At 48.8% G+C, this 144,179-nt stretch overlaps 3 protein-coding genes and 1 long non-coding RNA gene across 10 annotated transcripts; 3 read left to right on the plus strand and 1 right to left on the minus strand.

Moving 5' to 3' along the window:
* Nucleotides 1–2,776: 2,776 nt before the first annotated feature.
* On the plus strand, nucleotides 2,777–21,968 carry LOC144953773 (uncharacterized). 2 transcript variants are annotated; one of them, XM_078884410.1, is made up of 4 exons: nucleotides 2,777–2,826; nucleotides 3,606–3,672; nucleotides 10,257–11,027; nucleotides 19,110–21,968. In XM_078884410.1, exons 3-4 carry the CDS (start codon nucleotides 10,285–10,287, stop codon nucleotides 20,872–20,874), a joined length of 2,508 nt encoding a protein of 835 aa, XP_078740536.1. In that variant the 5' UTR covers nucleotides 2,777–2,826; nucleotides 3,606–3,672; nucleotides 10,257–10,284; the 3' UTR covers nucleotides 20,875–21,968. The 2 variants fall into 2 exon arrangements, with proteins under 2 accessions (XP_078740536.1, XP_078740535.1); XM_078884409.1 differs by lacking the exons at nucleotides 2,777–2,826; nucleotides 3,606–3,672; nucleotides 10,257–11,027 and adding an exon at nucleotides 14,363–14,395 and having other exon boundaries at nucleotides 19,014–21,968.
* A 1,758-nt stretch (nucleotides 21,969–23,726) lies between these two features.
* LOC144953774 (uncharacterized) lies at nucleotides 23,727–41,262 on the plus strand. Of its 6 annotated transcripts, XR_013640902.1 has the most exons (5): nucleotides 23,733–23,798; nucleotides 24,118–24,184; nucleotides 30,844–32,978; nucleotides 33,781–34,457; nucleotides 38,498–41,262. XR_013640902.1 is itself a non-coding variant. In XM_078884412.1 (3 exons), exon 3 carries the CDS (start codon nucleotides 30,872–30,874, stop codon nucleotides 32,285–32,287), a length of 1,416 nt encoding a protein of 471 aa, XP_078740538.1. In that variant the 5' UTR covers nucleotides 23,733–23,798; nucleotides 24,118–24,184; nucleotides 30,844–30,871; the 3' UTR covers nucleotides 32,288–34,767. The 6 variants fall into 6 exon arrangements, 1 of the variants encoding a protein (XP_078740538.1); XR_013640898.1 differs by lacking the exon at nucleotides 38,498–41,262 and having other exon boundaries at nucleotides 33,781–34,767; XR_013640900.1 differs by lacking the exon at nucleotides 38,498–41,262 and having other exon boundaries at nucleotides 23,756–23,798; nucleotides 24,118–24,179; nucleotides 30,842–32,978; nucleotides 33,781–34,767.
* Nucleotides 41,263–53,089: 11,827 nt separating this feature from the next.
* LOC144953805 (uncharacterized) lies at nucleotides 53,090–61,563 on the minus strand. Its single transcript, XM_078884444.1, has 5 exons — nucleotides 61,480–61,563; nucleotides 58,485–58,578; nucleotides 57,924–58,315; nucleotides 55,945–56,055; nucleotides 53,090–53,731 (listed from the first exon to the last, which is right to left on the minus strand). Exons 1-5 carry the CDS (start codon nucleotides 61,561–61,563, stop codon nucleotides 53,090–53,092), a joined length of 1,323 nt encoding a protein of 440 aa, XP_078740570.1.
* Nucleotides 61,564–131,545: 69,982 nt separating this feature from the next.
* Nucleotides 131,546–134,928, plus strand: LOC144953770 (uncharacterized). Its single transcript, XR_013640897.1, has 4 exons — nucleotides 131,546–131,580; nucleotides 131,748–131,852; nucleotides 134,362–134,469; nucleotides 134,918–134,928. It is a non-coding gene; the product is annotated as an uncharacterized LOC144953770 (long non-coding RNA).
* The last annotated feature ends 9,251 nt before the right edge of the window (nucleotides 134,929–144,179 follow it).

Raw genomic sequence — 144,179 nt, forward strand, 5'->3', positions numbered from 1 at the left:
GTGTCCATGATGGTTAGGTTATTTAGCGAGTGTCCATGTTGGTTAGGTTATTTAGCGAGTGTCCATGTTGGTTAAGTTATTTTAGTGAGTGTCCATGTTGGTTAGTATATTTAGCGAGTGTCCATGTTGGTGTGTATGTTGAACTTCTTTCACACCCTACATAGCCAACCATGGTTATCGGAGGTGCCGGGGAGGGACACCAAACTAAGCACGAAAAGCAGTTCTAAAGAAAAAATATTTTCAACTTAGATTTTAAAAATGCGTAGCTCAAAGTGACTTCCTAATATCGGAGGGAAGAACATTCCAGACGGCTGCAGAAGTGCATCTGAAAGCGTGCAATGCAGCGACCGTCTTTGTTCGATGACTAGCCAAAAGCTGCTGCGAGGATGACCGGAGTTTGCGTGATGGTTGATGCTCTTTGATGATACCAGCAAGGTATTGGGGTTCACTTGTGGCCAGCGCTTTGCATGTAATGAGTGCAACCTTATACTGTATGAGTTCGGCAACAGGAAGCCAATGCAGTTCGGTGAGCACTGGACAGACATGGTCGGATTTTGCAGTACCCGTCATGACACCTGCCAAATAATTTTGTACACGCTTCAGCTTGGTAATGTTTTTGTCAGATGTCCCGGAGGGTAGTGAGTTGGAATAATCGAGCCCTAACCCTATCCCTAACCCTAAACCTAACCCCTAACCTTTATGTCCAAAAGCTGTATAGGTTAGTATGCATATTTGTTTTTAGCCAAAAAATGTTATGCCAATTTAATTTTTAGGACGTGAAAATGTCATCATGAAATATCAAACCTTTATAAAAATAATACAGCATTCTAATGCTAATCAAAAAAGAGAAATAACTTTTTTCTTTAAAAAGTTTAGCTATGAAAATTTGCCCAATTTTGGCCAAAAATGGCATACGTGAGTGTGCCGATTTCTTTATGGGACGCGAAAATTGCATCGTGAAATGTCCCACTTTTAATCTAATACATAGCATACTAAGGGTAAATACAGTGAAGTAATTAACTTTTTGTTGAAAAATGAGGCTGTGAAATTTGTAAAATTTTAGCGAATTTTTTTTTGCCGATTTCTTTTTGGGACCTGAAAATTTCATTGTGAAATTTCCCACTCTTAATCTTATGCAATATATAGGCTACTCAGGATAAACACAACCGAGGAATGTACTTTTGGTTTAAAAATATAGCTGTAAAAATGTGTCCAATTTTAGCCAAAAACGGCGTAGCTTAGTATGCCGATTTTCTGTTTGGGACGTGAACATTGCATCATGAAATTTTCCACTTTTAATCTAATACATAGCATACTAAGGCTAAATACAATGAAATAATTAACTTTTGCCGAAAAACAAAGTTGTGACAGTTTGGCCAATTTTAGACAAAAACGGCATAGTATGCCGATTTTCTTTTTTCACTTAAACATTTCATGGTGAAATGTCGCACTTTTTAACGCGATATATAGGATACTAAGGCTAAACACACGAGGATTGCATTTTTGTTGAAAAATAAAGCTGGAAAATTTGGCCAATATTAGCCAAAAACGGGACGTGAACATTTCATCGTGAAATTTCCCACTTTTAATCTAATACATAGCATACTAAGGCTAAATACAATAGAGGAATGAACTATTGTCCAAAAATAACGCTGTGAAAGTTGGGCTTATTTGGGCTAAAATCGGCACAGTATGCCGATTAACTTTTTTATATTCGAAAATTTAACGTATCAAATTCCCCACTTTTTTACGTAATATATAGGCTACTCAGGCTAAACACAATTGGGACAATTTTGCCAAAAACGGCATAGGTTAGTATGCTGATTTTTTATAGACGTGAAAATGTCATCGTGAAATGTCGCCAGCGGTGTGCTGGAGAGCCAAGCCACGACATCTACAAAGTGCTGCTCACGACTGCACGCCACTCAAACTTGCTCCCAACACACAAAGACAAGATCCCCCGTGTAGCCTGCACATGTTAGGGCAAGTGCTGTTAGCAAGCACCTATTAAGGGTGAGACGGCACACGAGGGCGGTGGGTGGCCAGCACCACGCCCGGCCGCCTTTGTCTCCCCAGTGCTAGCGATGTTGACACACCGCACCGGTTACTCGTTTGAGGCTGAGTCGACGTAGGGGAGGCTCAGGACCGGTTCGGAAAGTCGTCACTGGCGGTGTTGGCCACGAGCGGGAATGGAACTCGGCTGGTCGGTGCGGAGCGCAGCGCTCACCACGACACTGCCGCTCCCATTCTGTCAACAAACTTGAACTCTGACCCCGCTCTCTGACGTCACCGCTCAGCGTGACCTCATCGCCGTCAAACGCAAGGGGTGCGGTCTGCCTCGCTAGTGACGTCATGTCACCAATATATTCACCCGACCACCGCTCTTCTGAGCGTGACGTCACCTCCGCCCGGTGACTGGTGGCTCATTAACATAATACATTTGGGAAAGCCTTCGCAAGTTTATTCTGACTGGTTCTGCACCCACGGGATTTTTGCACAGCGTTGTGTGTACGGTGCTGTTTTTCTGGGAGACTTTACAGTTTTATCCTGGATTTTTCTGTTTGCGCATTGTCACTTCAAGATGTTGTCTTGTTTGTTGCGGTTGCACCCGATTCAAGAGCCGAATGGCTCACAGGGCTCTATACCAAATAAAACAAACACTGACATGTGGGCCGCCATCATTAACATAATATATTCACGTACGGAGCCGCTCATTGTGGGATGGGAGCGTTATCGTACCCCGCAAGTGACGTCATGTCACCTGCTGCCGCGTGACGTCACGACGTAACAGGAAGCTGCCGCTCCGCCCGTGCACTGAAATCCGAGGTGAGAAATTCTCATCGTGGTTGTTGTGGTGCTGGTGGTGGTGTTGGTGGCGGTTGTGGTGGTTGTTGTTGTCGTTGTTTACCAAGGTAGAGCCTCGCTCTCTCGTAGGGGTGTCAATTGAGTAGCAGCGAGCATGGAAGCGATGTCCAGGTTGGATCTTACAACGCGGGGCCTAGCCACACAGGGCCTTGCCTCCTGCCCTCGCCTGATCGCGTTTGTTTCAATTCTCTCGCTTAAATTTCGATTTAAAGCTTTCGTGACTGCAGGGATTCATCTTCTTGGTTCTTTCGGTAAAGTCACGTAGAAGGGAAGTAATAAAATAATAAAAATAATAAATAAAACATAATAAAACAATTCTCACGACGTTTCGGCCACAACGCAAGCAGCCGTCCTCAGGCGAAGAATGAGACATTATCAAGCTAGGAGCTTATATAGGTGTAGCGAGGAGCGCCTTAACAAAAGAATGTGCATATGTTTTATTTTTATTATTGTATTACTTCTCTCGCTTAAGTTTAATTTAATAATTGGTTTTTTACCCTTCTATCTGGCAACAAAACTGACACCTTTTTACAAGGAGTCATGTTTGCATAGACCACAATACCTGCAGTCATAATGCAAACAAAAAGCATAACTCTGATAATGTGCACTGTCCTTGAAGTTGATTGGTCCACACCCGAGACAGCTTTCCTTAGAGCCTAGTCTCACATGGGTTGGACGGCTTGCCACTTTGTAACTTTGTTTTATTTTAAATATTCACAGTTATTTTATTTTTATACAAGACCAATCCCGCTTGAGCTGCTATACCGCTCTTGTCTTCAGACGCGACCTGCCAACAACAACAACAAGGTGAGGCTTTGTCAACAGCGTGGCGGTGTTCACTCTCTACAGTGAAGGAAAAAAGTATTTGATCCCCTGCTGATTTTGTACGTTTGTCCACCGACAACGAAATGACCAGTCTATAATTTTAATGGTAGGTTTATTTGAACAGTGAGAGACAGAATAACAACAACAAAATCCAGAAAAACGCATGTCAAAAATGTTATAAAATGATTTGCATTTTAATGAGGGAAATAATTATTTGACCCCCTCTCAATCAGAAATATTTCTAGCTCCCAGGTGTCTTTTATACAGGTAACGAACTGATATTAGGAGCACACTCTTAAAGGGAGTGCTCCTAATCTCAGCTTGTTACCTGTATAAAAGACACCACCATGGCCAAGACCAAAGAGCTCTCCAAGGATGTCAGGGACAAGATTGTAAACCTACACAAGGCTGGAATGGGCTACAAGACCATCACCTAGATAAGGTGACAACAGTTGGTGCGATTATTTGCAAATGGAAGAAACACTGTCAATCTCCCTCGGCCTGGGGCTCCATGCAAGATCTCACCTCGTGGAGTTGCAACGATCATGAGAACGGTGAGGAATCAGCCCAGAACTACACGGGAGGGTCTTGTCAATGATTGCAAGGCAGCTGGGACCATGGTCACCAAGAAAACAGTTGGTAACACACTACGCCGTGAAGGACTGAAATCCTGCAGCACCCGCAAGGTCCCCCTGCTCAAGAAAGCACATATACATGCCCATCTGAAGTTTGCCAATGAACATCTCAATGATTCAGAGGACAACTGGGTGAAAGGGTTGTGGTCAGATGAGACCAAAATTGAGCTCTTTGGCATCAACTCAACTCGCCGTGTTTGAAGGAGGAGGATTGCTGCCTATGACCCCAAGAACACCATTCCCACCGTCAAACATGGAGGTGGAAACATTATGCTTTGGGGTTGTTTTTCTGCTAAGGGGACAGGATAACTTCACCGCATCAAAGGGACGATGGACGGGGCCATGTACCGTCAAATCTTGGGGAGAACCTCCTTCCCTCAGCCAGGGCATTGAAAATGGGTCGTGGATGGGTATTCCAGCATGACAATGACGCAAAACACACGGCCAAGGCAACAAAGGAGTGGCTCAAGAAGAAGCACATTAAGGTCCTGGAGTGGCCTAGCCAGTCTCCAGACCTTAATCCCATAGAAAATCCGTGGAGGGAGCTGAAGGTTCGAGTTGCCAAACGTCAGCCTCGAAACCTTAATGACTTGGAGAAGATCTGCAAAGAGAAGTGGGACAAAATCCCTCCTGAGATGTGTGCAAACCTGGTGGCCAACTACAAGAAACGTCTGACCTCTGTGATTGCCAACAAGGGTTTTGCCACCAAGTACTAAGTCATGTTTTGCAGAGGGGTCAAATACTTATTTCCCTAATTAAAATGCAAATCAATTTACAACATTTTTGACATGCGTTTTTCTGGATTTTTGTTGTTACTCTGTCTCTCACTGTTCAAATACACCTACCATTAAAATTATAGACTGATAATTTCTTTGTCAGTGGGCAAACGTACAAAATCAGCAGGGGATCAAATACTTTTTTCTCTCACTGTACTTGTGGAGGGGAAACCGGGGATCCGGAGGGAAATTCACGCGACCACGGGGGGAGAGAGAGACACGCAAACTCCAAATCAACATTGCCAGGGCTGTGTTGATTGATCCTCAATGAATTCCGTGATGGAGTGAGGAAGTATTAATAGTGAGCAGGTGAAGGTGGCCAGGCGTGGGTCTGGACACACCACCACCTGTGAACCATGCCAGTGCGTGACAGTGGGGGTGGGGTGGCACGTGTCCCCCCAACGATCCTATCGAAATCCCTCATTTCGCCCGGGACTCGTATTCTTGTCTTGGATGCATTTCATATTCCCTTATTTCACTGAAAAACCCTGATAAATTTGATGCAAGAAAGAAAAAAAGCCGAAACAAATGAATTTAACTAAATCGGATGTTTTTCATTGAAGGAAATTTAACCTTAACCCACTTTTATGTAATGTCGATTTTGGCAACTCGGGAACGGAATGGCGTGGCGAGCAGAAAATAGTCGCAACCCCCACTGCCACCGTGTGGCATATTATTACGTGCCAGGGACTCTGAGATGATAGGACAACAGTCCGAGTCCATAATTGACAATAAGTAACGGCCGTTACAAGCGACTCACAGAATTGTGCGCAGTTGCGTATACAGTACACGACTTCCCTGAAGGCAAACATCGTCAGCGAGCGCGATGCCAATCACACGCGTGGAATAAAAACAAGGGACACGTCCTTGCTAACAACACCTTACTAACAACTCCTTACTTATTAACAACTCCTATCATTTTTCTTTGCTGGAGGGGTTGCCCCCCCCACCTCCCTGAAAATCCTGGCTCCACCTCTTGAGTTTGTGACAGTGTAAAGTTTGTATTTGCAGTAAAGTCTATCAACTCTATTGAGCACGGAGGTGAAATCAAACCGGTAGTTTATTTTTGTTTTCCTCTGGAACTCTTTGTAAGAATGGAGTCAGGAAGTTTACCACAGCACATACGCAGCTGAAGTCGGAACTGTTCATCCCAGCAGTCAAGGACATCTGAGCCTGGCTTCACACCTCGAAGTTGCGATTGAACATTAATTTATGCATTTCTGCATAACACAAATAGTATTATTTTCAATGCCCTTTGCTATTTCAGCTGAATTTAGCTTTCATAAATATTCCTTTTGAAGCCAGACATCCGAAATTGTGTGCTCGGAGTTTTGGGTTAATATTCACTTTGAAGATACTAGGGCTTCCAGGCATGTTTATGACCCTTTGATATCTCATTGTGTGCCATAACAGCCCGTGTGAGGAATTTGGGGCACTTTTTCACTATATCATAAATCGATCATCTATCATCATCATCATCATCATCATCATCTTCATCTATATATATAAAAGTCAAAAATTGTGGGTTTGTTTGTGGTCGCTCGCTTGGCTCTCCAACGGTGAGGTTTGTGTAAAAAAAATAGCCAGGCACCACGCCGTATGCCCTCCGGTCAGCAAGCGCTATTTCTTTTTTACACCCGTCAACTTGAAATTAGTTTAATTAATGATTTAGTGCGATTTTGTGGTCTTCCATTTTATTTAATTATTTGACGCCTGCACGACCGTACCAACTCACACGCCTTTGCTGGGGGGAACAGCCCATGCCAAGTCGCACGCCTTCGGTGGGAGTGAGGGGGACATTTCCTTTTGCTTTAAAAATGCTATAAAAATACACTTAACGCTCACGTAAGTTCTTCACTGTGATGTCCCCCCACCCCAATGCGTGTAGTTATTACTATTGTAATAAAAGACTCGGACGCTTCTCTCTGTCCTGTGTCCTTTATTTGGGTTCGATCTCTTTTCCTCACGGTACTCCCCTATAACTCTCCACTCTGCAGCCCCAGGCTGCTGTCGCTCACGTAGCCCAAACTTCCTCCTAGCAGCCCCGCCGCTGTCACGTCGTGCAGACCCCTGCTGCCGACTCCTCCCTTGCAGACCCGCTGCTCTCTGCAGTCTCCTCGCTGCTCCTCCTGCCCCGGGGTCGGTCACCGTTGGCCGATGGTGCCGATCCTCGTGGCTCGGGTGTGTGGCGACCTCGCCACTCTCTCTCACCCTTCGCCCTGCGTGGCCTCTCACTATTCCCAGTCCCCGATCACTCCCGACTGCTTCCGGTTACCCCCCTTATAGACCCTTACCCTCTCCCCCACGTGACGTAACTCCTCCCCCCATGACGTCACTTCCGGGAGGTCGTTTACGCCCGCATTACACCACCCTCCCCCGTAGAGAAAATCCAGCCGACCTCGGCTGAACACAACTCCAATAAGCAATGCAAGCGAACACGACCGAATACGAAAAAGGACACAGAACACACGATAATATACGGAAAGAACAAGTGAGGGATTTCGAGCGGGTGCGGGTCGCCGGGCCGTCCCGGACGGTCGGTGGCCCTCCCGCCGAGCGGGAACGTGGCAGGGTTTTAAGAGCGACAGGCTGAAGTTCGTCTGTCGCTATTGGAGGCCTGGCAATGTCCCGGTCCCCTATTTTCGAAGGCGCAGCATCAGAGGCGTCCCGCGATCGTGTCCGCGGCGGGGTAGGAAGGGCTGCGGGCCTCAAAGGTTCCGCAGCCGTGGTAGGCGCACCCCGAGCTGGGTCTGATTTCCCCTGCCGCGTCACGGCCGGCTCGTCTGTGCTGGCGAATCCTTCCTTGGAGCGGCCGCTGTCGAGGCCTCCTGCTGGGGCGGACCCGGGACGCGGGCCCAGCAGTCCCTGGCATAATGGCCCTTACGCCCGCAGCGGAAGCAGTCGATGTTGTTGCGCCTTGCTGCGGGCGCCCCGTCCCGACGCGGCCGTGTCGGCGGCGCAGCCCGCGGCTCCGGCCACGGAGCAGCGGCAGCCGACAGCTCCTGGGGGCTCCTGTCGTCCGGCACATAAACAGCTTTCTTGGGGTCCCAACCCACGGCTCCCCCTTCGACGATGGGCCCACCCGTCCACGCCGTAACCTGCTTCCACCGGCGCAGGTTGAACTGGGCGTCCAGACATTTAGCCGCAGCCCGGGATGTGAGCTTCTCGTGACCGCACACCGGCATGGGAATGCCGAGATCTCGGGACAACTCCAACATCTTCCCCAGGATGAGAGGTTCCAACAGGTCAGGCTCCATCTCCGGGTATGCGGCCATTGCCAGCTCCAGTACTGCGCCCCTATACGCCACCGGAGACTCCTCGGGTGCGCGTTGTCGTTGCACAAACCGGCGATGAGCATCATCCGGCGGCTCGTAAGCATCTGCCATTTCGTCGAACACACCACGCAATGTTTTCTTCTTCGCGGCTTTTATAGAGTGAAAGAATCTAACGGACTCATCATCAAGGAGAGTCGGAAGAACTTCTAATGCCTCGGCGTCAGTCCACCTCGCCGAGCGCACCGCTGCCAAAAATCTGCAGGCGAACGCACTCCAATCGCCCCCGATGGAGAATTCCTTGACAGTCGTTAGGTGACGACTGCGACGCCTTGGCGCGTTCCCTGCAGCCGCTGACTCTTCCGGTGGCATGTTCAACATGGCGTCGCAGCGTGGCGTCGACAAGATGGCGGCCTTCCTTCGCGGAGGGCCCAAAATGGCGGCTTCCCGCCTTTCGTCGTGCGCCACGCCCAAGATGGCGTCTTCATGCCACGTGGCTGATGGCGGCGACATTGAAGACAACCCGGGCTCCTGCGGACCACCAACATCGCCTTCCGACGCCGTCCTCGGCGTAACGAGCGCACACAACTGTGCAAGCACGTTCTTGAGAGTTTCAAGTTGCTCCGCCATCTGACTCCATCTCAAATCCGCGTCCTTTGGTGCAGACTTGTCCGCCGACGCGGCGACATCTTGGACCCCTGGACCCGCACTCGTCCCAGCACGGATCTCCTCCTCTGCCGGAGTCGGGTCCACCGCAGGAGGAAGGTCATCGTCGTCGGAAGATGAAGCCGATGCCGGAGACGGAATATTCTTTTTTCTCAGTTGTTTAGCCATACCGTTCCACTTTGACACCAGTGTAATAAAAGACTCGGACGCTTCTCTCTGTCCTGTGTCCTTTATTTGGGTTCGATCTCTTTTCCTCACGGTACTCCCCTATAACTCTCCACTCTGCAGCCCCAGGCTGCTGTCGCTCACGCAGCCCCCACTCTGCAGCCCCAGGCTGCTGTCGCTCACGTAGCCCAAACTTCCTCCTAGCAGCCCCGCCGCTGTCACGTCGTGCAGACCCCTGCTGCCGACTCCTCCCTTGCAGACCCGCTGCTCTCTGCAGCCTCCTCGCTGCTCCTCCTGCCCCGGGGTCGGTCACCGTTGGCCGACGGTGCCGATCCTCGTGGCTCGGGTGTGTGGCGACCTCGCCACTCTCTCTCACCCTTCGCCCTGCGTGGCCTCTCACTTTTCCCAATCCCCGATCACTCCCGACTGCTTCCGGTTACCCCCCTTATAGACCCTTACCCTCTCCCCCACGTGACGTAACTCCTCCCCCCATGACGTCACTTCCGGGAGGTCGTTTACGCCCGCATTACACTATTATACAGTTGCTAGATGCTACCACTATAGGCCGTAGATATTACTGCAGAGTGGCCGGGGAGATCGTGGCCGTGGGGGGGGGGGGGGGGCAGGGATAGCAGCCCAGTCCCAGCCTGCCAAGGTACCACCTTGGCCGGCTGGACAATCTAGACGAGGCCGGAGGCTCTGCACGGGGCTAGACCTCACCACGCCACTCTGTCAGGTGAGTACTTTGTGCTATACAGTCGATAAATACTGATATAGAATCGGCATATACTACTGTCGTGATATCATATACCACCACAGTCGGTATACACTGCTCTAATCATAGCAGGTACCACCACAGTCAGTACGCACTGCTGTTACATTTTTAAGAGTAGTTTTGAAATATTTTTAAGACCCGGGCTTACGCCGGGTACTTCCTGCTAGTATATGAATAAGTATAGATGTGCAAGTCGTGTTACTGTGTATATATGCATTCCTCTGTGCATCGATGCTGACGTGTAGATGGTGTGGATATTCTTTTTTCCTGTCTGCAGCTGTCGCTTCCTCTGCAGAATTGGTCTGATGGAGAAAATGCACTCGGCGCGGCTCGGTGCAAAAAGGCAACAATGCGACCAGCGTGCAAACAGCACGGATCATCCTGGAAATTTGACACGACACAAGAGAACTCACACGGGAGAAAAACCCTTCAAGTGCACTGTGTGTGACAAGGCATTTGCATGGTCATATGTTCTTAAAAAACACCAGAGAACACACACGGGAGAGAAACCCTTCAAGTGCACTGTGTGTGGGAAGGCATTTTCACAGTCATCTGATCTTGAAAGACACCAGAGAACACACACGGGAGAGAAACCCTTCAAGTGCAGGGTGTGTGGGAAGGCGTTTGCAAATTTATCTCATCTTGTAGCACACCGGAGAACACACACGGGCGAGAAACCCTTCAGGTGCACTGTGTGTGACAAGGCATTTTCACAGTCATCTACTCTTGTAACACACCGGAGAACACACACGGGAGAGAAACCCTTCAGGTGCAGTGTGTGTGGGAAGGCGTTTGCACAGTCAACACATCTTCAAGTACACCAGAGAACACACACGGGAGAGAAACCCTTCAAGTGCAGGGTGTGTGGGAAGGCGTTTGCAAATTTATCTCATCTTGTAGCACACCGGAGAACACACACGGGCGAGAAACCCTTCAGGTGCAGTGTGTGTGGGAAGGCATTTGCATGGTTATTTTCTCTTAAAACACACCAGACAACACACACAGGAGAGAAACCCTTCAAGTGCAGTGTGTGTGGGAATGCATTTGCATATTCATCACATTTTCATGTCCACCAGCGAACACACAAGCATCAGAAGATCCACAAGGAGTGGAGTCAGAAATCAGCTTGTGAAAGTCAAAGTGCCACAATGAGCCCATCCCTCATTAAACAAGAACCGGAAGAAAATCCCAGCTCGGACACTTTTAAAGGTATCGAGGTGAAATATGAAGAGGTGACGGTGAAATGTGAACAAGTGATAGTGAAGAGCGAAGAAGTGAAGCTAAAATGTGAAGATGAAGATTCAACTCCAAAATGGGACCTTCACATCGATGGAGGCAACGTGAAGCAGGAGGAGAATTCTGACTGTGAGGCAGAGCGAGGCAACTCCCAGCAGTTTGTGGAAGTGGAGGTGTGGGTGGACTTCCTCCGAGACAAGACAAAGTCAAAAGGAGACCCGGTAGATGTGTAAGCTAGAGACGATGTCGCTCCAATAGATGCACCTTTGTCACAGGCCTTTAATGACAAGAATGTGAAGTTGAACACTAAATTCCTAGGTTCAACCTGCAGGGTAAGAGCGGCCAGTCTTTGTGGACCTGTGGATTGCGTAGATCTCTCACCAGGAGCGAGAGCCGAAAAGCTCCCAAGCATTCACTGTTATCAATTGCATTTATATGGTGCTTGCTTAATCACCTCGGCAATCCAGAGTTTTGTATCGTATCTCGTTTCAAACACTCCCAAGAGAAATCCCAAAGTAGCAGCTGCGCCTGTGTGGCACAAGGTGGTGGCCCTGCACCGGCCTGCATGTGGATAAGAGCCTGTCAGTAGGGGGCGATGGTTGATGTGCCATGTCAGTTGTGGAGTTTGTAGGTAATGTTTAGAATTTGCTAAATTTTGACCGAGACGCCAGCATGCAATGGTCTACTCGTTTTGAATGGCGCAATAGTATGTTGTACATACAGACGGTGCGTATTTTTTTTTTAAATAGCTTCTTCATTATACGATGTAATTAAATGTTAAAATGACTCAATAATTTAGAATGAATACTTGTCTGATTGTGTGCATACATGTAACATTTTGTCAAACATTGAATAAGTAATGTTAGGACAAAGTGTGTTTTGGAAGTAACCGGTATAGATAACTCGGGTGAGACCCGTTTTTGTGATATAGGTCAAAGAGTACTTTTGTGTTTTCAGGAAACATCTGCCTCTGGAGCAACTCATTGTCTTTGAAATAGGGAGCACACTCTGATCATTCATCAGTTACAAGGCATACCACTGAAAAGTTACACGTATAGGAGGTACATTCTCTACAACACGAATTATAATTTCGTATTACGTGTTGACGTAGATTTTGTTGAACTAGGACAGGAAATTGTCCTTGCCGATTTAACGTCTGGATGTTCACAACCATGGGTGGAAGCAAGCCGGACCGCCTGCGGCGTCCCTCACAACCATTTAGGGCCTTCGGCCAGGAAAGTCACAAAAGTGATTGCACACAAAACGACGCATTCACGCAAGCTCCTGATGCTCCGTTGTTAAGTTTTCAAATGAAACATCTTTGAATTGTATTATGCTTTGAATTAGATAATTGTATTTTTTTATTAAAATTATGTAATTTTACATATGTCAGACTTAATTGAAAACGATATTTCGTGTGAATTTTCTCTCGTCGTGAAGTAGATGGACTTGCCGGGGATTCGATTTGATGCGGACTTTCACCTGGTTGGGATCGCGGGATCGAGATAAGGCAACACAGCTGAGCTGGCTGTGCGAGAAGACCGCCGTCTGCAGATCGATTCCAACGTGATCTAACGTCTGTCCCTGCGCCTCCGTCGTTCATGCAGGGGGTGCGTAGGTTTGCAGCGCTCCCTGCATGTAAACGACGGAAAGTGCAGTGTTCATCACAGATAAAGTTGTGCGCTTATAAAAGCGTATAGCCAGTGGGTTTTCACAGTACCTTCGTCTTGCAGAAATCAAATTCGCGTGAGCCCCACCACATTAAAACAATGCTCAGCTGACTGGGGGGGAGGGGGGGGTCACCTTATCTATGTCACGTGCCGTGGCTCACGTGACTGCTGCCGCGACAATGTCGGGATGTTTTCGCCTGTGAGGACGACCGCTCGTGTCGTGATCGGAACGTCACGATTATTTTTACTTGTCCACTGAACTTGTTCATATCCGTGTACATCGATATCCCACATTGCTTACACGTACACGCCACACACAATGAAATAAATAGAAACTAGAACGACTTCCGGGAATGGGCAAAGATCGAGGAATCTCTTTCAATGGAGCGAGTGAAGTGAGTTCGATTCAACATGTCTCTGTCCGTCTGTGTCTCTGGTCGCATGTGTGTCTCTCTGCCTGTGTCTATGTCGTCTCTGTCTCTCTCTGTTCCTCTTGTCTGTCCGCCTGTCTTGTCTGTGTGTGTGTGTGTCTATCAGCGTCTGTCCCACCAGAGTCAACGACTGTCAGTAGCAGCAGGCGCCCGTTCAACTCCCACGACTGCACGCCACTCAAACTTGCTCCCAACACACAAAGACAAGATCCCCCGTGTAGCCTGCACATGTTAGGGCAAGTGCTGTTAGCAAGCACCTATTAAGGGTGAGACGGCACACGAGGGCGGTGGGTGGCCAGCACCACGCCCGGCCGCCTTTGTCTCCCCAGTGCTAGCGATGTTGACACACCGCACCGGTTACTCGTTTGAGGCTGAGTCGACGTAGGGGAGGCTCAGGACCGGTTCGGAAAGTCGTCACTGGCGGTGTTGGCCACGAGCGGGAATGGAACTCGGCTGGTCGGTGCGGAGCGCAGCGCTCACCACGACACTGCCGCTCCCATTCTGTCAACAAACTTGAACTCTGACCCCGCTCTCTGACGTCACCGCTCAGCGTGACCTCATCGCCGTCAAACGCAAGGGGTGCGGTCTGCCTCGCTAGTGACGTCATGTCACCAATATATTCACCCGACCACCGCTCTTCTGAGCGTGACGTCACCTCCGCCCGGTGACTGGTGGCTCATTAACATAATACATTTGGGAAAGCCTTCGCAAGTTTATTCTGACTGGTTCTGCACCCACGGGATTTTTGCACAGCGTTGTGTGTACGGTGCTGTTTTTCTGGGAGACTTTACAGTTTTATCCTGGATTTTTCTGTTTGCGCATTGTCACTTCAAGATGTTGTCTTGTTTGTTGCGGTTGCACCCGATTCAAGAGCCGAATGGCTCACAGGGCTCTATACCAAATAAAACAAACACTGACATGTGGGCCGCCATCATTAACATAATATATTCACGTACGGAGCCGCTCATTGTGGGATGGGAGCGTTATCGTACCCCGCAAGTGACGTCATGTCACCTGCTGCCGCGTGACGTCACGACGTAACAGGAAGCTGCCGCTCCGCCCGTGCACTGAAATCCGAGGTGAGAAATTCTCATCGTGGTTGTTGTGGTGCTGGTGGTGGTGTTGGTGGCGGTTGTGGTGGTTGTTGTTGTCGTTGTTTACCAAGGTAGAGCCTCGCTCTCTCGTAGGGGTGTCAATTGAGTAGCAGCGAGCATGGAAGCGATGTCCAGGTTGGATCTTACAACGCGGGGCCTAGCCACACAGGGCCTTGCCTCCTGCCCTCGCCTGATCGCGTTTGTTTCAATTCTCTCGCTTAAATTTCGATTTAAAGCTTTCGTGACTGCAGGGATTCATCTTCTTGGTTCTTTCGGTAAAGTCACGTAGAAGGGAAGTAATAAAATAATAAAAATAATAAATAAAACATAATAAAACAATTCTCACGACGTTTCGGCCACAACGCAAGCAGCCGTCCTCAGGCGAAGAATGAGACATTATCAAGCTAGGAGCTTATATAGGTGTAGCGAGGAGGAGCGCCTTAACAAAAGAATGTGCATATGTTTTATTTTTATTATTTTATTACTTCTCTCGCTTAAGTTTAATTTGATAATTGGTTTTTTACCCTTCTATCTGGCAACAAAACTGACACCTTTTTACAAGGAGTCATGTTTGCATAGATCACAATACCTGCAGTCATAATGCAAACAAAAAGCATAACTCTGATAATGTGCACTGTCCTTGAAGTTGATTGGTCCACACCCGAGACAGCTTTCCTTAGAGCCTAGTCTCACATGGGTTGGACGGCTTGCCACTTTGTAACTTTGTTTTATTTTAAATATTCACAGTTATTTTATTTTTATACCAGACCAATCCCGCTTGAGCTGCTATACCGCTCTTGTCTTCAGACGCGACCTGCCAACAACAACAACAAGGTGAGGCTTTGTCAACAGCGTGGCGGTGTTCACTCTCTACAGTGAAGGAAAAAAGTATTTGATCCCCTGCTGATTTTGTACGTTTGTCCACCGACAACGAAATGACCAGTCTATAATTTTAATGGTAGGTTTATTTGAACAGTGAGAGACAGAATAACAACAACAAAATCCAGAAAAACGCATGTCAAAAATGTTATAAAATGATTTGCATTTTAATGAGGGAAATAATTATTTGACCCCCTCTCAATCAGAAATATTTCTAGCTCCCAGGTGTCTTTTATACAGGTAACGAACTGATATTAGGAGCACATTCTTAAAGGGAGTGCTCCTAATCTCAGCTTGTTACCTGTATAAAAGACACCACCATGGCCAAGACCAAAGAGCTCTCCAAGGATGTCAGGGACAAGATTGTAAACCTACACAAGGCTGGAATGGGCTACAAGACCATCGCCTAGATAAGGTGACAACAGTTGGTGCGATTATTTGCAAATGGAAGAAACACTGTCAATCTCCCTCGGCCTGGGGCTCCATGCAAGATCTCACCTCGTGGAGTTGCAACGATCATGAGAACGGTGAGGAATCAGCCCAGAACTACACGGGAGGGTCTTGTCAATGATTGCAAGGCAGCTGGGACCATGGTCACCAAGAAAACAGTTGGTAACACACTACACCGTGAAGGACTGAAATCCTGCAGCACCCGCAAGGTCCCCCTGCTCAAGAAAGCACATATACATGCCCGTCTGAAGTTTGCCAATGAACATCTCAATGATTCAGAGGACAACTGGGTGAAAGGGTTGTGGTCAGATGAGACCAAAATTGAGCTCTTTGGCATCAACTCAACTCGCCGTGTTTGAAGGAGGAGGATTGCTGCCTATGACCCCAAGAACACCATTCCCACCGTCAAACATGGAGGTGGAAACATTATGCTTTGGGGGTGTTTTTCTGCTAAGGGGACAGGATAACTTCACCGCATCAAAGGGACGATGGACGGGGCCATGTACCGTCAAATCTTGGGGAGAACCTCCTTCCCTCAGCCAGGGCATTGAAAATGGGTCGTGGATGGGTATTCCAGCATGACAATGACGCAAAACACACGGCCAAGGCAACAAAGGAGTGGCTCAAGAAGAAGCACATTAAGGTCCTGGAGTGGCCTAGCCAGTCTCCAGACCTTAATCCCATAGAAAATCCGTGGAGGGAGCTGAAGGTTCGAGTTGCCAAACGTCAGCCTCGAAACCTTAATGACTTGGAGAAGATCTGCAAAGAGAAGTGGGACAAAATCCCTCCTGAGATGTGTGCAAACCTGGTGGCCAACTACAAGAAACGTCTGACCTCTGTGATTGCCAACAAGGGTTTTGCCACCAAGTACTAAGTCATGTTTTGCAGAGGGGTCAAATACTTATTTCCCTAATTAAAATGCAAATCAATTTACAACATTTTTGACATGCGTTTTTCTGGATTTTTGTTGTTACTCTGTCTCTCACTGTTCAAATACACCTACCATTAAAATTATAGACTGATAATTTCTTTGTCAGTGGGCAAACGTACAAAATCAGCAGGGGATCAAATACTTTTTTCTCTCACTGTACTTGTGGAGGGGAAACCGGGGATCCGGAGGGAAATTCACGCGACCACGGGGGGAGAGAGAGACACGCAAACTCCAAATCAACATTGCCAGGGCTGTGTTGATTGATCCTCAATGAATTCCGTGATGGAGTGAGGAAGTATTAATAGTGAGCAGGTGAAGGTGGCCAGGCGTGGGTCTGGACACACCACCACCTGTGAACCATGCCAGTGCGTGACAGTGGGGGTGGGGTGGCACGTGTCCCCCCAACGATCCTATCGAAATCCCTCATTTCGCCCGGGACTCGTATTCTTGTCTTGGATGCATTTCATATTCCCTTATTTCACTGAAAAACCCTGATAAATTTGATGCAAGAAAGAAAAAAAGCCGAAACAAATGAATTTAACTAAATCGGATGTTTTTCATTGAAGGAAATTTAACCTTAACCCACTTTTATGTAATGTCGATTTTGGCAACTCGGGAAGGGAATGGCGTGGCGAGCTGAAAATAGTCGCGACCCCCACTGCCACCGTATGGCATATTATTACGTGCCAGGGACTCTGAGATGATAGGACAACAGTCCGAGTCCATAATTGACAATAAGTAACGGCCGTTACAAGCGACTCACAGAATTGTGCGCAGTTGCGTATACAGTACACGACTTCCCTGAAGGCAAACATCGTCAGCGAGCGCGATGCCAATCACACGCGTGGAATAAAAGCAAGGGACACGTCCTTGCTAACAACACCTTACTAACAACTCCTAACTTATTAACAACTCCTATCATTTTTCCTTGCTGGAGGGGTTGCCCCCCCCTCCCTGAAAATCCTGGCTCCACCTCTTGAGTTTGTGACAGTGTAAAGTTTGTATTTGCAGTAAAGTCTATCAACTCTATTGAGCACGGAGGTGAAATCAAACCGGTAGTTTATTTTTGTTTTCCTCTGGAACTCTTTGTAAGAATGGAGTCAGGAAGTTTACCACAGCACATACGCAGCTGAAGTCGGAACTGTTCATCCCAGCAGTCAAGGACATCTGAGCCTGGCTTCACACCTCGAAGTTGCGATTGAACATTAATTTATGCATTTCTGCATAACACAAATATTCCTTTTGAAGCCAGACAGCCGAAATTGTGTGCTCGGAGTTTTGGGTTAATATTCACTTTGAAGATACTAGGGCTTCCAAGCATGTTTATGACCCTTTGATATCTCATTGTGTGCCATAACAGCCCGTGTGAGGAATTTGGGGCACTTTTTCACTATGTCATGAATCTAACTTCTTCTTCTATCTTCTCTTCTATATATATAAAAATCAAAAATTGTGGGTTTGTTTGTGGTCGCTCGCTTGGCTCTCCAACGGTGAGGTTTGTGTAAAAAAAATAGCCAGGCACCACGCCGTATGCCCTCCGGTCAGCAAGCGCTATTTCTTTTTTACACCCGTCAACTTGAAATTAGTTTAATTAATGATTTAGTGCGATTTTTGTGGTCTTCCATTTTATTTAATTATTTGACGCCTGCATGACCGTACCAACTCACACGCCTTTGCTGGGGGGAACGGCCCATGCCAAGTCGCACGCCTTCGGTGGGAGTGAGGGGGACATTTCCTTTTGCTTTAAAAATGCTATAAAAATACACTTAACGCTCACGTAAGTTCTTCACTGTGATGTCCCCCCCACCCCAATGCGTGTAGTTATTACTATTATACAGTTGCTAGATGCTACCACTATAGGCCGTAGATATTACTGCAGAGTGGCCGGGGAGATCGTGGCCGTGGGGGGGGGGGCAGGGATAGCAGCCCAGTCCCAGCCTGCCAAGGTACCACCTTGGCCGGCTGGACAATCTAGACGAGGCCGGAGGCTCTGCACGGGGCTAGACCTCACCACGCCACTCTGTCAGGTGAGTACTTTGTGCTATACAGTCGATAAATACTGATATAGAATCGGCATATACTACTGTCGTGATATCATATACCACCACAGTCGGTATACACTGCTCTAATCATAGCAGGTACCACCACAGTCAGTACGCACTGCTGTAACATTTTTAAGAGTAGTTTTGAAATATTTTTAAGACCCGTGCTTACGCCGGGTACTTCCTGCTAGTATATGAATAAGTATAGATGTGCAAGTCGTGTTACTGTGTATATATGCATTCCTCTGTGTATCGATGCTGACGTGTAGATGGTGTGGATATTCTTTTTTCCTGTCTGCAGCTGTCGCTTCCTCTGCAGAATTGGTCTGATGGAGCAAATGCACTCGGCGCGGCTCGGTGCAAAAAGGCAACAATGCGACCAGCGTGCAAACAGCACGGATCATCCTGGAAATTTGACACGACACAAGAGAACTCACACAGGAGAGAAACCCTTCAAGTGCACTGTGTGTGACAAGGCATTTGCACAGTCATCTGCTCTTGAAACACACCAGAGAACACACACGGGAGAGAAACCCTTCAAGTGCACTGTGTGTGACAAGGCATTTGCACGGTCATATGTTCTTAAAAAACACCAGAGAACACACACGGGAGAGAAACCCTTCAAGTGCACTGTGTGTGGGAAGGCATTTTCACAGTCATCTGATCTTGAAAGACACCAGAGAACACACACGGGAGAGAAACCCTTCAAGTGCAGTGTTTGTGGGAAGGCATTTGCACGGTCATTTGCTCTTAAAACACACCAGAGAACACACACAGGAGAGAAACCCTTCAACTGCAGTGTGTGTGGGAAGGCGTTTGCACGGTCATCTGATCTTGAAAAACACCAGAGAACACACACTGGAGAGAAACCCTTCAAATGCACTGTGTGTGGGAAGGCATTTTCACAGTCATCTGATCTTGAAAAACACCAGAGAACACACACGGGAGAGAAATCCTTTAAGTGCACTGTGTGTGACAAGGCATTTGCACATTCATCTGCTCTTAAAAAACACCAGAGAACACACACAGGAGAGAAACCCTTCAAGTGCACTGTGTGTGACAAGGCATTTGCACGGTCATTTGCTCTTAAAACACACCAGAGAACACACACAGGAGAGAAACCCTTCAAGTGCAGGGTGTGTGTGAAGGCATTTACAAAGTTATCTTATCTTGTAACACACCGGAGAACACACACGGGAGAGAAACCCTTCAGGTGCAGTGTGTGTGGGAAGGCGTTTGCACAGTCAACACATCTTCAAGTACACCAGAGAACACACACGGGAGAGAAACCCTTCAAGTGCACTGTGTGTGACAAGGCATTTTCACAGTCATCTGCTTTTGAAAATCACCAGAGAACACACACGGGAGAGAAACCCTTCAAGTGCAGGGTGTGTGGGAAGGCGTTTGCAAATTTATCTCATCTTGTAGCACACCGGAGAACACACACGGGCGAGAAACCCTTCAGGTGCACTGTGTGTGACAAGGCATTTTCACAGTCTACTCTTGAAACACACCAGAGAACACACACAGGAGAGAAACCCTTCAATTGCACTGTGTGTGACAAGGCATTTTCACAGTCATCTGCTATTAAAAAACACCAGAGAACTCACACGGGAGAGAACCCCTTCAAGTGCAGTGTGTGTGGGAAGGCATTTGCATGGTTATTTTCTCTTAAAACACACCAGACAACACACACAGGAGAGAAACCCTTCAAGTGCAGTGTGTGTGGGAATGCATTTGCATATTCATCACATTTTCATGTCCACCAGCGAACACACAAGCATCAGAAGATCCACAAGGAGTGGAGTCAGAAATCAGCTTGTGAAAGTCAAAGTGCCACAATGAGCCCATCCCTCATTAAACAAGAACCGGAAGAAAATCCCAGCTCGGACACTTTTAAAGGTATCGAGGTGAAATATGAAGAGGTGACGGTGAAATGTGAACAAGTGATGGTGAAGAGCGAAGAAGTGAAGCTAAAATGTGAAGATGAAGATTCAACTCCAAAATGGGACCTTCACATCGATGGAGGCAACGTGAAGCAGGAGGAGAATTCTGACTGTGAGGCAGAGCGAGGCAACTCCCAGCAGTTTGTGGAAGTGGAGGTGTGGGTGGACTTCCTCCGAGACAAGACAAAGTCAAAAGGAGACCCGGTAGATGTGTAAGCTAGAGACGATGTCGCTCCAATAGATGCACCTTTGTCACAGGCCTTTAATGACAAGAATGTGAAGTTGAACACTCAATTCCTAGGTTCAACCTGCAGGGTAAGAGCGGCCAGTCTTTGTGGACCTGTGGGTTGCGTAGATCTCTCACCAGGAGCGAGAGCCGAAAAGCTCCCAAGCATTCACTGTTATCAATTGCATTTATATGGTGCTTGCTTAATCGCCTCGGCAATTCGGAGTTTTGTATCGTATCTCGTTTCAAACACTCCCAAGAGAAATCCCAAAGTAGCAGCTGCGCCTGTGTGGCACAAGGTGGTGGCCCTGCACCGGCCTGCATGTGGATAAGAGCCTGTCAGTAGGGGGCGATGGTTGATGTGCCATGTCAGTTGTGGAGTTTGTAGGTAATGTTTAGAATTTGCTCAATTTTGACCGAGACGCCAGCATGCAATGGTCTACTCGTTTTGAATGGCGCAATAGTATGTTGTACATACAGACGGTTCGTATTTTTTCTTAAAATAGCTTCTTCATTATACGATGTAATTAAATGTTAAAATGACTCAATAATTTAGAATGAATACTTGTCTGATTGTGTGCATACATGTAACATTTTGTCAAACATTGAATAAGTAATGTTAGGACAAAGTGTGTTTTGGAAGTAACCGGTATAGATAACTCGGGTGAGACCCGTTTTTGTGATATAGGTCAAAGAGTACTTTTGTGTTTTCAGGAAACGTCTGCCTCTGGAGCAACTCATTGTCTTTGAAATAGGGAGCACACTCTGATCATTCATCAGTTACAAGGCATACCACTGAAAAGTTACACGTATAGGAGGTACATTCTCTACAACACGAATTATAATTTCGTATTACGTGTTGACGTAGATTTTGTTGAACTAGGACAGGAAATGGTCCTTGCCGATTTAACGTCTGGATGTTCACAACCATGGGTGGAAGCAAGCCGGACCGCCTGCGGCGTCCCTCACAACCATTTAGGGCCTTCGGCCAGGAAAGTCACAAGTGATTGCACACAAAACGACGCATTCACGCAAGCTCCTGATGCTCCGTTAAGTTTTCAAATGAAACATCTTTGAATTGTATTATGCTTTGAATTAGATAATTGTATTTCTTCATTAAAATTATGTAATTTTACATATGTCAGACTTAATTGAAAACGATATTTCGTGTGAATTTTCTCTCGTCGTGAAGTAGATGGCCTTGCCGGGGATTCGATTTGATGCGGACTTTCACCTGGTTGGGATCGCGGGATCGAGATAAGGCAACACAGCTGAGCTGGCTGTGCGAGAAGACCGCCGTCTGCAGATCGATTCCAACGTGATCGAACGTCTGTCCCTGCGCCTCCGTCGTTCATGCAGGGGGTGCGTAGGTTTGCAGCGCTCCCTGCATGTAAACGACGGAAAGTGCAGCGTTCATCACAGATAAAGTTGTGCGCTTATAAAAGCGTATAGCCAGTGGGTTTTCACAGTACCTTCGTCTTGCAGAAATCAAATTCGCGTGAGCCCCACCACATTAAAACAATGCTCAGCTGACCGGGGGGGGTCACCTTATCTATGTCACGTGCCGTGGCTCACGTGACTGCTGCCGCGACAATGTCGGGATGTTTTCGCCTGTGAGGACGACCGCTCGTGTCGTGATCGGAACGTCACGATTATTTTTACTTGTCCACTGAACTTGTTCATATCCGTGTACATCGATATCCCACATTGCTTACACGTACACGCCACACACAATGAAATAAATAGAAACTAGAACGACTTCCGGGGATGGGCAAAGATCGAGGAATCTTAATGGAACGAGTGAAGTGAGTTCGATTCAACATGTCTCTGTCCGTCTGTGTCTCTGGTCGCATGTGTGTCTCTCTGTCTGTGTCTATGTCGTCTCTGTCTCTCTCTGTTACTCTTGTCTGTCTGTCCGCCTGTCTTGTCTGTGTGTGTGTCTATCAGCGTCTGTCCCACCGGAGTCAACGACTGTCAGCAGCAGGCGCCCGTTCAACTCCCACGACTGCACGCCACTCAAACTTGCTCCCAACACACAAAGACAAAGATCCCCCGTGTAGCCTGCACATGTTGGGGCAAGTGCTGTTAGCAAGCACCTATTAAGGGTGAGACGGCACACGAGGGGGTGGGTGGCCAGCACCACGCCCGGCCACCTTTGTCTCCCCAGTGGCGATGTTTACACACCGCACCGGGTACTCGTTTGAGGCTGAGTTGACGTAGGGGAGGCTCAGGACCGGTTCAGAAAGTCGTCACTGGCGGTGTTGGCCACGAGCGGGAATGGAACTCGGCTGGTCGGTGCGGAGCGCAGCGCTCATCACGACACTGCCGCTCCCCTTCTGTCAACAAACTTGAACTCTGACCCCGCTCTCTGACGTCACCGCTCAGCGTGACCTCATCGGCGTCAAACGCCAGGGGATGTGTACCCCGCTAGTGACGTCATGTCACCAATATATTCACCCGACCACCGCTCTCTTGAGCGTGACGTCACCTCCGCCCGGTGACTGGTGGCTCATTAACATAATACATTTGTGAAAGCCGTCGCGAGTTTATTCTGACAGGTTCTGCACCCACGGGATTTTTGCACAGCGTTGTGTGTACGGTGCTGTTTTTCTGGGAGACTTTACAGTTTTATCCTGGATTTTTCTGTTTGCGCATTGTCACTTCAAGATGTTGTCTTGTTTGTTGCGGTTGCACCCGATTCAAGAGCCGAATGGCTCACAGGGCTCTATACCAAATAAAACAAAAACACTGACATGTGGGCCGCCATCATTAACATAATATATTCACGTACGGAGCCGCTCATTGTGGGATGGGAGCGTTATCGTACCCCGCAAGTGACGTCATGTCACCTGCTGCCGCGTGACGTCACGACGTAACAGGAAGCTGCCGCTCCGCCCGTGCACTGAAATCCGAGGTGAGAAATTCTCATCGTGGTTGTTGCGGTGCTGTTGGTGGTGTTGGTGGCGGTTGTGGTGGTTGTTGTTGTCGTTGTTTACCAAGGTAGAGCCTCGCTCTCTCGTAGGGGTGTCAATTGAGTAGCAGCGAGCATGGAAGCGATGTCCAGGTTGGATCTTACAACGCGGGGCCTAGCCACACAGGGCCTTGCCTCCTGCCCTCGCCTGATCGCGTTTGTTTCAATTCTCTCGCTTAAGTTTAATTTGTCTTAACACGGCTTGCCACTTTGTAACTTTGTTTTATTTTAAATATTCACAGTTATTTTATTTTTATACCAGGCCAATCCCGCTTGAGCTGCTATACCGCTCTTGTCTTCAGACGCGACCTGCCAACAACAACAACAAGGTGAGGCTTTGTCAACAGCGTGGCGGTGTTCACTCTCTACAGTGAAGGGAAAAAGTATTTGATCCCCTGCTGATTTTGTACGTTTGTCCACCGACAACGAAATGATCAGTCTATAATTTTAATGGTAGGTTTATTTGAACAGTGAGAGACAGAATAACAACAACAAAATCCAGAAAAACGCATGTCAAAAATGTTATCAAATGATTTGCATTTTAATGAGGGAAATAATTATTTGTCCTTCTCTCAATCAGAAATATTTCTGGCTCCCAGGTGTCTTTTATACAGGTAACGAACTGATATTAGGAGCACACTCCTAAAGGGAGTGCTCCTAATCTCAGCTTGTTACCTGTATAAAAGACACCTGTTCACAGAAGCAATCAATCAGATTCCAAACTCTCCACCATGGCCAAGACCAAAGAGCTCTCCAAGGATGTCAGGGACAAGATTGTAAACCTACACAAGGCTGGAATGGGCTAAAAGACCATCGCCTAGCAGCTTGGCAATAAGGTGACAACAGTTGGTGCGATTATTTGCAAATGGAAGAAACACAAAAGAACTGTCAATCTCCCTCGGCCTGGGGCTCCATGCAAGATCTCACCTCGTGGAGTTGCAACGATCATGAGAACGGTGAGGAATCAGCCCAGAACTACACGGGAGGATCTTGTCAATGATTTCAAGGCAGCTGGGACCATGGTCACCAAGAAAACAGTTGGTAACACACTACGCCGTGAAGGACTGAAATCCTGCAGCACCCGCAAGGTCCCCCTGCTCAAGAAAGCACATATACATGCCCGTCTGAAGTTTGCCAATGAACATCTCAATGATTCAGAGGACAACTGGGTGAACGGGTTGTGGTCAGATGAGACCAAAATTGAGCTCTTTGGCATCAACTCAACTCGCCGTGTTTGAAGGAGGAGGTATGCTGCCTATGACCCCAAGAACACCATTCCCACCGTCAAACATGGAGGTGGAAACATTATGCTTTGGGGGTGTTTTTCTGCTAAGGGGACAGGACAACTTCACCGCATCAAAGGGACGATGGACGGGGCCATGTGCCGTCAAATCTTGGGTGAGAACCTCCTTCCCTCAGCCAGGGCATTGAAAATGGGTCGTGGATGGGTATTCCAGCATGACAATGACCCAAAACACACGGCCAAGGCAACAAAGGAGTGGCTCAAGAAGAAGCACATTAAGGTCCTGGAGTGGCCTAGCCAGTCTCCAGACCTTAATCCCATAGAAAATCCGTGGAGGGAGCTGAAGGTTCGAGTTGCCAAACGTCAGCCTCGAAACCTTAATGACTTGGAGAAGATCTGCAAAGAGGAGTGGGACAAAATCCCTCCTGAGATGTGTGCAAACCTGGTGGCCAACTACAAGAAACGTCTGACCGCTGTGATTGCCAACAAGGGTTTTGCCACCAAGTACTAAGTCATGTTTTGCAGAGGGGTCAAATACGTATTTCCCTAATTAAAATGCAAATCAATTTACAACATTTTTGACATGCGTTTTTCTGGATTTTTGTTGTTACTCTGTCTCTCACTGTTCAAATAAACCTACCATTAAAATTATAGACTGATAATTTCTTTGTCAGTGGGCAAACGTACAAAATCAGCAGGGGATCAAATACTTTTTAAATCCTTTATATTAAGTTCGCTTGCTTGCTTGCTTAGGATCGTGCAAATCTTTCGGTCGTTTTTTAACCCACTTCCCGTGATCCAATCGAGCTGACATTTTGCACAGACTCGTTGTGCGTGACAATGAATTTTCGTGAAATTTTTTTCCCAAAATTTTACACTGTTTAGGGAATTTTTTTTAAATATTTATTTACCAAATGGTTAATGCTGGCACAATCATCTGACCCATAGGTGGCAGCCATCTCAAGCCAGAGGACGAGAGGACTCTAGCCGCCCCGATGCCACGCATATAAAGGATTTATAGTGAAAAACTTTGTTTTTACGGGTTAATTTTTTCTCTCACTGTACTTGTGGAGGGGAAACCGGGGATCCGGAGGGAAATTCACGCGACCACGGGGGGAGAGAGAGACACGCAAACTCCAAATCAACATTGCCAGGGCTGTGTTGATTGATCCTCAATGAATTCCGTGATGGAGTGAGGAAGCATTAATAGTGAGCAGGTGAAGGTGGCCAGGCGTGGGTCTGGACACACCACCACCTGTGAACCATGCCAGTGCGTGACAGTGGGGGTGGGGTGGCACGTGTCCCCCCAACGATCCTATCGAAATCCCTCATTTCGCCCGGGACTCGTATTCTTGTCTTGGATGCATTTCATATTCCCTTATTTCACTGAAAAACCCTGATAAATTTGATGCAAGAAAGAAAAAAAATCTTATTGGTTCTTTCGGTAAAGTCACGTAGAAGGGAAGTAATAAAATAATAAAAATAAAACATAATAAAACAATTCTCACGACGTTTCGGCCACAACGCAAGCAGCCGTCCTCAGGCGAAGAATGAAGCACCTCCAAGCTTGGAGCGTATATTTAAGCTGGGTTAGAGGGGGGGAGGTGGGAAGAAGAGCGCCTAAACAAAATAATTTGCATATCAAGAGGAATTCAGCATATGGAAAATGTGTAGGAGGTGGGCGGGGGGGGGGGGGTTCCAAATCAATACTATGCCCGTGCATTATGCAGGATTAGCTGCATCAAAGGGGGGGGGGAGGGGGGTAGCATTAACAAAGGAAAGGAATGTTAATAGTATGTAGCTGCAGTTACTAAACAACCTAGTAAAAAAAAAAACTAAAGTAAAAACTGCATAACAAACTAAAGTATAAACTACATAGCATCATCAGTATACTTACTATACTCTACAATCAGCTGAGTTACTAACAGTAAGTAATACATAAAAAATTCTACGTTGTAAAAAATTATATAATATGCTTCCATCTAAACTTTATTCTCTTACATCACACGCGTCTATACCGTACTATATACTGCCATAGGCAAATCCAACATTAAATTACATACTGTATTGCTATAAACCACCCTATACCTTATACATTTTAATATAACACTATGTATTTTTCTACCCACCCTAATGTGTATCGAAATGGTTTATTACGTCCTTCCAGTGATTGCTAAGCCAGAATCCATCTTCTCGGTTAAAATTGTCTCTGTGTTTGTATATGTGGATCGCCTCATGAACGAATCTCTCATGATAGCCAGATGGCTTGCAGAGAACCTCTGTCTTGGAGAAGTCAATGTCATGTGAGCCCACTGAGTTGTAACAGTGATCTGCCACGGCTGAGGTGTTTGTCCTACCGTGTTTCAGGTCAGCTTTATGTTCACGGATGCGGTCTGAGACATGTCGTTTGGTTTCCCCAATGTAACTGCTACCACAGAGGCAACTTAGTTTGTAGACACCAGGGTACTGTATGTCTGGAACCACATCTTTTACAGACGGTACCAGATCACGGATTTTATGTACTGTGTTGAATCGGACCTGGATCTTGTGTTTAATCAGGATTTTGGAGATCTTTTTTGTGACCCCAGCAATGTAGGGTAAGGTGATGGTCTTGAAAGGCTCCTCAACAGGATCCTTCTTGATGGTTGGAGTGATGGCTTTGCGGATTGTGTAGTCCGAGTAACCATTAGCCTTAAGAGCTTGGCGTACGTGTTTGAGTTCACTGGAAATGTGTTCATGGTCGGAGATGCATTGGGCTCTATGATATAGAGTCTTGATGAGGGAATTCTTCTGGGATGGATGGTGGTGGGAATCCGGTTTTAGATAAGCATCCGTGTGGGTGGCTTTCCTGTAGACAGAGTGGCTCATTGAACCATCAGGTCTCCTTTTGATTAGGACATCCAAAAAGGGTAGCTTGCCATCATTTTCGACTTCCATGGTGAATCTGATGGCTGGGTGTATGGAATTGATGTGGTCGAGAAATTGGTCTAGAGCAGGCCGGCCATGTGGCCAGATGACAAAAGTGTCGTCTACGTACCTCTTCCATAAGGTCGGGCGTAGAGTGGCAGTCTGGATGGCGTCCGTCTCAAATTTCTCCATGAAGATGTTGGCTACAACCGGAGATAGGGGGGAGCCCATTGGGGTGCCCTCAATTTGCTTGTAGAAGGTTCCATTCCAGGTGAAGTATGTATTGGTTAAGCAGTGTCTCACCAGGGGGGTACCCCAGCATTCAGTCCTTGATGAACCAAGTCTTCAATGATTGCGATGGTGTCAGGCACAGGCACCTTGGTGAACAAGGAAACCACATCAAAACTGACAAGCAGGTCGTCTGGGGACAGGGCAATCCCCTTGATTGTCGATACCAGGTCAGTAGAGTTTAGTACTGCAGGTGGTTTTTCCAGTGAAAGGCCGTAGGATTTCGGACAAAAAACGAGCCAGTTTGTAAGTGGGGGAGTTGATAGTAGAGACAATGGGACGAAGAGGTGTATCTTCTTTATGTATCTTTGGCAAGCCATACAATCTTGGTGGCCTGGCTGCAGAAGGTTTCAACGAGAACTGTTTGGTCTTGTCAATTAATGCGGTTGAAGCAGAAATTATGTTGTTGGTTTTGGAGACGAGGCTGTTGGTGGGGTCTCTTTTTATTTTTGTATAGCTGCCATCGTTGAGTAGTTCTTGAATTTTGTTGTTGTATTCTATTTTGTCTAATGCCACTGTCATCATAGACAAAATAGAATACAACAACAGCAAGCCATCTGGCTATCATGAGAGATTCGTTCATGAGGCGATCCACATATACAAACACAGAGACAATTTTAACCGAGAAGATGGATTCTGGCTTAGCAATCACTGGAAGGACGTAATAAACCATTTCGATACACATTAGGGTGGGTAGAAAAATACATAGTGTTATATTAAAATGGTTTATAGCAATACAGTATGTAATTTAATGTTGGATTTGCCTATGGCAGTATATAGTACGGTATAGACGCGTGTGATGTAAGAGAATAAAGTTTAGATGGAAGCATATTATATAATTTTTTACAACGTAGAATTTTTTATGTATTACTTACTGTTAGTAACTCAGCTGATTGTAGAGTATAGTAAGTATACTGATGATGCTATGTAGTTTATACTTTAGTTTGTTATGCAGTTTTTACTTTAGTTTTTTTTTACTAGGTTGTTTAGTAACTGCAGCTACATACTATTAACATTCCTTTCCTTTGTTAATGCTACCCCCCTCCCCCCCCCCCCTTTGATGCTGCTAATCCTGCATAATGCACGGGCATAGTATTGATTTGGAACCCCCCCCCGCCCACCTCCTACGCATTTTCCATATGCTGAATTCCTCTTGATATGCAAATTATTTTGTTTAGGCGCTCTTCTTCCCACCTCCCCCCCTCTAACCCAGCTTAAATATACGCTCCAAGCTTGGAGGTGCTTCATTCTTCGCCTGAGGACGGCTGCTTGCGTTGTGGCCGAAACGTCGTGAGAATTGTTTTATTATGTTTTATTTTTATTATTTTATTACTTCCCTTCTACGTGACTTTACCGAAAGAACCAAGAAGATGAATCCCTGCAGTCACGAAAGCTTTAAATCGAAAGAAAAAAAGCCGAAACAAATGAATTTAACTAAATCGGATGTTTTTCATTGAAGGAAATTTAACCTTAACCCACTTTTATGTAATGTCGATTTTGGCAACTCGGGAAGGGAATGGCGTGGCGAGCTGAAAATAGTCGCGACCCCCACTGCCACCGTGTGGCATATTATTACGTGCCAGGGACTCTGAGATGATAGGACAACAGTCCGAGTCCATAATTGACAATAAGTAACGGCCGTTACAAGCGACTCACAGAATTGTGCGCAGTTGCGTATACAGTACACGACTTCCCTGAAGGCAAACACCGTCAGCGAGCGCGATGCCAATCACACGCGTGGAATAAAAGCAAGGGACAAGTCCTTGCTAACAACACCTTACTAACAACTCCCTACTTATTAACAACTCCTTTCATTTTTCTTTGCTGGAGGGGTTGCCCCCCCCTACCTGAAAATCCTGGCTCCACCTCTTGAGTTTGTGACAGTGTAAAGTTTGTATTTGCAGTAAAGTCTATCAACTCTATTGAGCACGGAGGTGAAATCTAACCATCTTCTTAGGTTTTTTCGGTAAAGACTTTACCGAAAAAACCTAAGAAGATGATTCCTTGCAGTCACGAAAGCGTCAAATCTAGAAATCTAACCAGTAGTTTATTTTTGTTTTCCTCTGGAACTCTTTGTAAGAATGGAGTCAGGAAGTTTACCACAGCACACACGCAGCTGAAGTCGGAACTGTTCATCCCAGCAGTCAAGGACATCTGAGCCTGGCTTCACACCTCGAAGTTGCGATTGAACATTAATTTATGCATTTCTGCATAACACAAATAGTATTATGTTCAATGCCCTTTGCTATTTCAGCTGAATTTAGCTTTCATAAATATTCCTTTTGAAGCCGGACAGCTGAAATTGTGTGCTCGGAGTTTTGGGTTAACATTCATTTTGAAGATACTAGGGCTTCCAGGCATGTTGATGACCATTTGCCCTCTCATTGTGTGCAATCATAGCCCGTGTGATGAATTTAGGAAACTTTTTCATTACATCATAAATATGTTAACAAGTATAGACATGTAAGTTACGTGTGACTATATATGCATTCCTCTGTGCCTCGATACTGACGTGTCGATGGTGTGGATATCATTTGTTTCTGTCTGCAGCTGTTGCTTCCTCTGCAGAATTGATCTGATGGAGCAAATGCACTTGGCGCAGCTCGGTGCAAAAGGGCAACATTGGGACCAGCGTGCAAACAGCACGGATCATCCTGGGAACTTGACACAGCACCAGAAAACTCACACAGGAGAGAAACCTTTCAAGTGCACTGTGTGTGACAAGGCATTTGCATGGCCATCAGCTCTTCAGGCCCACCAGAGAAAACACACAGGAGAGAAACCTTTCAAGTGCACTGTGTGTGACAAGGCATTTGCATTGCCATCCGCTCTTCAGGCCCACCAGAGAACACACACAGGAGAGAAACCTTTCAAGTGCACTGTGTGTGACAAGGCATTTGCATGGCCATCAGTCCTTCAGGCCCACCAGAGAACACACATGGGAGAGAAACCCTTCGAGTGCAGTGTGTGTGGGAAGGCATTTTCAAAGTCAACTGTTCTTAAAAAACACCAGAGAACACACACGGGAGAGAAACCCTTCAAATGCACTCTGTGCGATAAGGCGTTTTCAGATTCATACAATCTTTTAATACACCAGAGAACTCACACAGGAGAGAAACCCTTCGAGTGCAGTGTGTGTGGGAAGCCATTTGCACATTCATCTACTCTTGTAATACACCAGAGAACACACACGGGAGAGAAACCCTTCAAGTGCAGTGTGTGTGTGAAGGCGTTTGCACATTCATCTCATCTTGTAGCCCACCAGAGAACACACACGGGAGAGAAACCCTTTATGTGCAGTGTATGTGGGAAGGCGTTTGCACATTCATCTTCTCTTATAGCACATCAGAGAACGCACACGGGAGAGAAACCCTTCATGTGCAGTGTGTGTGGGAAGGCGTTTGCACATGCATCTCCTTTTGCAGCACACCAGAGAACACACACGGGAGAGAAACCCTTCAAGTGCAGTGTGTGTGGGAAGGCGTTTGCACATTCATCTCCTCTTGTAGCACACCATAGAACACACACGGGAGAGAAACCCTTCAAATGCACTCCGTGCGGGAAGGCGTTTACACTTTCATCAAATTTTCATGTCCACCAGAAAACACACAAGCATCAGAAGATCCATAAGGAGTGGAGTCTGAAAACAGCTTGTGAAACTCAAAGTGCCGCAATGAGCCCATCCCTCATCAAACAAGAACCGGAAGAATATCCCAGCTTGGACACTTGTAAAGGTATCGAGGTGGAATATGAAGAGGTGACGGTGAAATGTGAAGAAGTGATGGTGAAGCGCGAAGAAGTGATGGTAAAATGTGAAGATGAGGATTCAACTCCAAAATGGGACCTTCACATCAATGAAGGCAACGTGAAGCAGGAGGAGAATTCTGAGTGTGAGGCAGAGCAAGGCAACTCCCAGCAGTTTGTGGAAGTGGAGGTGTGGGTGGACTTCCTCCGAGACAAGACAAAGTCAAATGGAGACCCGGTAGATGCGTAAGCTTGAGACGATGTCGCTCCAATAGATGCACCTTTGTCACAGGCCTTTAATGACAAGAATGTGAAGTTGAACACTCAATTCATAGGTTCAACCTGCAGAGTAAGAGCAGCCAGTCTTTGTGGACCTGTGGGTTGGTTAGATCTCTAACCAGAAGCGAGAGCCAAAAAGCTCCCAAGCATTCACTATGTTATCATAATTGCATTTATATGGTGCTTGCTTAATCGCCTCGGCAATTCGGAGTTTTGTATCTCATCTCGAACACTCGAAGAGAATCCCCAAGTAGCAGCTGCCCCTGTGTGGCACAAGGTGGTGGCCCTGCATCGGCCTGCATGTGGACAAGAGCCTGTCAGTAGGGGGCGATGGTTGATGTGTCATGTCAGTTGTGGAGTTTGTAGGTATTGTTTAGAATTTGCTACATTTTGACCCAGACGCCAGCATGCAATGGCCTACTCGTTTTGAATGACGCAATAATATGTTGTACATACACTGTTAAGCAGACGGTGCGTATGGTTTTTTAAATAGCTTCGTAAATTAGGAGTGGATTCCTGCAGTAACGAAAGCTTCAAATCAAGATTGAACTGCCTCTACGGGGAGCGTTTCCACACATCTGTTAGAGCTTTTAACAGACTGAGACAAGAAGGCTCACATGATCGAGTCTCTCACCTTTCTAAAGAGATGCCGCGACAACAAGGTAATACCGATCGCTTTTACTCACTCTTGACATTAACAGATGAAGCGTCCACATCTGATTGGAACCTTGTAGACAACACGATTGTCTGATGATGGACGCTTGTGTCGTGTTCGAAACTGGATTTATTTGATTTCTATCTACGTGACTTCACCGAAAGAACCAAAAAGTATAGCTTGTTAATACGATGTAACCTGATGCAGTATATCTTCTTGGTTCTTTCGGTAAAGTCACGTAGAAGGGAAGTAATAAAATAATAAAAATAAAACATAATAAAATGAAATAATTCTCACCATAGTGCGTGGGCATGGTATGACTTTGAAGCCCCCCCGCCCCCTGCGCATTTCCCATGAATATGCTAAATTCCTCTTGATATGCACATTCTTTTTGTTAAGGCGCTCTTCTTCCACCCCCAACCCAGCTTATATGTAAGCTCCTAGCTTGGTAGTGTCTCATTCTTCACCTGAGGACGGGTGCTTGCGTTGTGGCCGAAACGTCGTGAGAATTATTTCATTTTATTATGTTTTATTTTTATTATTTTATTACTTCCCTTCTACGTGACTTTACCGAAAGAACCAAGAAGATGAATCCCTGCAGTCATGAAAGCTTTAAATCGAAAATTCTGATGCAGTATATTTCAGTGCAGTAATTCAATTTTGTTCATATGCCTGTCAATTTAGAATTAATACTTTTTTGTCTATAAGGGTCAAATATTTAATAAGTGATGTTAGGACAAAGTGTGTGTTTTGGAAGTAACCTGTACAGATAACTCGGGTGAGACCTGTTGTATTTTTTGTGTTTCCAGGAAGCGTCTGCCTCTGGAGCAACTCATTGTCTTTGAAATGGGGAGCACACTCGGATCATTCATCAGTTACAAGGCATACCACTCAAAAGTTACGTGTAGGAGGTACATTCTCTACAACACGAATGATCATTTGTTGACGTAGATTTTGTCGAACGAGGACTAGAAATGCTCCTTGCCGATTAACGTCTGGATGTTCACAACCATGGGTTGAAGCAAGCCGGACCGCCTTTGGCGCCTCCGAACAACCATTTACCGCCTTGGGCCAGGAAAGTCACGAAAATAATTGCACACAAACGACGCATTCACGCAAGCACCCGATGCTCCGTTTTGAAGTTTGAATAGTATTATGTTTCGAATTAGATAATTTTATTTCTTAATTAAAAGCTTATATCATTTTACATCTGAAAGACTTCATAAAAAAAAACATTTAGTGTGAATTTTCTCTCGTCATTAAGTAGATGGCCTTGCTGGGGGTTCGGTTCCATGCAGACTTTCACCCGTTTGGGATTGCGGGATCGAGATAAGGCAACACAGCTGGCCGTGCGAGAAGACCGCCGTCTGTGATCGATTCCAACGTAATCGAACGTCTGTCCCTGTGCCTCCGTCGTTTGTGCAGCGCCCCCTGCATGAAAACGACGGCAAGTGCAGCAGATATATGAAATTGTGCACTTATACAGGTAGGAACAACAGTTCCACACTGCCCACCAGGGATTATTTGTCTGTCGTGCATAGCCACGCCCTCGATTTGTATTTCATAGAGCGCTTCGGGAGGGCTCAGCACCATGTGACGCGCCGCCCCACGCAGCTTGCGCCGTGTGACACGGATCGCACGAATGCGCCGTCCAACCAAGTTTCTACCTGCCCACTCCGAAGGAACGTGTTGTAAGAGTATAGCGAGTGGGTTTTCACAGTACCTTCGTCTTACAGAAATCAATTTCACGTGAGCCCACCGCATTAAAACAATGCTCGGCTGAGCGGGGCGACCCACGGGGGGGGGGGAGGGGGGGCGGGGAGGGTGGCACTTCCGTGGAGAGTGAGGACGCGCAGGGCGATGGTGGCACGGGCTGGCACGGGCACGTCCAGCACCCTGGCGCCCATTTACAATGTGGATGCCACCGCCACCCCCTGGCAAACGGTGGGGGGGGGGGGCACCTTATCTATGTCACGTGCCATAGCTCACGTGACTGTTTCTTCTGCCGCGACAATGTCTGGATTTTTTCGCCTGAGGAAGAACGCTTGTGTTGCGATCGAAACGTGATTTATTTATTTGTACCTACGTGACTTTACCGAAAGAACCAATGAGTATGAAAGATGTCTTGGCTACTGATCTGTTTCATATCTGTGTACATCGATATCCCACATTGCTTACCAGTACACACCACAAAGAAATGAATAGAAATTAGGACTTCTGGGGATGGGCAAAGATCGAGGAATCTCTTTAAATGGAGCGAGTTAAGTGTGTTCGATTCAACATCTGTGTCTCTGTTCGCCTCCGTGTGTCTCTCTTTGCCTGTCTGTCGTCTCTGTATCTGTCTCTGTGTTCCTCTCATCTGTGTCTGTCCGCCTGTCTTGTCTGTGTGTCTATCAGCGTCTGTCCCACCGCAGTCAACGACTGTCAGTAGCAGCAGGCGCCCGTTCAACTCCCACGACTACACGCCACTCAAACTTGCTCCGAACACACAAAGACAAAGATCCCCCATATGGCCTGGAAAGAATGTTGGGGCAAGTGCTGTTAGTGAGCAGCTAACACAAATATAAAGATCCCCCGTATAGCCTTAACAGACTGGGGGCAAGTGCTGTTAGTGAGCACCTATTAAGGGTGGGACGGCACCACGCCCGGCCGCCTTTGTGTCCCTAGTGTTGTGTATATGTAGTGCTCGACACGACAGCTTCTTGTCTTTCCTCTTCACTTAATTTTGCATATTTCGATCAACGTTCCTCCAGCTAACACCGATCCACGGTTCTCCTCTGCGCTCTCCGCTCGCTCGCCGCGTTCCGCGGGCCTCACTCGCTCCCCATCACTTCTCCGTCGACTCTCCTCTCCTCTCCACTCTCTCCGCCACAGTTCGGCTGCTCCTTTATCAGCTCCACCGTCCCACTCTGTCGTAACTACATCAGCTTCTCTTCCCACACTCCAGCCGCTTCCTACTGGCTTCCTCGTCTCACTGCTACCCTACACTTCTCCACTGCTACCCTACACTTCACCACTGCTACTCTACACTTCTCCACTGCTACCCTACACTGCTCCACTGCTACCCTACACTGCTCCACTGCTATGCTATTCTACACTGTTCCACTGCTACCCTACACTTCACTGCTACCCTACACTTCTCCACTGCTACCCTACACTTCTCCACTGCTACCCTACACCTCTCCACTGCTACCCTACACTTCTCCACTGCTACCCTACACTGCTACTCTACACTTCTCCACTGCTACTCTACACTGCTACTCTACACTTCTCCACCGCTACCCTACACTGCTACCCTACACTTCTCCACTGCTACCCTACACTTCTCCACTGCTACCCTACACTGCTCCACTGCTACCCTACACTTCTCCACTGCTACTCTACACTTCTCCACTGCTACCCTAAACTTCTCCACTGCTACTCTACACTGCTCCACTGCTACCCTACACTGCTCCACTGCTATGCTATTCTACACTGTTCCACTGCTACCCTACACTTCACTGCTACCCTACACTTCACTGCTACCCTACACTTCACTGCTACCCTACACTTCTCCACTGCTACCCTACACTTCTCCACTGCTACCCTACACCTCTCCACTGCTACCCTACACTTCTCCACTGCTACCCTACACTGCTACTCTACACTTCTCCACTGCTACTCTACACTGCTACTCTACACTTCTCCACCGCTACCCTACACTGCTACCCTACACTTCTCCACTGCTACCCTACACTTCTCCACTGCTACCCTACACTGCTCCACTGCTACCCTACACTTCTCCACTGCTACTCTACACTGCTCCACTGCTACCCTACACTGCTCCACTGCTACCCTACACTTCTCCACTGCTACCCTACACTGCTATTAGCTCTGCTGCTCCAACTCTTCCATCCTCTGTCTCCTCCCAGGCTCGAACGCCTGTCTCCTCCAAAACCCCCTCTTTTTATCCCCGAGCCAATTAATCCCCAATGAATCTGGGGCATCCCCCGCGACGCCACTCGCCTCCAGCCCACGCTGGCACCTGGCATGTTTTTCCCGACAATGCGGCGCCACTCCGCGACAACAACACCCTCTCGGCCAATCGGCGCCCTGCGTCCTTAATTACTCCCTGCCACCTGCTACCATCCTCAGACAGCGCGGCCCCACATCTCGACAACAACAACAACGACGCCCAGCCAATCGGCGCCCCGTGTCCTTATTTGCTCCCGCTGTACGCTGCGTGCGCGCACACCGACCTCTGCGCGTGACGCGTACTTTCCCTAAATTGATTTTAATAATTCGGCCATTTTTTTTTATAATAGTCAATTGGGGTGTAGCATGGGGCACGAAAAAGGCTGAGGCACACCCTCACCTCCCACCTCGCCTCTCACAAGCCACACAAGAAGGCAGCTCGAGATAAGCTGTAAAATGTAAAAAAATAAACCCCGTTGCAAGGTGAGGGGGCTGCTAATGAGATTCTGGGGAAATCTCTACTGGGCTTCAAAGACCGCCATACAACACGGACGCAGGGCAGGGACAATCGGACATTACAAGTGGCGTTTTTTAACAAGAACAAATCGACATTATAGACTGCAGTCTAGATTAGTGGCTTTTATTATTACTTATTTTATTTTATCCTTATTCACATTGTTTCTATCTACGTGACTTTACCGAAAGAACAAAAGTACATGAGTTCCGCAAATCACGAAAGCTTAAGTCAAAACTTAGCTATGTCTCCAACCTCGGGATATCAAAATATAAATCTAGAATAAGAAGCACGGATTTCTGGCGACACAGAGAACAAAATTTGATAAACCCTTGGAATACCTGTGGTAACAACTAGGTAGATCACATATCTTGGTTAAACATAAACCAAATAATAATTATGAAGTATTAGACCGAGGGTCATCCAGAAGAAATACAATGCAAAACAGGTCAATCACACACGACCAAGATGATATGCATTCCATAGAATCAGAGCCGCCCAACCACCTTTGTCTTCCAGAAGCACGTGGTAGCAATAAATTACACATGCAGGGAGGGCGCCTCCCCTTGAGATATCAAGCACCATGAAGAAATTCCAAACCACGACAGAAGTACTGTAAACACTTCAAAACATACCTTGAGTCACAGAATCAACACCGCAAAAAGGGATAAATATTAAGATAAGGGGTGGAAAATAATGTTTCGACACATTTATAAATAACGCGATCTAAACCCAAAAACGTTGATTATGAATAACATTGGTCGGGAAAGCCTACGTGTTTCTCTTTCTCTCAACTCTTGTATATATTTGGTCTTGAAAAATTAATGAAAATAGAAAAAATGAAAAAAAATGTAATTTTCTAAAATGATGCTAATTTATGTAGACTTGACCTTTGGAGGAGTGTGCTCGACTTCCGAGTCCGCACGCTCGTGGGTAGTCGTGAGCTGCTGCTGCTGGTCCTGTGCGATGCTCGCTTGGTCGATGCTTGACGCTTTTCCACCTTTTCTCCAGGTTGATTGCTTGTCGTTGCTCGTCACTCTTTCTCTCTCTTGCTGCAGCTGCTGGTGGGAGCTGGCACTCAATGTAGAATACAACTTTTAGCGATGCTTTGTCTGTCAGCGCCAAACTCGTACTCAGTGCCACATCGCTACTCTGCAAGCCTCGCCATCCTTGGTCGATTGTGGGGCCCACTCCCGGAGCTTGCCGCAGCAAGACCCTGTTGCATGATCTGTGTCCTTGCTTATATGTGAAATTCTCCCCTCTCTGCGCGTCGCTTGTGAGAGAAAAAAACCGATGCCCTCTGTTTCGTTCTCCTCCCGTGGCCGCAGCCGCCTGGTTGCCCCCGGTTGCCCCCGGTTCCACCCTCTCTGCCTTCGTGGTGTTTGCTATCTCAAGGGGAGGCACCCTCCCTTCATACGTATTTATTGCTACCATGTGTTGTGTCAAATTGTTGGGAGACAAAGGCGGTTAGGAGTCTCTGGTCCTATGGAATACATATTATCTCGATCGTGTGTGTTTGACCTATTTTGCCTTGTATCTATTTGGACTTACCCTAGGTATAATACTTCATGATTATTGGTTTATATTTACCAAGATTCGTGATGTATCATAGTTGTTAACACAGGTATTCTGAGGGTTTTATTAAGCTTTGTTCTCCGTCCGTGTCACTAGGAGTAATATAAGTAATAATAAAAGCCACTAATGTAGACTGAGAGTGTATTGGCAGTTTATAATGTCGATGTATTCTTGTCGCTAAGTTTCGAACTTTTACCGTTAAAGAAAACGCCAGTTGTAATGTCCGTTTGCCCTGTGCTCTGCGTCCGTACCAGTGAGTCTGGAGATATTTTGTGAACTGTCCAAAACGTCCACGGAGGTCGTGTCATATGGTCCTTTGACAATCTGGAGATATACCAGATCGTCATTAACCTCCCTTTGCCCTGGAGTTTATTATTTAATGGCTCTTTATGACCTCCCTCCAGTTCCTTTAATGTGGCAAGGCAGCTGGGTGAGAGAGGTGGGGTGTGCCTCACCCTTTCATGCCCTATGCTCACCCCAATCGATTATTATATAAAAAAATATATATTGGCAGAATTATTCTTAATATTAATTTTTGGTTAAAGGCCTATATTTACAACCCATAAGAGTGAATGGAAAACATGGTAACAGGAGGTCACACTTCAAGAGACGGCGCCCCTCTTTGTGAGAGACAAGAAAATGTAACACCTCCAACCATGAGGGAAGAGGGGGGGACGCAACCGGACAAATAGAACCCCCCCCTTCCCAGATTATTTTTTGTAGAAAGTTGAAAAACTAGAAAACACTTAGGGGCAATTGAAAGGTATGTTTCCACAGATGGCTTGAGGAAGGAGACAGGAACTAGGCCTTGATATGACTTAACAGATTACTTCAATAAATTACAACAGACACACACGTACACCGGACAAACAGTTGCTCCCACAGGTTGAGAGCGAAATCAAAGAAATTCCGGTCCTTTGTGAGAAGGCGAGCCGAGATGGAAGAATTTCAGAGATAAGCAAGAATACAGCACACGTAATTGAGTCTTGCTGCGGCAAGCTCCGGGAGTGGGCCCCGCAATCGACCGTGGATGGCGAGGCTTGCAGAGTAGCGATGTGTCACCGAGTGTGAGTTCGGCACTGAAAGACAAAGTATCGCTAAAAGTTGTATTCTACATTGAGTGCCAGCTCCCACCAGCAGCTGCAGCAAGAGAGAAAGAGTGCGAAAGAGTGACGAGCAATGAGAAGCAATCAATCTGGAGAAAGGAAAGCATCGACCAAGCAAGCATCGCGTAGGACCAGCAGCAGTAGCGGCTAATGACTACCCACGAGCGTGGGGACTCGGAAGCCGAGCACACTCCTGCAAAGGTTAAGTCTACAAGGACCAACCGCGCCTGGTGCAAGGGAGAGAGCGTGACCGGTGCAACCTAGAAAGAGTGTCGGCGCTAGCGACTAGCGGACGAGCTGCAATCGCAATCGGGCACCGTCAGGGACGAGCGTCGTGCAGACTCGGCTCATAAAGCAGCAGAGAGGCCTGCAGCTGCCGCCAATAGAGAGAGCATTGTGTGTATGACACGCCAACACACACACGACTCATCGCCCAGCAGCCAACCAAGGCATTTTCAGTACAAGGAACGCCCCACCTCGGCGTCTGCTTAACGCAAAGAGTTCAGCAAGGAGACAATACACCCACACACACATAATGCACATATCGGGACTCATAAGATTACTCCAAAGTTCTTGTGTTTCGGTCAGGGCCATCCTAAGATGGTGCGTTAACTATTAGCTGATCGTGACAAGCATTGCTGCCCATTGAGTTACGTGGATACGGTCATTTAGAAGTGTTTCAGTAATAATTTTTGTAATTGTATAACTGTACCAATGAATTCATTGATGAAACTAAACATTTATAAACATGTATCTTACGAATCTAGACTCACAGGGATACTATTGTGTTAAAATATTTATTTTGATCACAGAAGCCTTTAATTGATAAGCATTTGTTAGACAAGCAGGCACAGCTGCCGCGCACCATTGTTCCAAGACATTACCAATGAATTCATTGAGGTCTACTTTTGCCTTAGGCACATGTTTCTTTATTGCTGTTCGTATGAATATTGTCACATTCATTTTTAAGGACGTTTTCCCATCGCTGTGTATGCTCGCTTTACTCTGAGGAATTAGCCGATTGTTCTGTTGCCCAGTTTAACAAACGTAATCATTGAAGGTTAAATGTATGGATCAATGAGGACATCTCCTGCAGTTCGCATATTAGAGTTTTTTTTATATTAAAGTTGCTTAATACAGAAGAGTCTCAGTGGTGCCTTCCTAAGAACTGTATCCTGCGGAGAGATCTGAATTTTGAGACCTGACATAAACACACTAAGACATAATCAGTAAAAGTGAAAGTGAGAATCATTGTACATTATGAGACCTCCTTTGCCGGTAGCAAAATATAATAATAGCTTTTTTACCCTTTTTTCTGGCAACAAAATTGACACCTTTTTACAAGGAATCATGTTTACATTAACCACAATTCCTGCAGTCAAAATGCAAACAAAAAACGCACTCTGATAATGTATGCACTGTCCTTGAAATTGATTGGTCCACACCTTATAAAAAGTCAGTTTTGTTGCCAGAAAAAAGGGCAAAAAACCTATTATTTTGCTACTGGCAAAGGAGGTCTCATGATGTAAATGCTTACCCCGTGTCCTCAATACTCTGATGATGCATTGTCTTTGAGTTGTGCGCCTTTTGAGGTCATCTGGTCGAACACCATATGAGACTGGGCTCTAACAAAAGCTGTATCTGGTGTGAACCAATCAATTTCAAGGACAGTGCATACATTATCAGAGTGCGTTTTTTGTTTGCATTTTGACTGCAGGTATTGTGGTTAATGTAAACATGATTCCTCGTATAAAGGTGTCAGTTTTATTGCCAGAAAAAAGGGTAAAAAATCTGTTATGAGAATCATTGTATTATCCCGATTGATAATACAACCCTAGACAACGAAGCCTAATGATCATAATTGCATACATTATAAGAACTACATACGCTCGCATAACCTAAAGCAATTACACCTTCATAATTAGTATAAATGCATTATTTGCATAATGACATACATTAGCATTTTTAAAATACATTTTCAAGACCGAATAAAGAAGCGCTGCAAATAAACGGTTACAATGATGTACACATCAACAGGGCATTGAATACCTAAACCAAATCATATAACAAGAGCATTGAAACTGCGCAAGTAATTAAAACGATCAAAATACCGTACATTGTGGGAGTAACTGATAATCTCGCCAGATGTTTGGTAAAACAAAACATCCGAGTCAGATTTCACATGGTGCATAAAATACAGAATTTAATATCTGGTACAAAACATGTATTATCGAAGCTATCAACAGAGTGTGTGTACAGGAGTAACTGCACGTGTGGTAAATGTGATGCTGGGCAAACAGGACGAATGATCAGCACGAGACTAAAAGAGAAATATTAAATTCTCCCAAATACAACTATCAGCAGTAGCAGAACACGCGTGCCAACAAGGACACTCAATTGATTTTGATAATGTTGAAGTTTTGTGCAAAACAAGCTGCGATTGGCCAAGACTAATTAGAGAATCTATCGAAATTGAAAGAAATCAAAATATCTTTAATCGTTCGGATAGCTACCGTTTTATTGCTGTGTGGAAGCGAATAATCACGTAATATATTATTTAAATGCATGCCTACAAAGAGCAGCATACTTCATTAGGGATTACCGTTGGTAGGGCTATTTTAATAAACACAATAGACAGGAAGGACAAGTTCACAGGGCTCGCATAAAGCATAATATACGCTGCCTCAGTAATTCCCCCCCCCACCCCACATCGTGCATGAAATTTTCCACTTTTAATCTAATACATATAATAAGGCTAAATACAAGAGGAATTAACTTTCGTCCAGAAATAAAACTGAAAGTTGGGATTATTTAGGCTAAAATGGCACGGTATGCAGATTTACTTTTTTATACTCGAAAATGTAATGCATGAAATTCCCCACTTTTTAACGTAATATATAGGCTACTCAGGCTAAACACAACCCAGAAATGTACTTTCTGTTTAAAAATACAGCTGTAAAAAGTTGTCATTTTTTTGCAAAACATGGCATAGATTAGTATGACGATTTTCTGTTTAGGGCGTGAACATTTCTTTCGTGGAATTTTTCACTTTTAATCTAATACATAGCATATTAAAGCTAAATACAATGGAGGAATGAACTTTTGTTAAAAAATAAAGCTGTGAAAATGTAGCAAATTTTGGCCCAAAACGGCATAGGTTCATATACCGATCTTCTGTTTGGGATGTGAACATTTAATCGTAAAATGTTCTACTTTTAATCTAAGACATAGCATACTAAGGGTAAATACAATGGAGGAATTAACTTTTTTTTGAAAAATAAACCTGTGAAAATTTGGCTTATTTTAGCTAAAACCGGCATAGGTAATCGGGCCGATTTTCTTTTTTATACTTAAAAATTTCACCGTGAAATTTCCCACCTTTTTACGTAATATATAGGATACTAAGGCTAAACACAACCTAATTATGCTGTTTTTGATGAAAAAGTAAAGCTAGGAAAATTGGGCTAATTTTTCCAAAAAACGGCATAGGTTAGTCTGCCGATTTGTTTTTTTTTACTTGAAATTTTCATGGTGACATTTCCCACTTTTAACGTAATATATAGCATACTAATGCTAAACCAAAGGGAGGAATTCACTTTTTCTTGGAAAATGTAGCTTTAAAAATTTGCCCTCCATTGTTGTTGGAGGGAGACTGCCTCCAACTGCCCAGTAGCGTCTTTCGCAAGCCTCCTTCTCAGAGGCCGATCTTGACACCGCTGCTACCAGTCATCAGCAAGTCCACTCAGCTCCACATCCTCCTGTAAACACGTCACTGCATCTCTTCTCCAGCCCGTGCCGCGCCCATTTAGCCCCCACGATTCGGCCGAACAAAAGCTGTTGGGCATGCAGTGACTGGGCATGCGGGCTACATGACCCAGTCAGCGCAGCCTTGGCTGGCGGAGGAGCTCACCGATGAGACTTTGTCCAAATATTTCGAGGATTTGTGAGCTCACACAATCCAGCCTGGTTAAACCCAGGATGGATTGTAGGCAGGCCAGCCTAAATGTTTTTAACCGGCGAAGATGTTGACTTACACACACACACATCGAGTGACATGCACACATGTATGGACTTACACACATGTGGACTAACACGCAACATATATGGACTGACACACACATTGACTGACACATAGACACACAAACGCACATTGACTTACACACTGACATGGAGCGATGCACACACATCGACTAACACACACACATCGACTAACACACACACACAGCGACTGATACACACACATGGGCTGACACGCACACTTGCACTGACACACACAAACACATCGATGTACACACACACATCGGGCGTTGTCCGTTCGAAAAAGATAGACACACATAGACTTACACACAGATGCATGGACGTACACGCACACACATATGGACTCAAACACACACATCGACGTGCACAGCAATCCCCGATGATGGCACAGCTATCAGCATCGCAGTACTACGTATGAGTAAATAGCGGGACGTGAGCAATGGAAACAATAGAAATGCATAGAAGAAATAAGCTGAAATAAGTTTACATTAAATAGCAGCAGTACACACAGGTACGTTGAGAAGCAGGCTACAGTATAGATTATAGACTGGCAGTACGCCGACTCAATGACAGAAGCATTGCTACAGTGCACATAAAAAGCAGCCAATACAGGCAGCAGCTGAAAAAGCAGGATACAGTCGACATGAAAGGCTGGTAGTACACTGAGTGAGGTAAAGAAGCAGGCAAGAGATTATAGACTGCCATACACTCATAATGGGCAAAAGCCAAATTAACAGTGTAGATAATAGAGTGGCAGTGCACTGACGTTAATTAATCAGAAGGCAGCAGTCCACAGCACAGACTGACAGTACAGCATCACAGCGTCATAAAAAAGACTAAAAGGAAATATTTAGCAAGCTAATAATTAAAAATTAGTTTTCTGCACACAAACATTACAATAGTAATATTTGCCAACTTATTAGTTTCATAATAGTAAACAATGGACCAGAGTTGTTATCTGCACACAAACATAATTATTGTAATATTTGGCAACGTATTTGTTTACTAATAATAAACAATGAACCTGAGCTCTTAGCGCAAGAAGCAAGGAAATGTGTACTTACCATAGCCGTGGTGAGGCCTAGTCCCATGCAGAGCCCCCGTCTTGGCCTACATTGCCGAGCCAGGGGAGGCAGCACGTTGGCAGGCTGGGGGCTGGGACGCTACCCTCCCACCATCCCCCCGCCCGTGCAACAATAATGCAATCTAAGCACTATAATATTATTATGTATGGACTCTGTAGTATAAACTGGATGCATCGTGTTGGGGGGGGGGGGGGGGGGGGCGAAGAGGACATGACACTGTGAAGAAATATCCGCAGCGTTATGTGTATATGTATTGCATGTTAAAGGTGTAAAAGAAAATGTCCCCCGTGAGCTCGACCGAACGCGCATCACTTGGCAGGGTCTGCCCCCCCGAGGCAATTGTAGTCAGTTGGTGCGGTCGATGTCGCGCAATAAGTAAATAATTAGAATAAGAAATGTCACAAATTTGTTAATTAAACTATTTTAAAGTTTACGGATGGGAAAACGGAATAGCCTATTCCCACCGTGGGGCTTAGGGCATGCTGCCTGTCAATTTTTTGTATACATAAACCCCACCGTTCGAGAGCCAAATCCCTCGCAAGCACGCGCGGAGACTTTTATATATAAAAATAAATAAAATACTAACCCTAACCCCTAACTCAAACCTAACCATAACTACCCTAATCCTAGCGATAACCCTAACTCCTCACCCTAACCCCTAACCCTCACCTCTAACCCTAATCCCAGCCCCTAACTCTAACCCTCACCCATACCCAAACCCTAACCCCTAACCCTAATCCATATGCCTTTAAACGCATCTCAGCGAGATGAGTTGAATCGTTTATAGCTTGACTCTGTCGAGTAGAGTCGAAGTGGCATATGCCACTTGCTTGTGTGACTTGTGGAACCGGGGCGGCATTTTGCATTGAAGTCAAAGATAGGTGTGATTGTTTGAAGCAGGGGCGGTTTCTTCATTAGTTCGATTGGGCGACGCACCACCAATGTCATGCAACCACAGAGTCACGCTAGCCGTCACTGTGCCTCTGGATATAGTCCAATCAGCGTCATGCTACGTTCTGTGGAGTACCGCCTCTTTTTGGGCGATTTCCCTCCGGCTGAGAATCGCCCCGAGTGGTCCCATAGACTTACATTCAAAGATGTTTTTTTTCGAACGGGGGGCGCTGCAATGCATTTTCTATGGCTTCCGGGAGGGCTCGCACTAACGTGCTTATGTCATCATACGTAAGCACGTTTCATCCAACAAAATTATTTGTTGCCACCTAGTGGAATCTTTAATAAAAGAAACATGAGTGGATTATATTAATAGTGAGTATAGAAACAAACAAGATGTATTGTAAGAGTCACTTTATTTTTCATTAATATTAAAGAAGTGAAGTTGCCTTTACATGCTTAAGCTGTTAATTTATCCTTTGCATGGGTGGACCTTATCCTTATCAATCATCCAGACATTTGCCCCCCCTGAGAGATTTTGCAGGAGCCGCCACTGGTTTGAAGCACACTGTTTTGGAATGCAGTGCGTTTCACTATTTCAGCACCGATGTTCATCAAATATTCAACGGTGTAAGCGTATGGGACAGCTTGGGATGTCAATGCAGTAGTTTGTAACTTGAAAATCCGTGAAGAAATAAAGAATTTCAGTGCAAATCGGCCGTATAGTTTAGTTTTTTACCGGCGTTTGACGTGTTACGTGTGCCCTCTTGTGGATAAGTGCAGTACCACAAGCGTTCAATTCGTGGTTACGTCTGCTATGTGGTGGACATGTGCAGTACAGGCCAACACAGTACGCCAGCAGTTGCTGCTGTCAGGCGTTACCCGCGCATCCCCCGTAGTTGTGAGTCGCTGCTGCTGCGGCGTCCTGGCGTTTGTCCGAAGCGCGGTTGGCTGCAATGAAGTCGTGAAGACACCGCACAGTGCCACTGCTGCTGTTACCGCGCCAAGGTACTGCAGTTGTACCAAGTGACCACACGGTGGCGATACAGCACCATTTTGGTTAAGTTATTTTGCAAGTGTCCATGATGGTTCGGCCATTTAACGAGTGTCCATGTTGGTTAGGTTATTTAGCGAGTGTCCATGTTGGTTAGGTTATTTAGCGGGTGTCCATGTTGGTTAGGTCATTTGGCGAGTGTCCATGTTGGTTAGGTTATTTAGCGAGTGTCCACGTTGGTTAAGTTATTTAGCGAGTGTCCATATTGGTTTGGTTATTTAGTGAGTGTCCATGTTGGTTAGGTCATTTAGCGAGTGTCCATGATGGTTAGGTCATTTAGCGAGTGTCCATGTTGGTTAGGTCATTCAGTGAGTGTCCATGTTGGTTAGGTCATTTAGCGAGTGTCCATGTTGGTTAGGTTATTTAGCGAGTGTCCATGATGGTGAGGTTATTTAGCGAGTGTCCATGATGGTCAGGTTATTTAGCGAGTGTCCATGTTGGCTTGGTTATTTAGCGAGTGTTCATGTTGGTTAGGTTATTTAGCAAGTGTCCATGCTGGTTAGGTTATTTAGCGAGTGTCCACGTTGGTTAAGTTATTTAGCCAGTGTCCATATTGGTTTGGTTATTTAGTGAGTGTCCATGTTGGTTAGGTCATTTAGCGAGTGTCCATGTTGGTTAGGTCATTTAGCGAGTGTCCATGATGGTGAGGTTATTTAGCGAGTGTCCATGATGGTGAGGTTATTGAGTGAGTGTCCATGATGGTCAGGTTATTTAGCGAATGTCCATGTTGGCTTGATTAATTAGCGAGTGTCCATGATGGTTAGGTTATTTAGCGAGTGTCCATGTTGGCTTGGTTATTTAGCGAGTGTTCATGTTGGTTAGGTTATTTAGCAAGTGTCCATGTTGGCTTGGTTATTTAGCGAGTGTCCATGTTGGTTAGGTCATTTAGCAAGTGTCCATGTTGGTTACGTCATTTAGCGAGTGTCCATGTTGGTTAGGTCATTTAGCGAGTGTCCATGTTGGTTAGGTTATTTAGCGAGTGTCCATGATGGTGAGGTTATTTAGCGAGTGTCCATGATGGTGAGGTTATTGAGCGAGTGTCCATGATGGTCAGGTTATTTAGCGAATGTCCATGTTGGCTTGGTTATTTAGCGAGTGTCCATGATGGTTAGGTTATTTAGCGAGTGTCCATGTTGGCTTGGTTATTTAGCGAGTGTTCATGTTGGTTAGGTTATTTAGCGAGTGTCCATGTTGGCTTGGTTATTTAGCAAGTGTCCAAGATGGCTAGGTTATTTAGCGAGTGTCTTTGATGTTTAGGTTATTTAGCGAGTGTCAATGTTGGTTTGGTTATTAGCGAGTGTCCATGTTGGTTAGTTTAATTGGCGAGTGTCCATGATGGTTAGGTTATATAATGAGTGTCCATGTTGGTGTGTGTGTTGAACTTCTTTCACACCGTACATAGCCAATCATGCTCATAGGAGGTGCGGGGAGGACAACAAACGAAGCATAAACAGCAGTTCTAAACAAAATTTATTTTCAATCTAGATTAAAAAAATCCGTAGCTCCAGTGACTTCCTAATATCGGAAGAAAAAACATTCCAGACGGCTGCAGAAGTGCATCTGAAAGCATGCAATGCTGAGACTGTCTTTATTCGATGACTACCCAAAAGCTGCTGCTAAGATGACCGGAGTTTGCGTGATGGTTTAAGCTCTTTGATGATGTCAGCAAGGTATTGTGGTTTATTTGTGGTAAGCGCTTTGAATGTAATGAGTGCAACCTTGTATGTATGACTTCGGCAACAGGAAGCCAATGCAGTTCGGTGAGCACTGGACAGACATTGGTCGGATTTTCCAGTACCCGTCATGATGCCTGCCAAATAATTTTGTACACGCTGCAGCTTGGTAATGTTTTTGTCAGATGTGCCGGAGAGTAGTGAGTCGGAATAATAGAGCCCTAACCCTATCCCTAAGCCCTAACCACTAACCCTAACACCTTACCATAAGCTTAACCCCTAACTCTAACCCTTAACCCTAACCCTTAACCATAACCCCTAACCCTAACCCCCTGACCCAGACCTTGACCATAACCCTAACCCCTAACCCTAACCGAACCCTAACCCTAAACATTAACCCTAACTCAACCCAAACCATAACCCCTAACTACCCTAACCTTAATGCTAACCCTAACCCCTAACACTAACCCCTAACCCAACCCTAACCCCCAACCCTAACCCCGAACCCTAACCCAACCCTAACCCCAACCTAACCCTAAACCCTAACCAAACCCTAAACCCTAATTCTAACACAACACAACCCAATCCCTAACCTCACCCGAACCAAACCCTAAACCCTAACCCGAAACCCTAACACTAACCTTTAACCCTGAACCTATTTTTAAACCCAACCCTACACCCTAAACTCTAATCCATATCCCTAACACTATCCCTTAACCCTAACCCTAACCTTAACAACTAACCCTAACCTTCACCCCTAACCCTAACATTAACACCTCACCCTAACCCCTAACCTAAACCGTAAACCTGTTGCTTATGTTGTATCAGTGCTGCCGCTGATGAGCTGCACTCTCAGAAAGTCGGGCGGCTGACGTGGATGCGTAGAACCACTCGCATCTTTGTGTGGAGAGGTGGCTATGTGGAGGCTGTTCCTCTGCTCAGTTATTTTGTCCGATGCAGCAGCTGGAGTTGTGCGTTTGTGTCCACAATAGTGCATCACGCGACTTGTGTAAAACCTACAGTGCACCTATAGCCATCTCAACCCGACAGCCCTGACTATATAGCCCTAACCTGAGAGCCGCGACCCGGACCCCTAATTATGGTTACAGGAGTCTCAATTCCATGGCGTCGAAATTCGGCCTCCACGATGTAAAATTCAAACTCCCGAAGTTGGAATTAGGACTCCCGACAGGAGCAGTGGCAGCTGCGGTTGTGCGTTTTGTCAGTGAGGCAAAAGCCTCAAGGGAATTCAAACAAATATACTCTCATTATTATTATTATTCTTGCTGCTCACAAAGGTCGATCAACAGTCGTGATGTCAGGTGGGGAATATGATCACAAAATCAGAGATTTACTAGTTGGAGGTACCGACCTTAAAATTGAACGAGACCCAACCAATGCCTCGAAACTGCCAACAGTTTACGGCTTGCCAAAGACCCACGAACCAACAGTGAGTGCAATCGGCACTGCCACAAATAATGTAGCACCACGCAACCTTTACCTAAACAAAGCGCGACATCGACAGCAGGTTCTCTTAGTTCATTAAGGAGAGAGATGGGAGAGTGGAGGGGGAGGGGCAGGGGGAGGGGGGGAGAGATGAGTGAATGAGTGAGTGAATGAGTGAATGAGTGAGTGAATGAGTGAACGAGTGAATGAGTGAGTGAGCGAGTGAATGAGTCAATTATAAATGGGGTGGGTTGGGGGAGTCCATTACGAATGAGAGTTCATCAACCATCACCAACCATCATCAACCATCATCAACCATCATCATCAATCATCATCAATCATCATCAACCATCATCAACCATCATCAATTATCAACCATCATCGATCATCAATCATCATCAATCATCATACACCATCATCAACCATCATCATCAACCATCATCAACCATCATCAATCATCAACCATCATCAATTATCAACCATCATCGATCATCATCAATCATCATAAACCATCATATACCATCATCAACCATCATCAATTATCAACCATCATCATCATGAATCATCAACCATTATCAACCATCACCAACCATCATCAACCATCATCATCAACCATCATCAACCATCATCAATAATTAACAACCATCATCGATCATCATCAATCATCATAAACCATCATCAACCATCATCTACCATCATCAATCCTCATCAATCGTCATCAACCGTCATCAACAATCATCAATCGTCATGAACCATCGCCGCTGCCTCCACAGCTGCTGCATCCCAGGCAGCGATCCTGCGACAATCCGGTCCTCTTTGCCGCTCCTCTGACCATTTTCCTCAAGGAACATTTTGCATAAAAGGGCATCACGAACATCAACCACCACCATCACGCGCATTCTACGCCACTCACTCCACATTCCGTTTTTCAGACGTAAACGGGAATGTCGTAAATCGGAAATGGCTTTCCTCCCGGACAGTCATTCCGACTTATACTCCTCACCTAAACATCCACACGCACACATATATCACTTTTAACAATACAAAAATAAGGACAATTAACAACTTCTTGGTTCTTTCGGTAAAGTCACGTAGAAGGGAAGTAATAAAATCATAAAAATAAAACATAATAGAATGAAATAATTCTCACGACGTTCCCTGGAAAGGTGAGGACGGCTGCTTGCGTTGTAGCCGAAACGTCGTGAGAATTATTTCATTCTATTATGTTTTATTTTTATTATTTTATTACTTCCCTTCTACGTGACTTTACCGAAAGAACCAAGAAGATGAATCCCTGCAGTCACGAAAGCTTTAAATCGAGACAATTAACAACATACATCTTAAGACGATTGCATCATTAATTTAAAACTAAACTAATTAACCTTTCCAGGGAACTCACCAAAACACGCTCGAGTGGCTCGAGAGGTGATGTGGAGGCGTTACTGTTGCACTGTGGGGATAGAGTGGAGAGGGAATCTGATCAACTACAAAGTTATTTTTCACAGACGTCCAGCAGTGGATGGACGATGCAGCCTCCCGCGTGCTCCATTTTGTTCTCATGGTACTTGCCATCTAAAATTCCGTTCACCTACAAATGAAATTTTTGAAATCCATAATTTTGTCATTTCGAGGAATTGTTGCACTCACTTGGACTCTGACACCCAATATATGACAGCAGCAGTATGAACACAGCGTTAACCAACGAAAAATTACCAAATAATTTATTAAAATTTGCACAAAAGCACCGATAAATTAAAGTGCACACATTTACTCACACGCCAGGTGTACATAGATATATTGTTATTATGATCACGACTATGAAGATTCTAGCTCTACAATAGCTTATACAAGTGTATTGTAATAGCGTCGACTGTTGTTCAGCAACGGCAACTGCGGTGGAAGAGCAGTACACACGCCGATGAGCATATACGCGGGTGTGTTGGCAGGGCAGAGGAACTGGGGTAAGGGTCATCTGGAAGCCCCTGGAACCCACTCGTGCGTTCGAGAAGGGAGGCGCGGCCAGGGCAGAGCCAGGCCGCGCCGGGTAGCATGAAAGCGGCTGAGAGCACGAGCTCGTGGCTGCCGGTTCTGGGAAGTGGACTCGTCTCGTCGTCTTCGTCTTCGACGCCTTTATCGCTGCCATCTCCACGAGATATTGCACCCCTGGACAGTTGCTGGCTGTCCCTGTCGGCACCATCGGTGCAACACGGTCAGGGTGGTGTTAAGGCGAGGCTAGATGACTAGGGAGAGTGCGAAGGCTGACATCACACAACACAGACGTGTAAATGCTATTTGCCTTGGCAAAACGTTACTTGATCTTTGGGGGGCGGAAAATAAATACGAAAATAAATTAGGCAATAAGTTAATATGTAGCATCGGGGTAATAGGTTTACTGATGTCATGTGGCAGTCATTGACGAGGTCTCTTGCCAAGCGTTTGTCAGGGACCCCCGCTTGAGGAGGGGCGGTTGATCCTGCGCGGGCGACGTGCCAGCGGTAGGATTTCCACATTCCCATTACGGGAGCCAGCCTGGTCACCACTCCACACGCCTGCGACCAAAGTGCAGCTTCTAAAGCGGTCTGGACCCATGCTCTTAAGGGGCAGCCCCACGGCCAAGCACCCTGCTCCAGGTTCAAGTCCAGGTTCGTGAGGTCCTAGTCTGGGTTCATGAGCTCCTATTCCGGGTTCATGTGTTCCTAGTCCGGGTTCGTGAGTTCCTGGGTATTGACACCAACGATGATGTCCACGATGTCCACACCGGTGATGACCACAAGTGCGTGGCTCACGTGGGCTGCCAGCGGAAGCGGTAGCGGCCCTCAGCGGCGGCCCAGGCCACGAGCGCGATGGCGCGCCGGAAGACGAGCGTCCTGGCCGTGCCGTGCTCGCGGACGCTCGCGCGGAACCCGGCCCCCCCCGCTCCCCCTCCCTCGTCGTCTTCCCCGGGCTCCCGGAGCATCGCTCGCGGTGGCGACGTCGTCACAAAGCCCGCGAAGCGGCCGTGCAGCGCGGGGGCAGAGAGGGGAGGGGGGGGGCCACCCCCAACTGCGCGCCTCGCCGCGGCGTCGACGGCGACGTCGGCGGCGTCGCGGTCGGCGGCGCGGGCGTCGCTGCCGCGAAGCCGCCGGCACGAGCGGTCGCTCGCCACCTCGGGGCCGCCCCCCCGTTCGAGGCGGCGGCGTTTGGGCTCCCTGGGAGGAGTGAGGCAGGAGGAGTGCGGAGGAGGAGGAGGGGGGTAGAGGGTGAAGGGGGAAGGAGGGAAGAGGGAGGAGGAGGTGGAGGAGGGGTCGAGCTGCAGGACGCAGCGCGATGCCTCCTCCAGCAGGTCCCTCATGCGGCCCTCGGCACGACTCACGGCCTGGCCACTCAGGCCTTGCTCCGGCTGCCGGGGACACTCAGCCAGCCCTGCCCACTCCTGGGACAGATTCTGTGTGGGGAGGGAGGGAGGTCAATAGGGAGGCAATGTATTTTTGTTGAACTTCTTTTTCACAGTACATAACAAACCACGTTAATCAGAGGCGCGGGCAGTGCACTGCGGAGTGCGGTAGATCAGAGTGTGACACACAGTGTTGCTCCCTGGGGTTTAACTGGGCACTCCGGTCCACATGAATGGTAACCGCTCATCACGAGTTGGCTGGAAACATCTCAATCTATAAAGAACTGCAAAACCATTGTTGGTAGTGCCGCCTCTTCACCGACGGACAAGAGATAAACTGCTTATCCTGAAATATTAATGCGTTGGAGTTTGCATTGTCCTTGTACTGTTCGTCTGTTGGTGTTCTTTGCTGGGTCACATCGGTGATGGAGAGCCACAGAGGAGGCTGGAAGAAGTCACTCCCTGTGAGTGGCTAGCTGAGGTGCCATATGTTGAATAATTATTGAAGGTGATCCAGAGTCTGAGACCAGAAAAGGCACCGGGCAGAGATGATCTGCAAGCGAATTGCTGAGGAAAGGTGGCTTTTGTACATAGAATGCACTACATGACATCATAACAACAGTACAGACGGTAATAACTACAGGAGCATCTCACTCCTCAGTGTGCCAGGAAAGGTCCTGGCAAGGATTATTGAACATTGCCTTGCCAGGCACACTGAGAGGCTTGCAGAGCCCCAATGTGGTTTCAGGAAAGGGCGGTCCTGCACATATGCCATATTTTCTGTATGTCTGCTACCGCAGAGGTGTAGGGAATTCCAACAAGACATACATCTCTGCTTTATTGACCTGGTCAAGGCCTATGATACCATCAGTAGGCCTAGGCTCTGAGTTACTCTTCGTGCTTTCGGAGTCCCTGATTCTCTGCTCACGATTATTAAGGACCTTCATGATGGTGAGCGGGCCCGGGTAAAACTACGTGGCCGGGAGCCGGAGCCATTCCCTGTTCACCTTGGTGTGCGACATGGATATCCTCTGGCTCCCACATTATTTAACATATATTTCGACCACGTAGTTCGTGAAGCCGTTGATGTCTGTACCTGAGGAATTTCCATCTGGTACAGATACAATGGGAGGCTGATCAATGCCCGGGTGTGGTCAAGGGATGGCTCCCTTTTGGTCAACCATGTTACATATGCCAATGATCTGGCAATTGCTGCTCACTCAGAGGAGGGGTTGGAGGCGCTGCTGCTGAACCTAGAGCATGCCACTAAGAGGTGGGGCCTTACCATCAGCCCCACCAAAACCAAGCACCTGCCTTGGTATTTTGTACTATCGGACACTCCACTCCCACAACTTCCAATTGGTGATAGGGCAGTTGTGGAGAAAGTAGAGAGTTTTCCATACCTGGGCAGTGTGCTCATGAACGGCTCCGGTTTGACAGGAGAGGTCTCACTCCCAATCAGCCGACCAGCATTGCCTTTTCATCGGTTGCGTAACGCAGTGTGGAAGCTACTCCACACGACGCTTAAGATCTTCTCGGCCAGTCATGCCCTTCCTTCTCTATGCTTGCGAAACGTGGATCCCCCTAATGGAACATCTTCGCTGGTTATAAACATTTAAGCTGGCCTGCCAACGATCCATCCTGGATTTAACCGGGCTGGATTGTGTTAGGAGCTCACAAATCCTTGAACGATCTGAACAAAGTCTCATTGCTCTTTAGGCATATAGCCACCGAATGCCTATATGCCTAAAGAGCATTTGTTCGGCTGGAGAGAGGGGGCTAAACAGGCGCGGCATGGGCTAGAGATGAGATGTCGTGATGTGGTACAAGAGGATGTGGAGCTGAGTGGACTTGCCGATGACCGGTACCAACGGTGTCAAGATCGGCCTCTGTGGAGGAGGCTTGTGAAGGACGCTACTGGGCAGTCGGAGATAGTCGCCCTCCAACAACAACGGAGGGTGGAGGAGCGGCGCTCACAACAACGAGCGGAGCGCCGGGTGGCTAAAGGACAAGTTGGCACAGTAGGGGGCACAGGTGGTGTATCAACCAGTCGTCTCAGTCAGTCGACCCGTGGCACCTAGGTCTGCTCCGTGACCTCCTGCCGGCGGGCATTCGACACTTCACGTGGCCTCAATGTGCACATAGCCTGGCAAAAGTGCCGTGGTGACACCACCGCTACTTAGTGGTGAATGGCGGTTGTTGTTGAGTGTGAGTGAGTGTGAGCGAGTGTGAGTAAGTGAATGCACCTCTCCGTGGCACCTCACCTCCAGCGTGGCGCTCAGTGTCCGTGCGCTCTCTGCCAGCTGGCGGAGTCGCGAGTTCCTGGCACGCAGCCTCCGTGCCTCAGCGTCCCTCCGCTCCAGCGCAGCGCTCAGCTGCACGGGAGCCACGCAGATCCACAGCGCAGAGTTAGAGCCACGCTGAGCCACACCAGAGAGCCACACCACGGAGTCACAGCCAAGGACAGCGTTACCACCCTGGAGTCCTCAGAGCACAATGTATGGGCAGTGGTGGTGGGGAGGTCGCGCCGTGGATAATGTCGCCTGTGACACCATACCATAGCACCAGCAACCCTAGAACTCATTGATGCAGGAGGACTTGATTGGTGAATGGACTCAACGTTATTGCAGGCCAGGGACAAACTCCACTCACCTGGGATTATAAACCTCCATCCGCCTGACGCAAGTCCGCCAGCAAGCGCCTGTACAGAACAGCCAGTCGTGCTAAATATGTGCGACAATGCAGACACACGTACTTAGACGCGACCAGCTGCTCTGAGCCAAGCAGAGGCTGTGATGGTTCCCAGCACGACTTTGGTCTACGTGGAGAAAACAATTTAAGATTTCTAAATTGTAATTATATTGTATTGTGCAGCGTGTATTTGTGCATGGGTCACATTTTGCGTTTGATGTACGGTCAACCCAGCCTCATATGAGTACCTGTTATGATGTGTAAATCTCACCACTGGGGGAGATAAAGGCAGTCGGGTGTGGTGCTGGCCACCCACCCCCTCGCGTGCCATGCCGGTCTACATCGGCGTTATTACTCACTTACACCACTTGTTACTGCCTACACTGGGGTCTTTGATATACCGTGTGGGTGTTTTTGATACTTTAAAGATCTTGAAACAGTCCCTATTATCGGTGAGCTCCTCCGCAGGCGCGGGTGGTGTTGGACGGGTCATGCGGCCCGCATGCCCAGCCTAAACGAGCACGGCACATGCTAGAGTAGAGATGGTTTGATGTTCGAGTGGGTGAGTGAATGGGTGACTGGGTGAGTGAGTGGAACGGGACAGAGAAGAGATGGACAGATGCCGTACAAAAAGATTTGGACTTGCCAATAACTGGTACCAGCGGTGTCAAGATTGGCCTCTTTGGAGGAGGCTCTGAAGGACGCTGCAACTGGGCAGTTGGATGCAGTCGCTCTCCAGCAACAACGGAGGACAGGGGAGCAACACTCACAACAACGAGCGGAGCGTGGGGTGGATAAAATACAGCTTGGTGGCACAGTAGGGGGCACAGGTGGTGCATTTGCCAATCATGTTAGTCAGTCAACCCATAACACCTGAGTCTGTCCCGTGGCCTCTTTCCAGCAGTGAGCCTTCCACATTTCACGTGGACTTAAAGTGTACCTAGCCTGGCACAAGCGCCTTGGTGATGTCACTGCTACTTAGTAGCGAATGGCGGCTGTTGTTGTGATGTTGGTGAATTGTGTGTGTGTATTGTACAATAGTCAGGTTATGTTTAAAATGTTTGATTAATTAAACAAAATTTTCAGATTAATGCAAACAACCTTATTAATCTGAAAAGTTCCGTTTTAATCGAGATTAAATTCAGAAAACACAAAGTAGTGGTGCTATTATGATGTCAGAAAGGCGCTTCTCCTGCCAAAAACGGTGCCACGTGGCATTGGATGACGTCACTTTAGGAGCGATGCTCGATGGTCGTGCACACAAAGACAAAGATCCCTCGTGTAGCCTTCACAGACTGTTGGGGCAAGTGCCAATAGTGAGTGACACCTACGAAGGCTGGCACAGCACACGTGAGGGTGGGTGGTCACCACCGCGCCCGGCCGCCTTTGTCTCCCCGGTGGCGATGTTTATGACGCATTTTAGGCTGAGTCGAACTTGGGGAGGCCCAGGACCGATTGTTCAGACAAATCGCCGCTGTGTTGGTGGCGGTCGTGGCCACAAACTCGGGTCTCCGCCAGGATCACGGCGCAGCGCGTCAGCCCACGGCCCTACCTGCCGGTTCTCCCCAAGCGCCTCTTGCAGCGCCGCCGCCTCCTCCTTCTCGTCTCCGCCCCACGGCGTGGAGTCGAACCCCCGCACCTCCTCATCCTCCTCCTTCTCGTCTCCGCCCCACGGCGTGGAGTCGAACCCCCGCACCTCCTCATCCTTCTCGTCTCCGCCCCACGGCGTGGAGTCGAACCCCCGCACCTCCTCATGCTCCGCGTCTCCCCCCGCCAGCTCCAGCGCGGAGTCCAGGCCCAGGGAGGGCCCCAGCTCCATGGCCTGGCCGTCCAGGCCATGGAGCGGCCCCCCTGCACCCAGGCCCAGCCCCACGGCGCCCATCTCCAGCTGCGCCTCCAACTCCGCCATTTCCGCCGGCAGCAGCAGCAGAGGAGGAGTCGGCTCTGGGGGGGGGGATTGCGTTACTCACAGATGCAGACCGTTACCACGTGGCCACATTACCACGTTACCACGTGCATCTAGCGGTCCACTACCACCACCACGACCACCACTACCACCACCACCACGACATGGTTTGTCCACCAGAGTGGTGACCGAGTGCCGTCGCCTCACCTGGAGTGGGCAGCAGGGCCGGGAAGCCGCTGGGGGCCCTCATGGCCGTGAGGTTCAGGCCGAGCTCCACGGCAGCGGCCTTCAGCCGAGCGCCCTGCGGCTCGCACAGGAGACACGGAGAGCACCGCACTCAGAGAGCACCACACTCACTCACACCGCACTCACTCAGCCACTCACTCACTCAGCACCACACTCACACCGCACTCAGAGCACCGCACTCACTCACACCGCACTCACTCAGCCACTCACACAGCCACTCACTCAGCCACTCACTCACACAGCTACTCACTCACTCAGCCACTCACTCACTCAGCACCACACTCACACCGCACTCACTCAGCCACTCACTCACACAGCCACTCACTCAGCCACTCACTCACACAGCCACTCACTCAGCACCACACTCACACCGCACTCACTCAGCCACTCACTCAGCCACTCACTCACTCAGCATCACACTCACACCGCACTTACTCAGCCACTCACTCACTCAGCACCACACTCACACCGCACTCACACAGCCACTCACTCACTCAGCACCACACTCACACCGCACTCACACAGCCACTCACTCAGCACCACACTCACACCACACTCACACAGCCACTCACTCACACAGCCACTCACTCACACAGCCACTCACACAGCCACTCACTCAGCCACTCACTCACACAGCCACTCACTCAGCCACTCACTCACACAGCCACTCACTCAGCACCACACTCACACCGCACTCACACAGCCACTCACTCAGCACCACACTCACACAGCCACTCACTCAGCCACTCACTCACACAGCCACTCACTCAGCACCACACTCACACCACACTCACACAGCCACTCACTCACACAGCCACTCACTCAGCCACTCACACAGCCACTCACTCAGCCACTCACTCACACAGCCACTCACTCAGCCACTCACTCACACAGCCACTCACTCAGCACCACACTCACACGGCACTCAGCCACTCACACAGCCACTCACTCAGCCACTCACTCACTGAGCATCACACTCACACCGCACTCACTCAGCCACTCACTCACTCAGCACCACACTCACACCGCACTTACTCAGCCACTCACTCACTCAGCACCACACTCACACCGCACTCACACAGCCACTCACTCAGAACCACACTCACACCGCACTCACACAGCCACTCACTCACACAGCCACTCATTCACACAGCACTCACACAGCCACTCATTCACACAGCCACTCACTCAGGCACTCACTCAGCCACTCACTCACTCAGCACCACACTCACACCGCACTCACTCAGCCACTCACTCACACAGCCACTCACTCAGCCACTCACTCACACAGCCACTCACTCAGCCACTCACTCACACAGCCACTCACTCAGCACCACACTCACACCGCACTCACTCAGCCACTCACACAGCCACTCACTCAGCCACTCACTCACACAGCCACTCACTCAGCCACTCATTCACACAGCCACTCACTCAGCACCACACTCACACTGCACTCACACAGCCACTCACTCACTCAGCACCACACTCACTCACAGAGCACTCACACAGCCACTCACTCACTCAGCACCACACTCACACCGCACTCACGCAGCCACTCACTCACACAGCCACTCACTCACTCAGGACCACACTCACACCACACTCACACAGCCACTCACTCAGCCACTCACACAGCCACTCACTCAGCCACTCACTCACACAGCCACTCACTCAGCCACTCACTCACACAGCCACTCACTCAGTCACTCACTCAATCAGCATCACACTCACACCGCACTCACTCAGCCACTCACTCACTCAGCACCACACTCACACCGCACTCACACAGCCACTCACTCACTCAGCACCACACTCACACCGCACTCACACAGCCACTCACTCAGCACCACACTCACACCGCACTCACACAGCCACTCACTCACACAGCCACTCACTCACACAGCCACTCACTCACACAGCCACTCACTCACACAGCCACTCACTCACACAGCCACTCACTCACACAGCCACTCACTCACTCAGCACCACACTCACTCACAGAGCACTCACACAGCCACTCACTCAGCACCACACTCACACCGCACTCACTCACACCGCACTCACTCAGCCACTCACACAGCCACCCACTCAGCACCACACTCACACCGCACTCACAGACTATTGGGGCAAGTGCTCTTAGCGAGCACCTATGAAGGCCGGCACCACGCCGAGCTGCCTTTGTCTCCCAAGTGACGATGTTTATTAGACACCGACCCAGATACTAATTTGAGGCTGAGTCGACCTAGGGGAGGCCCAGGACCGGCTCAGATCATCGTCACTAGTGGTGTTGGCCATGAGCAGGAATCGAACTCGGTTCGCCAGGTCCATAGCGCAGCGTAGCGCTAACCACTACACGACCACTCCACACCATAACCACCACCACCACTATCACCACCACCACTATCATCACCACCACCAGAACGACCACTAAAACCACCACCACCACTATCACCACCACCACCACCACCACTATCACCACCACCACCACCACTATCACCACCACCACTATCACCACCACTACCACCACCACCATCACTACCACCACCACTATCACCACTACAACCACCACCACCACCACTATCACCACCACTCCAACCACCACCACTACCACCACCACCACTACCACCACTATCACCACTACCACCACCACTATCACCACCACTCCAACCACCACCACCACCACCACTATCACCACCACTCCAACCACCACCACCACTATCACCACCACTCCAATCACTACCACCACTATCACCACCACCACTACCACCACCAGCAGCACCACTACCACCACCAGCAGCACCACTACCACCACCACCACTACCACCACCAGCACCACTCCAACCACTACCACCACATCTAACAACCACCAATACCACCTTCACAACCAGCAGCACCACTACGAGGACCACTCAACAGAAAGCTGCACATCATCGACCCCGAGGCCGGGTCTCACCTGGAACTCCGCGGAGTTCTCCGCTCCCCGAGGCCCCAACTCGTGCCACACACTCGAGTTGATGGTCGCCAGGCCTGGAAACATCCAACGTCACCGAAATCAACATCAGCAGCACCATCATCATAATTACCGTCGCTATCAACATCATCACCATCAGCACCATCACCAGCACCATCACCAGCACCATCAGCACCATCATCATCACGATCAGCACCATCAGCACCACCATCAGCACCATCATCAGCACCATCACCAGCACCATCACCAGCACCTTCACCAGCACCACCATCAACACTACTATCAACACCATTATCACCATCATAATGTGGGACTGAGAGAGTGTGTGACTGACAGAGTGTGTGACTGAGAGAGTGTGTGGCTGAGTGTGTGACTGAGAGAGTGTGTCACTGAGTGTGTGACTGAGAGAGTGTGTGACTGAGTGTGTGACTGAGTGAGTGACTGAGTGTGTGACTGAGAGAGTGTGTGACTGAGTGTGTGACTGAGTGAGTGACTGACTGAGTGAGTGACTGAGAGAGTGACTGAGTGAGTCTGTGACTGAGAGAGTGTGTGACTGAGAGAGTGACTGAGTGTGTGACTGAGTGTGTGACTGAGTGTGTGACTGAGAGAGTGAGTGACTGAGTGTGTGACTGAGAGAGTGACTGAGAGAGTGTGTGACTGAGTGTGTGACTGAGTGTGTGACTGAGAGAGTGACTGAGTGAGTGACTGAGTTTGTGACTGAGAGAGTGACTGAGTGTGTGACTGAGTGAGTGACTGAGTGTGTGACTGAGTGAGTTACTGAGTGTGTGACTGAGTGTGTGACTGAGTGAGTGACTGAGTGTGTGACTGAGTGTATGACTGAGTTTGTAACTGAGTGTGTGACTGAGTGACTGAGTGTGTGACTGAGTGTGTGACTGAGTGAGTGACTGAGTGTGTGACTGAGTGTGTGACTGAGTGAGTGACTGAGTGTGTGACTGAGAGAGTGACTGAGTGTGTGACTGAGTGTGTGACTGAGGGGTGGGGTCTCACCTCGTGCCCCCCGCGTTTCCTCCCCCCACCCGCACCTCGCCCCCTCCTCTCTCCCTCGGCACGTGACCTGCACAGGGGACACCGAATTACCCAGAGGTTCCATGACGACCCTGCGATGTTTCTTGTACATCGGCACCGTCGCGGACAGCCGGAAGCGTGCGTGGCGGTGAGATCGCTCCGGTGGGATCTCACTGGTGACATCTCCCCGGTGAAATCTCACCGGTGGGATCTCATCGTTGGGATCGCACCGATCCGCCGTGAAGACTTGTGCCTGATAGTCCGGTCCCGCTCATTCCCGCCGACGCTGCTGCTGCTGCTGTGACGACCGCCGCTGTCGGGAATTCTTATCCTCCTCACACTCTTTGGTTCTTTCGGTAAAGTCACGCAGTTGGATACAAAATAAAATGAAACAAGTCGTCACGACGTTTCGGGCGCTACACGAGCGCCCGTAATCACGTGGGAACAACCACAGCGAGACACAATTGCTGAAGTGGGCGAGGTTACGTGGGTAACAAAGGGGAGGCTCTCTCGCCCACTTGAGCAATTTTGTCTCGCTGTGGTTGTTCCCACCTGATGACGACTGCTTGTGTTGCGATCGAAACGTCGTGATTTGTTCTCTACCCATGTGAATTTACCGAAAGAACCAATGAGAGTGGATTCCTGCAGTCACGAAAGCTTCAAATCTTATCCGACTGTGGGCCACTCGGCTTCCGCTACCTCATCTGCGGTGACCCGAGCGGTCACGGCCATAAGTGACGTCACGCAATGTTGGACGATTTTTGACCCCCTGCCTCGTCACACGGCGTCACAAAAAGTCAGACCCCCCCTGTGTGTGTTCACAGGTGGTGAACACACACACACAGGTGGTGAACACACACAGGTACTACACACACACAGGTAGTGAACACACACACAAGTAGTGAACACACACACAGGTAGTGAACATACACACAGGTACTACACACACACAGGAACTACACACACACAGGTACTACACACACACAGGTAGTGAACACACACACAGGTAGTGAACACACACACAGGTAGTGAACACACACACAGGTACTACACACACAGGTACTACACACACAGGTGGTGAACACACACACACAGGTAGTGAACACACACACAGGTGGTGAACACACACACAGGAACTACACACACACAGGTACAACAACAACAACCGCCATTCGCCACTAAGTGGCAGTGACGTCACCACGACGCTTGTGCCAGGCTATGTGCACCTTGAGGCCACGTTAATTGTCGAACGCCCGCTGGAAGGAGGTCACGGGGCAGACCCAGCAGGTGCCACGGGTCGACTGACTGAGATGACCGAGATGAGTGGCTGATGCACCACCTGTGCCCCCTACTGTGCCAACTTGCTGGGCTTTTGCCATCCGGCGCTCCGCTCGTTGTTGTGAGCATCGCTCCTCCGCCCTCCGTTGTTGTTGGAGGGCGACTGCCTCCAACTGCCCAGTAGCAGCGTCCTTCACGAGCCTCCTCCACAGAGGCCGATTTTGACACCGCTGGTACCAGTCATCGGCAAGTCCACTCAGCTCCATGTCCTCCTGTACCACGTCACTCCATCTCTTCTCTAGCCCGTGCTGCGCCCGTCTAGCCACCTCTATCCGGCCGAACAAAAGCTGTTTGGGCATGCGGTGGCTGGGCATGCGGGCTACATGACCCAGCCAACGCAGCCTTGCCTGCGGGAGGAGCTCACCGATGGGACTTTGTCCAGATCTTTCAAGGATTTGTGAGCTCCTCACAATATCCAGCCTGGTTAAACCCAGGATGAATCGTAGGCAGGCCAGCCTAAATGTATCTAATCTGCGAAGGTGTTCCATTATGAGAGGTCCACGTTTCACAAGCGTAAGAAAGGGAGGGAATGACTGTGGCCGAGAAGACCCGTAGCTTCGTGCAGAGCGACAGACCAGGTAGCTTCCACACAGGGTTATGCAACCGATGAAAAGATAATGCCGCTCGACTGATTCGGAGTGAGACCTCTGCTGTTAAACTGGAGCCGGTCAGGTACACACTGCCCAGGTATGGGAAACTCTCCATTCTCTCCACAACTGCCCCATCACTGATTGGGAATTGTGAGGGTGGAGTGCCCGATGGTACAAAATATACAGGCAGGTGCTTCGTTTTGGTGGGGCTGATGGTAAGGCCCCACCTCCTAGTGGCACACTCCAGTTTCAGCAGCAGCGCCACCAACTGCTCCTCTGAGTGAGCCGAAATCGAGTCGTCGGCATACATAACGTGGTTGACCAATAGGGAGCCATCCCTTGACCGCACCCGGGCATCGATCAGCCTCCCATTGTATATGTACCAGATGGAAATTCCTCCGGTACATCTACTGAAGGCTTCACGAACTACGTGGTCGAAATAGATGTTAAATAATGTTGGAGCAAGAGGACATCCCTGTCGCACCCCAAGGTGTACAGGGAATGGCTCTGACTCCCGGCCACGTAGTTTTACCCGGGCCCGCTCACCATCATGAAGGTCCTTCATGATCGTGGGCAGAGGGTCAGGGACTCCGAAAGCACGAATAACAACCCAGAGCCCAGGCCTACTGATTGTATCATAGGCCTTGACCAGGTCAATAAAGCAGAGATGTAGGTCTTGTTGGAATTCCCTACACCTCTGCTGTAGCAGATAGACAGAGCATATGGGATCTGTGCAAGATCGCCCTTTCCTGAAACCACATTGGGGCTCGGAAAGCCTCTCCACAGCGTGCCTAGCAAGGCGATGTTGAATAATCCTTGCCAGGACCTTTCCCGGCACACTGAGGAGTGAGATGCCCATGTAGTTGTTACAGTCTGTGCGGTCCCCCTTCTTAAAGGGGGGGACCACCAGGGCATCCTTCCAATCCGACGGAACCCGTCCAGTGGTCTAGATTGTTGTTATGATGTCATGTAGGGCAGTCTGCGCACCAACGCCACCCTCCCTCAGCATTTCGCTTGGGAGATCATCTCTGCCCGGTGCTTTTCCTGGTCTTAAACTCTGGATCGCCTTCAGTACTTCCTCACCGGATGGCACCTCAGCCAGCCACTCACAGGGGTTAACTTTCTCCTCCAATATTTGAGGCACCGTAGCCTCAGCAGGGTCATCCCCACTTTGCCCCATGATGTTTTCCAGGCTGAGGGATTCCCCCTCCCCCAGGCCCTCACAGAAATGATCAGCAAATCTGCAAACCTGTTCCTGGAGGTTGGAGATTGGATCACCGTTTTTTCTGCCAATAATGGTAATAGGTGTGGCGCTGCAGATTACTTTTCTGATGGAGTTAAATAGTGATTTGTGATCGCGGGCCACTGAGGCAGACTCCATCTCCTCAGCAACCCGCGTTCCCCACCCATCCTTGTAGCTCCTCACGGCTCTCCGAACCTCCGAGCGAAGGCTGCGGTGAGCCTTCTCATTCTCTGACGTGGGATGCTGTAGTCGATGAGAGTGGGCCTGTCGCTTTTTCTCAACCATCCTGAACACCTCCTCTGTCAGACAGGGTCTCTGGGGAGGTCTGGACCGCGTACCCAAAGCAGCCATTGCAGCTGCATGAGCCACAGTCCTAAACTTTGCCCATTTCCCATCGACATCAGGAGGAGTGGGGGACGATGCCAACCCCAGCTGCAAGCGATGATGAAATTCTCGCTTGCAACTTCCATCAGCTAGCTGAGACCAGGCCACCTTAGGTTGGAATGGGGTCCTGGGTGTACAGGTACTACAAAGATAGACAAAGATAGACAAAGATCCCCCGTATAGCCTTAACAGACTGTAGGGGCAAGTGCTGTTAGCGAGCACCTATGAAGGCCGGAACGGTACACGAGGGGGTGGGTGGCCAGCACCACGCCCGACCGCCTTGGTCTCCCCAGTGGCGATGTTTACACAACGCACCAGGTACTCATTTAAGGCTGAGTCGACCTAGGGGAGGCCCAGGACCGGTTCAGATAATCGTCACTGGTGTTAGCCGTGAGCGGGAATCGAACCCGGGTTGCCAGGTTCATAGCGCAGCGCGCTAACCGCTACACTACCGCGCCCCTTTCAGGTACTACACACACAGTGACACACACACACAGTGACACACACAGTGACACACACACAGTGACACACACACACAGTGAGACACACACACAGTGACTACACACACAGTGACACACACACAGTGACACACACACAGTGACACACACACACAGTGAGACACACACACAGTGACACACACACACAGTGACACACACACAGTGACACACACACACAGTGAAACACACACAGTGACACACACACACAGTGACACACACACAGTGACACACACACACACAGTGACACACACACACACAGTGACACACACACACAGTGACCACACCGCTACAGGTTCTGGACGCACCCTCCTCCTCCTCTTCATCACCGCCTCCTCCTCCTCCCGCTCGTTGTGGAACGACTCCCCCAGCGGCCTCCGCCCCCCCGCCCCTCCCCCGCCCCTCCCCCGCGCCCCCCGCGCCCCTCTCCCCGCCGCCTTCACCTCCATGGCGCGTGCCGGCCCCCCCCCGCCCCCTCCCCCTCCTCCTCGGGGTCACTGCGCGTGCGCGGCCAATCTACAACAAAGACAAATATCCCCCAGGTAGCCTTCAGTAGAACATTGGGGCAAGTGCGCCTATACAACACAGACAAAGATCCCCCAGGTAGCCTTCAGTAGAACATTGGGACAACTGCGCCTAGATGACACAGACAAAGATCCCCCAGGTAGCCTTCAGTAGAACGTTGGGACAAGTGCGCTTAGCGTACACACACGCTGTGTGTGTACGCTGTGTGTGTATGCTGTGTGTGTATGCTGTGTGTGTATGTTTGCTGTGTGTGTATGTTTGCTGTGTGTGTGTATGTTGTGTGTGTGTATGCTGTGTGTGTGTATGTTGTGTGTATGCTGTGTGTAAGCTATGTGTGTGTGTATGCTGTGCATGTATGTGTGTACGCTGTGTGTGTATGCTGTGTGTGTACGCTGTGTGTGTATGTTGTGTTTGTGTATGTTCGCTGTGTGTGTGTACGCTGTGTGTATGCTGTGTGTGTATGCTATGTGTAGGCTATGTGTGCGTATACGATGTGTGTGTTGTATGCTGTGTGTGTGTGTAGACTGTGTGTAGGCTATGAATTATATCACTCGCACTCACACTTACGTTGAGAGGTCCCCCCGTTCCTCCCTCCCCTCCGAACGTGCGAGCCAGCCAGTCACCCAGTCACCCAGCCAGCCAGCAAAACTTTCTCAATAGAGTTCGACACCGAGATGCCGCGGCTGCCGCTGCTGATGCCGCCCCCGTGCCCAGCCGGAGTCCCCGTGTCTGGGCAGCTCGCTGTGCGCCGCTACCCGCGCCGGGCGGGCGACCCCGCCGGGCCGTGACCCCCCGCCAAGCCCGGCCCGGGCTGCTGCTGCCCCATCGAGGACTTCGCTCGGCGAGATGACGCGCGGATGGGGCCAGAGGCGGCCCCTGGGCTACTTGCTACTGCTGCGTGCTACAGCTGAGTGCTGTGTGCTAGTGCTGTGTGCTACTGCTACAGCTGAGTGCCACAGCTGTGTGCTACTGCTACTGCTGTGTGCTGTGTGCCACAGCTGTGTGCTACTGCTACTGCTGTGTGGTAGTGCTGTGTGCTAGTGCTGAGTGCTACTGCTGAGTGCTGAGTTTCTGTCCCCGTGCTCGTGGCGACGCCGCTTTTATCTTCGAGCACCGCGCGGAGCGGGGCGGCAAAACTTGGGACTCATTAACCCGGCCTGGTGGGGGGGGGGTCACGGGGCACCCCCCCTCACCCCCCACCCACCCTCACTCCCCTCACCCCCCCTCACCCCCACCCACCCCCCTCACCCCCCACCCCCCACCCTCCTGTGTGTGGGGAGCGGTGGGTGTAGTGGTTAGCGCGCTGCGCTACAAACCCGGCGACCCGGGTTCAATTCCCGCTCACGGCCAACCCCACCGGCGACGATTATCTGAACCGTGCCTAGGCCTCCCCTAGGTCGACTCAGCCTCGAATGAGTGCCTGGTGCGGGGTGTACACTTCGCCACTGGGGATACAAAGGCGGTCGGGCGTGGTGTTGGCCACCCACCCCATCGTGTGCCGTGCCTGCCTTCATAGGTGCTCACTTGCCCCTACAGTCTGTTAAGGCGAAATGGGGGATCTTTGTGTGTGCGTACCTGTGTGTGCGTACCTGTGTGTGTGTACCTGTGTGTATACCTGTGTGTGTGTGTGTACCTGTGTGTGTACCTATTTGTGTACCTGTGTGTGTACCTGTGTGTGTGTGTGTGTACCTGTGTATGTGTGTGTACCTGTGTGTGTACCTGTGTGTGTGTACCTGTGTGTGTGTGTGTGTACCTGTGTGTGTGTGTGTACCGATGTGTGTGTGTGTACCTGACCGGCTCCGGTTTGACAACAGAGGTTTCACTCCGAATCAGTCGAGCGGCGTTATCTTTTCATCGTTTGCGTAACGCTGTGTGGAAGCTACCTGGTCTGTCGCTCCGCACGAAGCGTCAGGTCTTCTCGGCCACGGTCATTCCCTCCCTTCTCTACGCTTGCGAAACGTGGACCCCCCTAATGGAGCATCTTCGCCGTTTAGAAATATTTAGGCTGGCCTGCCTACGATCCATCTTGGGTTTAACCTGCAGGCTGGATTGTGTGAGGAGCTCACAAATCCTTGAAAGATCTGGACAAAGTCCCATCTGTCAGCTCCTGTGGCAGGCAAGGCTGCGTTGGCTGGGTCATGTAGCCCGCATGCCCAGCCACCGCATGCCTAAACAATTTTTGTTCGGCCGGATCGAGAGGGCTAAACGGGCGCAGCACGGGCTAGAAAAGAAATGGAGTGATGTGGTACAGGAGGACGTGGAGCTGAGTGGACTTGCCGATGACTGGTACCAGTGGTGTCAAGATCGGCCTCTGTGGAGGAGGCTCGTGAAGGACGCTACTGGGCAGTTGGAGGCAGTCGCCCTTCAACAACAACGGAGGGCGGAGGAGCGACGCTCACAACAATGAGCGCAGCGCCGGGTGGCTAAAGCACAGCAAGTTGGCACAGTAAGGGGCACAGGTGGTGCATCAGCCAGTCATCTCGGTCATCTCAGTCAGTCGACCCGTGGCACCTGGGTCTGCCCCGTGACCTCCTGCCAGCGGGCGTTCGACACTTCACGTGGCCTCAAGGTGCACGTAGCCTGGCACAAGCGTCGTGGTGACGTCACCGCCACTTAGTGGCGAATGGCGGTTGTTGTTGTGTGTACCTGTGTGTATACCTGTGTGTGTACCTGTGTGTGTGTACCTGTGTGTGTGCACCTGTGTGTGTGCACCTGTGTGTGTACCTGTGTGTACCTATGTGTGTGTACCTGTGTGTACCTATATGTGTGTACCTGTGTTTGTACCTGTGTGTGTGTACCTGTGTGCACCTATGTGTGTGTACCTGTGTGTGTACCTGTGTGTGTGAGATTGCTACTGGAATGGGGAGGGGTCAATCCGTTGGGCGAGGAGAGAGGGGAGGGGCCACGCGACCCCCTGGCAGCGCGCGCCGCCGTCACGGTGCGCGCGCTGCCCCCCCACCTTGCTGGCACGTCACGTGACCCTTAGCAACGCCACACGGGCCAAACAAACCCCCCCTACCCCCCTAACCCACCCCACCCCCCACCGCTGCTACCAACAGAGCGCAGGGAGCGGTGGCGCAGCGGTTAGCGCAGCACCGATTTCGAGATTCCGTGGCGGGTTATTCCGGACGTGCTCAGCTGGTCAGCGAGATTATAACACACACTGCGATTAGCCTGCGCCTATAGACAGAACGAGTTCTCGTGAAGATGACATCTCACTCTCAAATGTTATTATCGGATGTTGCAGTACAGGGTGGCCCACAAGTGAGGACACTGGAATTACAATATTTTACTTGCTTATTCTTTAAGTTCAGATTGTGTCCATTATCATGATGTAGTGTGGGGGGACATCTCGAATCCGCAGTTCACGAAACTCAACCCCAAGAACCCAGCATTATTACACTCCTGTAATTCCACACCTGTAGTGACACTCCTGTAATCTTAGATTGTGAACGTCCTACGTACATTTCCTAAGACAATTCGTGCACATGCATTGGAGGCCAGCCGGAACATTTGTGAACGTGAATTAAAGACCGCTGCGTGATTTGAGAAAGTAACACCACTGACGTTCCTGTGAAGACGCTGCAAGTCAAAATTAACTGAGGAGCTGAATGGGCTTCGGGTGGAGTGGAATCTTCAAGGGCTGCTTCGTGACGTGATTTGCTCCAGGGGCTGTTTGGTAAACGAAGTCGGTGCCCCAAACGGGGAACTTCGACAGGGATGGGCCTCCCGACTCGCCACGGTGCTGAACGAGAATGGCAACAGCCCCACTGGGTGGACAGAGCCCCTGCAATGCAGACAATCACCTACTAACTCTCACACACTCACTCACACACTCACTCACACTCACCTCCTAACTCTCACTCACTCACACACTCACTCACACACTCACTCACACTCACCTATTAACTCTCACTCACTCACACACTCACCTACTAACTCTCACTCACTCACTCACACAGAGACTCACTCACTCACACTCACCTACTAACTCTCACTCACTCACACACTCACACACTCACTCACACACTCACTCACACACTCACTCACACACTCACTCACACTCACCTACTAACTCTCACTCACTCACTCACACACTCACACACACACACACTCCGAGACTCACATACTCACACACTCACTCAGAGACTCACTCACTCACACTCACCTACTAACTATCACTCACTCACACACTCACACACTCACTCACTCACACACTCACTCACACTAACTCTCACTCACTCTCACAATCACTCAGTCTGACCTATTCACTGTCGCACTCACTCACTCACACACTCACTCACACACTCACTCACACACTCACTCACACACTCACTCACTCACTCACACACTCACACACACACTCCGAGACTCACATACTCACACACTCACTCAGAGACTCACTCACTCACACTCACCTACTAACTATCACTCACTCACACACTCACACACTCACTCACTCACACACTCACTCACACTAACTCTCACTCACTCTCACAATCACTCAGTCTGACCTATTCACTGTCGCACTCACTCACTCACACACTCACCTACTCACACACTCACGCTCACTCACTCTTACCTACTCTCTCTCGCACTCACTCACACTCACCCTCACACTCACTCACCATCTCTCACTCACACACTCACTCTCACTCACACACTCACTCTCACTATCACACTCACTCTGACAATCACTCACCCCTCTCACACACTCACCTACTCACTCACACTCTCTCACACACTCACCTACTCACTCACTGAGTGAGTGCGAGGGAGGGGCAGGTGAGTGTGAGTAGGTGAGTGTGAGTGAGAGTGAGTAGGTGGGTGAGTGTGAGTAGGTGGGTGAGTGTGAGTGAGTGTGAGTAGGTGAGTGAGAGTGAGTAGGTGAGTGAGGGTGAGTGGGTGAGTGAGTGTGCGAGTGAGTAGTGCGACTCTCACCTCACACTCACCTCACACTCACTCTACATCAACAACAGTGACAGTGGTAATGATGGTGGTGATGATGGTGATGATGGTGATGATACCACTACAGCAGCAAGCATCGTCAGCCCTGGTCCCGGATCGAACCCAGGCGGCAGGAGGCGAGGGAGATCGCCTCCCCTCGACCGCCACCGCCACCAACCTTGGAGTTGAATTTGTCCGTGACCCCCCCCCAGGCCCCCCCCAGCCCCCCACTCTGCTTTGTCAACAGCAGTGAAGGCGGCGGCGCGCGACTCATGAAGGGCGTGAGGTGGGAGGGAGGGGGAAGGGAGGGGGAGGGGAGGGGGTGGTGGGGGGGAGTGGGGGATGGTGGTGGGGGGCTAATTCGCTAAGCCCACACGCGGCTCTCTCCATTCACGTCGTGGGGTTTTTTTCTGTCTGAAGGAGCGGGGAGTGAGAGGCCCGTGCCCGATGCCGGCACAGGCAACACAGACAAAGATCACCCGTGTAGGCTTAACTGACTGTTGGGGCAAGTGCACAGACACACACACATGTACAAACATCCATACGCACCCACATACACACAACAACAACAATCGCCATTCGCCACTAAGTGGCGGTGACGTCACCACGGCGCCTGTGCCAGGCTAGGTGCACGTTGAGGCCACGTGAAGGGTCGAACGCCCGCTGGCAGGAAGTCACGGAGCAGACCCAGCAGGTGCCGCGGGTCGACGAACTGAGATGACTGAGATGACTGGCTGATGCACCACCTGTGCCCTCTACTGTACCAACTCGCTGTGCTTTAGTCGCCCGGCACTCCGCTCGTTGTTGTGAGCGTCGCTCCTCCGCCCTCCGTTGTTGTTGGAGGGCGACTGCCTCCAACTGCTCAGTAGCGTCCTTCACGAGCCTCCTCCACAGAGGCCGATCTTGACACCGCTGGTACTAGTCATCGGCAAGTCCACTCAGCTCCACGTCCTCCTGTACCACATCACTCCATCTCTTCTCTAGCCCGTGCCGCGCCCGTTTAGCCCCCTCGATCCGGCCGAACAAAAGCTGTTTAGGCATGCGGTGGCTGGGCATGCGGGCTACATGACCCAGCCAACGCAGCCTTGCCTGCCGGAGAAGCTCACCGATGGGACTTTGCCCAGATCTTTCAAGGATTTGTGAGCTCCTCACACAATCCAGCCTGGTTAAACCCAGGATGGATCGTAGGCAGGCCAGCCTACATGTTTCCAACCGGCGAAGATGCTCCATTAGGGGGGTCCACGTTTAACTACACACACACATACACACACACATACACACACACATACACACATACACACACATACCCATACATACACACACATACCCACACACACATACACACACACATACCCATACACACACATACCCATGCACACACACATACCCATACAACAACAACAACAACCGCCATTCGCCACTAAGTGGCGGTGACGTCACCACGACGCTTGTGCCAGGCCATGTGCACCTTGAGGCCACGTGAAGTGTCGAACGCCCGCTGGCAGGAGGTCACGGGGCAGACCCAGGTGCCACGGGTCGACTGACCGAGATGACCGAGATGACTGGCTGATGCACCACCTGTGCCCCCTACTGTACCAACTTGCTGTGCTTTAGCCACCCGGCGCTCCGCTCGTTGTTGTGAGCGTCGCTCCTCCGCCTTCCGTTGTTGTTGGAGGGCGACTGCCTCCAACTGCCCAGTAGCGTCCTTTACGAGCCTCCTCCACTGAGGCCGATCTTGACACCGCTGGTACCAGTCATCGGCAAGTCCACTCAGCTCCACGTCCTCCTGTACCACATCACTCCATCTCTTCTCCAGCCCGGGCCGCGCCCGTTTAGCCCCCTCGATCCGGCTGAACAAAAGCTGTTTAGGCATGCGGTGGCTGGGCATGCGGGCTACATGACCCAGCCAACGCAGCCTTGCCTGCCGGAGGAGCTCACTGATGGGACTTTGCCCAGATCTTTCAAGGACTTGTGAGCTCCTCACACAATCCAGCCTGGTTAAACCCAGGATGGATCGTAGGCAGGCCAGCCTAAATGTTTCCAACCGGCGAAGATGCTCCACTAGGGGGGTCCACGTTTCGCAAGCGTAGAGAAGGGAGGGAATGACCGTGGCCGAGAAGACCTGAAGCTTCGTGCGGAGCGACAGACCAGGTAGCTTCCACACAGCGTTACGCAACCGATGAAAAGATATTGCCGCTCGACTGATTCGGAGTGAGACCTCTGCTGATAAACTGGAGCCGGTCATAAGCACACTGCCCAGGTATGGGAAACTCTCCACTCGCTCCACAACTGCCCCATCACCAATTGGGAGTTGTGGGGGTGGAGTGTCCGATGGTACAAAATACCCAGGCAGGTGCTTAGTTTTGGTGGGGCTGATGGTAAGGCCCCACCTCTTAGTGGCACGCTCCAATCTCAGCAGCAGCGTCTCCAACTCCTCTTCTACCCATACACACACATACCCATGCACACACACATACCCATACACACACACGCATACCGTTACACACTCACACCCACCCACGCATCCACGGGTTTCTAGCGCAGCGCGCTCACCGCTACGCTCCCCACAGTGGGAATTATTGAAAAGTACCGGACATCGATTCACGAAACGTGGTCGAGTATTGTCTGCAGTCGGCACACAGTGCAGGCGCATTGCACAGCTGTGTGTGTCTGTGTGTACAATGCTACCGTGTGTACAATGCTGCCGTGTGTACAATGCTGCCGTGTGGACAATGCTTGATGTGTGTTTGCCCTAAGTGTCTGTTGAGGCTATACTGGGATCTTTGTCTTTGTCTATGGCGAGCGTGCAACGGTTTGCGCGCTGCGCTCTGAACCAGAGTTCGATCCCCGGTCACGGCCAACACCACCAGTGACGATTATCTGAACCGGTCCTGGGCCTCCTCCCCTAGGTAGACTCAGCCCCAAATAAGAACCTGGTCTTTGCACGTGTTCACGCGTCTGTGCGTGTGGGGAGCGGTCACGCAGCGCACTACTAAACCGGCAGAGAGCCGAGTTCGATTCCCGCTCACGGCCACCACCACCACCGCAGTGAAGGCACCAGCAATAACATTATTTGGATATTTGCGACACCTTCAAACGACTCCAAAATTGCTGAGAATAGCCACCGATTACTCGAGCGATAGACACCGCAAACCAGAATCCATGCGACCTATGAATGATGGTGGCGATGATAATTTCGGCTTTCCACACACACGCACACACAAAGACTCCCTCGTGTAGCCTGAACAGCTCCAACGCAGGACCTTTTTTCGCCAGTATCAAAGTGTGAAAAAATAAGACGAAGTTTGATCTTTTCTGGAAAAAAACAGGAGGTGTAAAGATGTCCAAACACCAAATGGAAGCCTTTTGCGAGGAATCAAGTCCGCTGCTTGTGGCGAGCATGCAAACCAAAACATGCTCTGATAATGATAAATGATGCGTTGTCTTTGAAACTGATTGGTCTGCACTGTTCGCCTTTTGGCGTTGTCCTCTGGTCTGCCACAGGTGGTGAGACTTGACCCCAAGAAGGCCGCTGCCTCTGGTGGAGACCAATCCGTTTAAAAGGCAACGCATCATTTATCATTATCAGAGCACGTTTTGCTTGCACGTTCACCACAAGCAGCGGATTTAATTCCTCGCAAAAGGCTTCTATTTGGTGTGTGAACATCTTCCTGTTTTATTTCCAGAAAGGGTAAAAGAGCTCGTCTTGACTTTGCATACTTCACAGCTCTTTTTCACAGAAGTCCAGATTCCGTGTCAGGGGCGAACGTTTGGTGGGGACAGTGATGGTGACGGCGGATTTGTGTTGAGGTGAAAATTAAATGCAGACAATGTAACACGCACACGCCACTACCACCACCACCACTACCAAAGATAAAAATCCCCTGTGTAGCCTTAACAGACTGTTGTGGCAAGTGCTGTTAACGAGCACCTACGAAGGCCGGATGGGGGTGGGTGGCCAGCACCATGCCCGGCCGCCTTTGTCTCCCCAGTGGCGATGTTTACTACACACCGAACCAGGTACTCGTTTGAAGCTGAGTTGACCTAGGGGAGGCCCAGGACCGGTTCAGTTAATCGTCACTGGTGTTGATAGCCGTGAGCGGGAATCGAACTCGGGTCGCCGGGTTCGTAGCACAGCGCAGCGCTAACTGCTACACTACCGCTCCCCACACGCGCACGTGCACACACACACACACAGACACACACACGTGCACACAGACACACGTGCACACACACGTGCACGCGCACACACACGTGCACGGGCACACACACACACGTGCACGCGCACACACACACGTGCACGCGCACACGCGGGGGAGGAAGAGAATGGGCACGCGGCGAGACTGCTTAGCTGCCTATTAAGCCAGGCGCCATTGGAATCAACGCATTCAGCAGCCGCTCGGTTAAGTACACAGAGATGGGCCGGCGCTGCATTGAGAAGGAACGAGCGGCTGTTCCTGTTTGCTTAGCGCCCCCACACAAAGCGCCACGGAGCGATGTTTATACAGCGCGCCCCTTCGACGACAATAACAACACGCGGCCACGTGGCCTCCACACAATGGAGGCAAACGGCCTGTGACGTCACTTCCTGTTTGATCAAGCGGCGCTGCGGCCCTAAAGCGACAAAAGCCTCAAAGCTCCGCGGAGCGGAGGAATGCGCGATTATTTATTTATTTGACCCATGGGGGGGGGGGGGGGGTAGCGGATCGCCTTTATTTGACCAGGTGAGCGCCCATCGAGATACATTATCGTCGCTTTCGCAAGTCGAGAAGGTGGTGTTTGAACAAGGCGTTATTTATTTGCTTACACGATTCTATGGCTATCCGTTTAAGTCACAAAGCACAGATCCCGGCTAAATTCCGGTAGAGATTCCCGGGTAAATCCGGGACGGTTGGGAACAGAAGCCAGAAACGGCTCAGCTCAAGACGTCGCTCAGCAAAGCACGCACGGCGACACTGGCCAGCGTACGGTCAGACACCCCCCACTCCTCCCTCCACCTCAGTACCAACAGGCGCGCGTGGGTGCCTCCATCCAGCAGTGGATTGATGATGGGCTGTGCCCAGCGACTGAGTCGGATCCCATCTGGCTGCTGCGTGCTGAACAGTTCTCCATTGATCTATGATTTATTGTTTATTTGGGTTAGCCATTGGCTTTCCCGCCTGATGATGCTGGTTGTAATTACTGGCGAAACGTCGTACTCAGATTGTAAATGTTGTGGATTTGCTCTCCAACACACCGGTGTGCTGTACTAGTATACTATATATACACTACACTACACACTACTATAAACTATACACTACACTATACACTACTACACTATACACTACTACACTATACACTACACTGCACTATACACTGCACTATACACTGCACTATACACTGCACTATACACTACACTATACACTCCACTATACACTGCACTATACACTACACTATACACTACTATACACTACTATACACTACACTATACACTACACTGTAAACTACACTATACACTACACTATACACTACACAATACACTACACTATACACTATACTATACACTACACTGTAAACTAGTGCTGTACTAGTGAAGTACCGGTGAAGACGCTGGACACCCAGGTTGAGGCACACGTATATTTATTTCAGCTTGTCGGTACAGGACAACACTAGAGGGGGTAGCGGCCCCCTCACCCGGCTAACTGGGGATATCCCCTAGCTAACCTCACCTATCCCCAAGTCCTCCTCTAACGAGCTAGGGGAGGCTAACTGGCCCGACACTGGTGAGTCGGGCTACGGTCTCCGGAGTCCCAGGGTCTAACCCCGGTTCACGGAACCACGCCTCTGGCTCGATCCTCTGCAGCCCTGACAAGGGCGGCGTCGAGGGGAGTCCAGGGCTCTAGCTAGAGGATCTTCACTCTTCCTCCTTCGTTCCCAGACTGAGCCCCGAGCTCTCTCTGTCCTCCCCCTTTATACTCCTCACCAGGATCCCAACCCCCCAGGCTGCCTGACGCGGACGTCGTTGCGGGCACCCCCCGTGTACTCCCGTAACTCCGCCCACTGTGTTTGTTACCCATTGGATCGTATGCACTTACAGCCCTCCCGTAACAGCCCTACATCACCCCCCCCATTACAGCTCGCAGCCGTCCCGGCTGCAACAATTCCAAATAAAGGAACATTTACCCCTCGACCCCGTGTGTGCCTCATTTTTTTTTCAACAAAATGCAAATTGAAGAACAACAACAAGAACAACAACCATACCCCCGAAAGGAATGTCCGACGCACCCCCCCCCCCGCATAAATACGAAATCCGTAAAAGCACGTATATACAACTAGCCAGGAACTCCCCCCCAGCACACACAGCACACCCACGACACACAACGCACCCACAACACACACACCGCGCCCACACAACACAACACACACAGTGTGCAAGGAGCACACCACCGACGCAGCATACAGTGACCATGACACGTGAAGGAAAATAAATAAAAAAAGTTTTTTTTTTTCTTTTTCTTCCTGCTGTATATTATAAGAGTCTGCGCATTTTAGCGCGCGTCCTTGCCGCAGGCCCGTCACACGGGGCAACCCCGGACGGCGGACCATCCGGTGGCGGCTGTCCCATTCGAGGTGAGGTCGCGATTGAAGTCGCGCGACTGTCGGCATCACCTGTGTGGGTTCCAGGGCGTGAGCCCGTCATTCCCGGTGCACCTGTGGGTGGGACAGCCGGCAACACATCAGGCGAGAGCAGCGACGGACCCTCCGAGTCGGTCGACCCCCCACATGCTTGGCCTCGCGTGCGTGGCGTGGGCCCCCGCACCGCAACAAACGGCTTCAGCCTAGAGGGGTGTACAAACCACCGGCGCCTCCCCCATTGGATTCGAACGCACTGAGGCCTCAAAACCTCAACAACCTCGACGGGGCCCCGCCACGGGCGTACGAGTTTAGAGGAGGTCGCGAGTGGTACCTGGGGACAGTGCAGCCATGCCCTGTCCCCCGGCTTCCACTGCAGCACGTGCGCGCGAGCCAGTCTGAGGCGCTCGTTCGCCTTCTGACGCCTGTCAGAATTTAGCCTCGCCGCATCCCGCGCCTCAGTCAGTTTGTCAAGGTTAAATTTAACGTGATCGTCCAATTTAGATTTGCCCAGCGGCACGGGGATCTGCAGCTGTGCCCGAACAGGTGGGTCGGGTTCGCGGCCATACATAAGAAAGAAGGGTGAAAACCCCGTCGCAGCATGGGGAGCCAATCTGTATGCCGCTAGAACCCCTTGAATTTGTAAGTCCCAATCAGCCTGTGAGTCCGAAACTTGCTGCGACAACATAGACGTGATGGTGCGATGCAGACGCTCGACCATCCCGTCCGTTTGCGGGTGATAGGGAGAGGTTCGAATTTTTTTCGTTCCTAGGAGATCACAGACTTGTTTTAGGAGTTTCCCCGAAAAATTTCTACCCTGGTCGGTCAACAACCGCTCCGGGGCACCTTTGTCCATGACATAACCTTGGACAAAGGCGTCGACGATGGCTGCTGCCGACTGATTCGCCAGGGGCCAGGCCATAGGCCAGCGCGTAAAATATTCGACCCCAGTAAGCAAATATTTATTTCCCCTGGAGGTGGCGGGGAATGGCCCCAGAATGTCCAGTGCGACCAGTTCATTTATTCTGGAGACCTGGATGGATTGCAAGGGCGGGTTGGACTCCCGTGCCGGTGGTTTGCGCTGCGCACACTGAGGGCATGCCGCCAACAGATCAGCGACATCCCTTGTCATACCCGGCCAAAAAAAATTCAGCTGGAGCAAGGCGAGTGTTTTCTGGGTACCTAGGTGGAGGAGGCGCTCATGAGCAGCCCACACCACCTTACCCCGTAGGCCAGAAGGGACCACCAGCCGGTGACGCTGGGATTTCCCGTCCCAATGCATAAGCAAGCCCGCATGGGTTTCCCATGCGTCGGCATGACCCGTCACACGCCCCCTCTCCCCGGCGCGACGACGCAACGCGAGGAGGGAGGCATCCTCCAACTGGAGGCGCCCCCATTCATCAACGGGCAATCCAAGCAGGGAATCTCTCCCCTGTTCGGCGATATCAATGGGGACTACCGTTTCATCGTCGGCGGCCGCCGCCAGGACCGGAACCATCATGTCCCCTACTGGCTTGCAACGCCCCGACCCCAGGAGGCATGCGCATTCGGAGGCGGTTGGCATCCGCGACAGAGCGTCAGCGTTGGTGTGGCGGACGCCCTTACGATAAGTGGTTTCAAAACTGAAATCCTGGAGGACCTCCAACCATCGGGACAATTGTCCCGATGGCTGTTGAACCTTCAGGGCGTACTGCAGTGCCGCATGATCTGTGCGGACGGTGAAATGCCGACCGTACAGATATGGGCGATACTGTTGGATGAAATAGACGATTGCCAACAGTTCCCTACGGGTGACACAATATCTTTGCTCCGTTGGAGACAACACCCGACTGCCGTACGCGACCACCCGTTCCACGCCGTCAACCACCTGGGAAAGCACGCCTCCAATACCTGTGTTGCTCGCGTCGGTGTCGAGCAAAAACGGCCTCGAAAAATCTGGGTAAATCAAGGGAGGAGCCTTCACCAGCGCGTCCCGAAGGGAGCAGAAAGCGGCTTCCTCATCCTGACCCCAGTGGAACCGGACCCCTTTTGATGTTAACGCGTGTAGGGGTTTTGCAATCGTTGCAAAATTAGCGACGAAGCGTCGGTAATATGATGCGAAGCCAATAAAACTCCTGACCTCTCCCACCGTGGTGGGAGTCGGCCAGGAGCTGACACACTGCGTTTTGGCGGGATCGGTAGCAATACCCGAGCGCCCTACGATGTGCCCCAGATAACGCACCGACTCGCGTAACAAATGGCATTTCTGGGGCTTAAATTTCAAATTAGCAGCCCGCATCTTTAGGAAAACCGCCCGCAACCTCTGGAGATGTTCGTCAAAAGTTTTACCAAAGACAATAACGTCATCCAAATAAATCAGGCACGACTCCCATTGCAATCCAGCCAAAACCAATTCCATCAATCGCTGGAAAGTTGCCGGCGCTGAGTGTAAGCCCATCGGCAACCGGTTGAATTGGAACAGGCCGTGCGGTGTACGGAAAGCAGTTTTAGGCTTAGAATCATCGTCCAGAGGAAGCTGCCAGAATCCCGAAAGTAAATCCAGAGTGGAGAAGAATCGCGCTCCCGCCAAGGCGTCCAGCGATTCGTCCATCCGTGGGAGCGGGTATGCGTCGGCAACCGAAATTTTATTAAGGCGCCGAAAATCCACGCAAAACCGCAACGAGCCGTCCTGTTTTTTAACCAGGACGATCGGCGCTCCCCAAGGGCTGGTGGAGGGAGAAATGATGTCGGCGGCTAACATGTCATCAACAGCCGATTTGACATGGTCCTTTTCGGCGGGACTTAACCGAAACGGATTTTGGCGAATTGGCGGGCTGTCACCCGTGTCAATATGGTGACGCAGCAGGTGAGTGCAACCCAAATCATATTTATCTCGACTGAAAACGTCGGAAAATTCCCTCAGTAGCGTTCTAAGCTGTTGGCGCTCTGAATTTGTCAGGTCCGTCGATCCCGCACAAAGCGCGTCGATCCACCCTTCATCGCTGTCCGAATGTGGGAGCATCCGGGAAGCAGTGTCAACGAGGTTCGCGACAGGTTCCTCGCAGGGCACTGGCGTCGCGTGAGCGAGCACCGTCCCTTGAGGAACCACCACCGTCTGCGATCCCACATTGAGGACCGCGATGAAAGGGTCCCCGTCCCCTCTTACGACGGTCTGGGCCGGAATCAAATGAGGCCCATTAACCCCGGCCCTAGACGGTCCCAGCAAAACACCCTGATCCCCTATGCCCTTAGCGAAGGGCTTACGAAGTTTCAGAGGCACTAGCATTTGAGCTCCCGGCGGCACACGAACAGTTTGAACGACGAACGCCGGTACCGTCGCGAACGCCGACCGAGCCGCCGCAGGGGATGGCAGGAACGCCATGCGCCGCCCCGATGGAAGCTCAATGCATCCTTGGTCGATCAAAATACGAATGGGCATTTTCCCTAAGAAATCCGTCCCCAGCAGGCACGGAACCGCCAGCGAGGAGGAAACGAAAATCGGCCCCGACAATTTGATGTCCCCAATAGAAATTTGCGCTCGAATCTGTCCCATGATGCCGAGAGAGCCCCCGTTAGCGGCATAGAATGGGACGTTAACCGGCAGTAAAGGCCGGCTTTGTACGGGCAGAATATTGTAAATTAATTCCGAAATGATTGTCGCCGATGCCCCCGTATCGACCAAGATGCGTACTTCTACCCCGTCAATGTGTCCGACCACGGCCGACGACCCTGACGACGCGGCTACCACGCGATGGGCCAACACGGACCACTGTTTGGGCTCGATTTGAGTCCCCGCAGTGATCCGCGTTGGCCCCTCGCAACGCGACATCGGCCCCCCGTTTGTTGTGGTGCGAGAGCGTGCAACGGGTAGGTGCTTTGGCCAAACATGTGTGGTGCCGCGACTCGCCGGGTCATGTTGCTGGAGCTTGGGAGGAGGAGGCCCGGCGTCCCGTCGAGGCGTCGTCCCGCGCTGTCGAGGAGAGCGGCACCCCGAGGCGACGTGGCCCCGGACGCCGCAGTTGAAACACCGCGGGAGCCCCGGTGGAGACGACGGGCGGTTGAAACGGCTTGACCCGTCCCGGGCCGACCGTACTTCTTGCGCCTGTTGCCGTCGATGGTCGACGGCGAAGAGCTCCTCCGTCGGAAGGGTGGCTGCAGCCACCGCACGCCCTGCCGATGCCCTGCTGGCTTTCCGCCGCAGGGACAGAAGGTTGGCGTGAAGGAGGCGCGCCGCCTGAAGAGAGGTCATCTCGGCGTCCTCCTGTGCGACGACAGCGATGTCCAGGTCGTCTGCCAGGAGGAGTATTTTCTCCGTGACCATCGCGTCCACGCCATCGTCGTCCATACGGGGAAAAGCCGTCTTAGCCAGCGCTAGGAGGCTCGTCCTGTATGCCAGGGGCGACTCCTTCTCACCCCGCTTGCGCTCGTAGAACTGCTCTCTGCATTCCGCTGAAGGTCCATAGACCCCGGCCAGCAGTTGTAGTGCCTTCGGCAGAGTAGACCGCTTCTCTTTCGGCGCCGATGTGAGGGCGGCGAGCGCGTCTGCGTCGAGGAGCGCCGGCAGCGCGCAGAGGGCTTCATCGTCGGACCACCTTGCCATTTCTTGGTGGGCGATGAAGCGTCGCTGGAAGCCGCCCCAGTCGCCCTCTGCACCAACAAATTCTTTCAGCGGAGGCAGCCGTTGTTGCAGCGCAGCGTTCGCCTTGGAAGTCTGTAGGCTGCTATCCCCGGGACTCGGCTGTGCGTCGGCGCGAATGGCAGATGGAATCGCCTGTCGCGGATGTGATGACGCTCCCTCCGCTGGAGATGACGCAGCTGTCCCAGCGAGAGCGGTGTCGGACCCGAGGTTGAGCCCGGCCACGCCCTCCGCAGCTGCCGTGACGTTGGCGGGAAATTCAAAGTTGGAGTCTTCAGAAATGGCGGGAAGGCGCTCAGGTCGACGACTCCCCTCGCCCCGTGGTGGACCACCAGCCCCCAGCCGCGTGATGTTTTCCAGTGTGGCGGCAGCGGCGTACAGTAGCTCCGCCAGTCTCTCGTGAGCCAGCCGTAGCGCGTCTGGCTGCGGCCCCTCTTCATGCCGATGCCCCGGTAGGAACGCGTCGGCCCCCGGCTGCGCCATGTCTTGGTGAGCCGCCTCGGGCTCAACGACTTCAGGAGTGTCCTCCTCCGGTACTCTGGCTCGAGCTGTCTGACGTGTTTCCATGTCCGTAGTACTTCTGACACCAGATGAAGTACCGGTGAAGACGCTGGACACCCAGGTTGAGGCACACGTATATTTATTTCAGCTTGTCGGTACAGGACAACACTAGAGGGGGTAGCGGCCCCCTCACCCGGCTAACTGGGGATATCCCCTAGCTAACCTCACCTATCCCCAAGTCCTCCTCTAACGAGCTAGGGGAGGCTAACTGGCCCGACACTGGTGAGTCGGGCTACGGTCTCCGGAGTCCCAGGGTCTAACCCCGGTTCACGGAACCACGCCTCTGGCTCGATCCTCTGCAGCCCTGACAAGGGCGGCGTCGAGGGGAGTCCAGGGCTCTAGCTAGAGGATCTTCACTCTTCCTCCTTCGTTCCCAGACTGAGCCCCGAGCTCTCTCTGTCCTCCCCCTTTATACTCCTCACCAGGATCCCAACCCCCCAGGCTGCCTGACGCGGACGTCGTTGCGGGCACCCCCCGTGTACTCCCGTAACTCCGCCCACTGTGTTTGTTACCCATTGGATCGTATGCACTTACAGCCCTCCCGTAACAGCCCTACACTAGTAACGAATTGCTACGTTCTGTTTACGTGACACTAAACCTTACTGGTTGGCTGGCTGTGTCGGGTGGTGGCAGGTTTAACAACACAACATTTAGAAATTGTGGATGACATTGGTCGCGAAAGCCGCCTCCTCCTCCTCCTCCTGCTACTGCTGCTGCGTCTTAAACGGAGTTCTCCCATCTTGATTTGAAGCTTTCGTGACTGCAGGAATCCATACTCTGTGGTTCTTTCGGTAAAGTCACGTAGGTAGACAAATTATAAAACAAAGAATAATACATCACGACGTTTCGATCGCAACACAAGCGGTCGTCCTCAGGCGGGAAAAAATAATAATCCAGCGGTGGAACTTCTGGATTATACTATATATTCGACCTGCGTGACTTTACCGAAAGAACCAGAGAGTAGGGAGTCCTCCATTTGGACAGCACAGAGGGGTCAGGAGGAGGAGGAGGAGCCCCCCGCGGCAGTCACCGCGACTCGCGTCGCTCCGTTCATGGGGCTCACCGATGGCTGTTCGATTCCCTTTTTTTCTTTACGATGCCGAGGAAACAAGAAAATGCTCGGTGTAGTCGGCACTTTGCTTCGTTCATCGTTTAGTTTTTCTTTTTTCAATGATTTGCTTTACGTGCCCCCCCCCCTTTTTAAATGAAATATTTCACAAAATATTCCACGCTCTGTTCTCCTCCTTCTTACCCCTTCCCTCTCTCTACCCCCCTCTACCCCCTCTCTCTCTACCCCCCCCTCTCTACCCCTCCTCTCTACCCCCTCTCTCTACCCCCTCTCTCTACCCCCTCTCTCCCTGCTCTATGTCTATGTTCCCCCTATGTTTTCTATGTAATAAATGTTTTACTACGACAAGTGCTGCATCTGCACCCAGCCCTTCTCGCAGTCCTACGGCCTCTAACGGCAGCTCTAATCAGCATGCAGAGCAGCTCCCCGTCTTCTGCCACCGAGCACGCGGCTTTGGAAGATGCCCAGGCTGCTGGCCGGACGTTTCCCCTCCACGGCCACCTTCCTCGCCCTGTATATGGCGAGCTTGGCGTAGCCTCCCTCTCTCTCTGTCTGTGTGGCTGCTGTGGGGGGGGGGGAGCGATTGTCCCTTCACATCAGCGGCTGCGTGGGGCGCGGTTCGTGCGGCTCAGAGGGGATCGCGCCACCTCGAGAGAGCCTCGTAGCGTCGTAGCGAAGGGAGGTGGAGAGGGAAAGAGGTGAATAAGGAGGTGGGAGGAAGTGGGAGGAGGTGAAGGAGGAGGTGGAGGAAGAGGTGGGAGGAGGTGGAGGAGGAGGTGGTGGAGGTGGTGGAGGAGGTGGAGGAGGTGGACGGGGGCAAGACGAAGGAGGAAGTGGAGGAGGTGATGGAGGTGGTGGAGGAGGTGGAGGAAGAGGTGGAGGTGGTGGAGGAGGTGGAGGAGGTGGAGGCAGAGGTGGCACTGTTGGGGGGTTGCCAACCCTCCCGGTTCGGTCATGAGGGTCTCTGCCGAAGTCGTCATCGGCTCCCCGTGAACGCGTGAAGCTTCGCAACTGTGGAGGGTTTTTTCTTTCTCTTCAGAATATAATAAATTATTCGTGAAAAATTGTCCGGAGTCGCTTCAGTCAGAGTTGGCAACCCGAGCCCACAGGAATGTGTCCCAGTGCTTTTACTTTACAACAACCACAACACGACGCAGGTAACACTCGCTCGCTCGCACACAGACAAAGATCCCCCGCGTAGCCCGCCACAGGCCGTCGGGGCAAGTGCTGCTGGTAGCGAAGAGCAGCGCCAATGAACCACGGGGGCTGTGGCACACGAGGGGGTGGGGGGCCAGCACCACGCCCGGCCGCCTTTGTCTCCCCAGCGCTTGAGGCTGAGTCGACCTAGGGGAGGCCCAAGTCCCCCGCCTGATGAGACTCACAGCCACTGTGACGCAATCCGCAGGCCGGGAGTCCAACTCAGAGGTCGGAGCGGGGCTCGGACACGCGCTGCGCTCACCGCTGCGCCACCGCTCCCCGCACCTCCGCGTCACGTGACACCGCGGCGCGTGCCGCGTCTCGGACCGCGCGCGCGACCCCCCCCCAGCCCCTCCCCCACCGCGCGTCCTTTGTTGCCGTGGCGACCGCGTGGGGCCGCGCGCGCGCCCGGGGCCTCCATTCCCGCTTCCCCCCCAGCCCCGCCCACAATCCTCCCTCGCTCCTCACCCCCTGCCGAGCCCCCACCTCCATCCACCCCCCACAGCCCCCACCCCTGACAAACCCGCGAAAGCGCGCGCCACTGCGCTCGCGGCAGGGCGCCCGCGCATGCGCAGTGCCTTCTAAGCTGCCCTGTACCTGGCTGGCTGCTGGCTGGGCTCCTGTCGACCACCCCGACACGAACGCTGTCTGTTGAGAACATTTTGCCAGTATCGGGATGTTGAATGATAAACAAAGAAAAGCCCTTCGCCCTGTCTGCCGTAAAGTATGCTCCACGTGTGTATGAATGTGCAGCTTCTTGCCCACCGAACGTAGCAAAACCGTGTTAACCACGAATGTATAAACATTTCCCCACCACCGCAACTTCTGAATAATTTCCACAGCGCTTAGGCTACTCGTGGTGGAGTTAAAAAAATAGCTCAGATGACTTGCAGACACGCATTCTGATAAATACAGGGTGTTTTTAAAAGATGGACCCAATTTCAAAGCAGTATATTTCACGATGGCAACCTGTTACAATTACACAAAAAGTTACAAACGGTTTAATGAGCTATCAAGTTTTACTAACCATTTTATAAATGCTCTATGTGCCCTCCACCTGTTGTACGGACAACATCGAGACGATAGTTGAATTCGTCCCAAACGCCTCTCAAAGTGTCTCTTCCACTGAAGTCACCGCTGCCGTGATTCTGTTTTTGAGGTCATCCAGATTAGCCGCTAATGGTGGCACACAAACACCACCGTCTCTTGTGCCACCATGCCCTGTGACATTGGCGGATCAATGCCAAAACGCCGTTGCAACGCAACGCAGCACCGCAATTACGGATTCAGTCTCGCTGAACTGTAGAACGCCAAAAGGCGCATCTGGCTGTAAAAAAAAGCTGTCTCTGGTGTGGGCCAATCAATTTCAAGGACAGTGCACATACATTTTCAGAGTGCTGTTTTTTTGTTTGCATTTTGACCGCAGGTATTGTGGTTAATGCAAACATGATCCCTTGTAAAAAGGTGTCAGTTTTGTGCCAGATAAAAGGGTAAACACCTATTATTATATCACTGAGCAGTTCATTCTTGCATTCTGATGTTGCATCGCAGCTTCCGATGTCCCTTCAATATCAGTGAACTCCACCAGGTGGTGCAACATCACACGTCATGCTCAGAATCTTGGACTCATTACAGCTGCACCAACAGATTCGTTCTCGGAGTTTGGAGGAGATGAGTCGCTTAGCTGTAACACGTGGGCCAATAGGCTCACAGTGAAGATCGGAAGCAGGAAGACTTATTCACAATTCGGGCAAATCTCCTGATGCAGCTGGTTGTGGTCACCAGTGAAACGTCGTACTCTATTGTAAATGTTGTGTTTATTCGCCATCAAACACATGTCCTCAAGGAATAGCTGATTGGCTCGTTTACTTTACTAATTGGCTGAATAAGATGAGTTACATCAAAAACCAAATATAATTTGGTGTTATGCTGCGAGTAGCCATCAATTCTCTGCACTTGAGAATCTGGATTAATCTGAAATCTCCACTCTCACGCTCTTCCCTCGCCCCTCCTCCTCCTCCTCCCCACTCTTCATCTCTCCTGCACCATTCTCGGCATCGCTCTCCTTTACTTCAACCTCTCCCACCTCAATCTTGATTTGAAGCTTTCGTGACTGCAGGAATCCATACTCTTTGGTTCTTTCGGTAAAGTCACGTAGGTAGAAATAAAACAAAACAAATCACGACGTCTCAATCGCAACACAAGCAATCTCTCCCACCTCACTTGAAGAGCCTGTCATGTACCAATAAACTGCCGCCATAATTGTCTGCACTCTCCCTTCATTCTCTACGTCACCCCCACCACGCCTCCCAATTTCCTTCACTTCCCCAGCACCATTTCCCCCCATTCCTCCAACCCCACCTCAGTCTGCTATGCTTCACTCTCCTCCACATCACTCTCCTGCACTCTCCCATCCTGCCCCAACTCACTCTCCACTGCCTCACCGCTACGCACAACGCTCTTTATTCCTGCCTTACTCAACATTTCCCAACAAGTTTCTGCGTTATCTTTACTTTTCACGTTGTCTGTAAAAGTCTCCACATCTTCCATTGTCGCATCGCCGCTCTTCCCTGCAGCGTCTACCACTGCTCCTCCATCCTGCGCCTCGGGGTGAGGGTTCACTCTCGCGCCCTCCCACCCCTCGCTCTTCCCTGCACCACTATCCCCCACCTCACTCTTCTCTCCTCCAACATCAACCCAATGACTCTTCTCTCCTCCACCCTCTCCCTCATCACTCGCTACTCCAGTCTTACTTTGACGACCATTCTCTTCAGCTCTCTCCTCATCATTACTCTTCCCCACCTCACCAGTCACTCCTTCACCCTCCTCAAACCGTAGACTCAGGCGAAGTATGGTTACCGTCCCCTTGTGCACGCACAGGGCAGGGTAGAGAGGGCCTGGGAAGGCGGTGGCATTGAATGAGTGCAGCCGCCTCCTGGTATCGGCGCAGTAGAACGAGAGGAGCTCCTTGTCCCAATGCAGGTGAACGCCGATTTTCCTGGGAGGAGGGCGCACGGCCGCCAGTGCGGTGTGGCGGCCGCGGTGGCTCGCCGCGTAGCCGCCCTCGCGTCTCCACAGGCACCAGGAGTCCGCGCCCGCGCCCAGGAGCCGCGCCTCCGCGCTCCCTCCGCGCGGCAGAGTGGCGCACGCGACGCCCACTCTGAACTGCTCCGCGCCGCCCACGTCCACCTCCCAGTAGTGCGCGCCGCTGGAGAAGCCCTCGCGGCACAGCGCCTGAGCGGAGTTCTCAAAGCGCTCGGGGTGGTGGGGGTAAGAGTGGCGCTCGGAGGACAGAGTCACCGTCCTGAGGTCGACGGAGAGGCGGAGGTCGGAGTTCACGGAATTGGGGTTTACGGTGGGAGAGCACCTTTCTGAAAACAAGGAAGAACAAAAACAATTTAACACGTAGCAGGCTTTTGCGACCAATATGATCCATATTATAGGTTTTTGGGTTAGATTGCGTAAATACGTCAATGTTGTTAAAACCCGCCACCAGCCGACACAGAAAACTCGTAAGGGTTGTCACATAAACAGAATGTGCAAATTCGTCACTAGTACAGCACACCAGTGTGTTGGAGAGCCAAGCCACAACAGCACTCAGTTTGTAAATGTTGTAGCTTGGCTCTCCTACACACCGGTATGCTGTACTAGTGACGAATTGGCACGTTCTGTTTACGTGACAATCCTTACAAGTTGGCTGTGTCGGGTGGTGGCAAGGTTTAACAACATTTATATATTTACGCAATCTAACCCAAAAACCTCTTATGAACAAGAACAATGATATTTGTGCATGCGTGTTGAACTTATTTTGCGCCGTACATAGCCAAACATGCTTATTGGAGGTGCCTATATGAGATTTAAAACAATGAGATATTTTACCAGAAATCCGTTGCTAATTGTGGATAAATACCTAAACCATCTGGAATTTAGCCGCATTTTGGTCGTAAACGCCACCGTTTACAGCAACAGCAGTGACAGAGCGAACCATTGTCAGAGCCACAGATGATTGAGACTTCATGCCCACCTTGACGTCTCACTCTCCTGACAACCTTCCCAATGTACATCTTGTACACTGACATTGCCACACCCACAAATTGTTACAACAAGGACACTTGTAATGACTATGAACTGAAGCCGTGCAAGCATGAGGTGTGCGTGTATTGAAGTGGTTTGTCTCCTACCTGACGATTGTAACATGGCGAGGAAGTCTCTTTCATTACTTCTAGTGGCTTCCATCACTACCTTGAGCTCCCCGTCCTTCTTTACACTTTCAACTTCCTTGCGGATGAACGCTTCACACTTGCTGGGGTCTTTTTCCATGTACGCCTTCCAGTAGACGTGCTCCTTGATGTGGCCCTGCCTCAATATCTCATGCAGGACGAGATTGGGTCTCCTAGACAGCAGCAGTGCCATCTGACAGCCCTCGGCCGTAGACCCAGACGCGGGTTTTGGACTCTTCTCAGGAGTGGAGACGCCACTACTGAGGGGTTGGGCTGCGGAGTGAGTGAACAGAACGCGTGGATGAGAATTAGTGTCTTAAACTCTGCCTGAGCGTGTTTGTGGGCATTCACCATCCATGAGAGTGGATGACGAGGAAGGGATGAATCTCTGATGCAAAATCTTCCATTTATAATCATTCTCCTTTTGGTGAATGATACTTTTCTCCTTTTGGCGTTCTCTGGTCGGACACCAGTGAGACTAGGCCATGAAGAAGGCTGTCTCTGTTGTCAATCAATTAGTTTCAAGGACAATGCCATATATTATCAAAGCATGTTTGTTTGCATGTTCACCACAAGTATGTGTAGTAACCTCAGACTTGATTCCTTGAAAAGTTTCTATTTGGTGTTTGAACATCTTACCATCTGTTTCATTGCTAGAAAGGGTAAAACATAATCTTATTTTTTATATTTCTAACCGTATATGTATTTCGAGCCTAACCCTACAATTCGGTTAATGTCAGAATCATAATCACGTTGTAGATTAAACATGTGGTACTTATTTCACTGGGGAATGTCTTAATGGTTTTTTTAATAGCTTCTGATCGACAGTCATCTTTTACTAGGAAATTTCCAGAATTATCCAACAGTTATTCAGCAAGATACCCATGAGGGTATATTTAGGTGTAGTGGTGTCTATTTTGAAGCATTTGCTGATGTTTTAATGTTCACTTAAATCACCATTGGAACCTCCTTTGCCAGTAGCAAAATATTAATATAATTTTTTTACACTTTTATCTGGCAACGTAAATGTTTTATATCATTGATTTATGTCTGTAAAGAAACTTCCTCTTGGACTGAGAATATAAGAAGAGTGTAAACATTGGGTAGCCTGAACTTCTGTTTGATTAAATAACCACAATTTCAGTCTGCTTCCTGATAATCGCTTATCTAAAGTAGATATACACAGTGTAATATCAACTTTTTTTTATTTTGCACCTTTCGATTACCATAAAGTTATGGAGAATAAGTTGAACCTGATTGAAACAGCTTGGTCCTACCAGTTTTACATTTGGTGGTTATGGAATCTGCAAAATCCCACGATGACACCAATCTCTGAATGGTTCTATTTATGGTGATGTTCAAGAGAACTGTGATGCTGCACCTGACAGAGAGCGGGAAAGCCCAATAGCAGTTACTGTTGTGTGCATACCAAGATAAACTAGCAGACGATATGCATCCTGCACTTGTAGCTAGGAGTGCATCACTACTGGAAATGCACCACTTAATCATCAGAGGGACATCCTCTATAAATATCCCGCAGTTCACCAGCACTGGTTCTAGCGAGCCAGACTGCTGATGAAACACTGAATGTCGAAACCAGTCCAGAGTTTGTGTGGAATCAATGCTGCTGAAATTATGCAATACTGGAAGGCCTTGTCGCTCATGGGATGATTACAAAGCATATTCATGGGGTCTTGCGGTAAAGTCACGTAGATAGGTTCAAATAAAAAAACTACGACGTTTTTATCGCAACACAAGCGGCCGTCTACAGGCGACCGCTTGTCTTGCGATGTTATTTTCTTTGAACCTATCGACGTGACTTTACCGAAAGACCTAAATAATATTAATTCCTGCAGTCACGAAAGCTTTAAGTCGAGATTACAAGTAACTTTATTATTTATGTAGAGGGACAGACACGTGAAGGATGCGTGCTGTCTCTGCTCTTATATGTCACCACTGATATTCTCCACAATTATGCGAATGGCTGTGTTGCGTTATTGTACACACGTAGACGTTAGCGTTTAGTAAAATTACCGTACCTATGGTGATCGATCCGCTGTGCAGCCATACGGCAGGATAAAAAGGAAGCTTGTATGTTAATTCTAAACGGCGTCCCCACTTCAGTGTAAACGTGTGCAGAGGCGTCATGGTCTCGGCACAAACAAACGTGAGTTTCAGATTGCCACAGTCCAGGTGAAGCCCGATTCGCTGGGGAGGCACTGGCGGGTTCAGCACGGTGACTTCTCCATCGTGAGCAGCCACGAGCTCAGCGTCGCGTCTCCACACGCACCAGGACCCAGCGCTGTGTCCCAGATCTGGTACACAATCTTGGGTTTTTAAAAAATCCGTCCCACAAGTGACACCGACCATGTATTGCTCTGCACAGCCCACGTGCAGCTCCCAGTAGTGGCGACCGGAGAGAAATGTATCCGAGCACAGCACCTGGGGGTGACTCACAAACCTATCCCCGTGCTTTGGGTACGGATGAGGATGAGTTGCTCTCGTCACCGTCTTGAGGTCCGTGGACAGGAGGAGCATCTCGTTTGCTGTGTTCGGGTCGAATGTTGGTGAGCAGATATCTGTAACAATAATAATATCAGCGCTGTTACTGAGTAGTTCCACAACTATTGGTCGTGAAGCATTGGTGGGTCGCAAGAGGTACTGGGGTGGATCACAAAACAAGGCCCAGTGAAACGTAAACATTTGTACTTTTACATATATTAATAATGTAACGTTACAGTAATACAGGTAATGCTGCAATGTATGAGTCATTTGTGTACTTACCAGCCTGTCTCTGCATGTCTAGAAATGTTCTCTTCCTGCTACTGAAGTACTCGTAAATGTCCCTGAACTTCCCGCAGGCCTCCTCTCCTCTGTCTACCACGAGGCCGATGACGTAATGTGCCCGTCGCGACGCATCAGGGAGGCCGCGTGCCTTCCAGTACTCGGTCTCGTCGATGAGCTCCCGCAGGAAGAGGTCGAGCAAGAGGTGGGGCCCGACCCCACCGCCTCCACTCCCCAGCAGCTCTGAGCGGCGGTCACTCAGCCACGTCCACACGGCACCTCCACTCGAGGCCATCTTCTCCTGGATCATCTCCACGGCGTCTCTCACAACGACAACCTCCACCTGCGACACGGCCACTGTTAGGACGTGGACTCTGCAATGGAACTTGCAAGCACAGGGCCGTGAGTTCAACTCCCACCTGTGGTGGAGTCAGCCTTTTGTCTTGGGCTGGTAACAGTCGAGATGGACACAGACATTGAGTTAATCTGGAAGAATCCGATGAGCTGTGAATCTCTTTATTACTGGTATCCAGAGGAAGTTAAAGGCACAATCAACAAGTAAACTCAAACAAACAAGTTAATAATATAATACAAAGATAACAGCGATAGAAACAACATTATTTAAAGAATTTACAAATGATACTTGCAAGTCAAGGTTGTTGCGTATTTGTGACTCCCAGGGGTTGTCAATCTTTATTTTACGTGCCAATCTCGCCCTCAACAAAGTAGGCTTCATTGCACATTACAGCGGAATGGCGATGGTACCGGGGGACACGGAGCAACAGCAATGAGGAAAGAAACCCGTTACACCCTCAGTGGCTGACACCGACTGAGCAAAGTAAATTGCAAATTGGAGAGGCTGGTCCAAGGGACATGGAATTTCCAACAGGGACTCATGCCTGTAGCAATATGCTTCTTTAAACCAATCAGGCTAACACTTTCATATTTTTACTTGAATTATTCCTCAAAAGCTGATGTGTTTACACATTACTCTTGAGTATGAATTCCTGCAGTCACGAAAGCTTCAAACCAAGATTGTTTACACATTGATCGGCTACTCTGCAGCTGAAACAGCGTCGGTGTAGGAGAATGAGTCATTGACATTGGGTTCACTGCTCAAACTACGGTTGCCAAAGAGTGACTTAGTCTGGCGGTGCTGTCGGAGTGTCACCTGTGGTTCCTCTGTGGGTGGCTCGGGTTGATTCTCCTCTTGCAGCGGTTGCAGCTCCACATCGGTGGCCCCTGCTTGGGGATTGTCCCATCGGAAATCATGAAATTGTAGTAAAATACAACGCTCATCATACGGCGCGCCCTCGCTCAGCACGCCGGGTTCACACAGCGACACGCTTCCGCTACTACGCAATTCTGCTATTAGGCAACGCTTATGACACAACGCAGAACGCACGCCGTTATAACACGGACCATGCACCGTTAAAACACGGTATCTGAGCGGTTGACGACAAGCTATTTTATTGAGTTGCCTGGCTGAGCAGTGCAGTGATGCGGTAAGCGGAGTGATCCACTAACGCATTGGTGGAATAGCCTCAGTTACTAGTCCCTCCATCTCACTGCGTGGTGTGCGTAGTAGTACATCGTATCTCGCCACACTTTATCATTAACGCGTTTTTCACTTCATGCGGAACCTCTTCAGGAACCCATCCACTACTACTACTAGCGTGTTAAACGAGGACTCGCTGTATTCCAGTGTAACATTCACACAAACTTGTAAACCATTAAGCCTTCAAGCACAAATTAGCCGCTGTCTCCATCCGTTGCAAGATTGTACAATTGCCGTGCCTTTCTGCATTGGCAATTCTGAAGCTGTGCACGTGACCTCTCTGCTGTGTGGAATTTGGTGCCCGCGATCATCCACACGCTCTGCTAGCTCGCTCGCTCGTCAGAATTGTTTCCCAAACAAGCAAATAAAACGCCCTGTGCAGCGTCGGCGAATCTGTTCATCCTTCCACATCCAGCGAGCCTCAGCAGTCTCGCCTCGACATCGGTGACAGTGGCTGGGACCAAGCTGTCCATGAGTGTTCATTATCACATTCTAAATGTAAATATCTGGTACATTATTTGAAATCGTGGTATGGATGTCTCTTCAACTTATTTTGCCAACCAAGCGAATCGGATGTGTGAGTGGTAATTAAAGTCAGATTTAAATGTAGTAATGCATACATTAGTTAATTATTTGCAGAATACAGGACACCCCCTAGAACTGGAAATCTCTCCCCATCTTAACCATAATTAGTCCATCTTCCAGAGATTGTATTGGAACAATCGTTCCATACTCATTCAAATGGGGAGACACTTTGACTTAAAGTTTCTAAAAAATTCAAATTGTTAAAACGGGGGGACCAATGGGTGCATTGCAATCCACGAAACAAGAGGACGGCTCACCTGCATGTGGACGCATTTTAAATCTCTTTATCCAATATACGAGGCCAGTAAATCCACCCAGAGTAGCGATCATGACGATGACGAGAGCCACAATCCAACCCGTTGAGCCTACAACACAAACACGCACTACATATAAAAACTTGTGTATACAGTATATAGACATGTACGACAACATTTTACACCAAGTTGTGGAGACAATACTTTACAATATCTATATCTATGGGACCACAGATATAACTGCTCAACCCACGCTGTTAATGCTCTGATGCATTGTCCTTGTACTGGTCGTCTTTTGTCGTTGTTCTCTGGTCTACAACTGGTGAGACAAGGCCACAGAGAAGGTTGTTTCTGGTGCTGGCCAATCTGATTCAAGGACAATGCATGCGTGATTATCAAAGCATGATGTATTTAATATTAATCACTGGTGGTGACTGTGAGCGGAAATCGACTTCGGGTTCATAGCGTAGCGTTAACCGCTACACTACAGCTCCCAATACACACGTAACACATAACGCACACTTACAAACGTACGGCATTGGACAAGAATACTTGTGTCTGACCGTCAATGGGCTCGCAGGGCTGGGACTGGCTTGGTTTCCAGAGTCCTTCTGCACAGGCGCACAACGTGTCGGCAGTGGTGATGCACGGGTACTCAAGAACTTCGGCTGTTAAAGAAAATTTGAAAACCACAGCATACACGTGTGAGTAGAGGTGCGCTGTGACTTGCAATGGGTTGTGATGATCTAACAATGTCAGATTTAAACACTGGTTGCCCTGAATTAGGTTATTTGGGTGTCAAGCGATTCCACCGTAGAAGCGTAGAGTGCTGATTGTGTCAGTTTAAGTCCACAGATGTCTACTGGACTGGTTTGAAAAAGATTCCTCCTCCTGTCCTAATAAAGATTCTGATTCTGAGTTGATGGCAAGGGCGAGGGAGCCAACGACTCACAGCCACACGAGGACTACCACTTAGATACGGCTCACACGGCATTCATCCCCCGCTTCAAATCTGTATCTAAAATAAACGTACAAGCAACCACTGGCAGCATTACTCCCCTGGCATGGACACTAAAAAATTAACCCGTAAAAACAAAGTTTTTCACTATAAATCCTTTATCTCGTCCTCTGGCTTGAGATGGCTGCCACCTATGGGTCAGATGAATGCCTGCCACCATTAAGCAATTGGTAATTAAATATTATTAATTATTTCCTAAAAGTGTAAAATTTAGGAACATTTTTTGACGAAAATACATTGTCACGCACAACGAGTCTGTGTGTAAAATGTCAGCTCGATTGGATCACGGGAAGTGGGTTAAAAAACGACCGAAAGATTTGCACGGTCGTAAGCAAGCAAGCGCGCAAGTGAACTTAATATAAAGGATTTAAAAAGACACGGCCTCCGAACACAAATTTCTGCAATGCTTACACGGTGAGTCGTCGCTGAACTCGTGATGTTCACGCTATGTCGCATTTCCACTTACAATGCAGTTCTTCCATTCGGGAACATTTTTCACAAAATGCGGAATACAAACACCGTTATAACGCCGAACGGGTCCATTATAACGCGGAACTCCCGCTGTTATAACGCGGTTTCTGAGCGGTCAGCAATGACCTAGCTTCTTGAGCTGCGTGGCTGAGCGGGTACAGAGATACAGTAAGTGGAGTGATACAGTAACACGGACGCGTATCCTCAGTTATTTGTCCCGCCATCTCACTGCATGGGGTGCGTAGAAGTACAGGCGACCCCCACTCCTACGATCGAATTGGTTTCAGGACAACGGTGGCAAGTCGAGCCGTCGTGCTGAGGTCACCTGTACATCGTATCTCGCCAAACTTCATTGTTGTTTTTTGTTGAACACATTCATTCCGCACCTCTGATTAGCATGGCCAGCTAACTACGCTGAGAAAGAAGTTCAACATACATACAGATACATACGAACCCCTTAAACGAGGACTCGCTGTATCCTGCACTCTACACCAACCAGTACTGTGGAGACCAAGTCAGAATATTCACCCTTGCCTCATTGACATGGGGAGTGGACTACGCTCCACACCACCCTCTGAGCCTTTCCCCAGCACCTCCATTTACAGCACTCGGGGAAACGTAAAAAAATTATCTCAGTTGACCTTTAGACATGGATTCTGTAAAATATAACGTAAACATAATGGCGCAATTTGCTAACATAACTTGCATCTTCTCAATAGAAACACGCTAACGTAGACTGTCACAATTCACTCTTTCTGGCAGTAATACAGGAGGTGTTAAGATGTACAAACGCCAAATAGACACCTATCACAAGGAATCAAGTCCGCATTAACAACTCATCAAGTTTTTGGTAAAACATGCCAACAAACACACTTTGATAATCACGTTTGCATTGTCTTTGAAACGACTTGGCAAACACCAGAGACAACCTCCTCTATGGCATTGTCTCACCACCGCTGTTAGACCAGAGAACAATGCGAAAAGGTGAACAGCACCAAGGTAATGCAATTGTCTAAGCATGAATTGCTCGGGTGGAGCAGTTATATCTACGGGACCCAATTTGCCGGTCTAAAAATGATGAAAAAATTGGCTTCACCCTTTCTAGCAATGCCACAGGAGGTGTGAAGATGACTCCAGCAAGAAGGGTCCCATAGACACGAGGCGCTTCCTTGGTGAGCCGCTGCATTTAAACATCTACCGGGGTAACTAAAAGGTGGTGGCGCACGCCTCTATTCCAGAACTGGAGGCGAGGGTTGGTGGATCACACAGACGTTGCCGTTCCCTGGCTCCCCAGGAGATGGCAGGGATTGAGTGTTTCCCTCCTCACACGCGTGGATTTTCTCCGGGTGCTCTGGTTTCCTCCCACATGCGGACACTCACTAGTTGGCCGATAACACCTTCATATACAGAGGACCTCAGAGCTTGGGCGGTTGTAGGCGCGGGCTCATCGCGTGGCTGCCTTGCTGGCTCCCCGCTCGCCCGTGGTTCCTCCTGGCACCTCTGAGTCGCCCTCTCCTTACAAGAGTCAGCGACTGTGTGCGCGCTACAAGTTTACATTACTATTGTTTACATTGTTATTATTTTTATCAGCTTTTTATTATCAACGGATTACTGCAGCAATGTCCCATTGCCACTGCCCACAACTCAACTAAGGCAGCTTCAGAGATGGGTCTCAGTGACCAGGGAATGTACTGGCACAATCGCTGTTGGGGAACGCGGCACTGCGGGTGGGAGAGTTGAATTAGAAAAACAACACATACTTTGTTCGTCGCAGACTTTGCATGCTTGGCAGCTGGTGAGGTTATTTGCCGAATCAGTGAATGTCAATCCTTGTCTACAAAGAGGGCACGCTGGGTGCTGCCCATCAATGATGCAGTCTTCCAACTTTGAACTCCCTGTGGAATAAAAACAAAATTATTTGCGTACATCTTAGTTTATGAACAGAGGTCTACGTCAACTCACAGTGACAGCAAAGTGGAGAGGCACTTTAAGGATTTGAATTGAGCTGGGTTCTATGAGATTTAATTAGACAACTTCACTGCAAATACAACAGCAGTAGTTGCATTACAGCCTGACTTGTGCTGGATACAGGTGTAGTGTCTTGGATCATGGACGAATAAACTCCTTTGAGGCACACACTGTTTATTGTCTTTCTTTCGACACGGTCCCTAACACACAAGGTGTATACGGTTCCCTTACCCGTTAACCTAAGGAGGTACAGCCTCCGGGCTTGGCGGGACCTACACACAGCCTACCTGCTAACCTAAGGAGGTACAGCCTCGGGACTTGGTGGGAACTATACTCGAGTCTACCCGCGTAACCTAGCGTCCTCCGGCTGGGACCTAGGGGAAGCTAACTGACCCACCGCTGGCTCGGTGGGTCCCCTGACCTCTGGTCACGCGGAGCCTCAGCCCTTAGAAGGGCTGGAAGGCTGGGACCCAGGGTCCTGCCTATGCAGGACCTATTCTCCCCTGACCACTGGAACACTGAGCCTCAGCCCTTAGAAGGGCTTGAAGGCTTAGTCCAGGGTCCTATCTTCTTCAGCCGGGCTTGGGTCTTCGTGTGAGGAGAACTGAGCCAGCGCTCTCAGCGCTCTGGCTTTTATACTAGTTCGTGGCTGGGCTTGTCCAATCCCACGCTACTTTGTGGAACCTTCTGATTGGTTCTTCTCAATCTGTCGTTTGGATCCTTCTTTCACCTTATCTGACCCTCGGCCGTTTATCTGGCGGGAATCTGTGATCACGATCCACTCTCACCTCTCCCTGACCCCAACCGTTTACCGAGGGAGGTAACGCTGTACCGTAGGTCCCCGAATAATGAGTAGCTATCACCTCTACACAGGGACAGAGGTCGGTCGTATTACAAGGACGACTTGGCACGGATGAACGCGCCGCGTTTATTTGATTCCTTCGCTTGACCACTCGTAAGGCGACTTGACACAACGACTCTTGACTCATGAGCGCATCTTGATAATTCATCGTCAATGGAGCCACTTCACGAGGCCTCTCCAACTCAAAAACGGCCTCTCTCATATTCTATAAAGAGGTTTGCAGCGTGCCAGTCATTCAGTGTAAATTTAGAAGTGTTAACATCCATAGTCGTGGCTGTCCAAATAAAGTGAGGCACAGTAATCATTACTTTGGTGGGTTATTAGGTTGCCTTGGCTGAAGCGATGGTCTCACTGAACAAGCCAGCTCTGACCCAGTTTTATGTTGGGTAGCTGAGACCAGGAATCAAACCCTGGGACTCAGTGGCGCTGGCTCAGTGTCCCTGACACAACCACAATAAATCCCTTGAGCTACCTGCCACACACTGAATGTACTTGTGAATTCTAAATCTGAAATGAAAATAACGCTCTTGATTGAACAAAACATCCACATGGCATCGTTACCTTTGTGGCACAGCTGGCAGCAGATGTTGGTCTCGGATCTGTAACTTTTTGGAGGACAGCCATCTTGATTGCCCTCTGCAGAGAGTGGGGCCATCTGCACACACACAGCATGTTAACTCACCTACACTCACACGTGTACCACGTTAACTCACTCACACTCACACATGAACCACGTTAACTCACTTATCATCAATGTTATGGAAATTATGTGCGCCCATTAAACACTGAATGTCAGTCTAATAACCACATAAATACAACGCCCCAATTCATGTTACTTATTTACGAGTGCTAGCCACCACTCATAAAACAAAGACAACCGGCTGACTCCCGAAGTGAGGGTAGTGTGTGAACGCTTAACCCGAACTATCCTTTAATAACACAAAGATTCATCGAGGCAGCTCGATTCTCTTTAGTCTACGAGTTAACTCCCTACTACTTCATAACCGCTGCTCACCCTCTTCCCTCCAACTCCAAAACCCCTCCATATCCTGACAGCGCCACCCCTCCCTATTGATAACCCCTCCAAGTTTCATCCACTCACTCCTTTATTACCAACCCGTGCCACCTCCCCCCCCCCGTATTATTACCAAATGAACCCTCCACAGGTGAACAATTGCAATCACTCCTGTGAACACAACACCGCCACCGTCCCCTTATCGTCACTCGAGCAGCAAGCACAAATGTGCAATTGATCGCCTGGTTAGGAGAGACCATCGAGCATCTACAATACCTAGCACAGACAGACAGGTATTGGAATTGCTACCCAGATTGAGGGACCCAAGGTCACAGCGACCATGCAGAGGCTGTGGACAGCCGTTTTGAAAACGCAGTCTCGACTCTGAGCTCCATAATTGCGTGCTAATCCGGCCCAGTTGCAGCCCTGCGGACACATTACTTGTGAGTAATTAATATTGTGCCTGATGTAGACTACACAATGTGCATTGTGAATACCATGCAAAGAGTTTGAAGATAACGTGATGGGCTCACACCTCTCATCTTCTCAAGATTACTTTTTCAATTTGGCCCTTTCACGTTTTTACACTCGGATCCCAGTTTGTTCAGCATGGGAGCCGTCTAACGCGTGACGCCGTGAGCGGTGGCTACCCCCTCACTCCGCTACTCGGCATCTGTGAAAATAGCTTCGTAGGTCATGGGATTCATCCACTATAAATATTCTTATTCTGATTCAGTTCACGACTCTCGAATTGGCCCCTGGGCTACGCAGACCAACGGTGTCCACGTTAACTCCCCCCTCCAGTGGAGGAATTCCACGGTCCTATGACAAGGACCAGGTTCTGCATGCACCTCCTGTTGGCTTCTCGCTACGTGTGAAGACAAAGATCCCCAGTACAGATCCACAGTACAGATCCACAGTACAGCTTCTCTAACCCTTTGCTGTTAGCGAGTAGCAGCGCCTATGAAGATCAACCCGAGGGGTTTGGTGGCCAGCACGACCACGGTCCGCATTTGTCTCTCTGAGGCTGAGTCACAATGCAAACACAGACACATACACAGATACACACACATAGACACACACAGACACACACAGACACATACACAGATACACACACAGACTCACACATAGACACACACACGCAACTTACCAGCATGAGTGTGTAGGTTAGGAGCGTGGTGAGCAAGCGGAATGGAGACATGGCCCAGGAGTTTTCCACACGGATGTGTGGATGCGAGCGAGAGGCGATGGACTCCCCTTGAGGCTCGCGTCGGGTTTCTGACCCTTACTGATGAGGAGGACGAGGAGGGTGCGGCTCGGCTCAATGGACTTTGAGTTCAATAAAAACGAAACTGGCAGAGGCCATTACAAATAGCCAGCAGTAAACATCACTCACAATCGTGTAATGGGTTAAGAGGTTAAAGTTAATTCACTTCTTGAATTGAGCAAAGTTATACGGACATTGGAAGAGAGACAAACTGTATGGGGAACTTAGACGTTGAGCAATGCCAGTGAAAGAATCAGACAGAGAAGTGTTGTGTGGTGGCTGGACACGGTGTGGACGACACAGGCAGTTTGGAAGACCGAGTGGAAGGGGCCAATGAGCGTAGTTCATGGGTACAATAACCAAAGTGATATCGATAGCAGAGTGATACGGAGGTGACTGACTGCTGGTGAGGGAGTGAGTCGAGTGATTGACTGAGTGCTGAATCGTCGATTAACGGGACTGCGTCAAGTTGAATGCTATTAGCACAGCGAGTTAGGAACTGTGTGCTCCGCCCCAGATATTATAACAGCAGTGGGCTTTCGCGACCAATATTCTACAAAATAAATAATAAAGTTATTCTTCTTCTACTTCTGTCCAACCTATAGAGTCTTTGGCCAATATTCTGCACAGGCCACCACTTCTGGTGTCGGCATTGCCAAATCTTGAGGAGTGCATTGTGGTGCTGCAGGGCACCTCAGGAGATGATCCACGGTTTGCTTCTCCTGACAAGCACATTGCTCGGTTGCACAGAAGCGCCGTGATTTCATGAGAGGGTTGCAACTTGCCGAAACTCACTTTCAGTCTGTGTAGGCTCCGCCATGTGTGTCATTTGCAATTGGAGCCAGATGCGAGCTCCTCACTGGGAATGATTCCTCGCTGGCTCCATTCAGCAGTTTTGTCACTCGATGTTGTCCCATTCTTTACACCAGAGGGAAGTTCTTGCAGATTGCGGCGATGTGGTCACTGGTACAGTGGAGCACAAGAAGCAGTTTCTCAATGACAGACGACGGTGGGCTGGCTGATGGCCATGATGGACGTCCCCCTCTAGGACTTGCCGGTCGTGGTCACCTGACACCCTCCTCCTGATGTTCGGGGCTGCTATGCCAGAAAGTGCAAATAGGCAGGGACAGGGGTGGCTCTCAGGCACCCTGCTATGACTCTGCACGTGTCATTTACGGCGGTGTCGACATGTTAACTGTGGGTTGAGAGTCCCCAGGTAGAACATGCATATTCAGCCACAGAGATACAAAGTGCTAAGGCAGTGATGCATAGAGTGGATGGATGTGCTCCCCACTTTAATTTTGCGAGCTTTTGCAGAATGTTGTTTTGTGTGTTGACCTTAACTTTGGTATTTAAAGTTATACTTTTTGTATCTGAGTATACGATCCAGTGTTACCCCGAGGTACACTGGGTGACTGGTGTTCCAGGCTCTGGCCTGCCCAGGTGACATTCAGGTGTCGCTCTGCATCCCAGTTTCTCAGTTGGAAGGCAAAGATTTGGTTTTACTCTTGTTGGGTTTGAGAAAATTGTTTAGGTAGCATCTTGACACCTCGTCCAGTGCCCTCTCCAAGATGTTCTCCGTGTGTTCTCGAAATTCCCTTTTGCTGTGTGGTGACACAGAGGCCGTCAGCATAGATGAATCGCTGACATCCAGCAGGAAGTGGCTGATCCTTGTTGTAGATATTTAATTAAAGTGGGGCGAGCATACTGCCTTTATTTTGAGAACGCCATCTACTTTTCTGCCCGTTAAGTTCCACATCGAAGCGTCTGTTGTCCAGGAAGCTACCAATGGTCTGGCTAAGGTCTACGACGCCAGTTATAAGGTACAGTTTGTGGATCAAATCAAAGTGTGGTGTTGAACATTGGCAAATGCAGCAGACAGATCAACAAATGCTGCTCCAGTGATCATCTTCTGTTGGTAACCATCTCCAATGTGCTGTGTGAGGTTTAATCGTTGGCCTGCACAGGATCGTCCGTGGTCTGAAGCCCGCTTGGTCTCGCATGGGTTTGAAAATTGCCAGGGTTGGAATTCATTGCAGGATAAGACGTTCGTAGTGTATGTAAGTGATGCTTAGGAGGGAAATCGGCCTGTAGCTTTTGTTGATGAAAGGTCGTTTCCTGGTTTTGGCAGAGCTATGAATCTTCCCTTCCTCCAAACTGATGGAATCTGTTTACTCGTCACACATGCAATGAATACGTCAAGGAACCATTGCTTAGCAGTGGGTCCTAGATGTTATATCATCTCAAGTCGTATGTCACCTACTCCTGCTGCCTTCCCCTGTTTAAGTAGGCCTATGCCGGCTGTCAGATCATCCATAGGAAATGGGCAGGATGAGCTTTGGGTGGTTGCTTGTCAGGCAGTATCGTAGAGCGACGGTTTTCTCATCTCTAGAACCGCTTCCCATTATTGACCGGTTGTTACGCAACCTGGTTGGCAGTAACGTTTGACACAGCTGGAGGTGTGATGTTGTCACCTCCTAGTTTTCTAATGGTGACTCGAGCTTTCTTGCCGTTATGTGTCAGATTACTAATCACGATCATCACTCTCCAGGCATTGTGTTGCTCTACTCCTAAGTTGTCCATTAGGTTTTCTCCCAAAGTAATAGTGGATTCTTGGGTTGTTTGGAGTCATGTACCAGAGTCAGGTTACTGGACTCTGCCCATTGTTCCTCTTAGAGTCTGCCATCATTGTTGTTGGCATCATATCCCCAGCTGTGTTATGGGATTTGAAGTCGCTGATCACGAGGCTATACTTGCGTGTACAGCCATCCGGTAAAAAGTTTCACTCGAAAGTACTTGATGGTGCTCTTTGGTTTATTCTGTAAAGTCACGTAGGTGAAAACAAAATAAAATAAAAATAAAACAACTAAATTAAATCACGACGCTTCGGAAGCAACACAAGCATCCGTCATCAGGTGTGACTGCTCCAGCAAAAGAGAGCTATATAGAGACACGTGTTTATATAGGGTACTAGGGGGGGGGAGGAGCCAAGGGGTCGGGGGGTGGCATGCGGTAGGCCGTCTGGCGTCGAGGGCGGTTGGGCAGGGGATTAGCATGAGTTCAGCCGATAGATAACCATCTTTTTTCTTTTGTGATGCCAGGGGAGGGGAGGGTGAGTACTTGATGGTGGTTTATATAATTATGTTAGTGCGATGTTCTTGAGGCTAAGTGTGATAGTTCCAATGTTGTTCTCGCTTGTGTTGGTTATGCACTTTCTCAATTTTCAGGTCGGGTCTTGAAAAAACCGCACTGCCATACTCCCTGAGTCTTATTTCAGCAACGAGTGCTTTCCTCTCAATGGTTGGGCGGGGGTTATTAGGACCTTTGTGTGTCTCCTGTAAGCAAACAATGTCATACTCCTCTGATATGACTGCCAGAATGTCAGCTTTGGCCTGTGAGTATCCTTCAATGTGAATGTAGAAGATTGAAAGTGCCGACTGTTTTTCTCCACACGTTTATTGGCTCGACCCGGTGGGTTTAGGAGTGGTTAATAGATTTGGGTTAGATTACGTTTCACTGGTGGTTACATCCACAGCTTCATCGCCTGATGTTGTTGTTGTTGTATCGCGAAACTTCGGTATCTCAAATTGGTGTGGGTTTAAATGCACACGTGCAGAACGGTCTGCTGAAGTTATAACCAATTGGCACGTTTTGTTCCCGTGACAAACCTTACTCATTGGCTGCGTCGGGTGGAGGTGGGTTTACGACACTTTTACATTTACGCAATCTAAAATAAAATGTGGCTGAACTCATGCTGCCGTGTATAGGAGTAATCATTGTTCAGAATATACCAAGGCATTGGCATCGATAACAATGCCAATCTTCATGAAACCTCCTTTGGTGAATAATAAAGCCATCGCATGACACTTCAGATACGATGCTCGTGCCAAGCAGATCAAAGGTTTTACTCTGGATATGAATTTCATTGCTGTGACCAAGCAAGTGGATGAGGCTGGCTCGCCTGATTGAACCTTGTGCCCCAGCCTGTATGGATGTTGAACTTCCTTCCCGAGCCATTGGCATGGGTGATTAAGCCACGCTCCTCGAAGCCAAAACCTGACTCTGAAGTCAACCATCACTCTGAAGTCAACCATCACTCTGAAGTCAACCGTGACAAATGTACAGCCAATCCACCACATCACCATCACCCACAGTGAAAATTAACTTGATAATCATCGACGTGAAAATAATCTCCGTACTATGAACCAGAATCGTCACTGCTCTACCGCATATACCACTAAAACCCCACATCCGGAAATTCGCGAGCGTTGCTGTGACTTTTAAAAAAGTTTTTAAATTGTGGTATTCACAAAACCTTGACACAACGCGTCCGTGTTTCTGTGGAGGGGGACAGAAAGACCACGTGTGGGGGGGGGGGGGACTTGACCACAAGTATTGTGGTTAATGGAGACATGATTCTTCGTATAAATGTTTTAATTTTGTTGGCAGAAAAAAGGGGAAAACCAATTCTTAAAATAGCTGATTGGCACGTTTTGTTGATGTAACAAACCTTACGAATTGGCCGTCAAGTGGTGGTGGGTTAACGACGCATTTATATTCACGCGATGTAACACAAAAACCTTTATTATGAATACGATGGGTTACGTCAAAAAACAAAGATAACGTGGGGCTACGCTGCGTGTATCCATCAATTCTCTGCACTTGAGAATCTGGAATCATCATGGGGCGAAGTATTCATCTGAATTCTCAACGCCTGCACAGTCGGCGTTTTGTATCCCTCCACTCTCACGCTCTTCCCTCTCCGCTCCTCCTCCTCCTCCTCCACCACCTCCTCCTCCCCACTCTTCTTCTCTCCTGCACCATTCCCAGCATCGCTCTCCTTTACTTCAACCTCTCCCACCTCACTCGAAGCTCCTGTCAAGTACCAATAAACTGCCCCCATAATTGTCTGCACTCTCCATTCATTCTTTTAATTATTCCCTCCACTCCTCGCAGTTTCCTTCACTTCCCTAGCACCATTTCCCCCCATTCCTCCACCCTCAACTCGGTCGATGATGCTTCACTCTCCTTCACAACACTCTCCTTTACTCTCCCATCCTGCCCCACCTCACTTTCCACTCCCTCACTGCTTCGCACACCGCTCTTTATTGCTGCTTTACTCAAAACTTTCCCAAAGTTCTGCGTTATTCCTTCATGATGTGCTTTACAGAACCCTCAGCTCCCTTCACCGTGTCCCCACTCTCCCCAGCGGTGCTTTGTACTGCTCCTTCACCCCCCGCCTCGTTCTTTACAACTCCACTCTTACTCACATCGCTCGTCTCTCCTTCACTCTTGCACCCGTCGACTTTCCCTTCTTCACACTTCACCAGGGTACTCTTCTCTCCTCCGCTCTTCTGTCCTCCACGTTCCTTCACTCTCGCACCCTGCGCCACCTCTGCCTCCACTGCCTCACCGCTACGCACACCGCTCTTTATTCCTGCCTTGCTCAAAACTTTCCCAACAAGGTTCTTCTTATCTTTACTTTTCACGTTGTCTTTTAAAGTTGCCGCCGCTCCCTTCTTCGCATCGCCACTCTCCCCATCAGTGCTTTCTACTGCTCTTCCACCCTCCACTTCGATCTCTACGACTCCGCTCTTACTCACATTGCGCTGACTCACATCGCGCTTACTCACATCGCTCTTTTCTCCTTCACTCTCCTTCACTCTCCCATCCTCTCCAACATCACTCTTCATTGCCTTAGTGCTATGCTCATCACTCTTTATTCCTGCCTTACTCAATAATTTTCCAACAAGGTTCTTCTTTGTAACTTTACTTTTCACGTTGTCTGTAAAAGTCTCCACATCTTCCTTTGTCGCACCCTCGCCCTTCCCTGCAGCATTGACCACTGCTCCTCCATCCTGCGCCTCGGGGTGAGGGTTCACTCTCCCGCTCTCCCACCCCTCGCTCTTCCCTGCCCCACTATCCCCCACCTCACTCTTCACTCCTCCACCCTCTGCCACATCACTGGCTACTCCCATCTTACTTTGACGACCATTCTCTTCAGCTCTCTCCTCATCATTACTCTTCCCCACCTCACCAGTCACTCCTTCACCCTCCTCAAACCGTAGACTCAGGCGAAGTATGGTTACCGTCCCCTTGTGCACGCACAGGGCAGGGTAGAGAGGGCCTGGGAAGGCGATGGCATTGAATGAGTGCAGCCGCCTCCTGGTATCGGCGCAGTAGAACGAGAGGAGCTCCTTGTCCCAATGCAGGTGAACGCCGATTTTCCTGGGAGGAGGGCGCACGGCCGCCAGTGCGGTGTGGCGGCCGCGGTGGCTCGCCGCGTAGCCGCCCTCGCGTCTCCACAGGCACCAGGAGTCCGCGCCCGCGCCCAGGAGCCGCGCCTCCGCGCTCCCTCCGCGCGGCAGAGTGGCGCACGCGACGCCCACTCTGAACTGCTCCGCGCCGCCCACGTCCACCTCCCAGTAGTGCGCGCCGCTGGAGAAGCCCTCGCGGCACAGCGCCTGAGCGGAGTTCTCAAAGCGCTCGGGGTGGTGGGGGTAAGAGTGGCGCTCGGAGGACAGAGTCACCGTCCTGAGGTCGACGGAGAGGCGGAGGTCGGAGTTCACGGAATTGGGGTTCACGGTGGGAGAGCACCTTTCTGAAAACAAAGAAGAACAAAAACAATTTAACACGTAGCAGGCTTTCGCGACCAATGTCATCCATATTAGAGGTTTTGGGTTAGAATGCGTAAATATGTAAATGTTGTTAAAACCCGCTACCACCCGACACAGCCAACTCGTAAGGGTTGTCTCGTAAACAGAACTTGGCAAATTCGTCACTAGTACAGCACACCAGTGTGTTGAAGAGCCAAGCCACAACAGTACTCAGTTTGTAAATGTTGTGGCTTGTCTCTCCTACACACCGGTGTGCTGTACTAGTGACGAATTGGCCACGTTCTGTTTACGTGACAATCCTTACAAGTTGGCTGTGTCGGGTGGTGGCGGGTTTTAACAACATTTATATATCATGGGACCTCCTTTGCCAGTACCAAAATATACTAATAGGGTTTTTCCCCTTTTTTCTGGCAACAAAACTGACACATTTTGCAAGGAATAATGCTTACATTAATCACAATACCTGCAGTCAAATGCAAACAAAAAACAATACTCTGATAATTTATGTATTGTCTTTGAAACTGATTGGTCCACACCAGAGACAGCTTTCTTTAGAGCCTAGTCTCATATGGTGTTCGACCAGATGACGCCAAAAGGCGCACAAAACCCTATTAGTATATTTTGGTACTGGCAAAGGAGGTCCTATGATGTAGCTGCTCACCCCGAGCTCTCATTACTCTGGTAATGCGTTGTCTTTGAACTGTGTGCCTTTTGGCGTCATCTGGTCGAACACCATATGAGACTAGGCTCTAAAGAAAGCTGTCTCTGGTGTGGACCAATCAGTTTCAAAGACAATGCATAAATTATCAGAGTATTGTATTTTGTTTGCATTTGACTGCAAGTATTGTGGGTAATGTAAGCATGATTCCTTGCAAAAGGTGTCAGTTTTGTTGCCAGAAAAAATGGGAAACCCCTTATTAGTAACATTTATATATTTACGCAATCTAACCCAAAAACCTCTAATGAACAAGAACAATGATATTTTTGCATGCGTGTTGAACTTATTTTGTGCCGTACATAGCCAAACATGCTTATCGGAGGTGCATATATAAAATTTTAAACCATGAGATATCTATTTTACCAGAAATCCATTGCTGATTGTGGATAAATACCTAAACTATCTGGAATTTAGCCGCATTTTGGTCATAAACGCCACCGTTTACAGCAACAGCAGTGACAGAGCGAACCATTGTCAGAGCCACAGATGATTGAGACTTCATGCCCACCTTGACGTCTCACTCTCCTGACAACCTTCCCAATGTACATCTTGTACACGGACATTGCAACACCCACAAATTGTTACAACAAGGACACTTGTAATGACTATAAACTGAAGCGTGCAAGCATGAGGTGTGCTGGTATTGAAGTGGTTTGTCTCTCACCTGACGATTGTAACACGGCGAGGAAATCTCGTTCATTACTTCTAGTGGCTTCCATCACTACCTTGAGCTCCCCGTCCTTCTTTACACGTTTAACTTCCTCGCGGATGAACTTTTCACACTTGCTGGAGTCTTTTTCCATGTACGCCTTCCAGTAGACGTGCTCCTTGATGTGGCCCTGCATCAACATCTCATGCAGGACGAGATTGGGTCTCCTATACAGCAGCGGTGCCATCTGATAGCCCTCGGCCGTAGACCCAGACGCGGGTTCTGGACTCTTCTCAGCAGTGGAGACGCCACCACTGAGGGGTTGGGCTGCAGAGTGAGAGAACAAAACGCGTGGATGAGAATTGGTGCCTTAATCTCTGCCTGAGTGTGTTTGTGGTCATTCATGATCCATGTGAGTGGATGACGAGGAAGTGATGAATCTCTGATGCAAAACCTTCAAGTTTCTAATCATTCTCCTTTTGGCAATGATACTGTTCCCCTTTTGGCGTTCTCTGGTCTGACACTGGTGAGACTAGACCATGAAGAAGGCTGTCGCTGGTGTAGGTCAATCAGTTTCAAGGAAAATGCCACATATTATTAAATAATGTGTGTCTGCATGTTCACCACAGGTCTGTGTGGTTAATGCAGACTTGATTCCTTGAAAAATGTTTTTATTTGGTGTTTGAACATCTTAATATTTTGTATTGCTAGAAAGAGTAAAACATATTCTTATTTTCATGTTTCTAATGGTATATGTGTGTCGATCCTAACGCTACAGTTCTGAAAATGTTAGAATCATAATCACGTAATGGATTAAGATTGTGGCATTTATTTCACTGGGAAATATATTGACACGTTTCGTTTAAATAGCTTCTGACCGACAATCATTTTTCACTGGGAAATTACCAGATTTATCCAACAGTTTTTCAGAAAGATAACTGAGGGTACATTTAGGTGTAGTGGTGTCTATTTTGAAGCATTGCTGATGTTAAATGTGCACGTAAATGTTTAAAATAATTTATTTCTGTCTGTAATGGACTTCCCCTTGGACTGAAAATATAAGAAGAGCGTAAACATTGGGCAGCCTGAAAACTTTTCGATTTAAAGCTTTCGTGACTGCAGGGATTCATATTCTTGGTTCTTTCGGTAAAGTCACGGAATTTACATGCTAAATTTCTCTGTTGATATGTAGTGTTCATTAGGACGCTGTCTTTCCGACAGCTCTGTTCTTCACCTGAGGACAGCTGCTTGTGTTGTGGCTGAAACGTCGTGAGAATTTTAGAATGTTTTATATTTATTATTTCCCTTCTACATGACTTTACCGAAAGAACCAAGAGTCTGAAAACTCTCCAAAATATTCAGTTTGCTCAAATAACCAGAATTAAGTCTGCTTCCGGATAATGGCCTTTTGAAAGTATATATATATACACAGTGCAATACCAACTCTTTGACCTTGCATCTTTTTCATTACCATAACATTATGGAGAAAAACCTGAACATGATTGGAACTGAGCTTGGTCCTACCACAGTTTACATCAGGTGGTTATGAATTGTTCAGAATCCCAAGATGTTATCAAGCTCTGAATGGCTCTATTTATGGTGATGTTCAAGAGAACTGTGATGCTGCACCTGACAGAGAGCAGGAAAGCCCAATAGCGGTTACTGTTGTGTACATAGCAAGATAAACAAGCAGACAATATGCATCCTGCACGCGTATCTAGGAGTGCATCACTTCTGGGAATGCACCACTTAATCATCAGAGGGTCATCGTCTATACATATCTGGCAGTTCACCAGCACTGGTTCTAGCGAGCCAGACTGCTGATGAGACACGGAATGTTGAAACCAGTCCAGAGTTTGTGTGGAATCAATGCTGCTGAAATGATGCAATACCGGAAGGCGTTGTCGCTCATGGGATGATTACAAAGCACTTTGTTATTTATGTAGAGGGACAGACACGTGAAGGATGCATGATGCCTCTGCTCATTTATGTCACCACTGATATTCTCCACAATGATGCGAATGGATGTGTTGCGTAATTGTACACACGTGGACGTTACCGTTGAGAAAAATGACCGTACCTATGGTGATCGATCCGCTGTGCAGCCACACTGAAGGATAAAAAGGAAGCTTGACCAATTCAGAACGGCGTCCCCACGTAAAAGTGTGCAGAGGCGTCATGGTCTCGGCACAAATAAACGTGAGCATCGAATTGTCACAGTCCAGGTGAAGCCTGATTCGCTGGGGAGGCACTGGCGGGTTCAGCACGGTGACTTCTCCATCGTGAGCAGCTACGAGCTCAGCGTCGCGTCTCCACACGCACCAGGACCCAGCGCTGTGTCCCAGATCTGGTAAATTTCCTTCGTTTTTGACCAAATCCTTCCCACCAACGACACCGACCATGTATTGCTCTGCACAGCCCAAGTGCAGCTCCCAGTAGTGGCGCCCGGAAAGGAATTCCTCAGAGCACAGCACCTGGGGGTGTCTCACAAACCTATCCTCGTGCTCTGGGTACGGATGAGGATGAGTTGCTCTCGTCACCGTCTTGAGGTCCGTGGACAGGAGGAGCATCTCGTTTGCTGTGTTAGGGTCGTATGTTGGTGAGCAGATTTCTGGAAGAATTTGAATAATATCAGCGCTGTTACTGAGTGGTTCGCAAACTATGGGTCGTGAAGCATTGGTGGGTCGCAATAGGTACTGGGGTGGATCACAGAACAAGGCCCAGCGAAACATAAACATTCGTCCTTTTACATTATTTATAATATCACGTTACAGTAATACAGGTAATGTTGCAATGTACGAGTCATTTATGTACTTACCAGCCTGTCTCTGCATGTCTAGAAATGTTCTCTTCTTGCTACTGAAGTACTCGTAAATGTCCCTGAACTTCCCACCGGCCTCCTCTCCTCTGTCTACCACGAGGCCGATGACGTAGTGTGCCCGTCGGGACGCATCAGGGAGGCCGCGTGCCTTCCAGTACTCGGCCTCGTCGATGAGCTCCCGCAGGAAGAGGTCGAGCAAGAGGTGGGGCCCGACCCCACCGCCTCCACTCCCCAGCAGCTCTGAGCGGCGGTCACTCAGCCACGTCCACACGGCACCTCCACTCGAGGCCATCTTCTCTTGGATCATCTCCACGGCGTCTCTCACGACGACATCCTCCACATTCGACACGGCCACTGTTAGGACGTGGACTATGCAATGGAACTTGAATAATATAGTAAAAAGATAACAGCGATAGTAACAACATTATTTAAATAATTGATCAATTATACTTGCAAGTCAAGGTTGTTGCGTATTTGTGACTCCCAGGGGTTATCTTCTTAGGTTTTTTCATAGGTTTTTTCGGTAAAGTCACGTAGAAAGTAAAATAAAATAAAAACAGGGGTTGTCAATCTTTATTTTACGTGCCAATCTCGCCCTCAACAAAGTAGGCATCATTGCACATTACAGCAGAACGGCGATGGTACCGTGGGACATGGAGCAACAGCAATGAGGAAAGAAACCCGTTACACCCTCAGTGGCTGACACCGACTGAGCAAAGTAAATTGCAAATTGGAGAGGCTGGTCCAAGGGACATGGAATTTCCAACAGGGACTCAGGCCTGTAGCAATATGCTTCTTTAAACCAATCAGGATAACACTTTCATATTTTTATTTGAATTATTCTTCAAAAGTTGATGTGTTTACACATTACTCTTTGGTTCTGTCGGTAAAGTCACGTAGATAAAAAAAATAATAGATCACGACGTTTTTATCGCAACAGCAAGCAATCGTCTTTAGACGATTGCTTGTTGTTGCGATAAAATGCAATCGTTTTTAGACGATTGCTTGTTGTTGCGATCGAAACGTCGTGATCTATTACTTTTTCTACCTACGTGACTTTACCGACAGAACCAAAGAGTATGAATTCCTGCAGTCACGAAAGCTTCAAACCAAGATTGTTTACACATTGATCAGCTACTCTGCAGCTGAACCAGCGTCGCTGTAGGAGAATGAGTCATTGACATTGGGTTCACTGCTCAAACTACCGTTGCCAGAGAGTGACTTAGTCTGGCGGTGCTGTCGGAGTGTCACCTGTGGTTCCTCTGTGGGTGGCTCGGGGTGATTCTCCTCTTGCAGCGGTTGCAGCTCCACATCGGTGGCCCCTGCTTGGGGATTGTCGAATAGCAAATCATGAAATTGTATTAATTCTAGATTTGAAGCTTTCGTGACTGCAATGATTCATAGTCTCAGGTTTTTTCGGTAAAGTCACGTAGGTAAAACATTAAAAGTAATGAAAGTAAAATAAAACAAAACAAAAATAAAAATAAAATTCACGACGTTTCGGAGGCAACACAAGTCTCCGTCATCAGGTGGGACCGTCACAGCCAGATTAGCTGCATCAAGTGAAGCAATGATTCAAAATGTAATCCCTTATAAGCAAGTTGAAGGGGGGGAGGAGAGGGGGGGGGGGGAGTTCATCAGAATGTGGTAGCCAATGAATGGAACGTATCGGGAGGGAGGGGGGTGGGAGGGGGAGGGAGCCAACAAAACATTTGGCGACGGCTTGGACGCGGCTGCTGCGCACGCCAACACAATGGGCAGAAAGGGGGGAGGGGAGGTCTGATACACATGATAGAACAAAGGAACGAAAATGCCCATGTTTATACCAATGCAGGCTGAAAAATGAAGAGAGTACTGTTAAAAATAACTGGGGATGTTAACACTCGGTGAAGTAAATTAAAATAGTGCCTGTCAGATAAGATGGTCCAAAAAGTGTAATTAAGTCTTTTTTGCGTGGTTAATAACATCTTTCCAGTGATTACTGAGTTTGTACCCATCATCACGGTTGAAATTATGTCTGTGTTTGTATATTTGTATGGCTTCGTGTACAAACCTTTGATGGTAGCCAGGAGGCTTGCAGAGAACCTTGGTCTCGGAAAAGACAATATCATGAGAGCCCGCCGAGTTGTAGCAATGATCGGCAACGGCCGAAGAGTCAGTTCTGCCGTGTTTCAGATCTGACTTGTGCTCGCGGACACGATCAGCAACATGACGTTTTGTTTCTCCAATGTAGCAATCACCACAAATGCAACTCAATTTGTAGACTCCAGGATACTGTAAGTCAGGAACGACATCCTTCACAGATGGAATCAGATCACGGATTTTATGCACTGTGCTGAATCGGACTTGGATCTTATGTTTGTTTAGAATTTTGGAGATCTTTTTGGTCACGCCTGCTATGTATGGTAACGTGATAGTTTTGGTCGGAGTTTCATGTGGTTGTTTCTGTGTGGTGGGAGAGACAGCTTGGCGGATAGTACGGTCAGAGTATCCGTTCATCCTGAGGGCCCGATGTACATGTCTTAATTCATCAGTCAGGTGGTGTTGGTCAGAAATTCCATGGGCTCTGTGGTATAGCGTTTTGATGAGAGAATTCTTTTGAGATGGGTGGTGGTGGGAATCCGGTTTCAGGTAGGAATCTGTGTGGGTGGCTTTCCTGTAGACAGAATGTCCCAAGGATCCGTCAAGCCTCCTCTTAAACAGAATATCCAAGAATGGTAGTTTACCGTCTTTCTCCACTTCCATGGTGAATCTGATAGATGGGTGTCTAGAATTGATGTGGTCCAAGAAGTGGTTCAATGCTGGGAGGCCATGTGGCCAGATGACGAAAGTGTCATCCACATATCTCTTCCACAGGGAAGGACGCAGGGTGGATGTCTGGATGGCGTCTGATTCAAACTTTTCCATGAAAATGTTGGCTATAACTGGTGACAAGGGGGAGCCCATAGGGGTACCCTCATTCTGTTTGTAGAAGGTGCCATTCCAGGTAAAATAGGTGTTGGTGAGGCAATGCCTAACCAGCGCAGGTACATCAGAATTCAATCCCTGTTGGACTAAGTCCTCAATTATTGTTAGGGTGTCCGGTACTGGGACTTTGGTAAACAAAGATACTACATCAAAGCTGACGAGAATGTCATCAGGAGATAGTACCATGTCCTTAACCATAGAGACTAATTGGGTTGAGTTGAGTACTGCCGAAGAGGTCTTGCCTGTGAAGGGGAGCAGAGTATCTGATAGAAAACGGGCTAGTTTGTACGTCGGAGAGTTTATCGTCGACACGATGGGTCGTAGCGGGGTGCCTTCTTTATGGATTTTAGGAAGACCATAGAGTCTGGGAGGTCTTGCCGCCGATGGTTTTAGAGAGGGACGTTTGCTTGGTTCGATTAGGGAAGTCGAACTCATGATGATACTGTTGGTTTTTGTCGTTAGGCTTTTAGTGGGATCGTTTTTAATTTTGGAGTAACTCCCATCATTAAGAAGGTCCAGGATTTTGTTGTTGTATGAATCTTTATCCATGATGACCGTGGCATTGCCCTTGTCTGCCGAGAGGATGACTATATCATCTCTCTTTTTTAAATTCGCGAGTTCAGAGCGTTCGTTTTTGCTGATGTTACTAGTGGGTTTCTTAGCATTCTTGAGAATAGTAGCTATTTCAGCTCTTGCTACATCAGCATGGATGTGTCCTATGCCTCTGAGGGCTACATCAATCTGATAAATCATATCCTCTACTGGTATATATTTAGGGGTGATGCTAAGAAACCCACTAGTAACATCAGCAAAAACGAACGCTCTGAACTCGCGAATTTAAAAAAGAGAGATGATATAGTCATCCTCTCGGCAGACAAGGGCAATGCCACGGTCATCATGGATAAAGATTCATACAACAACAAAATCCTGGACCTTCTTAATGATGGGAGTTACTCCAAAATTAAAAACGATCCCACTAAAAGCCTAACGACAAAAACCAACAGTATCATCATGAGTTCGACTTCCCTAATCAAACCAAGCAAACGTCCCTCTCTAAAACCATCGGCGGCAAGACCTCCCAGACTCTATGGTCTTCCTAAAATCCATAAAGAAGGCACCCCGCTACGACCCATCGTGTCGACGATAAACTCTCCGACGTACAAACTAGCCCGTTTTCTATCAGATACTCTGCTCCCCTTCACAGGCAAGACCTCTTCGGCAGTACTCAACTCAACCCAATTAGTCTCTATGGTTAAGGACATGGTACTATCTCCTGATGACATTCTCGTCAGCTTTGATGTAGTATCTTTGTTTACCAAAGTCCCAGTACCGGACACCCTAACAATAATTGAGGACTTAGTCCAACAGGGATTGAATTCTGATGTACCTGCGCTGGTTAGGCATTGCCTCACCAACACCTATTTTACCTGGAATGGCACCTTCTACAAACAGAATGAGGGTACCCCTATGGGCTCCCCCTTGTCACCAGTTATAGCCAACATTTTCATGGAAAAGTTTGAATCAGACGCCATCCAGACATCCACCCTGCGTCCTTCCCTGTGGAAGAGATATGTGGATGACACTTTCGTCATCTGGCCACATGGCCTCCCAGCATTGAACCACTTCTTGGACCACATCAATTATAGACACCCATCTATCAGATTCACCATGGAAGTGGAGAAAGACGGTAAACTACCATTCTTGGATATTCTGTTTAAGAGGAGGCTTGACGGATCCTTGGGACATTCTGTCTACAGGAAAGCCACCCACACAGATTCCTACCTGAAACCGGATTCCCACCACCACCCATCTCAAAAGAATTCTCTCATCAAAACGCTATACCACAGAGCCCATGGCATTTCTGACCAACACCACCTGACTGATGAATTAAGACATGTACATCGGGCCCTCAGGATGAACGGATACTCTGACCGTACTATCCGCCAAGCTGTCTCTCCCACCACACAGAAACAACCACATGAAACTCCGACCAAAACTATCACGTTACCATACATAGCAGGCGTGACCAAAAAGATCTCCAAAATTCTAAACAAACATAAGATCCAAGTCCGATTCAGCACAGTGCATAAAATCCGTGATCTGATTCCATCTGTGAAGGATGTCGTTCCTGACTTACAGTATCCTGGAGTCTACAAATTGAGTTGCATTTGTGGTGATTGCTACATTGGAGAAACAAAACGTCATGTTGCTGATCGTGTCCGCGAGCACAAGTCAGATCTGAAACACGGCAGAACTGACTCTTCGGCCGTTGCCGATCATTGCTACAACTCGGCGGGCTCTCATGATATTGTCTTTTCCGAGACCAAGGTTCTCTGCAAGCCTCCTGGCTACCATCAAAGGTTTGTACACGAAGCCATACAAATATACAAACACAGACATAATTTCAACCGTGATGATGGGTACAAACTCAGTAATCACTGGAAAGATGTTATTAACCACGCAAAAAAGACTTAATTACACTTTTTGGACCATCTTATCTGACAGGCACTATTTTAATTTACTTCACCGAGTGTTAACATCCCCAGTTATTTTTAACAGTACTCTCTTCATTTTTCAGCCTGCATTGGTATAAACATGGGCATTTTCGTTCCTTTGTTCTATCATGTGTATCAGACCTCCCCTCCCCCCTTTCTGCCCATTGTGTTGGCGTGCACAGCAGCCGCGTCCAAGCCGTCGCCAAATGTTTTGTTGGCTCCCTCCCCCTCCCACCCCCCTCCCTCCCGATACGTTCCATTCATTGGCTACCACATTCTGATGAACTCCCCCCCCCTCTCCTCCCCCCCTTCAACTTGCTTATAAGGGATTACATTTTGAATCATTGCTTCACTTGATGCAGCTAATCTGGCTGTGACGGTCCCACCTGATGACGGAGACTTGTGTTGCCTCCGAAACGTCGTGAATTTTTTTATTTATTTTTGTTTTGTTTTATTTTACTTTCATTACTTTTAATGTTTTACCTACGTGACTTTACCGAAAAAACCTGAGAACATGAAATTGTAGTAAAATACAACGCTCATCATACGGCGCGCCCTCGCTCAGCGCGCCGGGTTCACACAGTGACGCGCTTCCGCTACTATGCGGTTCTTCTATTAGGTAACGCTTATCACACAACGCAGAACGCACGCCGTTATAAAACGGACCATGCACCGTTATAACACAGACTATGCACTGTTTTAACGCAGTGTTGATGACGAACTACTTCAATGAGCTGCCTGGCTGAGCGGTGCAGTGATGCGGTAAGCGGAGTGATCCACTAACGCATTGGAGGCATAGCCTCAGTTACTAGTCCCTCCATGTCACTGCGTGGTGTGCGTAGTAGTACATCGTATCTCGCCACACTTAATCATTAACGCGTTTTTCACTTCATGCAGAACCTCTTCAGGAACGCATCCACTACTACTACTAGCGCGTTAAACGAGGACTCGCTGTATTCCAGTGTAACATTCACACAAACTTGTAAACCATTAAACCTTCAAGCACAAATTAGCCGCTGTCTCCATTTTTTGCAAGATTGTACAATTGCCGTGCCTTTCTGCATTGGCAATTCTGAAGCTGTGCACGTGACCTCTCTGCTGTGTGGAATTTGGTGCCCGCGATCATCCACACGCTCTGCTAGCTCGCTCGCTCGTCAGAATTGTTTCCCAAACAAGCAAAGAAAACGCCCTGTGGAGCGTCGGCGAATCTGTTCATCCTTCCACATCCAGCGAGCCTCAGCAGTCTCGCCTCGACATCGGTGACAGTGGCTGGGACCAAGCTGTCAATGCGTGTTCATTATTGCATTCTAAATGTAAATATTTGGTTTATCATTATATCGTGGAATGGTTGTATGTTGAACTTCTTTGGACCGTACGTTGCCAATCATGCTAATCGGACGTGCGAGTGGTAATTAAAGTCAGATTTAAATGTAGTAATGTGCGCATTATTTAATTATTTACAGCATACAGGACACCCCCAAGAACTGGAAACGCTCTCCCTCACCCTAATTATTCCATCATCGAGAGATTTTATTGCAAGAACAATCGTTCCATACTCATTCGAGTGGGAAGGCACTTTAACTTGAAGCTGCTTAATATCACAGAACGTTGGGAGACTCGGATGAATGAAGCTTTATGTAAATTATTAACACGGGAGACCAATTGGATGCATTGCAATCCACGACACGAGAGGACGACTCACCTGCATGTGGACGCATTTTAAATCTCTTTATCCAATATACGAGGCCGGCAAATCCACCCAGAGTAGCGATCATGACGATGACGACAGCCACAATCCAACCCTTTGAGCCTACAACACAAACAAGCCCGCTGTTTATGTACACACACACATGAAGTATAAATTACAAAAAGGAGAGGCTGGCCCTGGGAACATTTCATTTTCAACACGGGCTCAGGCCCGCAGCAAACATGCTCTGTCAAATTATGTTTTTGCGGTTTGACGCAGCTAAAATTCTCCTCTCCGTGCTGACGAGCAGTGCCGTGAGAGTGCTGCATCCGTTGGAAGGTGTCAATGAATCGACTGTGAGAACGATTTACCATGTTTTTTCCTGCGTTAACGCAACAAACTCAACATGCACAACGGCAAAACGCATGTTCACGCTCTGCTGCGTACATCTAGAGGACACCAATGATGCCGATTCTCTCGATGCCTCTGGCGCAAGGTTTGTTGATGTTCCTGTCACACGGCAACTTCACATAGAAGCTCTCAGGCGTATACAAGATGACAAATCTGAAGCTTCTCCCAGCAGCCTATCCAGGCTGTTGGAGCAAGTCCTGGCAGTGAGCACCTTTGAAAGCCAGCACGGCACTTGAGCGGGTGGTGAAGCCAGCACCACCCACGCCCCCCATTACTAATGTTTACACATTGCACCCGGTACTCAGTTAAGGCTGAGTCGACGTAGCGTAGGCACAGAACTGGTTCAGATAATCGCCACTGATTTTAGCTGTGGCTGGGAAGTGAACTCAAGATCTCCGGGTTCAAAGCACCGTGGGCAAACCACCGCACTACCACTCACAATATGCAACCAGAGGCGGTTTCTTCATTAGGGCGATTGGGCGATGCACCACCAATGTCATTCAACCACAGAGTCACGCTAGCCGTCACTGTGCCTCTGGATATATTCCAATCAGCGTCATGTCACGTTCTGTGGAGTACCGCCTCTTTTTGGGCGATTTCACTCCGGCTGAGAATCGCCCAGAGTGTTCCCATAGACTTACATTCAAAGATGTTTTTTTTTCGAACGGGGGGCGCTGCAATGCATTCTCTATGGCTTCCGGGAGGGCTCGCACTGACGTGCTTACGTCATCATACGTAAGCACGTTTCAGTCAACAATTTTACTTGTTGCCACCTAGTGGAATCTTTAATAAAAGAAACTTGAGTGGATTGTATTAATAGTGAGTATAGAAACAAACAATATGTATTGTAATAGTCACTTTATTTTTCATTAATATTAAAGAAGTGAAGTTGCCTTTACATGCTTAAGCTGTTACTTTATCCTTTGCATGGGTGGACCTTATCCTTATAAATCATCCAGACATTTGCCCCCCCTGAGAGATTTTGCAGGAGCCGCCACTGTATGCAACCTAAATATAAACACAAACACGCGATGTATACAATGCAACTTGTGTCTGACCTTTGATTTCCTCACAAAGCAGGGACTGGCTTGCTCTTTGTAGTCCCTCTGGGCACGTGCACACCGTGTCGTGAGTGGTGGTGCAAGGATGCTCTAAAATCTCATCTGCAAGAAAATACCAAGACACACGCCTATCGCCAAACATTCAGCACCATGCGTTGTAACAATCTGCAAGTTTGGCATTTAAATATAAGTTTGCGTTCATTTTTATACTTGGGACTTAATTTCCTCCACAGGACCCTAATATCCCTAATTGTGACTCGGTTTGGCTGTTCGAGGTACCGGCATTATTGCCACGTCATTATAAGAATCGTTGATTAATCTTGACGTAGCTTAGGCAGCTCGTTTAGACCCATATGTGCATTGCATAAAGTGGAAGATGATTTTCGTTGTGGATCACCCATCATTCGGTCAAATATTTGGCTTAATGTGACTATTCTGGGACAACAACAAAAGGACAGTGAAAAGTGCGGTGGTTGTTGTTGTTCGAAGAAATGAGAGGAACCGAAAGAGAAGAAGACCTAACAGGGAATGGTTTGACGATGTGGCCACTACTTGAGCTTATTGGCACTACAAGACAGAACAACGTGGAAAAAAATGAAGAAATGTGCAGTGGACACCTACTATGGGCTATCTGACCATGGATCATGATGACGATGATTCTGCTATCCGAGTACAGAAAATGTGCATACAACCCACCAGGTAGCCATTGGTGTAGGCTCTCAAACTGCTTAGTGCAACACGCGTGTGGTGAACTACTCGCTATAACATGAGTCTCGTGTAGGATGGACTACTCGCTATAACGGAAATCAAAGAGCAGAATGATAAAGCTGGTTTAGTCTGTTTTGTGTTTCAAAAGTAACCGAAAGAACATAAGAGCTGATCTTTAAGCCGCGCCACAGTAGTCAAAAAGTGGTTGAATGATCGCTTCAACAAATTGCAGGCACAATCTAGTAAGAATAAAATGTTTATTTCTGTATAAAACCCCGATTTTGGATTTGATTTACTTTGAGATGTGATGAAGTAATGTGAGATTGGATTTTAGGTAAAGGTTACAATGGTGGGTCCTGTCTAGTACATCCAATGCAAATAAACGAGTAGAATAAGAATTAAAGTTTTATCGGACCTTTGGGAGGCCTCGAACCGGATCAGACATTCGTCACTCACGTAGGCCATGAGCAGGTGCGTAGTGCAGTGCACTAGACGCTACGTTACCGCTCCCCACATCTTTGTCTATCGTCAGTGTTTTACGCTACAACAAAGGCAGCTTCAGAGATGGGTGTCAGTGACCAGGGAATGTACTGACACCACCACTGCTGGGAATGCGGCACCATGGGTGGGAGAGTTGAATAATAAAAATAACAAATACTTTGCTCTTCGCAGACTTTGCATGCGTTGCAGCTGCTCAGGTTGTTTGCCGAGGCTGTGAATGATTCTCCATTGGCACATGACAGGCAGACCGGAAACTCTCCATCAGATCTGCAATCTTCATCCTTAGACGTTCCTGTTGGGTGAACACATTGTTATTTTTCTATTTTGGGGTCTCACAGTGACAGCAAAGGGAAGGGAAACCGATTAAGGGCTTTGAATATACAGTTGATCATCGATTAACCAGCGTGCGATTATCCCAAATCTGTACCAGTCCAGCGATCGGCACCGTGTGCGTGTGACCACAAAAGTAGCTTGATTTCAGTGTCAAGTATTATATACAGCCCATCAATACACGCGATACAACTTAAACAATGCAAATACGTGTTTACCTTTCTCATGACTAATAACTACGCTAATAAAAGCAGATAATATAGAGCGCAATCCGGCGAAAAGTGCGCGTGTAATTTGGCGTTCACACCAGTCCGGTGATTTTCAAACGCATCTTGTTGTGCATATCATTATCATCATCAGAGTTGTTTCTTTTTGTTTGCATTTAGAATTCTTGTGTTGTGGTTATTGCAAACATGATGCCTTGTATAAAGGTGTCAGTTTTTGTACCAGTTGAAAGGGTTAAAATCTATTACTACTAAGTGTGTAGTGGTAAAGTGAATACGGTAACTTATTACAGGAGGATATTTATTTCCGTCTATTTGTATGTTTATTTATGCCCCTTTCACGCTGTAAACACATTTAAAACACTAAAAAAAAACATGCACAACACCTCAACACGTAATGTTATGCAAGAATGTCACAAAAATAGCTATATTCTTGGTTCTTTCGGTAAAGTCACGTAGAAGGGAAATAATAAAATAATATAAATATATTGTATTGTTTTATATTTATATTATTTCCCTTCTACGTGACTTTACCGAAAGAACCAAGAATATGAATCCCTGCAGTCACGAAAGCTTTAAATAAAAAAAATAGCTAAATAATGATGTTAGTGATAATCCGGCGTTTTAGAATATCTAGCACCTCCTTTCCCAGGAAGCCACCAGATAATTAATGATCGACCGTACGTACAATTTGTACTCATATACTTTATTTATGCTTATTTGTAGTGACTTGCTTACCTCTACTTTGCACTCCTATCGTAGTTTGTATTGTGGTTGTTGCTGTAACTTTGTGACACCCCCCACAGACCCTACTGGACATCGGTGAAACAGAACTTCAAAAGCTCATCAGATTCCTCCTCCTGGAGTCTAAATAACGATTCTGATTCTAAATAGAGTTGGGTTTTATCAGGATGACAAAACACAAGAAGAATGGAGTTTCCAAAGCGAGGAGAGTGTGGTCAGGGCCGGAATATGACAATGCACAGGCTACGTCAGGTCTGTCTGTGTGTGTGCCCTTTGTGTGTGTCTGTGTGTGTCTGTATGTGTGTCCTTTGTGCGTCTCTTTGTCTGTGTGTCTTTGTGTGCCTTTTGTGCATATTTATGTCTGTGTTTGTGCAATTGTGGTGACTCATTGCGCCCCTTCCGACAAGCAAGCCAACATCAGGACTCAATGTGAGTGGAAATGTAACCTTTTATATTCATGTTACTTATTTTATGTTTTATTTACTATACAGTTTTTGTTATTGAACTGTAATACATTTCATACCACTGACCGCATGGGAATTCATGAACTAATTATGGCGGTAAGTCGATGACTGTCCAATTAGTTGCTTCGTTACCTGAGGGGCACAGCTTGCAGCAGAAGTTAGTCTCGGTTCTGTACCTTCCTGGGGGACAGCCACCTTGATTGCCCTCTGCAGAGAGTGGAGCCATCTACCCACACACACCACGTGAACTCACTCACACGTGAACCACGTGAACTCACTCACACCTCACACTCACACGTGTACCACGTGAACTCACTCACACGTGTACCACATTAACACACTCACACGTGTACCACGTTAACTCACTTACACGTGTACCACGTTAACTCACTTACACACACACACGTGTACCACGTTAACTCTCTTACACTCACACGTGAACCATGTTAACTCACTCACACTCACACGCACACGTGAACCACGTTAACTCACTCACACGTGTACTATGTTAACTCACTCACACTCACACGTGAACCACGTTAACTCACTCACACTCACACGTGAACCACGTTAACTCATTCACTCACACGTGAACCATATTAACTCACTCACACGTGAACCACGTTAACTCACTCACACTCACACGTGTACCACGTTAACTCACTTATGCAGTCGACCCTTCTGCATCGCGACTTCCCCCATCGCGGTTTCGATATATCGCGGGATCGGCACAATAAATAAAATTGATTTTTTGGGGGGATTTTTTGGGAGTTTTGCGAAAGCCGCAGACCACACGCAAAAAGTTTAGTAACTCGTAAATGCATAAAACATACGTATAGTACCGTATAATATTAACGTCTTTTATCTTTTAATACCATAGAAAAACGCAATTTCTTTTTTAAAGCTACATTTTCTAAAAAGTTAGTTTGCGAAAAGAACTGCGATTCTACGCGCTGGTTTGGAGGACGCCAAGTGTGTTCACGGCAGCCTCCCACGTGATGGTTCACGTGAGATCTCGCAGTGATCTTTGTATCTCGCGTTTGTCGAATCTTTTTGTGCCGTTTTAGTGCCCTGAACTGAACTAAAAAATTATTCACGCGGTTTTTCCAGATCGCGGGGGGCCTGCGCCTGGTGTACGGTAAAACATTAAAATTAATAAAAGTAAAATAAAATTATGTCTGTGTTTGTATATTATATATACTATATTATATATTATATATACAAACAATATACAAACACAGACATAATTTCAACCGTGATGATGGTTACAAACTGAGTAATCATTGGAAAGATGTGATTAACCATGCAAAAAAGATTTAACTACACTTAATTGGACCATCTTATTTGACAGACAACTATTACAGGTTATTGATAGACAGCCAGGCTTGTTTTACCATGTTTAGTTGTTTCTTTTTTCACACTATTGTTATGTAGGCCAGGCTTAGTCACACACCGTACCTCTCCATAACAAAGGCTCAGCCTCTTAGGCCTCACCTTACCATATTAATAAAAAGTGTGCCGTGCTTGGCCCTTCCCCCTCTCCAACCATTATATATATACGGAGTGGTAGCTATTGTAATCTCTCATTTACTTGATACAGCTGTCGTGGCTGTGACGGTTCCACCTGAAGACGGAAGCTTGTGTTGCCTCCGAAACGTCGTGATTTTTATTTAATTTAACTTTTATTAATTTGAATGTTTTACCTACGTGACTTTACCGAAAAAACCTAAGAATATGAATCCTTGCAGTCACGAAAGCTTCAAATCTAGAATTAATGGTGTACGGTGTTTTTTCTGCAATATTTTGCTGTCTTTTCTTGGATTTTCTGTTTGCACTTTGTCACTTAAGATGTTTTAATGTTTTAGTTTTTTGTTTGTTGCGGTTGCACCCGATTCAAGAGCCGAATGGCTCACAGGGCTACACCTAATACATGCACTTGAACCCCCGCGATGTGGAAGGGTCGACTGTCCTGCCAAAGATGTCTCACGACATGCAAAGACAAAGATCCCCCGTATTGCCCCCGAAAGGCTGTTTGGGCAAGTGCTGTGAGCGATCACGTATTAAGGCCGGCACAGCACACAAGCGGGGGGGGGGGGGGGGGTGTAGGTGGGTGGGTGGCCAGAACCACGCGCGACCGCATTTGTCTCCCCAGTGGCGATGTTTACACACCGCTACACCAGGCACTCATTTGAGGAAGCTGAGACGACCTCGGGTCGGCCCAGGACCGGTTCGAATATAATCCACTGTTATTGATTTTAAATAACAACCGCCATTCGCCACTAAGTGGCGGTGACGTCACCACGGAGCTAGTGCCAGGCTAGGTGCACTTTGAGGCCACGTGAAGTGTCAGACGCCCGCTGGCAGGAGGTCACGGGACAGACCCAGCAGGTGCCATAGGTCGCCTGACTGAGATGACCGGTAGATGCACCACCTGTGCCCCCCTACTGTGCCCCCCTACTATGCCCCCTGCTATGTCCACATGGCACAGTTGATTATAAACACACAAAGACAAAGATCCCCCATGTAGCCTTAACACTGTAGGGGCAAGTGCTGTTAGCGAGCACCTATGAAGGCCGGCACGACACACGAGGGGGTGGGTGGGCAGCACCACGGCCGGCCGTCTTTGTCTCCCGAGTGGCGATGTTTACACACCGCACCAGGTACTTATTTGAGGCTGAGTCGACCTAGGGGAGGCCCAAGACCGGTCCAGATAATCGTCACTGGTGTTGGCCTTGAGCGGGAATCGAACCCGGACAAACACACAGATACACAAACACAGAGACACACACACAGACACACACAAAGACACACAAGGGGCACACTTAGGCACAGACACACACAGACACACAGGGCACACACAGGCACACATACACAGACACACACACACACACACGGACAAAAAGATGTCCAAAAAACATTCAGACACACAAAGATACAACACAGATCCCCCATAGAGCCTTAACAGATTGTAGGGGCAAGTTCTGTTTGCGAGCAGCACCTATGAAGGCCAGTACGGAACACGAGGGGGTGGGTGGCCAGCACCACGCCCGACAGCCTTTGTCTACCTAGTGGCAATGTTTACACACCGCACCAGGTACTCATTTGAGGCTGAGTAGATCTAGGGGATGCCCAGGACGGGTTCAGATAATCGTCACTGGTGTTGGCCGTGAGCGGGATTTGAACCCGTGTCGCCGGGTTCATAGCGCAGCGCGCTAACCGCTACACCACCGCTCCCCACACACAGACACACACGGAGCAACACACAGACACACACAGACACACACACACGCAACTTACCAGCATGAGTGTGAAGGGTATGAGTGTGGTGAGCAGGCGGAATGGAGACATGGCCCAGGAGTTGTCCACACGGATGTGTGGATGTGAGCGAGAGGCGATGGACTCCCCTTGAGGCTCGCGTCGGGGATCTCCCCCTGACTGAGGACGTGGAGGGTGCGGCTCGGCTCAGTGGACTTGGGCCTTTCAGCTCAATGAAAATGTTCCAGATGATAGAGGTGTTTTGGGTTAGATTGCATAACGCGATCTCACCCATATTGGTGTGCTTGATCATCCTTCATTACCCCAACCCCTCAATTCCACCACTCCCACCTGTCATCCCAAGTCACCATAACTACACCAACACCCTCAACAAGAACCCCACTCTTTAATTCAACCACCATTATCGTATGCACACCTAGAATTATGGTAAATCATCTTGGAACAAGACGCAATGTAAATAAGATTTAGAAATAAGACTCCGTAAATAAGCAGGACAATAGGTCTACTTTCCGTAGATGTTTCTCCATAGGATTTAAAACATATATGTTTTTACACATCCCATCGGCCATACAGCCTTCCGGGACTTCTTCAGCAGCTTTGCTCTAATGCAACACCGGTGGACTTGGCTGAGCTGTTCACCGCCGGTTGCTCACGTTGAAGGCGGGAGGGTTGGCATGGAGTTTATCAACCCCGCATTCGACCTTTGTGGTCAAGTAAAGTATTGGTATGATTCACTTTTATCAGCGTATGTACTTGCAAATGTAACATTGGGGGATTTTCTTTTTGTTAATCTTCAGTCGACTAACAAGTTTGGCTCTGTACACTGCGAAGTAACTTCCACATAGAAACTGGGGCACAAGGTTCATTCAGGCGAGCCAGCCTCATCCACTTGCTCGGTCACGAGCATCGTATCTGAGTTGCCATGCGATGGCTTTATTACTAATACATGAACTTGAACTTGAACCAAAGGAGGCTCTTCACGAGGATTTGTATTGTTATCGATGTCAATGCCTTGGTGAATTCTGAACAATTATTACTCCTATACATGGCAGCATGAGTTCAGCCACATTAAAAAAAACAACTTATTCATAACGCGTTTTGGGTTAGATTGCGTAAAATAAATGTGTCGTAAACGCACCTCCACCCGACACAGCTAACGAGTAAGGGGAACGAAACGTGCCAATTGGTGTCAACTTCAGCAGACCCTCTGCATGTGTGTGTGCAAACCCACATTTATAATTTGAGTTAACTAAGTTTCGCTGGCGATTACCACCAGCGATATAACCAAAACAAATTTAATTTGAAGAATATTGGTCGCGAAAGCCAACTTGTTAAATACGTAAACAAAAACTGTTGTCATCTTATCTGGGGTGGAGCACACAGTACCTAACTCGCTGTGCTAAATGGAATTCAACGTAATGGGCGGTCAGTCACCTCCGTATCACTCTTCTGGCGCGATCACTTTGGTGACTGTTCCCACGAACTAACACTCATTGACCCCTTCACTCGGTCTTCCACACTGCCCGTGTGGTCCACACCGTGTGCAGCCACCACACGACGCTTCTCTGACTGATTCTTTCCCTGGCATTGCTCAATGTCTAAGTTCCCCATCAAGTCTGTCTCTCTTTCCATGTCCGCACGCCCTTCCTCATTTCAATAAGCGTCTTAACTTTGACTCATTACACGATCGTGAGTGCCGTCTCTGGGTCCGTTTTTGCCAGTATCAAGTTGATGAAAAAAATAATGGGCTTGACTCTTCCCGTCAAGAATACAGGAGGCGTTAAGATGTTCTAACACCAAATAGACTCCCTATCACCACAAGCCATCGAGTCTGCATTAGAGGCGGCTTGTCTCCGGCGTTGGCCAAATCAGCGCTATAGAGAACGCTGTTTACTGCTGGATGCTTGTAATGGCCTCCGACAGCTCCTTTTGTTTTATTGAACTCAAAGTCCATTGAGCTGTGCCCGCACCCTCCTCGTCCTCAGACAGAGGGGAGAACTTCAAGGGGAGTCCATCGCCTCTCGCTCACATCCACACATCCGTGTGGACAACTCCTGGGCAATGTCTCCATTCCTCCTGGTCACCACGCTGCTAACCCACACACTCATGCTGGTAAGTTGCGTGTGTGTGTCTGTGTGTGTATGCGCCTCTGTGTGTGTGTCTGCGTCTGTGTGTGTGTGTATGCGTCTCTGTGTGTATGTGTGTGTGTGTGCATTGTGACTGAGGGTAGTGTAGTAGGTAGCGCTACGCTGCGCTGCGAACCCAGCGGCCTCGAATTCGATTCCCGCTCAGGGCCAACACTAACAGCAGTGAGAATGATCTGGAACCGGCCCTGGGTCTCCCCTAGGTCGACTCGGCCTCCTCAAATGAGCATCTCGTGTGGCGTGTAGTAAATATCGCCACTGGGGAGACAAAGGCGGCCGGGCCTGGTGCTGGTCACCAACACCCTCGTGTGCTGTGTCGGCCTTCATAGGTGCTACTCGCTAACAACACTTGCCCCAACAGCCTTTTAGAGACTACACGGGGGATCTTTGTCTTTGTGTGTTTATAATCAACTGTGCCATGTTGACACAGTGGGGGGCACAGGTGGTGCATAAGTGAATTAACGTGGTCACGTGTGGCAGTAAAAGTGAGTTTACGTGGTTCACGTGTGAGTGTAAGTGAGTTAACGTGGTACACGTGTGAGTGAGTTCACGTGGTTCACGTGTGAGAGAGTTAACGTGGTCACGTGCGAGTGTGAGTGAGTTCACGTGGTTCACGTGTGAGTGAGTTCACGTGGTCCACGTGTGAGTGTGAGTGAGTTCACGTGGTACACGTGTGAGTGTAAGTGAGTTCACGTGGTCCACGTGTGAGTGTAAGTGAGTTAACGTGGTTCACGTGTGAGTGTGAGTTAGTTCTCGTGGTTCACGTGAGTGTGAATTAACGTGCTGTGTGTGTGCAGATGGCTCCAGTCTCTGCACAGGACAATCAAGACGGCTGCCCCCCAGGAAGGTACAGAACCGAGACCAACATCTGCTGCCAGCTGTGCCCCCCAGGTGACGAAACCACGTGGATTCTTTGTCCGATCGAAAGTCGTTTGAACTCATATACTTGATCTATTTTACATATTTATTCTTGTGATTTTATTTTTACGTTTCCTATACTTTGCACGATTATAATTTTTTGGATTGTTTGTTGTTTTAACTTTCTGACCCACCCCATCTGGACATCTTTGGAAAAGCGGTTTTCAGCTCATCGGCTTTCTCCAGCATAAGTTTAGATTCTGGTATGATCTATTGAGCTATCATTTGTGGCCAAGTTGCTTCTGAAAAAAAGCAACATAGATCAGTGAGCTTTACCTGGTAAAGTAAAAAAATATGTTCAGTTTATTTAAATTGACGTAGTTAGCTACAAAGTGGATGATGTGAAATCGTGCACATTGAACTAATTTATTGCGTATAATTCACGTTAATTGGCGATTAAACGCTTTGCTGAGGCTCAAGTTTCGACTTCTCAGATGGTAGCAAACAATCAAATATTTGCTCTGAGCCCTCCGATAGAAGCTAATTCAAAACCCCTCACCTGCCTCTCCACTTTTCTTCCACGGTGAGAGGCATTGACTTCGGTCCTCTCTTTAGCAACTGAGATTAACAACAACAAAATAATAATAATAACCTTTGTTTCACCCAACAGGGACAGCGAAGGTTGAAGACTGCTCATTTGAGGAACATTTCCCAGTCTGCCGTTCGTGTAGCGACGGATCAACATTCACAGACTCGGCAAATAACCTCACCAGCTGCCAAGCATGCAGAATCTGCGACGAGCAAAGTATTTGTCGTATTCTTATTCAACTCTCACACCCGTGACGCTGTGTTCCCAACAGTGGTGGTGTCAGTACATCGTGCGATCACGTGTTCTATTGAGGCCCATCTCTTAAATGCCCTTCGTTAAGCAATGACAATTGTACGCTGTGTTCGCGCGACTTTCTTTGCCAGGGGAGCTTGTTCAGCATAAATGCATCGCCACTGGCGACACGGTGTGCGAGTGCGTGGAAGGAATGTACAGACCAAGCCAGTCCGAGCCCTGTGAGGTTCTTAAAGGTGAGACCAGTGCCGGATTTAGGCAAGATAATGATTAACGTGGTTTCTGCAGCGCTATTCGCACAGGGCCTCAAAGAGCTTTGTGTGCAGGTATGTGCCTTTAACTTCTTTGCACCATACGCAAGCCAACCATGATAATTGGAGATGCGGGGAACGGACAACAAACTAAACACAACAGCAGCAAGCAGTTCTATAGTCATGAGCTCCATGTGAATCTTGTCGAGTTAAGGAGAAAGCCTGCAGTAAAAATGGGTGAGAATCAGCAGATGCACGACTTTTTCGCAGTGGAATATAAAACTTAAGCAGATTGGTGGTCAGATATTTAGGAGCCAACTCGGTTGAAATTAAGGAGGTAGGGGGAAAATTGCTGTCGAGCGCGGTTATTTTCATTCCGATATGACAAAAAATATGCAGGCATTACTCAATAATAGAGATTTTTTTGGGTTAGATCGCGTAAATATGTAAATGTGTCATTTAACCCACCACCACCCGACACAACCAACTAGTAAGGGTTGTCACGTAAACAATGTGCCAATTCGTCACTAGTACAACACACCGGTGTGTTGGAGAGCCAAACCACATTTACAAACTGAGTATGACGTTTCGCCAGTAATTATAACTATCTTCATCAGGCGACAGCCAGATTTGTGGAGAAGTTCACCTGTTTCGTTCCTTATATAGAGGCGTAGATGTGGTGACCAAACTTCTAAGCTCTTGAGTCAACGTACATTATGCATGCGCATTATGCGGGACCATTGATCCTGTCCTTCCTACGTGTTACGAACCCTAAGCTTGACATAGCTTAGGGCCCTCAGCAAGTCCAAATCTGGCCCTGGGTAAGACACAAGTTGTGTTGTACATGGTGTGGTTAAATTACAACGTAGATTTTCGTAGCCAATACGTTCATCGTTATTTGTTTGTGTTCGGCCACGTGGCTAGTTTTATGCCAAAATTAAACTTAACTAAAACGAAGGATTTTTTAAAGCTATTTTTATTTTACACACGCAAGGCCCACTGAGCTTTCAGAAGCAAGGAGTCCAAACAACATTACTGGGCAAAGGGAGCTGACCTTCCAGTGTTTGCAGATCCTCAAAGGTTTGAGAAAGGAGCCAATCACGGTGAATGTAGGTGGTTAGGGCTAAGGGGGCTTAGACCCCTCAAACCTATACATGCCGTTCTAGATTTGAAGCTTTCGTGACTGCAAGGATTCATACTCTTGGTTTTTTCGTTAAAGTCACGTAGGTAAAAAAATAGAAATTAAAATTAATAAAAATAAAATAATAAATGCATGCCGGTTTGTAATTACTGGCGAAACGTCGTACTCGAATTGTAAATGTTGTGGGTTCACTCTCCAACACACAGCCAGTGTGCTGAACTAGTAACGAATTGGCACCACATTATGTTTACGCGCCAACCCTTACTAATTGGGCTGTGTCGGGTGGTGGCAGGTTTAACGACACATTTATATTTACGCAATCCCACCCAAAAAAACCGCTTATCGATGATATTGGTCGCGAGAGCCTCCTACGTGTTATACCTCTGTAATGAGATGACTTCCGAGAAGTGAGGGTTTCTTATTTATTTCTCGATACTTTAAGGACAGGGTCACTGAATAACACGAGCGCTGAGTGAGTTTTAGCTTAGCCACCCATACAGCCACATTGGCAACATACAACTATATAGCTGACTGACTATATAGTGACGATGACCGTGAAGACTGCATAGCCGGCTAGCTATGTAATGATGATGACGACGAAAAGATGGCAGTGATGACAGCGACCACAGCCCCCATGACAGCCTCGAACCCCCGTTTGCCTCTCTCTTATATCCCTCCAGCATGGCGAAGCCCCGTCCCTGGCCACGCCCCTCTTATGGAACTCTCTCGCTGGTTCCAGGAGCTTCCAGATCGATCCCTTCCTCAACCCTTGGCCCAGTTACATCCCCCTTGTGGTTGCTTATTTGTGTGTCGTTCTATAACGCACCTATACCCATAGTTAGCCCCATGGCCAGCACATGGCACCCTGTCACTACACATCCATCAATATCAGCCTGTGTGGACGGAGCTTGGAGCAGATGCATTTCAGCAGCATCAGAATCTTTATTTAGACTACAGGAGGAGGAGGAATCCGATGAGCTATGAAGCTCTTTTCACAGATGTCCAGGAGGGGCAGGGGGGTCAGCAAGTTACGACAACAACAACAACAAACAACAACACGAACATCGAGAGGAGGGCAGCATAGAGACAAGTGGGAGGCAGTGAAAGGACGGTCAGAAAAATAAGAAGAGCCCTGGGCAGCTGAACTAGAGAAAGTTACCATGGTGGGAAGAGCGGGTGGTGAAACTTGCAGTCACCCCATTCATTTGAACACATTCCGTTTTGAGTCCTTCTACTGGCCTGGCTCAATTCCACCGGCGTTGTCTTCAACACTGAGTAGAACATCTTGTTGTTATGCGAGTGTAAATATTGCATATATATAACATTATATTACGTGTGTGTTTTGTGTTGTAGGCTCATTGAATTGGATTTGGGTTGTCATATTCATTATTTTTGCTGCTTTGGGTGGAGTTGCTGTTTTCGTATATTGGTTTAAGAAAGTGAAAACATCTCAACATGCGGGTGAGTTCCATTGTCATCTTGGCATCGTGTTCACTCTGTTGTCAAACAGTGTCAATGACCTGCTTTGACAAGTGGATAAGAAACATGGACACACTTTACGTTAAAATAATTTTCGACCGAAAAATACCAACACCGCAACCTGATCTCACCCTAACACTCACTGCTGTTGATTCATTTTCAATTGGTAATGAATATATTCACATGAAGTAATCACACGTTTCAAAAGTAGAATCTGACCACACACTGAATACGGAGTGATCAATAACACAGGGCTACTGGGTCGTGGCATCTCTGATTCCAGTCACACGCTGCTCCTCAATGCCTCCAGTCTGGTTGTGTTCCTCGCCATTCGAGGGATAATTTCTCAAACCGGACGTTCCCTGCCCTCAGGACTTGCCCTGTGTAACCACAATGCCCGTGTTTGTGTATCATGATGAAAATTCCCAAGCCTATGCCACCGACTCTGAGAGGCAACCGCTGAGTAGCGACAATCACCCCGAGCCAACCCCATCGGAACCACAGGTGACAACTCCTACCACACCACCACCACCACCGCACTCCAGGCACACGATCGGCTACTAACGCTGCCTGTTCCAACTCCTCACCCTGGTTTACAAATCCCTTCATGGGCTTGCCTCACCATATCTTGCTACGCTTGTAACTTTCTCCGTGTGGCCTTTTCGCCCTCATCAGTCTCAATCTTTGCGTCTCTATTTGCTCCTCATTCTCGTTGTGCTCAATCCATGCAAGTTTCATTGTAGAGTCCACGTCCTAACAGTGGCCGTGTCGCAGGTGGAGGTTGCCGTTGTGAGAGACGCCGTGGAGATGATCCAAGAGAAGATGGCCTCGAGTGGAGGTGGCGTGTGGACGTGGCTGCGTGACCGCCGCTCAGAGCTGCTGGGGAGTGGAGGCGGTGGGTTCGGGCCCCACCTCTTGCTCGACCTCTTCCTGCGGGAGCTCATCGACGAGACCGAGTACTGGAAGGCACGCGGCCTCCCTGATGCATCGCGACGGGCACACTACGTCATCGGCCTCGTGGTAGACAGAGGAGAGGAGGCCTGCGGGAAGTTCAAGGACATTTACGAGGGCTTCAGTAGCAGGAAGAGAACATTTCTAGACATGCAGAGACAGGCTAGTAAGTACATAAATGACTCGTACATTGCAACATTACCTGTATCACTGTAACGTAATATGTTTAATTAGATGTGTAGGTCATGCGGTGGTGTTTGAGTGGTACTCCCGCTGGTCAGGGTGGTTGGTAGATTGCATTATTCAAACGGTGAAGAAGAGCAAGTGGGTTGAGACGGAACGCGCCGTTAGAAGGGATGAGAGGCGATGGTCAAATATAGCGGTGGAGGATGCCCGCTGAGGAGACGGGGCAATTAAACGAGTTTGTATGCAGGTGGTCGGTGGATTATTACATCCCGGGTTTGTGAGAGATGGAAACGGCTTGAAAGCCTTCATGTGGCAGTCGTTTGATCTCAGTTGTTGATGATGACATAAATAACGACATCAAGACAGCTCCGTATCCTCCACAGCAACCGTGTTTGTGCCTCGTTATGTTAATTGGGTTATATTCCACGCGTCCGTCCCCCAAGCTGCGCATTTTCTTCTCATCTCCACAACTACCCCACGTGCCCCACTGCCATGATTCGACCGTTCAACCAACACAGCAGGAGCAGCGGTGGGGCCCCTGGCAGCATCATCAACGCCAAATCATCTCATTCATCCGATAACGCCGTTAATTACTTTTATTGTTACAGAAATCTGCTCACCAACATACGACCCTAATACAGCAAATGGGTGCCTACTGCTGTCCACGGACCTCAAGACGGTAACGAAAGCAGCTGATCAACTGTACCCACATCACGTGGACAGGTTTGAGTCCGTCCCCCAAGTGCTGTGCTCAGAGGGATTCTCCTCCGGGCGCCACTACTGGGAGCTGCACGTGGGCTGTGCAGAGCAATACATGGTCGGTGTCGCTTGTGGGAAGAATGCGATGGAGAGAGAAGAATGTATTGCTGGGCTGGACGGGGTTAGAATGTCCTGGTGCGTGTGGAGACGCGAGGCTGAGCTCGTGGCTGCTCACGATGGAGAAGTCACCATGCTGAACCCGCCAGTGCTTCCCCAGCGAATCGGGATTCACCTGGACTGTGACAATCTGAAGCTCACGTTTGTTTGTGCTGAGACCATGACGCCTCTGCACGATTTTTATTTGGAGTGGAAACGCTCCGTTACGATTCATCCTGCAGTGTTGCTGCTCAGTGGATCGATTACCATTGGTGAGATCAGCCATTCATATAATTAACATACATCACCTAGTTATTGGCAGTAGGCTTCACCTGATATCAGCTTAAACATCACTCTTGCAATAGCAATACCCAGGTTGTCGTCGCTAGTAGTACGATTCATACTCTTTGGTTTTTTCGGTAAAGTCAAGTAGGTGAAAATAAAAGAAAAAATGAAAACTAAATTAAATCACGACGTTTCAGGCGCAACACAATTTTCCGTCACATTAACATAGCCACTTACGTGCCCTCGTTTAGGAGGCCGCTCTTCAATCTCACAGTTACATGCTAATTTCTCACATTAACATCACTAACCCCGGCCACTTCTGTATAACCCTTGAGCTACACCCATTTCAAACCTTTTAGAACAGTCTACCTCAGCAGTATACTGTGATTTCTCACCTGATGACGGACGCTTGTGTTGCGCCCGAAACGTCGTGATTTAATTTAGTTGTTTTCATTTTTTATTTTATTTTCACCTACGTGACTTTACCGAATAAACCAAAAAGTATGGATCCTTGCAGTCACGAAAACTTCAAATCTAGAAGTAGTACGATTCATAATTTAGTTTTGAGTGAGGCCAAGTAATGATCGCTCTACATGTGCCGTCAAAACATCCAACAAATCGACAGCCAAACTAAACGCTACGCATGTTTAGAGATTTTCCAGCTGAATATGGCTGGCAGTAATAGAATCAATTATAATATTTACATCACAAAAACTGTTTTTTCTTTTTTAATTGTGTAAGCTTCAAAACACGTCAGATTTAGCATTTTGTAGCTTAATCCATTTTTTACGATCCACTCGTGTGGATGGTTAAAACTCGCACTCAGAGGCAGTGTTCAAGATACTGAAAAACAGCAATGCCGTGAGAAATTTAGCAGCTCTTGCCTAGCAATTGCCTGTGGCTGAGGACTTTGCATTTGCTCTGGATTCTCTCACGTCTCTCATTCGTGTGTTTTTGTTCACCCCTCTCTTAGCTCAACCCCTCAGTGGTGATGTCAACAAATCCGTTCTCGAGAAGGTCGATGAGTACGAGGCCGCTTTGACGTCTGTGCGGATTGAGATGGTGGCCCTGCTGCGCAGGAGACCCTATCTCTTCCTGCATGAGATGTTGATGCAGGGCCACATCGAAGCGCACATATACTGGAAGGCGTACATGGAAAACATTTCCATAAATTGTGAAAAGTTCATCCGCGAGGAAGTTGAAAGTGTAAAGAAGGACGGGGAGCTCGAGGAAGTGATGGAAGCCACTAGAAGTAATGAAAGAGACTTCCTCGCCATGTTAAAATCGTCAGGTAAGAGACAAACCACTTCAATACCAGCACACCTCATGCTTGCACGCTTCAGTTTATAGTCATCACAAGTGTTATTGTTGTAACATAATTTGTCAACGTCAGTGTACAAGATGTACATTGGGAAGCTTGTCAGGAGAGTGAGACGTCAAGGTGGGCATGAAGTCTCAATCATCTGTGGCTCTGACGAAGGTTCGCTCTGTCACTGCTGTTGCTGTAAACGATTCCGTTTACAACCACAATGCTGCTAAATTCCAGATAGTTTAGGTATTTATCCACAATCAGCAACGATTCATCTGGTAAAATAAAGATCTCATTGTTTTAAATTGTAAGCATGCACCTCCGATAAGCACTCTTGGCTACGTACGGTGAGGAAGAAGTTCAACACACATGCAAACATATCACTATTCTTGTTTTGTTTTCAGAAAGGTGCTCTCCCACCGTGAACCCCAATTTCGTGAACTCCGACCTCCGCCTCTCCGTCGACCTCAGGACGGTGACTCTGTCCTCCGAGCGCCACTCTTACCCCCACCACCCCGAGCGCTTTGAGAACTCCGCTCAGGCGCTGTGCCGCGAGGGCTTCTCCAGCGGCGCGCACTACTGGGAGGTGGACGTGGGCGGCGCGGAGCAGTTCAGAGTGGGCGTCGCGTGCGCCACTCTGCCGCGCGGAGGGAGCGCGGAGGCGCAGCTCCTGGGCGCGGGCGCGGACTCCTGGTCCCTGTGGAGACGCGAGGGCGGCTACGCGGCGAGCCACCGCGGCTGCCACACCGCACTGGCGGCCGTGCGCCCTCCTCCCAGGAAGATCGGCGTTCACCTGCGCTGGGAAGAGGGGCTCCTCTCGTTCTACTGCGCCGACACCAGGAGGCGGCTGCACTCATTCAATGCCACCGCCTTCCCAGGCCCTCTCTTCCCCGCCCTGTGCTTGCACAAGGGGACGGTGACCATACTTCGCAAGAGTCTACGGTTTGAGGAGGATGAAGGACCGACCGGTGAGATGGAGGAGAGTGGGGGAGTGAAGGGAGGTGTGGTAGAAGGTGTGGGAGTGAACAGCGACACGAGTAAGAATGTGGAGCTGCACAGCAACGTCGTGGAGAATAGAGGAGAGAAGAGTGGAGGAGAGAAGAGTGGAGTAGAGGAGAGTGGAGGAGTGAAGAGTGGAGTAGAGAAGAGTGGAGGAGAGAAGAGTGGAGGAGAGAAGAGTGGAGGAGTGAAGAGTGGAGTAGAGAAGAGTGGAGGAGTGGAGATTGGAGGAGTGAAGAGTGGAGTAGAGAAGAGTGGAGTAGCGGAGAGTGGAGTAGAGGAGGGTGGAGCATCGCAGATTGAGGTGGGGGATGGAGGAACTGAGGGAGTTGCTGCTGGGGAGAGTGAGGCCAGCAACGGGGTAACGCAAATCTCGAGTGGGGCTGGTGGGGGCACGATGAGCGGAGCAGAGAGCGACGCAACTAAACTTGGGGACGTGAACATTGGCTTAGGGACGATTAAAGGAGAGAAGAGTGACGTGGAAACTGGTAGGGCAGTGAAGGTTGATGGCGGAGGAGGGAAGAGTGGTTTGGAGGAGAGTGGAGTGTTGCATAATGAGTCGGAGGATGGAGGTACTGGGGTAAATGGTGCTGGGCAGAGTGGGAATGTGGAGAAACACACTGTGACGACTGGGAGTAGTGGTGAGAAAAGTAAAGGAAAAAAGGAGAAATCATTTGGGAGTAAACTTAAAGGAATAAAAATGGCTGTGATTAAACGTGAGGGAATGAAAAGGAAGGTGGATGGAGCAGTAAACAGTGACACGAGTGAAAATGTTGACGTGGACTGCAAGGTCGGGGATAATGAAAGAGATGAGAGGGATGTCGAGGTGGGGGGTGGAGGAATGGAGGGGGGTGGTGCTGGGGAGAGTGGGGATGCGGAAAAAAGATCTGAGGCGACTGGGAGAGACGGTGTGGTAAGTATAGGGCGTTTTACATCACTGAGTGGAGAGAGTGAAAGTGAGGGAGTGAATAGTGAGGTGGATGAAAGTGGAGAAGTGAATATCGATGGCGTTGATGGTGGAGAGAAGAGTGGAGTAGAGGAGAGCGGAGTGTCACAGATTGAGGTGGGGGGTGGTGGAATGGGGGGAAATGGTGCTGGGGAAGTGAAGGAAACTGTGAGGAGCGGCGGCGATGACGTAGAGAATGAAGGGAGAGTGCAGACAATTGTGGGGGCAGTTTATAGGTACTTTACAGGAGCTTCGAGTGAGGTGAGAGAGGTTGAAGTAAAGGAGAGCGATGCTGGGAATGGTGCAGGAGAGAAGAAGAGTGGGGAGGAGGAGGAGGAGGTGAAGGAGGAGGAGGAGGGGAGAGGGAAGAGCGTGAGAGTGGAGGGACACAAAACGTCGACTGTGCAGGTGTTGAGAATTCAGATGAAGTCTCCGCCCCGTGATGATTCCAGATTCTCAAGTGCAGAGAATTGATGGCTACACGCAGCGTAGCACCACGTTATCTTTGTTTTTTGACGTAACTCGTCGTATTCATAATAAAGGGTTTTGTGTTACATAGCGTGAATATAAATGAGTCGTTAACCCACCACCACCTGACGGCCAATTCGTAAAGTTTGTTCCATCAACAAAACGTGCCAATCAGCTATTATAAGAATATGGTTTTCCTCTTTTTCTGCAACAAAACTGAAATATTTTTACGAGGAATCATGTCTGCATTAACCATAATACTTGTGGTCAGAATGCAAACAAAAAAACACACTCCGATCATTTTTGCATTGTCCTTGAAACTGATTGGTCCACACCAGAGACAGCTTTCTTTATTTTTTTTGCATTCTGACCACAAGCATTGTGGTTAATGCAGTCATGATTCCTCGTAAAAAGATTTCAGTTTTGTTGCTGTAAAAAAGGGGAAAACCCTATTCTTATATTTTGGTACCGGCAAAGGAAGTCCCATGAATCAGCTATTACTTCAGCACATGGGTTGATGGTGAGTCAACCCAAAACATTTACATTGCATGCAGTACGACGTTTCACTGTGATTACAACCAGCTTCATCAGGAGATTTTCCCGGATTGTGAAGAAGTCTTCCTGGTTCCGGTCTTAAATAGAGCAAGATCGCCCACGTGTTACATTTAAGAGATTCATCTCCTTCAAACTCTTAGAATGAATATTTAGGTACAGCTGTACTGAGTCCGAGATTCTGAGCATGACGTGTGATGTTGCACCACCTGGTGGAGTTCACTGATATTGAAGGGACATCAGAAGCCGCAATGCAACATCAGAATGCAAGAATGAACGGCTCAGTGACAGCACAGCAAATATAAATGAATGTTACGGCCAATTTGAATATGCATAGAGAAAAAGATGAAAATATAAATATTAACACACGATTGCACTTGCATTGTCAAGGGCCAGGTTATGGCAATGCAGTGGCCCTGGGCTTCAAGAGCCGAATGACCCGATCTAGGAGTGGCTGTGTCACGAAGCTCCGTGGAGACGTCCATCTCTAACAAAGCGACGTCTCTATCGTCTTAGGAGTAACGTAGCTACAGCTCCGTGAACAGTCCGCCCCGACGTCTTCACACCTCGTAGACGTTGTCCCGGGCAAGCGCCCAGACCGCGGCCTCGCCCTGCTCACAAAGCCTCTCGGCCCACCCTCAACTGGACAGCGCCCTCCACCCCGAGTGCGTCACGTGACGCCAATCGTCACGACGCGTCGAGTTAATTAATTATAGAGACACTCCCCAATGGCCACGCGTTCTTAACGCCCTCCATGTGGACACTTTAACTTTCTCTTTGCAGTCCCCTACAACTCTAGAGTGTTGTCATGGGAATTAAAATAACAGTTTTAGAGTCTTTATTTTTGTACCTCCGTCACCTTTATTTTTGTTTACCGATCATGTAAAACTTAAACCTTCATATTATTGACTTACAGCTTTCGTGACTGCAGGAATTGATATTCGTTTTTGTCTTCCTCCTGATGACGATCGCTTGTGTTGTGATCGAAACGTCGTGGTTTTTGTTAATTTTATTTGTATTAATTTGAAGCTATCTACGTGACTTTACTTACCGAAAGACCTAAAGAATATTTCATATTATTGTGCTAAATAGAATTAAACGTAATGCAGTCGGGTTCATGGATGATTCAGCACTCAGCAAAATCACTCGACTCACTCGCTCACGTGCGGTCAGTCACCTCCGTTTCACTCTTCTGGCGCTATCACTTTGGTGACTGTTCCCACGAACTAACACTCATTGACCCCTTCACTCGGTCTTCCACACTGCCCGTGTGGTCCACACCGTGTCCAGCCACCACACAACGCTTCTCTGTCTGATTCTTTCCCTGGCATTGCTCAATGTGTAAGTTCCCCATGCAGTTTGTCTCTCTTTCCATCTTCGTACGACCAACCTCATTTCAATAAGCGTCTTAACTTTGACTCATTACACGGTCGTGAGTGCCGTCTCTGGGTCCGTTTTTTGCCAGTATCAAGATGATGAAAAAATAATCGTCTCGACTCTTCCCGTCAAGAATACAGGAGGCGTTAAGATGTTCAAACACCAAATAGACTCCCTATCACCACAAGGCATCGAGTCTGCATTAGAGGCGGCTTGTCTCTGTCGTTGGCCGAATCAGCGCTATCGTGAGCGCTCTTCACTACTGCCTGCTTGTGTAGAGAAGCTAATCGGAGACGTCCATCTTCAGGGGAGTTGAGACTCCAACAGTCAACCCCGATGGTGTCCACCAAGTTGAGACTCCAACAGTTAACCCCGATGGTGTCCACCAAGTTGAGACTCCAACAGTTAACCCCGATGGTGTCCCCCAAGTTGAGACTCCAACAGTCAACCCCGATGGTGTCCCCCAAGTTGAGACTCCAACAGTCAACCCCGATGGTGTCCACCAAGTTGAGACTCCAACAGTCAACCCCGATGGTGTCCACCAAGTTGAGACTCCAACAGTTAACCCCGATGGTGTCCACCAAGTTGAGACTCCAACAGTTAACCCCGATGGTGTCCCCCAAGTTGAGACTCCAACAGTCAACCCCGATGGTGTCCCCCAAGTTGAGACTCCAACAGTCAACCCCGATGGTGTCCACCAAGTTGAGACTCCAACAGTCAACCCCGATGGTGTCCAAATTATTTGGTTATTTCGGTAAAGTCACGTAGATAGAAAAAAATAAGAAAAATAAAAACCACCCCCCTGTTGCCAACGAAACATCGTGGTTTTTATTATTATTTTCTATCCACGTGACTTTACCGAAAGAACCGAAGAATTTGAATTCCTGCAGTCACGAAAGTTTTAAGTCGAAAGTGTCCACCAAGTTGAGTCTCCAACAGCCCCCCCACCCCACTAAACCATAAGACGCGTGTGCTCAGTGCCTTCTGTCCACCTCTTTGTCAACCATCTGACCCCCCCCACACCACCCCTACACTTGTAATGGCCTCTACCAGTTGCGTTTTTATTGAACTCAAAGTCCATTGAGTCGAGCCGCACCCTCCTCGTCCTCCTCATCAGTCACGGGGAGAACCCCGACGCGAGCCTCAAGGGGAGTCCATCGCCTCTCACTCACATCCACACATCCGTGTGGACAACTCCTGGGCCATGTCTCAATTACGCCTGCTCACCACACTCCTAACCTTCACACTCATGCTGGTAAGCTGCGTGTGTGCGTGTCTGTGTACCTGTGTACGTGTGTACCTGCGTGCGTGGGTCTGTGTACGTGTGTACTTGCGTGTCTGTGTGTACGTGTGTGTCTGTGTGTACGTGTGTGTGGGTCTCTGTGTGTGTGTCTGTGTGTACCTGCGTGCGTGGGTCTGTGTACGTGTGTGTGTCTGTGTGTACGTGTGTGTCTGTGTACGTGTGTGTCTTTGTACGTGTATGTCTGTGTGTACGTGTGTGTGTCTCCGTGTCTGTGTGTGTGAGTGGTAGTGTAGCGGTTAGCGCGCTGCGCTGCGAACCTGGCGACCTGAGTTCAATTCCCCCTCACGGCCAACACCACCAGTGACAATTATCTGAACCGGTTCTGGGCCTCCCCTAGGTCGACTCAGCCTCAAATGGAGAACCTGGTGCGGTGTGTAGTAAACATCGCTAGCACTGGGGAGACAAAGGCGTCCGGGCGTGGTGCTGGCCACCCACCCACCCCCTCGTGTGCCGTGCCGGCC

Source organism: Lampetra fluviatilis (genome assembly GCF_964198595.1).
Source record: "Lampetra fluviatilis chromosome 45 unlocalized genomic scaffold, kcLamFluv1.1 SUPER_45_unloc_1, whole genome shotgun sequence".
In the NCBI taxonomy this organism is placed as follows: Eukaryota; Metazoa; Chordata; class Hyperoartia; order Petromyzontiformes; family Petromyzontidae; genus Lampetra; species Lampetra fluviatilis.

Excerpts from the sequence above, each read along its gene's own strand:
- LOC144953774 (XM_078884412.1), top strand. The coding sequence starts at position 30,872 with ATGGAGCAAATGCACTTGGCGCAGCTCGGTGCAAAAGGGCAACATTGG.
- LOC144953805 (XM_078884444.1), bottom strand. The coding sequence starts at position 61,563 with ATGTTTCCAGGCCTGGCGACCATCAACTCGAGTGTGTGGCACGAGTTG. Across the intron at positions 58,579-61,479 it reads AGAACTCCGCGGAGTTCCAG|GGCGCTCGGCTGAAGGCCGC; the intron begins GTGAGACCCGGC and ends TGCGAGCCGCAG. Across the intron at positions 58,316-58,484 it reads GGCCCTGCTGCCCACTCCAG|AGCCGACTCCTCCTCTGCTG; the intron begins GTGAGGCGACGG and ends CCCCCCCCCCAG.
- LOC144953773 (XM_078884410.1), top strand. The coding sequence starts at position 10,285 with ATGGAGAAAATGCACTCGGCGCGGCTCGGTGCAAAAAGGCAACAATGC. Across the intron at positions 11,028-19,109 it reads GTGTGTGGGAATGCATTTGC|GGATCATCCTGGAAATTTGA; the intron begins ATATTCATCACA and ends TGCAAACAGCAC.